Below are 125,997 nucleotides of genomic sequence, written 5' to 3'. Positions count from 1 at the left end.
CATCTCCAAAGCCAAGGTTTTTTTTTCATGGCAGCATTCAGAAAGCCACTGTGTGAAATGTTAGAAGAAACAAAGTATGATGAGGGACTACTCTTAAGACATTTATCATCATAGCGGTGCCTGGGTGGCTCAGTCGGTTGAGCATCCAACTTCGACTCAGGTCATGATCTCTTGGTTCATGGGTTCGAGCCCCGCATCAGGCTCTGTGCTGACAGCTCGGAGCCTGGAGCCTGCTTTGGATTCTGTGTCTCCCCGTCTCTCCGCCCTTCCCATGCTCATGCTCTGTCTCCCTCTGTCAATAATAAATAAATAATAAATAAAATAAATAAATAAAAATAAATAAATAAAATAAATAAATAAATAAATAAATAAATTTTAAAAAGAAAGAAATTTATCATTACTTACCTGATCAGAGGAAGGTATTTTCCTTCTTTGTGATTTCCTTTTTTTTTTAATTTACTTTTTATTTTATTATTGTTTAAATATAATTTATTGTCAAATTGGCTAACGGACAGTGTGTGAAGTGTGCTCTTGGTTTTTGGGGTGTGATTTCCTAAGGAAAGGATGTATATGGCATGCTAGCGAGTTGAACTTCTTTCTAAAGTTTCCAGGAACCATAACCTTGGAGAAGTGTTAGGATCCTATTTGGTTTTAGAAAAACCCCTCTAGCTTTGTGAAGGATAGATTGGAGGAGAATGAAAATGGAGACAGGGCAACTAATTTAGAAACTATATGAATCCTAAGAGAAATAAATGATAAGGGCTACAGGAATGGAAAAGAAGGCGAGATGAAAATTTCGGTTCCTTAGTTGCATTAGTCGCACTTCAAGTGCTCAATAGCCACATGTGGCTAGTGGCAACTACATTGTGCAGTGCAGATATAGAACATTTCCATCATTACAGAAAGTTCTGTTGGACAGTGCCAGTCTGGACTCTAGGTCAGGGGTTGGCAAACTACTATTTCTGCCTTAATCAGTTTGGGCCACTATAACAAATACCGTTGACTGGGTAGCATAAACAACAAACATTTCTTTCACACAGTTCTGGAAGCTGGCTGGGAAGTCCAAGATCAAGGTGCAAGTAGATTCAGTGTCTAGTGAGAGCCCTCTTCCTAGTTTGCAGACAGCTGCCTCCTTGCTGTATCCTTCCATTGTAGCAGGAGTGGGAACCACAAGCATATGGGCCGCTTCTTCATGTAAACCACTTGTGCCTTCAGAGTCTGCTGGGCCCTTTCCATTTGATGGTGCAATGCTGCTATGCACAACCAACTTGGTTTGGTAAGTCAGATGATGCTCAGTTTATGATGGATAGCTCAGGTCTCATGGTAACTGGGTGACCCATTTAGTCTCTATTCAGGCCCAGTAGCAATCCAAGAGCTGGTTCTCAAAACAAATTATCTGCAGAGGACGGTGGGACTTTTTTCCAAAATTCTAAGAGCTTGCATGCACTATGATGCACCTGTAAGGGCCTATCGAAGGCTCCAAACAGCATCCCCGTCTGCAACATACACTCCAAGCCCCATTGGATCTGTTGGATCATCTGGCCGAGTGGCAATGCAGCTTGCACATAAGGCTGGGCCTGTCACAGAGCCTTCTCTCGTCCGGAGCCTCATTCAAAATTAGCAGCTTTTTAGGTCACTCAGTAAATAGCATGGAATAAAACACCCAAATGAGAATATATGTTGAATCCATATTCCTGGACCCCTAGAAATTTCACTGAGGTGGAAGCCCCTAAGGTCTTTTTGGATTTTATTTCCCACCTTGTGACATGCAAATGCCTTACTAGTAAGTCTTGAGTAGTTGCTACTGCTTGCTTACTAGGTCCAATCAACATATGTCATCAGTATAAGGGACCAGTGTGATACCTTGTGGGAGGGAAAAATGATTAAGATCTTTGTGAGCCACGTTATGACATAGGGCTGAAGAGCTGATATACCCCAAGGTAGGACAGTGAAGGCATATTGGTGGCCTTGCCATCTGACAGTGAGCTGCTTCTGGTGGTTTTTACTAACAGGTATCAAGAAAAAAAGCATTTGCCACATCAGCAGCTGTACGCTAGGTACCAGGGGATGTGTTAATTCGTTCAAGCAAGGAAACCACATCTGGTACAATAGCTGCAACTGAAGTCATCACCTGGTTTAAGCTCATGATTGTCCACTGTCATTTCCCAGGATCCATCTATCTTCTGCACAGGCCAAATAGGGGAGTTGAATAGGTGTGGGGTAGCAGTAATCTCTGCAGTCCCTCCAGGAATGGGCTTACGATTTTTCTGGGCAGAAGTGGTTCCAGGGGCTCCCACTTGGCCTTTTCCACCATATTAGCCCTCATTTCATAGGTCAGGGAAACAATGCAAGGATTCTATCTGCTAAGTATATCTATTCCAAGTATGCATTCCAGAACTGAAGAAATAACCACAGGATGGAGTTGGGGACCAACTGGGCCCACTGTGAGATAGACCTGAGATCCAACTCCACCAATCACCTAACCTCTATAAGTCCCTCTTCTGACTAATGGGCCAAAGTGACATTTGGGTCTCCCGGAATCAATGTCACTTCATAGACATTGTCCAGTAGACCCCAAAGGGTCTGATTGTTTCCTTTTCCCCAATGCACAGTTACCCTAGTAAAGGTTGTAGGTCTCTTTGGTAGAGGCTAGAGAAAGATTAACTATAAATTTTTGGTAGTGTCCCAGTGGCCTCCCTTTCATTTAAGGGTTTCTGGGTTCTGTAAACTGGCTGGAGTCTGAGAATTTGATTGAGGGGCTGTGACTCTCTTTTTATGATACAGGTTAGACTTTTGTTTACTTAACCAAAGACTTCTCTACTGATCCAGTTCAAGTAAGAATTTAGTAAGCTCCCTATCTATTTCATTTCTAGGAACACCATGATGAGCCAATGACATAGGTCTGCCCAAGCCAGACTAATTACTGCTTTGACTCTGCTGTCCATCATGATAACCATGCCCACTTAGCCTTTAGTACTTAAGCACTGCCACTTGGCCCCTGCCACCCTAGGATCTGATTACTCCTATTGCATTTAGTTTCCCAATCGGTTGAAGCAGTTCCCACTGTAAGTCCGGCCTGCAGAGAAGAGTGATCGCAGAACTCTTCTGCGTGCCAGGGCGCCTCTCATAAACTGCTGCAGGGTGAGTGTGTCCCCCCAGACTCTGTATATTGAAGCCTGAATTCCCACCGTAATGGTATTTAAGAGCCTTTGGGAGGTAAATAGAGCATCAGGGTGGAGCCTTCATAAATGGAATTAATGCCCTTATAAGAAGAGACAGGAGAGAGAGATGATCTCTCTCATTGCCCTGTGAGGATACAGCAATAAGATGGCTGTCTGCAAACCAGGAATAAGCCTCTCACCAGACACCACAACTGCCCGCACTTCACAGCCTCTGGAACTGTGAGAAATAATTGTTCACTGTTTGAGCCACCCAGTCTGTGGTATTTGTTATAGCACCCCAAACTGGCCAACGCCAGCCCATGGGCCAAATCCGGCCTGCCACTTATTTTTCCTACAGCTCTCAAGCTAAGAATTTGTTTTTAGGTTTCTAATGATTGGGGTGGGGGAGATCAAAAGAAGAATGATATTTGGTGACTAGTGAAAATTATGTGAAATTTAAATTTAAATTTCATTATCCATGGAGCAGAGTCTTATTGGAACACAGCCATGCCCACTCATTTATGTGTTGTTGTCTATGGCTGCTTTTGTGCCACAAGGGCAGGACTGAGGAGCTGCAACAGACCCCGTCATGACCCCCACTCACTAGGTGACCCTCTACAGAGAGAGTCTGCTGACCTCTATTCTAGATCATGGATCACTCCATGCTGCACCTTTTCAGAGTAGTTAATACAGCCATACCCCAACTAGACTGCGATCGCGTTCATAAGATCCTATGTGGTGAGGTGAAAAATCCAGCAGACCCAAGTATGAATACTGGGCTCACTACCTTATGCTTGAACAAGTGATTAGACTGCTTCAGGTTTTAGTTTTATTATGTGAAAAAGAAAGGAACAACGACACCTTATAAGATTGTTGTAAAGTCTTAAAAGGCCAGATGTAAAGTCTGAAAAAGTCCTCGTTTGTTTTTTAACTTCACTCAGATTTGCTCAATAAATGTTATTGAGTACGCCTAATACTCAATAGGTTTTAAATGCTTGGTGAGGGAATAAATACTTGAATATTTGGATGAATGAGGCATAAAATTCTAGCATATCCTGAAAATTGGAATGACAACAATGTATAGACCTGCTTTCTGTTTTCCTTGAAAGCAATCTACTAAAACCAAGTACTTTTACGAAACCAAATAGTGTTGAAACTGAAGACAGTCTCTAGTCCTGCTCCTCTTATCTGCTCTTGCCGTAATTAGTATGCTAATCATATGCTAAGCCATTTTATCTTCCCTTGTACACCTGTGGGTGGCACCATACATAGCTCTATCTCCCCAGGGGCCGCATAGTAGAAACACAGAGCACGAAAGCTAGAAGGGACATTAGATGTCATGTGATCCATGCTGATGAAGAATCCCAGGCAAAAGCAGAGTTTGAACCCTGATCTCCTATGCACCCAGTGGAGAGGTTTTTTGTTTTGTTTTTGTCTTGTTCCCCAAAGCCTTACCTCAAACATATAGGTGGCTCAATAAACACTGGAAGATACTATGTACTTTCCATTCTGCCTTTATGCTTTTGTTGTTTAGCATTGTGACAGCCTAGAATTGTTAGAAGCATGGCTGTAGAATCAGACATACTTAGATTTGAATAATGGCTCCACCACTCCTTAACTGTGACCTGTGGCAATCCTGCCAGCTCCACCTTCAAAACATAACCTCATCTCTGGCCACACCATGCATGAAATCATCAAGAAATTAACCAAATCTGCTACTTTTTCTTCTCTTTCTTCTTCGTCTTCATCTTCTTTTTTTTTTTTTAATAATCTTTCATTTTATTTTTATTTATTTATTTCTATTTTTTAGAGAGAGAGTGTGCGAGCAGGGGAGAGGGGCAGAGGGTGAGAGAGAGATTCTTAAGCAGTCTCCACACTCAGCACAGAGCCCGACATGGGGCTGAATCCCACAACCCTGGGATCGTGACCTGAGCCACAATCAGGAGTCGAACGTTCAATTGACTGAACGACCCAGGCACCCCCAAATCTGACCACTTCCACTATTATCCACCTAGGCCAGGCCACCATCACCTTTCTCCTGGACCACTGCAATAGGCTCCTGACAGGCCACCCAACTTCTAGCCTTATTCCTCTACAGTCTATTCTCTACATGGTAAGTAAGCTTTTAAAACTGTAAATCAGGGGCACCCGGGTGGCTTTGTAAGCATAGCACACTTTGTAATTATGTATTTGTTCACTTGTTTTCTTGCCTATCTTTTCTCTCTAAACTATGAATCTCACAAGGACAGGGACTAAACCTGTTTAGTCCCTTACTGTATATTCAGTGCCTAACACAGTGCCAGGCACTTAGTAAACTCTCAATAAATAAATGTTGGAAGAATAAATAAATACATAATTCACTCACCCAAAAAAGTGTATTTCATCTTTGATCTTTCATTTCCTGTACATGATGAATGGAGCATTGCCTTCTCCCCCCCCCCCCCCCACTTCTTTATTTACTCTTAGTTAAGGAACCATGCCACAGTTGTCTTGATTCGTACCTGAGATTTGCTTTAGTTAGGTATGGTAAGGTGACAGACACAGGGACATCTGCCTTTGAAAGAAGAGTTTATTATTTACAGCTTCCAGGCAGGGGTTGGGGGGTGGGGGGGGCATGCCACACTATGGGGGCCACTGGGGAAGTACCAGTGTCCATTAGGAGGCAGAAAGAGTGAAAGAGAAAGCAGGGCCAGAGCATTCATTGTGGTTTCTGCAGGAAGGAATGGACAAGGCAGTGTAAGAAAGTTTGAGCCAATTGGGGATTGGATAATTTGAATAATTTTAGCAGGCTCTTGTCTATAGGGGTGGTCTCTAGTTGCCCAATGCCTGGCCCTAGAGTAATTTAGAGCAGGGGGAATAGTGGCTTGTATATGAGTTAGATAAAGGAGGTGTTTAGGGATATAAAGTCTGGGTGGGTTGGTTTGCATATGAAAGGTATGGTCACAGGGGAGTCATTTGCTATCTCTAGGAATTAGCTAGCCCTGGGAAGGCCCCTCTGTCAGTAAGGCCACCCACATGTCAAAGCCTCACAAAATATACAGAGTAAAAAACAAGATTAATACATGTCCAATTTAGGTATTATGAAAGTTTATTCCCTGATCAAATTCTTCCGATTGACTATAAACCATTATTACTATGTGGTATTTTAAATATGCCATATATTTATGCAGAGTATAGTATGATATACATTCATGTCAGAATAATTTCTGCTGTAATGATTTAATATATATAGTTTATTCAAATAATTTGTGTAATATTGATGTATTATTTTGAGAAATGCTTCGGTTATTCATTTGAAGTAGTTTTATAGAAATAAATTAAAACATTTAAAAGCTGATAAATTTCTCTTAGCCAATACTATACTATTTAATCTACAAATAAATTACCTCTGTCTCGGGCACCTGGGTGGCTCAGTTGGTTAAGTGTCTGACTTAGGCTCAGGTCATGATCTCTAGGTTTCTGAGTTCCAGCTCCGCATCAGGCTGTCTGCTGTCAGCACAGAAACCACTTGGGTCCTGAAGCAAATGAGGGACAGAGAGAGGGAGAGAGAGAATCCCAAGCAGGCTGTGCACTGTCAGAGTGGAGCACAATGCAGGACTTGAACTCAGGAACCATGAGATCACGACTTCAGTCAAAACCAAGAGTTGGATGCTTAACAAACTGAGCCACCCAAGCGCCCCAAGAAGTAGCCTATTCTTTGTAAGAGGTATGGAATATTTTGCAGGGAATTAAATTGTGTGTGTGTGTGTGTGTGTGTGTGTGTGTGTGTGTGTGTGTGTGTGTAGGAATCTGTCTAGTTTAATGCAGGAAGATAGGCAAAGCCTGGAATCTAGAGTGAACCTGAGTTTAAGCACTGGTCCTGCTCATGTCTAGCTGGTTGTTATTAGGCAATTCATTTCACCTGTTCGCATACCAAGTTCACCAACATTACCAGTTGAGCTTATTGGGAAAAATCAATTAATCTGAATGTGATTGTATTTGTAAAAGTGTTTTGTGACCGCGATGTACTATGCACATGTGTCTAGAATTTATAATATACTGCAGGGACTTTTTCAGAGTAAGAATTCAGAAGGTTTTTCATTGTTGTTGTAATTGTAGAAATGTTCAAGGGCAAGATTAGAGGAAGGAACACTAAAAATTGATTCAGGAAAAGAATAATAATTCACTGTCTATTTACATAATGAAATTTTGGATTTGAAGGGTACTTTCCATCAATGAACTTCAAAGAGCTTTGAGATGTTTGTTTATTTTCACAATATTTTGAAGTCAGCCAGGTTAACGTTGTCATCATTTATTCTCTGAAAGGGAAATAAAATTCACAGCAAGTTACATAACCTGCTTCAGTCAAAAATAGAGCCAAGTCTTTCAATTTTGCCATGTAGTGCTCAGGCTGGAGATTGTATTGTTCTCAACAATAAGTACTTTTTTTTTACTGGTATTATCTAAGATTTAGTTTTACCAAAATACTAACTGAAGTAAGCGATTAAAATATAGAAAATGTCACCAAATAATTATTTTTAAAAATTTTTTGAAGTTTTAAAAAAATTGTCTTTTGAAGTTTATTTATTTATTTTGAGAGAGACAGAGCAAGTGGAGGGGGGAGAGAGAGGGTGGGAGACAGAGAATCCCAAGTGGGCTCCTCACTGTCAGCACAGAGCCCAATTCAGGGCTTGAACCCATGAAACCGTGAGCTCATGACCTGAGCCAAAACCAAGAGTCAGATGCTTAACTGACTGAGCCACTCAGGTGCCCTGTCACCAAATAATTATTAACAATTCATTAGAAAATAGGCCACATTGGGGCGCCTGGGTGGCGCAGTCGGTTAAGCGTCCGACTTCAGCCAGGTCACGATCTCGCGGTCTGTGAGTTCGAGCCCCGCGTCAGGCTCTGGGCTGATGGCTCAGAGCCTGGAGCCTGTTTCCGATTCTGTGTCTCCCTCTCTCTCTGCCCCTCCCCCGTTCATGCTCTGTCTCTCTCTGTCCCAAAAAAAATAAATAAACGTTGAAAAAAAAAAAAAAAAGAAAATAAGCCACATCAAGTGCCTCTAATATGCCCAGATTTGGTTTACATTTAATAAAGTCAAAATTCTGTATCATCTCCTGAAGTCCCAGAAACACCATTCTTATCTACTTCGGGCTACCCTTCCCTCTGCTGTCATCTAAAGACCCAGTATCTTGGGGCGCCTGGGTGGCGCAGTCGGTTAAGCGTCCGACTTCAGCCAGGTCATGATCTCACGGTCCATGAGTTCAAGCCCCGCGTCGGGCTCTGGGCTGATGGCTCAGAGCCTGGAGCCTGTTTCCGATTCTGTGTCTCCCTCTCTCTCTGCCCCTCCCCCGTTCATGCTCTGTCTCTCTCTGTCCCGAAAATAAATAAACGTTGAAAAAAAAAATTTTTTTTTAAAGACCCAGTATCTTCACATTCCTCTTCTCTTTAAAACTTCAGTGGATTTAGGACTAAATCATAGGACCAAATTCAAAGTTCCTTCTTTCGCGTACAGACTCTCTATTTTCTTTTTTTTTTTTAATCACTTAAAAAAATTTTTTTTTATGTTTACTTTTATTTTTGAGAGAGAGAAAGAGACAGAGCACAAGTGGGGGAGGAGCAGAGAGCAAAGGAGACACAGAATCTGAAGCAGGCTCCAGGCTTTGAGCCATCAGCACAGAGCCCGATGTGGGGATCAAGCTTACAAACCCTAAGATCATGACCTGAGCCGACGTTGGACACTCAACAGACTGAGCCACCCAGAGCTTCTATTTTCTGACTCTGAAACACCTTCTTCTGCTTCCAGCTGCCTTTATTCTTAAGCCTTATTGAACTTCTTGCCATTCAGACCCAAGCTAGGCCTTTCCCTGCTCTGCCTTTACACTCAACATTAATTCCACCTAAAACAGCAATATGAGGTTGAGGGGAGAAAGAGAGGGCTATGCTTGTTGAATACTTATTCAGTGCTCTACATACAGTATCCTATCGAATTTGCACCCATGAAGTAGGTATCCTCTATTTCGCTCATGAGGATATTCATTTTAGTGAGATTAAGTAAACTGTTCAGAGTCACACAGCTAGTATGGCAGGACTAGCTTTGGAACCAAAGTCCAACTCCAAGATACATGTTCTGCCCTTTTCAGTATGGCTGTCTCTCTCCATCCATTGTCAGCCAGCATTATCCTTCAAATTCCACTCAATATTTTCCCCCTTTGACCTTCACAGCCTCTCTCAGATGGAGTTAGCTGCTCCCATGGTACTCTGTTTATACTCCTCTATGAGTACATATATTTTTAATTGAGGTATAATTTACACAATATAAAATCCATCTGTTTAAAATATACAACTCATGGGACCCCTGGCAGGCTCAGTTGGTAGAGCATGTGACTCTTGATCTCAGGGTCATGAGCTCGAGCCCCACCTTGGGGGTAGAGTTTACATAAAAAGATAATAATAAAGCATATAACTCAGTGTATATTAAAAATCTTGTGTAATGGCCACCACTATCTAATTTCAGAACATTTTCATCACTCCAAAAGAAACTTCATGATCATAAGGCAATCATTTCTTTTTTTTTTTTTTTAAGTTTATTTATTTATTTTGGGAGCGAGCGTGTGTGAGTGGGGACGAGGCAGAGAGAGAGAGGGAGAGAGAGAATCCCAAGCAGATGCCACACTGTCAGTGCAAAGCCTGATGTGGGGCTCAAACCCACGAACTGTGAGATCATGAACTAAGAGCCAAAATCAAGAGTCCGAAGATCAACCAATGGAGCTACTGAGGCCCCCCAGCAATCATTCTTCATTCACCTTCTCTGCAATCCCTGGAAACTACTAATCTGCTTTTTGTTCCTTTGGATTTGCTTATTCTGGACATTTAATATAAATGGAATTACACAGGATGTGGCTTCTTAGCATAAAATATTCAATATCGTCATAACTTTCAGGACTTAATTCCTTTTTACAGATAAATATGATTCCATTTTATGGATATACCACATTTTGTTATCCATTCTTTAATTAATAGATATTTGGTTTGATTTCACTTTTTAGCTATTACAAATAGCACCTCTATGTATTAGTTTTTGTGCAGACATATGTTTTTAATTTTCTTGGTTATATAACTAAGAGTGGAATGTCTGGGTCATACTCGGTGTTTTATATCTTAAGGAATAATCCAGCTGTTTCTAAAGCAGCTTCACCAGTTTAGATTCCCACCAGCAATGCATGAGGGTTCCAACTTTTGTTCATCTTTGCCAACATTTGTTATTATCCACCTTCTGATTATAGTCAAACTAGTGGGTATGAAGTAGCATCTCATTGTGATTTTGAGCTGCATTTCTCAAATGACTAATGATGAATACTTTTTCATGTTTTCATTGGCCATTTGTATGTCTTCTTTAGGGAAATATTTATTCAAATCCTTTGCCCACAAAGAGAAATTGAGTTATGTGTCTTTTTACGGTTTAGTCGTTGAGTTACTTAAATATCTGAATACTAGTACCATATCAGATATGTGATTTGCAAATATATTCTCACATTCTGTGTGATGGTTTTTCACTTTCTCGATGGTGTCCTTTGAAATACCAGCGTTTTTAATTTTGATGAAGTTCTACTTATCTTTTTCTTTTGTTATTTGTGTTTCTGGTGTCAGTCTAAGAAACCATTGCCTAATCTTAGGTCACAAAGCTTTACTACGTTTTCTTCCAAGAGTTTTATAATTTTAGCTCTTACATTTAGATTTTTAATCCATTTTGAGTTAATTTTTGTAATGGTTTGAGTAAGGGGTCCAACTTAATTTTTTTGGACATGGATATCCAATTGTTCTGACATCATTTGTTAAACAACAACAACAACAACAACAACAATTATTTCCCCCAATTTAATTGGGTTGGCCCTTGCCACATGATTTGATTTTATTTTTAATGTTTATTTATTTATTTTGATAGAGAGAGAGAGAGAGAGAGAGAACAAGAGCATACACAAGCGGGAGACGGTCAGTGGGAGAGGGAGAGAGAGAATCCCAAGCAGGCTCTGTGCTGTCAGTGCAGAGCCCAACACGGGGCTTGATCCCAAGCACTGTGACATCGTGACCTGAGCTGAAATCAAAAGTTGGATGCTTAACCAACTGAGGCACCCAGGCACCACTTACCGCATGTGTTTCAGTAAATGTTGATGTACATCTACTACTGTGAACTTCCTAGGGTTGAGTTTCTTGTATGCCTATCTCCATGTCCAGCATGGGAGTATGACATAGTAAACTCTCAACTAACATGTTCAATGAATGAAAATCTGATTGGAAATTCCTAGTGTCGACCAACAAATACTAACTGCCATAGGCTTTGCTGGGTCCTGGGGAAATTTTATACAGAAAGAAAGCTCACAGTTTAGTGAATTTTTCAAACCAGAAGTTCCTAAGAGGCCCCAGAATCTTATAATTCTAGACTGGAATGGATTTTGGAGATCATGGGCCCCCTCGTTTTTCAGTAAGACAAAAACAGACCTTGAAAGGGCTAAGTAGCAGCCTGTGGCCTATCTCATGTAAATTTGCCAGAGGGACCCGGATCTCTTTGAAATTACATTCTATTACAAGTTAACAAAGGACTTTTCAGTGAGTCCTTGATAAAGCATTTTTTCAGTTAGTCCTTGATAAGTCCCTTCCAGATGAAAGACAATTGCTTCTGTTTTATATCACACTTATCTTCAGAGATAACTGCTATCAGAGATTGAAAACAAAATTCCTCCAACCTAGCTGTACAGAATTACTCCTCTCTCTGAATTTCTATAGATCATACTTGCTCTTGCACAAATTAGCAATGTCTTCTGTATTGCCCTGTTGCTTTGAATTGTTATGTTATATAATCTTGAATTATTATTTATCACAGGTTTATGTGTGACCTTCCTAAGTAGACTATCTCACCTAGACTTAGTGGCAAAATTTGGATTTTACATTTTATTGTATGAAACATAGAGCCTTGTGCCTAGGAGACCTGCCGTACATGTTTCTTGATATCATTTGCATATTTAAATAATTCATGTTTAAAATCAGAAGCTAGTCGGCCTAAGTGTCATTCTGGTTTCCCCGTTCCACAGATAATAAGGCAGCTTGCTCAGATGCTCAGGGTGAGAGGCTCTAAGGGAAAAGAATCTTGTGTCTTTTAGAAATTTTCTAGTGCCTGTTTACTTGCCTTCCTAGAGGAATGGAGAGACTAGAGACCCAATACTTTAGTACAGATGTATTCTTAAATCTTTCTTAATATTACTATTAAAGCTTTTAAATTCTATTAAAAGGATCAAAAAGATTGGCAGCATTCCTCTAGGAATTGAGTAAATTAAACTAACTCTCAAGGGAACTCTGCGTTATAGTTTTAAATTACTGAGTCAGAAAGTAGAAAAAGACATCCTGTTTCTCTCCTTAAATCAAGCTTGCTTTCTAGTTATGAGGTGGAAAAAGAAGACAGAATAATCTAGCCTCATACTGAATAGTGCTTTGCAGGACATAACCAAAATCTTTGAAAGTGTTTGAGTTAAAATGTTACTTATTCTTTTTATTTTTAAAGAGTTTATTTTTTAAATAAACTCTACATCCAACATGGGGCTCAAACTCACAACCCGGAGGCCAAGAGTCACATTTTCTACTGACTGAGACAGCCAGCCACCCAGAGTTAAAATTTTAAATTGAGATGAAATAAAAGGTTGCTGAATGAGACAGAATGAGTATGTCATGACCTGATACTCAGTATACAGTCATGCATCTATGGGAATACAGTGAGCCTATTAATTGATTGTGATGAGAACAAATTATGTGTGGGTTAAAGTGATTCTCTAATTACAACACATCCAGACAGCATGTTCCCACATGGTTAGATCATGGAAAACAAATAAGAAACAACAAAAAAAAATAAAACTAAGAATTTTGTGAAGTTAACTTTTTTCTTCATCTTCCAGAAACCGCTCATTCCCTATTTCAAATTCATGACATTTTAAAATTATGCTAATCAATGAAACACTTTGGAGCAATGATAAAATCATTGTCATTTCACTTCTCTGGACAAAATGAGGCCTAGACTTTTTGCTCCTTAAACTCATCAGTGGACCAGCAGCATAAGCAACCCACCAACAATGGTTTGAAATGCAGAATCTGGGTCCCATTCTACACCTTTTAAATCAGAATCTACACTTTGATAAAATCCCCACCTAATTTGTTTTTTTTTTTTTTAATTTTTTTTTTAACGTTTATTTATTTTTGAGACAGAGAGAGACAGAGCATGAACGGGGGAGGGTCAGAGAGAGGGAGACACAGAATCTGAAACAGGCTCCACACTCCAAGCTGTCAGCACAGAGCCCGACGCGGGGCTTGAACTCACGGACCGTGAGATCATGACCTGAGCTGAAGTCGGCCGCTCAACCGACTGAGCCACCCAGGCGCCCCTCCCCACCTAATTTGTATGCATGTGAAAGTCTGAGAAGCCTGATTTAGATGATATAAAGTAACTTCTTAGTTAGTAAATTCTACCCACCCATGATTCTAGCTGAAAGATTCCAAGTTGGGTAAAATGAGAGTCACTTCCTTACAAGTTGTGTTTGACTTGAGTAAATAGATTGCTCAGCAAGTTGAACTAACTTTTCAGGTCACAGCTTTAACAGCTTAAAGGCAAACAGAAAATAAAGACTTGCTCTGCTGGTTTGGTGTTGCCAGCTTCCTTCCTCTTTCACCAAGATGAATTTTCGTATTTAAGTGGACATGAACCGACGTAAAATTATTCAAATGTCAAGTTAAACAATGTAATACGTGTTGAATACCTAGAATTTTCTAAATGTCAAAAGACATTAAAAGGTAAGATTCCTGCTCTTGAGGTACCTAATGAAGACAGTGGCCCTGCTTTGAAAGTCTCTGTGTCTGGAGCCCTTTGCTGATTTAATTATAGAATGATTCGTAGTTTGTTACTATCTGGAATAAGAAGCCATACGAATCCAGTAAAATATCTCATGCTCAAGTTGCAGGATGATAAGCTCCGTGTGCAGGTGAACTAACAGGCAGCTGTATCTCTGGAGTGCTGTTCCCAATGACACCGTATGTGTGATTAAGCAGCCAGAAATCATTATAGACTATGAGCTCTGTTTTTTCCTCTGATTTCTCTGTGGCCCAAAATAGAATATGGTTTAATTCAAGGTCAACAGAAATTCAATACGAAAGCATTTGAATCCAATAGGAAGTAGGTGGAGGCTGTGGAGAAAATAAGCAAGTCCTCTACGGGAGGAGAGAGGGGTTAGCAACCTCGTTGGGGAGAGGAGTTACTCCAGAGGCTGTAAGCGAGAACTGGATTACTGAAAAAGGCCTGTGGTGGGGTGGCTGGGTGGCTGGAGCACAGAGAATTTATTAGACAAGGTTTACATTTTCAGTTGAATGTGCCAGCCTCAAGAACAGGTGTGCTTTTTCAAATGTGGAGGGTAGCTTACATTTGACGGGTTTTTGCTGCTGGTGACAGCATACTTGGTATGCAAACATCAGTAGACAGTGATACTTCAAATTCAAGTTTTTATGGGTTAATGGAGGCTCTTTCAACAATGTCATTTTACCAGTCAACTTTGTGCCTTTCAATCTAGCCAGACACAAGTGGGTTCTTCTGGATCCCAGAGAAGACAAGGTGGTATTCATGAGCTGTTGCAATTTTTCTTTATCGCTTGGGGCACACAGCTTGCTATTTTGCATTTTTTCCCTCTTTATTGGTATACGTCCTGACATTCTATCTGGATTGGACCTTTCTTGAAAAGGAGACAATAGTGCCTGGCACCAATTAACCCAATAGGAGTTAATTATGTTGAGATTTCTTTGACCTCTTTGAATATTCAGCAACTTTCATCAGGTAAATGTTTTATAGGCATGCCTGGGTGGCTCAGTCGGTTAAGCATCTGACTTCAGCTCAGGTCACGATCTCGTGGTTTGTGAGTTTGAGCCCCACATCAGGTTCTGTGCTGACAGCTTGGAGCCTGGAGCCTGCTTCGGATTCTGTGTCTCCCTCTCTTTCTGCCTCTCCCTGACTTGCACTCTGTCTCTCTCTCTTTCTCAAAAATTAATAAACATTTAAAAAAATTTTTTAAGTAAATGTTTTATAATTTTTTGCATTACTGACTCTACCACTTAATGGAACTCTCCACTGATGGCTCATTAAAACAAACATCTTCTTTCAGGAGTTTTTTGTATTAACATAGCGTGGCTTTATATTTTAGGAATTAAGTAATTAGGGGCGCCTGAATGGCTCAGTTGGTTAAGCATCCAACTCTTGATTTCGGCTCAGGTCATGATCTTCTGGTTAGTGAGACTGAGCCCTGCATCCAGCTCTGCACTGACAGCACAGAGTCCGCTTGAGACTTTCTCTCTCCCCCCTCTCCATCTCTCCCCTGGTGCACTCGCTCTCTCTCATAATAAATAAACTTAAAAAAAAAATTAGTTAAGTAGCCCAGCCTCAGGACATCCTTATCAAATAAGTCAAATCTTATCCTTTTCTTACAGATAAGAAAAATGAAGCAAAGTGGTATTGTTCAGTGTCGATAGACATTACTGAGAACTCAATATGGGCTAGGTACCGGGGACACAGTGATGAACCAATTACAGTTCCAGCATTATGTACATGCCAGCAAGAAACTAAACTAGGATACTGTGCAATGCGTGTGCTATATATGACATATAAGCAGAATGTAGAGCAGGAGTACAAAGAGGAAAAATGGAGAGAAAGGGTATGTAACGGCCTAGGGAGCAGAGGTGAGTTTGTAAATGGTTCCTAGAGAAAGAGTGGCGTTTGGCCAGGACTGGTGGGGACTGAGCATGGGAGGGCATTTCAGACTAAGCAGAGGATACTATATATGGTACTATATATACAAAGACAGGACTATGTTGTCATTGGTGTAAATGAGCTTCATTTTCTGTGATTATCAGGGAATATAGACATGAATATTAAAATTTTTAAGTTCAAAGGGAAGACATTTTATTTTTTAAGATTTTATTTTATTATTATTTTTAAATTTTGTTTAATGTTTACTTATTTTTGAGAGAGAGAGAGAGAGAGAGAGAGAGAGAGAGAGAGAGGAGACAGAGTGCAAGCTTGGGAGGGGCAGAGAGAGAGGGAGACACAGAACTGAAGTAGGCTCCAGGCTCTGAGATGTCACCATAGAGCCCGACACGGGGCTTGACTCCTTGACCGCGAGATCATGACCTGAGCCAAAGTAGAACGCTCAACTAACTGAGCCACCGAGGTGCCCCCAAGATTTTATTTTATTTTTTCAAGTTTATTTACTTATTTTGAGAGAGAGAGAGAGAATGAGTGGGGCAAGGGCAGAGATGAGGGAGAGAAGGAGAATCCCAAGCAGGCTCTGCACTGTCAGTATGGAGCCTGATGTAGGGCTTGAACTCACAAACTGGGAGATGATGACCTGAGCCTAAATCAAGAGCCAGCCGCTTAACCAACTGAGCCACCCAGGTGCCCCTTAAAGATTTTATTTTATTTATTTATTATTATTTTTTTAATGTTTATTTATTTTTGAGAAAAAGAGAGAAAGGGAAGGGGGAGAGGGAGAGAGAGAGAGAGAGAGAGAGAGAGAGAGAGAGAGAGAGAGAGAGAGGATCAGAAGTAGGTTCTGCACTGTCAGAGCAGAGCCCAACCTGGGGCTTGAACTCACGAACCGTGAAATTTGACTTGTGCCGAAGTCCAGTGCTTACCCGACTGAGCCACCCAGGCACCCCAAGATTGTATTTTTAAAGTAATCTCTACAGCCTACATGGGGCTTGAACTCAAGACCCCAGCATTAAGTGTTGCATGCTCTACCAACTGAGCCAGCCAGGTGCTTCAAAGTTATTCCAAAAGCAAAACAAGTTAAGGCTAAAACTGCTATATGTCATTCTCTGTGGTGTGGGAGATAATTTGGGGACCCATAATGGAAATAAGTTTGCAAGGCTGGAGTGAAGGGAATACTCAGATAACTTGAAGATAAAGTAGGCAATGTCAATAGGGCAGTGAGAGGACACAAGAAGGGGAAAGAGAAAGTCATGGGGGTATTGTCAGCTCTCCATTCTGAAGAGGCAAGGTGAATTAACACAATAAAAACTAAACTCTCTCACTAACCTCAGGTGTCAGAACTCCACTCAGGAGTTTTGCCGCTGCTCTTGAAGGTTAAATGAAACAATGTAATATTAAGACACTATCACAGGGGAACTGTGTCTACTATTTATTATCTCATTCACCATTTTCCAAGCAGGTTATTTTTGCCTTACATTGGGACAAGTACTCTTGTGATCACAAAATGAGAAAACGTTGGCCAAAATCTTTAAAATCTCTTAAGCCTGTGGATTTGAGGATTAACTAATTTTTACGATTAAAGTTATTGCAGTGAGCCAAAGGCAGGTTAATTCAGCCTAGCACTCAATGTTTATCTCCGCGAGTCACAAAGTGCCCCCCCCCCCCCCCCCCCCCCCGCTCAAATGATCGGGAATTGCAGTTGAAACACTTTTTTTTTCTCCTTTTAATGACATTATCCCCTGCTCAATGTAACCACTGAAGAATGCTAGGTTAAGGGCAGCAGGCTTAACCAAAGCTGAGGGTATTAGTAAACACTGTTTCAAGTACAACAGAAAGAAAATGGGCTGTGCGAGACTTGTTCACAGGGTCTACCATTGACTTCACATTTTATATCATTTGATTCTCAATTGAGGAAGAGACCACAGAAATCCAGTAGCAGGATTTGTTAGTTGACATCAAGAACATGGCAAACAAATTTTCCTATTTGATCCTGACTGCAGGGCACACTGGTGAGGCTAATTGAGACTGAACATAAAGGTCAAGCTCTTCTGATTATTCTTGTTAGAGCAGCTTAATCTGCAGCAAGGAAGTCAAATTTTCCTAAAGATATGATCAATGCGATGCCATGTTCCTTTTAAACCTTTTTACAGAGTTCTGTGTTCTCTAAGCTAAAGAGATGGCTCAATAGTTGCCAGGGATTTTTGTTGTTGTTGTTGTTACTAAAAAGAACATAATTTCTGTGACCTGATCATCCTATATGCATAACTCTTTGTGCCTTCTGTTTTAATTGCATCACATTGACCTTAAAGATCAATGTCAGAGCACTTCCAGAATGGAAACATGAGGAGCTTCCTGTATATTCTCCCCAGTGAAACAACCATAACTGGAGAAAATTATAAATAAAAAATGACCATTGGCTCAGACAATGGAGCAATTTATGCCCTAGGGCATTGTCAGAAGTAGTGGGGCAATCATTTACCAATTAGTGGAGGCTCACAGTTGGGAGTAATATCGATAAAGGCAAACCAGCCAAAAGCTGTGATAGGAAGATGGGGGAAAGTCAAAGAGAACCTGACTAAAACCACTGTCATCCTCAGTGGAGGGAGGAGGATTCAGGGTAACAGTGTGCACACGGAAGCCCTGAGGAGACATCAGAGCCTCCTGCACACTGTGGGGGACATAGACTATACAGAACTAGTCTGGCCAAGTCACTAAACAAATGAACAAGCCAACAACAACAATGACAACAAGCCCTGGAGCCAGTACGGATCAGTCTCCAGAGTTGCTAAAATGGGAATGTAAATAAAATAGTGAGACATACAGACAGGCGATTGGGACCCAGGCACATAGAAAGTGCCATTGAGAGGACAAGGATATTGGACTTAGCAGACAAAGACTTCAAAACAGCTATTATAATTATGTTCAAAGAGCTAAAGGAAACAGTTCTTATGAGTACAAATTCAAAATTCCTCAACAAAATACTAGCAAACTGAATGGAGCAACCTATAAAAAGGATTATATGCCATAACCAGTTGAGATTTGTCCTAGGAATGCAAAGTTGGCCTATGTCCAAAAACCAGTTAATGTAACATATCAATAGAATAAAGGATAAAAAACATGATTATATTATCTTGATAGAAAAAAGGCATAAACAAACCCCAACACTCTTTTTTTTTTTTTTTTTTTTTTTTAAGATTTTATTTTTAAGCAATCTCTACACCCAACTTGGGGATTGAAATTACAACTATGAGATCCAGAGCCGAATGCTCCAGGACTGAGCTGCCCAGGCACCCCCCGATAGGAATTTTTATTAAGAGTTTATAATCCAAGTTTGTAGCAGTTGAAGGACATCATGCCAGACTAAGTGTCACACCTAACTCTGATGAGTTAATCCTCCAACCCTATTTTATCATAGTAAAGAAAGGTATTACCTTGATTATTCCAACCTTTTCAGCATGTATTGGTACTGGGACTTATGCAGGAGCTGGATTCATGCTACCTGTAATTGCAATATGTGACAGAGCCAAGATCAGTGGAAGGTCAGAGACTAGGCTACAAGGACGGGTTCTTTATATTGTAAACTTCGGTGAGCCAGTGTTTATAGAAAATAAATGCCGGTGGATGGATTGGATAATTATTGTGAACTTGTTCCATGCAATGGCAATATACAAGGGATATTGGGGGCTGCAAAGGAAGAAACGTCGGTCTTCCATCATACCTTCTAGATGAGTTGCCTCCTTTATTACGTTCATTATTACATTTGTTACATATGTTATTAAATTCTTTCCATAAAAGAGCCTGTGCTGAGCCTGTAACCAATGTTCCCCAAAAAGGCACTGTATGATTGAGATGATATATGTAATTGGAAGGGAAAATTCATCAGAGAACGAAGTGTAGATCGTGACGATGCCCAATCATTTCCAGTGACCTCAGATAACCAAGCTCGATTCAGGGTTTCCAAGCCGAATACTCCCGATGGCGTACAAGCTGGTGACACACTCGGCTAGAAGGGGAGGATGGTTTCCTACACAGAGATCCCCCAGTCCCAGAATCCCACCGGGACTCCAAGTCCCAGAAACCCGCAGGGCAAATCTACCCCAGTCCCTAGTCGGCTGACCGCGGACGCGACCAAGTTAGGAAACCGGGGTGAGATGCCGTAGTCTTTGTCACCTACTCTTTTTCCTGTAGGAATAGGGCTTTTTTACGGAGAACTTTGGCATTTCCTCAGTCACAGCTTCCACGAAAGGCCCCCTTCCGGCCTATCTGATGTGATAGGCAGCGTCTCCCATCCTCTCTCTCCCTTTTCCTAGCCCCTGTAAGAATGGTTCAGCCGGGCGTTGAGGCTCCTTGAGTTGGATCGATGGTTGCGCCCGCCCTCCCCCGGAATGTGGGCCTTTGGAGCAAGCGAGGTGGGAGGGACCCAAGCGGGGAGGCGTGCTGGGCCCGGGCGGCGGGAGGAGCCGCGCGGTTCCGGCTGCCCCGGCACGGCGACCCTTGGGTCCGCGCCGCGGGCGGAGTGGACAGGTAGGCAAGCGGCAGCCGCAGCTCTGGGTGAAGCTCGGGTAGCAGAGTGCCCCACGGCACCCGGCGCGCACCCCGCACCCTTGGCCTCCGGCGTTCAGGCGGGGGAGTAAGGAGATGCCGACCCAGAGGGACAGCAGTACCATGGCTCACCCGATCGCAGGCGGCGGCAGCGGAGATCATTCTCACCAGGTCCGGGTTAAAGCCTACTATCGCGGGTGAGTCTCCCAGAGTAGGCGTGGGAGTGGGAGGGGAGAGGAAAGGCCCGCTCGACTTGGACTGGAGGAGGGGAGGGTGAGGGGCTGGAGATGTTGTGGGCGGATTGGTTTGGGCGGGCGACTCTGGGGACTCGGGGTGGGTGACCAAGTGATCCGGGGAGGAGCAAGGGGCGCTAGGTTGGGGCACCCCACGGTGTGTTGCAGGGCGCCCGGGAGTCGCGCGGCTGTTGGTCCAGATTAGGGTCCCAGGGAGGAGCCTTGGAATAGAGTAGGTCCACCTGGTGGGTTCGAGAGAGACTCGCCTGCTAAGAGATTTACAAGGACTTTACGTCATTAAGTCTGAATGTGTTCGGGGCTGAGAGTTGATTCCGAGTGATGGCTCAGTTAACTGAGTTTGCTATAGGTTTAGAAGACAGGACTCCTTTAGTTTGCTGGCCCTTTTGGTTGTCAGAAGGCCTAAAGATTCTGGTTCTCAAAGTCAGGTTTACCTTCATCGTCTTAAGTTCAAGAAGTGTATCTGGATGCCTGTGTATTAGACATAGGAATTATTATTGAAGAGTAAAGTTGATGGGTTTTCAGGGATGTGCATTAGGTATGTATGTCTCGCCGAGATGAGGTTATGTATGTGTAAATTAAAAATTTGTGAACGCTTCTTTGTCAGTGTTTCTTCAAGGACCATTTGATAGGGTGAGATACTGCAAAGAGAGAAGAGGAGGAACCGAATTTTAAATAAAGTCTATGATTTTTAGTCGTATTTTTACGGAAGTTCTAACTCCGGTGCTTACCAGAAATAATCCAGTCCTAATATCGTTGTATTAAATCATATTCTATAATCGGTGCCCTGAAGTATTCCCCTTCCCTTGAATTAAGTCGTGGTTTGGAATTTGAGAGAATTCTATTTAGGAGCATTGGAAAGGTGAAATGTTAGTGTGGGCATGAAGATTTGAAACTAAGGGTTAACAGAAAACCTGATGGCTTGGGCCTGTCTTACTGCTTGTTCAAGTAGAAGTAAATTGCTTTAAAAAAACCTCAAGCACTAGGAGGTTAAAACTGCAATGCATACTTTTACATTCCAGAGAGGATCAGTGAAGATAGCAAACTTTCAAAATGCCTCTCTTGTTTTGATTTCAAAGGAAATAGAAGCCCTAAAACGTCTTATTGATTCGATATAACAACTTACTGGTTTGCCTGCTGCCATGCAGCCTCTGACCTCTTGTTAGCTTGACTGTCTTCAGCGGTAGTTTACAAGAATTATTTAGGAAAGTATCAGCGTTTTTGCTTTTAAATTGATCACAGAGGTCTTCGTTTTAAAACAATACCAAGAAGTGTGTGTATGTTTTTTTTAAAAGTTTGTAGTGGTCATGAGAGCTGTTTTGACTTGAGTATGGTCAGCTATGAACTTTGCACTGTAGGGGAGAAAAGCTTTGCTTCCTTTACCTTACCTTTAATTTGATAGATGAGATAGTTCACTTTCCATGTTATAATGTCGACGGACAGCCCATGAGTTGTTAGGTACAGAGAATAAAATATGTGGTATGTGTTTCTTTTTTTTAAAGGTGTCTGATTATTGACAGTTAAAAAAGTTAAAAATCAGCATACTCACATGGTGGGAATGTGCACACTTTGTAGATGTATAAATTAAGTTCCATCCCATCCTTCCAACTTTCAGAGGTATACTGTTGACAGTTTATTTCTGTTCTACTGGAGGTTGTCTTTATTACTTTAAAAGTTATACTTCTATTTCGTGATTCAACTTTAGATAGTACCTATTGATTCCTTTCTCTGAAGGATAAGACATTGGGTGAATACTACCTTTTGCTTGCCCTTCTCCTGATTGGTACTTCTCAATTTTTAATTGTTAAACTATTATTTTTAGTTTTCTGGTTTACCTTTATGACTCTGACAATACAAAATTCTTATTAAATTTAGATAGTTCCCAATGATTCCAACTATGCAGAAGAAGAAATGAGTGCTTCTTCCTTTTTGCCCATTTTTATTGGTTTGACAAATCTAAATAGGCCTAGTTAGTAAATTAAAATCATTGTAAACTCCTTTGGAAAGAAATCAAAGTCTGCTATATTTTAGGAATTTAAGTGTCATTTTTTCTTGGCTTATTGCTACAACTGTTTTTATAAAAGAGAGTAAGGACGTATAACCCTTTTAGTGCCTAAAATTTTCCCAAGACATTCAAGTTAACGTTTCGTTTTTTTTTTTTTTTTTTTAAACCTATGAATTTTTGCTAAGGAATGAAAGAAAAGCCCTTGCCCATTAGTGCTTCTTATTCACTGAACGCTTTCTAATAGTGCCTTCATTTCAAGCCTTATTTAAAGACAACATCGGCATTCTCTAAATTGTACCAATTTCTGTCCCCTGAAATTAAATCTGTTAAGATTATATGTTTATTAACAATAGTCTAAACTGGTGGTTATGATATTACATAGTCAGCTGCTCATTACTACGGATGAAACTAAAATGAGTCACCAGTGAGGATAGCTAATAAACAAGTTGGCTAACTAGAGCACCTACCTGCTTTTTAAGTAGAAAACCCTTGCTTTATATCAAGAAATGTAAGGACCATCTGCATTTGAAAACGTTGCTTTTCCTTCAGATCTCGTGAAAGGCCGTTATCAGAAAGCTTTCTCCTTATCCCCTTCTAACAGTCTTTCTTTCCAGCGAACGTTGAATTTGGGAATAGCCAGAATTTTTTAGTGAATACATTGCCTTCTTTCAGAGATGTGTGTGGTGTTGTCACTCAGTTAAATTTGTTCTCAGTGCAAATGTGATGTCTCCCTAGATATAACAGACATTTAATTGGATTTTTTCTAGTTTTTAAGCAGGAGATTAATAGCATTAAGACACTGATTGTATTGGAGACCACCTGAGAGTGGCTCTGTGACGGCCTGTCCACCCTTTTTTCCTTGACACGGGAGCTTGTCAGTGAGTAGCTTTCCTTCAATCATTAGCTAGCAGTGTTAGGAGGAAGAGAAACAGGTTTTGTTGGTTAGTGATAGATTGCTATTTTATGGGCTTATCCTTATATTAAAGTTACTTGATATTATGGGATAGAGTTTAACAAGGAAATGTCTGGACTCCTCATTTCTTTACATCACAAATGTGTGGGAAATTTTGCAAAAAGGTTGTGAAAATGCTTTTTAAACCACTGCCATCGAACAGTTACAGTAATCTAGAGGATTCTTTCTGTGAACATCTGCAAATAGAAAGAGATTAACTACTTGTATATTTGGAATGTATAGCTGGTTCAGTGAAGAAGTATGCAGGATTTTTCTGTGAACAAGTCTTGGCAAGACTTGTTTTTAAAAGTATTGCAAAATAATTTTAGCAATATAAAGTATATCACTATAATGTTCTAAGGAAATACAAATAGTCTCTTGAGTTGGAAGTTGGGGGAATGTTAGTTACCGGTCCTGGAGCTTCTGGCCTGGCACCGAACCACAGGACAACTGATCCATAGTTTTATCAGAGAAAGAGAAAGGACTTGGTGGCCTGGTGCCAGAAACCAAAACAGCCCTCTCAGAAATTTGAATCAGGTAACAAAGAGATAAATTGCTTGTTAGCAGTGAACACTGGAACTGAAGAGTGAAGGGAGAGGTTCGGGAGGCCAAGACTGACCATGTACAAATGGCAGGTCTGAGAAAGCAGAGGAGAAGGAAGCAGTTCCCCGTAGAAAAATTCTTCCTGGAGGTCCGTGAAAGCTTTCTAATACAACTCCCAACCCTCTTGTTAAGGTAACTTGAGTGTTTGTTGTTTTATGGTTGCAATGAGCATCATTAAAACCTGAATTTTTAAAATTCCATTCTTGCTTAGGATTTCACGTATTACCTAAAGTGTATTTAAAGTCACTTTGATAAATATTGTTGGACACCTACTGCCTACTATAAGGCAGGCACGTGGTACTAGGGTGGGCACAGAGGATGTAAAGGTGGATAATACACGGCTCTGCCCTTGAAGGACCGTGAGACTTATAGGAGGAAAGACCTAGAAGAGCTAATAAAGGAGTGTGTATGTGTTTATGTGTAAGGTATTTGCAGGGTTGAATATTGGGGAGGTGTTTGGGGTAAAGAAAGGTAAACCTTCCTAGAGGATGAACTGTTTGAGGCTTTTAAAGGATAAATAGGTTTGTCTAGTGGATGAAGATGTTGGGGAAGGGGGCATTCCAGGCATTGCACAACTGTGTGATATATTTGGGGAATTCAGATCAGTTTAGTTGTTAGTGCCATAGTCCTTCCTTATTAGGACATGAAGTGTGAAGCTGGCACTGATAAGAAGTGAGGCTAAGAAGAAGGCTCACAGGCGATACTCATGAAATTCTTGATTATCATACTTTGGGCTTCGGACTTTTTCTCATTGGCGAGGGTTTTAAGTCAGAGAGAGATACATACTGAGATTCTCATTTTAGAAAAGTCAGATTTGGAACCAGTATGGACTATGAATTAGCAATGGATGAAGACTGATTTGGAGGCTTTGGAAGTAGTCCTGGTGAGAGATTCAGAGGAGGAGAAGAGGATCTGGATTGAATGGCAATTTTAGGGGGTAGAATCCATATGAATTACAGATCAATTGCCTGTGGGGAAGAGAGAGGGAATCTGACAACTCTTAGGTTTCTTATTTGAGAGAGACTAGGGAATATAGAAGGAAGAGATTAGTGAGAGGAGGTAACTCATTTCCTGGAACAAGTAACCGAATTTTTAGTTCATCATGCTTTGGGGACATCCAGGTGGAAATGGCCAGCATTATCTGAACAGTCATTTATTGTGTGCCTGCTGTGTGTCCTAAGCCCTGTACGTGACAGCTAACCTACATAGGAATGTGGCTGAGAATGATGATTGAAACAAAAATGCCACCAGTTACCAAATGCAGATGACAAAGACAAGGCACTAAAACTAAATTTTAAAGATACAGACGTACCTAAAATGGAAAGTTTCCCTTGTAGCTTCTCACCCCCACTTCCTAATGGTAGCCATTGTTAACAGTTTGGGGTATTTTACATTATATTAATATATCTATAGGTATAGATATGGATACACACATACCCTTTTATTTTTCAAGTAAACAGGTTCATATTTCTACACACATTTCTGCAACTTGATTTTTTTTCATTCACGATCATCTTTCCATGTTAGGATAGACAGGGATAAATACATATGTAGAGAGTGATCCGCTAACTTTTTATAATTGATGTATAGTGTTTTATAGTATTGGTACACCATAATTTAATCTTTTTTTTTTTTTTTAACGTTTATTCATTTTTGAGAGACAGAGAGCATGAGTGGGGAAGGGGCAGAGAGAGGGAGACACAGAATCCGAAGTAGGCTCCAGGCTGTGAGCTGTCAACACAGAGCCCAGTGCGGGGCTCGAACTCATGAATTGCAAGAACATGACCCGAGCTGAAGTCAGACGCTCAGCCAACTAAGCCACCCAGGTGCCCCCATAATTTAATCTTTTTTCCTGATTGATAAGCACAAAAAGTTGCTTTCATTAAATCACTATTTCAAATTATGCTAAGGTGACATCCTCATATTTAATATATATTTTTGCAAACATGGTCCAAAATTTGCCTGTTTTAAAACTTGACCCTGTCTTCCAAACACTTATCAATTTACATTCCGAACAACAGTTTACAGTGAAGTGTTTTCCTTTTGTTTCCATTGCACATTACTGGTCTTTAAAAATTTTCCCAATAGAATAGGCAACAAATGTTAACTTTTTTTTACAATTATCTTTTTATACATTACTGATCATTTTTATTTCCTCTGTGGGTTGTTTATTCATATCTTTTGCCCAGTTGTCCAACTGGATTTTCTCTTTTTTTCATACATTTATTTGAAGGGACATTGGCATGTTGTCTGTTACAAAAGGTGCCAGCATTTCTCTAACCTGTTGCTTGTCTGGAGTTTTTCATTTTTATTTAATCAAATCTGTCTTTTTAAAAATTTCTTTATGGCTTCCGGGTTCTCTTAGGTAAATGTACTTCTCATTTAAAAATACTCTATTTTGGGGGCGCCTGGGTGGCGCAGTCGGTTAAGCGTCCGACTTCAGCCAGGTCACGATCTCGCGGTCCGTGAGTTCGAGCCCCGCGTCAGGCTCTGGGCTGATGGCTCGGAACCTGGAGCCTGTTTCCGATTCTGTGTCTCCCTCTCTCTCTGCCCCTCCCCTGTTCATGCTCTGTCTCTCTCTGTCCCCCCAAAAAAGTAAACGTTGAAAAAAAAATTAAAAATACTCTATTTTTATGTCTGTTATGCAGCTTTTCAAGTGGTTATCAATAAATCTGATATTTGGGGGTTTTAATTATTTGTGGTATATCGATAGAACTTAATTTCTTAAAAAATGTATTCTAATACTGCTATTGAATACGTTCTTTCGCCACTGATTTGAAGGACAACTTTTTTCTATACTAAATTTCTCAGATGAACATAAGTACTTTCTATTCTGTTTCATTGATTTTTGAGGAGGAATGTGTTTTTGCATTGGTTTAATTATTGTGGTTAATTTTTTTTTTCAACGTTTATTTATTTTTGGGACAGAGAGAGACAGAGCATGAACGGGGGAGGGGCAGAGAGAGAGGGAGACACAGAATCGGAAGCAGGCTCCAGGCTCTGAGCCATCAGCCCAGAGCCCGACGCGGGGCTCGAACTCCCGGACCGCGAGATCGTGACCTGGCTGAAGTCGGACGCTTAACCGACTGCGCCACCCAGGCGCCCCTATTGTGGTTAATTTTGATATATGTTATGGAAAGGTCATTTCATTAATTTTCTATTTCCAGATTTTCTTGGCTATTCTTACACATTTATTTTGTCTTCCAGATCAGTTTTTGAAGGTTTTTGTAGGTTTCAAAAAAAAAAATCTTATTATTTTGATTTGGAATTGCATTGAATTTACAAGTTAATGTGAGAACTGATAGTTTTATAATACTGAGCTTGGCCTTGTAAGTATGTGGCATAAGACCTATTTATTGATTTTTTTTTTCGTATTTTTCAGTAAGGTGCCTGTCCCTTAGATCTTGCACATTTCCCATTAAATTTATTCTTCTTTTTATTTTATTTTTTATTTTTTTTTCAATGTTTATTTATTTTTGGGACAGAGAGAGACAGAGCATGAACGGGGGAGGGGCAGAGAGAAAGGGAGACACAGAATTGGAAACAGGCTCCAGGCTCTGAGCCATCAGCCCAGAGCCTGACGCGGGGCTCGAACTCACGGACCGCGAGATCGTGACCTGGCTGAAGTCGGACGCTTAACCGACTGCGCCACCCAGGCGCCCGGTAAATTTATTCTTAAATGCTTTATAATTTTGTTGCTTTTGTGAATGGGACTTTTATTCTCATAGCCTTATTTTATACCATCTATTTTTGAATATTTAAGTGGAACTGGTCACCTTATTCTAATAGTTTCTTAGTTAACTATCTTAGAATTTCTAGCTAGATAATATCATCTGCAAATAACAGTTGTGCCTCTTGTTTACTATATATCTCACTTCTTTTTCTCGTTTTTTTTTTTTAAGTTTATTCTTGGAAGAGAGCGAGCATGCGCACGAGCAAGAAAGGGGTAGAGAGAGAATCCTAGGCAGGCTCCATCCATGATCAGTGCAGAGCCCCACGTGGGGCCCGATCTCACAACCGACTGAGAGATCATGACCTGAGCTGAGATCAAGAGTCAGACACTTAATCGACTCAGCCACCCAGGCGCCCCCTTTTCTTATCTTAACCATTGCCTGGGTTTTCCAGTGTTGAATTTTAACAGTGAACTTTTATCTTAAAATATTATCAATAATTAGAAAAATTTCACAGATTATCTTCAAAGATACCCAGTCTCCTTTCATCTCTTTGATGTATGCTAAAGAGCATAGAAACTAACTCTGAGAATGTACCCAGTTGTGCCAAGAACTGTGATAAGTGTTTTGCCCTTATTTGTATTCATGACAATATTCAGAGGCGGGTATCATTATCTGCATCATATCGATGGTAACGCTGAGGTTAGTAAGCCACCATACAAAGCTGAGTCTTACCCTTCAGAAAAATTTCTCTTTCTCCTTTTACTATATTGATGGGGCTTTTAAAAATCACTTTTTTGCTTTATTGTCAAATTCATATCTCACAGTTCTTTTTGAGCCAATTTTCTGTCTTCTTGATCATTAAAAAATAGAACTTGCTTTATGCCTGTCAATGAATAACAATTACTTTGAGGAATGATACTGTGATTTATATGAAGTCTCTTTCCCCAGAACCTTCAGCCCCTGATTTTACCATCCATGGATAATTCTGCCTAAATCTCTTATATCAGTGATTACAAATAAAACTTTTTTCTGTTCATGCTACATTTAATTTTGGAGAAAAGCTTATTTTGAGAGAGCAGAAGGATTGAACTGGTGGTTTTTTCAGGTTTATTTTTAAGAGCAATTAGTCCTAAGGAAAAACTTTAGATTCTATATTTTAGAACAGAGGAACATAATGAATGCTCAAAGCAGTTTGTCTTCTGAGGTCCAGTAGCAAAATTAAAACTGCCTTTTTTTTTTCTTTTTAAAAAATTCAGCTAAAACTATATCTAAATTTTCCATTTTGGGAATCTTTGTGGTGAAGCAGAATATATTCTGTCAAAGACCAGTGGTAAGATAATGTATGCTAACACTGAAGTTAAAACCAGAGAAAAAAAATCTTTCATGCATAATTTGTTTTATACCTTTAGAATGTAATATCTTTCTTTATTTTGCAGCTCATTTTTAGCTTTAGTGCTATAATAAGAATCTGGTGTTTGTGGAGGGTATGAACATGGTGCTTTCTCAATTACTTAGAGAAGTGTTTACATAAAACTCCCTTAAATGTTTTAGTTCCTGGAACTTAAGGAGTGGTCATTGATAAAGCATAACTCCTTCCCCGAGTCTCCTTAGGATGTTTGTACTTACGTTTTTTTAATGATTATACAGATGTTTTAAAAAAATTTTGTATGTTGTGATAAATGTTTTTTAGTTCTTGAAAAATAAGATTTCTTAAAAATCCGTATTGTATACAGACATGCTTCTGTACGTGTTAATTGTAACTCCATGTGGACCTTAATAAGAAAGTCATATTTAAAAAAAATTTTTTTTTCAATGTTTTTTATTTATTTTTGGGACAGAAAGAGACAGAGCATGAACGGGGGAGGGGCAGAGAGAGAGGGAGACACAGAATCGGAAACAGGCTCCAGGCTCTGAGCCATCAGCCTAGAGCCTGACGCGGGGCTCGAACTCATGGACCGCGAGATCGTGACCTGGCTGAAGTCGGACGCTCAACCGACTGCGCCACCCAGGCGCCCCAAGAAAGTCATATTTTGATGATGCCAGATATTAATTTTTTTCCCTTGCATTCAAAAAAAGATGTCATCCTTGTACTTTGCCAGAGAACTTCTATGGAAACCTTTCCTTCTCTTCTGACTTAATTCTAAAATATAATCTCCCAATCCTTATATCCCTTATACTAGTAAACTTGAAGGTATTTTGAAAGAAAAATTGTTGTAAGGTAAGGATGTTAGAAGAAGGAACTATTTTATATTTTTAAAATAAAATTTTAAAATATTTGAAACAATTTTATTTATAAAAAGTCATTTTAAGTTGATGGCTCAGTTAAGCATCTGACTTTTGGTCTTGACTCAGATCATGATCTTATGGTTTGTGAGCTCGAGCTCCATGTCAGGTTCTGGGCTGACAGTGTGGAACCTCCTTGGGATTCTCTTTCTCTTTTGCCCCTCCCCTGCTTGCTTACAAGTGTTTTCTCTCTCTCTCTCTCTCTCTCAAAATAAATAAACTTCAAAAAATTGTTTCATATTTAATTTTTTTTTAATTTTTTTTTTCAACGTTTTATTTATTTTTTTGGGGGACAGAGAGAGACAGAGCATGAACGGGGGAGGGGCAGAGAGAGAGGGAGACACAGAATCGGAAACAGGCTCCAGGCTCTGAACCATCAGCCCAGAGCCTGACGCGGGGCTCGTACTCACGGACCGCGAGATCATGACCCGGCTGAAGTCGGATGCTTAACCGACTGCGCCACCCAGGCGCCCCTCATATTTTATTTTTTTATTAGAAAGCAAATTTTATAATAAAATCATACCTTTATATGGTAGAGAAATTAACAATAATCTATACCATTCAGAAAGGTCTAAGTACAGAGTACATCTTTCCATCTGTAGTCTCTCCTCAATTCCCAGTTCCACCACCTAGAGTCAACTACTTTTAAAATGTTGTTTTGTTTTATTATATCTGTTGATAGATATGAAATAAGAGGAATTTAGTACTACTTGCCATGTCTCATGCCTATTTTTAGTTCTTCTAATAGGTATGTTTGTAAGTTATGTGCCTTCTTCTGCTTTTGTTTTTAATTGTGGCTAAAAAGAACTAAATTTATCATCTTATACAGTTCAGTAGTGTTAACTATATTCACATTGCCATGCAACCAATCTCCAGAACTTTTTCATTTTGCAAAATTGGAACTGTACCTTTTGAACGATTCCCCATTTCCTCCTCCCTCCAACCTCTGGCAACCACTGCTCTAATTAAGTGGAGTCATACAGTATTTGTCTTTTTGTGACTGGCCCATTTCACTTAGCATAATGTCTTCAAAGTTCATCCATGTGTCAGAATTTTCTTACTTTTAAAGGCTGAGTAATATTCCTTCGTGTTTATATATCACATTTTATTTATTCGTTCCTCTGTCAGTAGACCCTTGGGTTGCTTCCATCATTTGGCTATTGTGAGTAATGCTAGTCCGAACATGGGTGTACAAATATCTGTTGGAGTCCCTACTTTCAGTTCTCTTGGATATATACCTGGAAGTGAAATTACTGGACCATATGGAAATTCTATTTTGAAGTTTTTGAGGAACCTCCATACTGTTTTCTATAGCTGCTGAACTATTTTACATTCCCACCAACAGTGCACAAGGCTTATTTCTCCACATCCTTGTCAACACTTGATATTCTCTGTTTTTTTGTTTTTGTATTTTTTTTTTAAAGTAGGCTCCATGACCAACGTGAGGCTCGAATTCACAACCTGAGATCCAGTCAGATGCTCCACCAGCTGAGCCACCCTGGCGCCCCTGGTTTTGTTTTTGTTTTTTTTGATAGTAGTTATACTAATGGGTGTGAGGTGATATTTCATTATGGTTTTGATTTGCATCTCCCTGATGATCAGTGATGTTGAACATCTTTTTTTATTTTTATTTTAAAAAAATTTTTTAACGTTTATTCACTTTTGAGAGACAGGGACAGAGCACGAGCCAGGGAGGGGCAGAGAGAGGGGGAGACACAGGACCCAAAGCCAGCTCCAGGCCCTGAGCTGTCAGCACAGAGCCCGACACGGGGCTTGAGCCCACAAACTATGAGATCATGACCTGAGCCAAAGTTGAATGCTTAATCAACTGAGCCACCCAGGCACCCTGAACACCTTTTCATAGGCTTGTTAGCCATTTGTATATCCTTTTTGGAGAAATGTCGGTTCAAGTCCTTTGCCCATCTTTTATTTGGAATATTTGTTTTGTTTCTTGTTCCCTGCTATTATTTTTAAATTATTGGTTTTAGGTAGAGTATTGATTCTCCACTAGGAAAGAAACATTTTGAATTTACACTTTTACTTTCTCTACATCTTGATTTTTCTTAGTAATTTTTATATTATAAAGGTTTATAACATTATTCTTTAACTTACAAATTTTTCTTTAAAGAAATGAATGCTTATGTAAGTGTTAAGCACTTGAAGAACTAAGTAGTATGATTAGATGCTTAGACAAGGAAAAGTAATCTTGTGTCAATAAAACTTTTCTCTTTTAAAGGTTCCTCATAACTGTGTTGTTTGGGGCTAGTATGTTTTCTCAATCACTTTTACCCATCTGTTTTCAGTCATCTGCGATTTTTCTTATGCTTTCTGGTCTGCTGCTGGTGACTTTTTTGTTTTCTAAGACTTTGATAATTTGTCATTTGTCTGTTGTTTCAACGGGCCCTTCACATGAAAGGATATAGATATGTGTTCCCTCTGCCATAATGCACCAGAAGCCTCTGAGTGTTGCTTTTAGAAAGTTAGATGACTTTTTATCTCTCTAATCAGGCTTCGCTTCTATTTAAAGTATTATGTGAATATATAGCGTTTTTTACGTTTACTGAACACATAGGATCCAACATGTGACAACTCCATTCACTCAACCTAGAGTAATTGAATGTCCACTCTGAGCCAGACACGGCTTCAGTTATTGGTGATATAGCAGTGAGTAAAAACTAAGTGCCTGCTTTCATGGATTTTACATTTAGTCAAGGGAGATAGACTAAAATATGTATAATTTACATATGCTGGCAAAGTATTTTCTCTGAAGAATAAAAAATTTAACTAGTGGGCTCCTGGGTGGCTCAGTCAGTTAAGCCTCCAACTTTGGCTCAGGTCATGATCTCAGGGTTCGTGAGTTTGAGCCCCACATCAGGCTCTGTGCTGACAGCTCAGAGCCTGGAGCCTGCTTCCGATTCTGTGTCTCCCTCTCTCTCTCTGCCTGTTACCCACTTGTGCTCTTCTCTCAAAAATAAATAAACATTAAAAACAAAATTTAACCAGCTTCATGTACTAAAGTAGAGTAATTTATTTTATTTAAAAAGTATTTATTTAGTGAGCATGAGAGTGGAGGGGGGCAGGGAAAGAGGACACAGAGAATCCCAAGCAGGCTCCGCCCTATCAGTGCAGAGCCTGACGTGGGGCTTGAACTCATGAACGGGGAGCTTATGACCCAAGCTGAAATCAAGAGTCAGATGCTTAAGTGACTGAGTCACCCAGGCACCCCAGAGTATACTAATTTAATATCCTCATCAGGGATTTCATTTTTCATTAGCCAGTCTTTTAAAAGTGAGATTATGTAACCATTATGTTCTTGTCAAAAAACCATCTAGGAATAGCTGTGCATTGGGTAGATGCTACTGTGGAAAGTGGTGTCTCGTGTGCAGGAGATTTACTCAGGTCGACGGCTACGGAAGGGAAGGCAAGGGAAGGAAGTAGGCTTAGGTAGGAGGAAATCAAGATGCCCTAAAGTCTCAGCAGAACCCTCAGTTGACCCTCCCAGGAGTTCTGAAGATGAGTTAATACTTCAGAGCCTTCCTGAGTTGTCTATGACCTTTATACCCCCACATGGAATCAGTCATTCACTGTGGGCTGCTCCAGGAAGTGGGTGTGGCCATAGGTGAGATTCAGATCTCTGAAGGAGACTGTCAGCTGGGGATTATCTGCTGGTAACATGTCCAGCAGCTGGTATAATAAATGCTCCATTGCTAATGGGGGATTTTAGGGTGGGATGGGGAGGGGAAAAGTCAGATCATAGCATCCACCACAGGTGTCATTAGGATTTGGTTTGAATTCTTCTATTTTTTAACTGTGAGAGACTGGCAAATATTCCTTTGTTTTGATTTTTAAATCTGTAAAATAGGTTAGTATGTCCAGTTTGACAGTTCTTGTGAAGATTATATAGATAAAGTTTATTTATTTTTTTAATTTTTTTTTAACGTTTATTTATTTTTGAGACAGAGAGAGACAGAACATGAACAGGGAAGGGGCAGAGAGAGAGGGAGACACAGAATCTGAAACGGGCTCCAGGCTCTGAGCTGTCAGCACAGAGCCCGACGCGGGGCTCGAACTCATGGACCGTGAGATCATGACCTGAGCCGAAGTTGGACGCTTAACCGACTGAGCCACCCAGGCGCCCCTGATAAAGTTTGTTTAAATACCCAGAGCACACTCAGTTTTCTATAACTGTTTATAGGCAAAGGAAATAAACAGTGATATTTCCTTGTCAAAAGTACATTTTCTTGAAGGTGGATTTCTCTTAGAAAGTATTTCTTCTACATCCAATTAAGAAATGTTTGAGTCCTTATATTTTTTAAAAAGTATTTTGTAAACTGTTATGTATATATGTTATATACACATATATAATATGCATACATATATACATACAAATTTAAAGAACTGTTGTTATAGGAAAGTGTAGGTCGTAATAAGAGAATTTTTTTATTACTTTCAAAAAAATGCTTTAAGGTTCTTCCAAATTGTAGCTGTCTACTACCATGACAATTGGATTTCTAATTTTTAGATATTAAATTATTTTTTATTAATATTTATTTACTCTCGAGTTAGTTAATATGAAGTGTAGTCTCAGAGTCCTTATTATGTTAATAGTACTGTGACTCTATGAAACAGTCTGAGGATTTTTGTCTCCCAGTTGTATACAATTTAGTTGAGGATGTGTTATCAGTGTATGAGTTAAATAACAAAAGATGAAACATAAGATACATGTTGGACAGGTTTAAAAGTATGGACCATTGGGCTTATGTGGTTAAAAACTGTTTAATGGAAGTTGATGTTGAAGTGCCTATTAGAGAATTGATCCTCACCTCCCTCTATAAAGTGGGAGGGCCTTGAACCTCTCTCTAAATACTGGGCCAAGTATTAAAATTTGGATCATCAAGGTCTTATGTGTGGGAGTTACGAGTAAACCAGATGAGTGCAGTAGAGTATTTGTATTGGGAATGGTGGGTTCAAGTTGAGAATGGGAATTAGAACCAGATCATCAAAAGGTAGAATTACAGGTTTAGGAGACCTCTACATAGAGATAGTAGTTAAAACATTGAATATGAATTAAGTTTCAGAGAGAAAGAAAGAATGACAGAAGATGAATGTGAGAGAGAATGTAAAGAGTACCTTGTGATTGAAGACCAAAGGAAACTTAAGCATTCATTCAGTATAGCAGACGGAGAGCCAGGGAAGCTTACTGTTATGAAAGCCAAGGCAAGAAGTTCTCAGAGGCAGGGATACAAAGCTGTGAGATGCTTAGAAAGATTATCAAGAAAAGGGCAATCCATTTTGAGGCTCTGCTCTTTGCTTACCTTTGATAGCCCATAAAGACCAGTTTTAAACCTTTTTTTTTTTTTTTTTGCGCAGATGACTAAAATTTGAAATTCCTTATTTCCTACTCAGTGTTCTGTGTTGCAGCTACCCATTTCTGTTCACAGTTCCTTCCTTTCTTGAACAGGTATTTCTTAAGCATCCATTCTGTGCCAGGCACTGTGTTGGTTGCTAGGAATATAATGAACAAAATAAAATCCCTGCTTTCACCAAACTTACATTCTAGGTGGGGTAGATGGTAGACTATAAACATTGGTTTACCTGCTCAAGTAGTAGAAGAGGTTGGTCAGAGAGGTAGCCAGGGTCTTGTAGACTCCACTAGGGACTTTGGATTTTACTCTTCATGAGACAGAAAGGCATTTGAAGAGTTTAAAACAGAAAGGACATGAACTACATTAATTTTGTAAAACTGTTAGGACAGAATTTGACACATAGGCATCACGCTATAAATTTTTATCAGAGTCATTCAGTCTGTTTGACTTACATTTGAAAGGTGATTGTGTCTGGCTACTGAGTGGAGATGTGATCATAGGGAGCCTTCTCCTGGCTCCTTGGAGGAAGTCCCAGGCCTCTGCTCTAAAACAGTTTGTTGTGGTTTTAAATTTTATACTAAATAGCCACTACGTAGATTTATTTGAATACTGTTGCTTATCTAACACTACTACAAACAAATACACATTTATGTCTGTTCCTATGTTCTTTGGGTATCTACCTAAAATATTAGTCTTATTTTAAACCCAATTTTGGCAAATGGGAATTCTTTGGGAAATGGTGAAAATGAAGGTGTGAGGTCTAAAGATCATGCCACACGAAGAATGGGTGATGGTCTCATGGGTGGTTAATTTGTGGAAGTGAGGGCTGGGGAAGAGGACTTGACAGGTCTTGGTCAAATTATTGAAGAGCTGTTTCTTAGATGACGGGTGGACTTTTGGGGGAGGGGAGATCTGCAACCTGTGATTGGAAAAGATTTCAGTTAAATATAAGGCAGAAGTTCATCAATAATAGAGCTGTTCATCTGCGGAGTGCAGTGCCTCACAAAAGAGTGAGCTTTTGATAACAAAATTAAAGCCAAGTGGGACAACCATCAGAGCAGTTAGGGTGGCCTACCTGAATGAGAAGGGAGATTGAATGAAAGTTTCTCACAAATCCACCATTTTTACTTTTTTTTCTACTAAGTTTATTTATTTTGAGAGAGAAAAAGCGTGAGAGGGGCAGAGAGAGAAGGAAAATCCCAAAGAGAGAAATCCCAAGCAGGCTCCATGCTGTCAGCACAGAGCCCGATGTGGGGCTTGAATTCACAAACCGTGAGATCATGACCTGAGCTGACACCAAGAGTCAGACGCCCAACCAACTGAGCCACCAAGGCGCCCCCGCTATTTTTACTTTTAAGCATTATTTAATATGGATTTTTTGTTTTTACTTTATGGAGATAGTTTACCGGAAGCAATGCATGTTGAGGCACTCACAAAATAACTGATGTTCATCTGATTTTCAGGCACTTAGTGTTATGTAGAGTATCATTAGTTTTGGTCATTGTCAAACTTAAAACTCCTTTTTTTTTTTTTTTCAGGGATATCATGATAACACATTTTGAACCTTCAATCTCCTTTGAGGGCCTTTGCAGTGAGGTTCGAGACATGTGTTCTTTTGACAACGAACAGCTTTTCACCATGAAATGGATCGATGAGGAAGGTGAGTGGTAAAGAGAGGGCTGCCTGTGTAAGCATTGATTTAAGATACTATTTTGTCATTTGTTTTCTTTTTTAAAGTTTATTTATTTTGAGAGAGAGAAAGAGAGTATGTGCACACACGCATGAGTTGGGAAGGGTCAGAGAGAGAATCCCAAGCAAGTTCTGCACTGACGACTCAGAGTTCCATCCCACAAACTGTGAGATCATGACCTGAGCTGAAATCAAGAGTCGGATGCTTAATCAGCTAAGCCACCCAGGCACCCCTGTCATTTGTTTTTATTTATTTTTTTTAATTTTTTTTTCAACGTTTATTTATTTTTTGGGACAGAGAGAGGCAGAGCATGAACGAGGGAGGGGCAGAGAGAGAGGGAGACACAGAATCGGAAACAGGCTCCAGGCTCTGAGCCATCAGCCCAGAGCCCGACGCGGGGCTCGAACTCCCGGACCGCGAGATCGTGACCTGGCTGAAGTCGGACGCTTAACCGAGTGCGCCACCCAGGCGCCCCTGTTTTTAAAATGTAGTAAAAGTTCAAATTAATTAGGACTATTAGGTATATTAGAAATTTTATGTTATTCTTATTTTGCTTCAAGCACTTAAATAAAAAGAATACCAAAGGGTACAATCTTTGTTTTGTCCTTTTTACTCCAAAATAGAGTGAAATTAATGTGACTTGTTTTCCACCATTAATGTAAACATCTCATCAAATAGTGTTACATTTTGCTTTAATTTTGAAGATGAGTATTGTCTTATATTTTAGAGATTACCTTCAATAATCTGGCAGTATTTTTTTGCTGAGTACTGTAAATACTTCAAAGAAAGTGCTACAGAATAAAAGTGATTGTGATAGCCATGATTTCAGAGGTGGTGGCAGAGACTTGATACCTTAATGACTTGGACTCAGAAAACATCTATTGAACATCTGTGTGCTGAAGATAGAAATTTTCTTTCTTTTTTAATTTTTTTAATGTTTATTTCTGAGACAGAGAGAGACAAAGCATGAGTGGGGGAGGGACAGAGAGAGAGGGAGACACAGAATCAGGAGCAGGCTCCAGGCTCTGAGCTGTCAGCACAGAGCCGGACGCAGTGCTTGAACTCCCAAACTGTGAGATCATGACCTGAGCCAAAGTCAGACGCTCAACCGACTGAGCCACCCTGGCGCCTCTAAGATAGAAATTTTGTATATTTCACACTCAAAGTCTCATAGGGAGATGGACATGTAAATAACAAATGTGATAAGTTGAACATAAATGCATAGGCATCTTGGAATCCAAAAGAGCCAACATCTCCATGTCCTTGAAATATTTGTGACGTTTGGACTAAAAATAAAGAGTAGAAGTTTTTGAAGTGGAGGAGGTGAGGGGAAAACCACTTTTGATGAAGAATTTAAAAAAGAGACGGAGGTGTGAAGAACATGGTATATGTGGAAGAGCGGTAATTCACTAAATTAAAGTGCAAGGTGTAGAGAGGTGTGGACGAGGGCTAGATCCTTGCTCCTTGGTGTGGTCTGCGAATTTTTGGAAAATGGGACTCTCAGGCCCCATCACAGATCCCTGGATCTGAACCTACACTTTAATAGGAACTCTAGGTGAGTGGCATACATATTTTTTTAAGTTTATTTATTAAAAATAAAGTTTAGGGGCGCCTGGGTGGCGCAGTCGGTTAAGCGTCCGACCTCAGCCAGGTCACGATCTCGCGGTCCGGGAGTTCGAGCCCCGCGTCAGGCTCTGGGCTGATGGCTCGGAGCCTGGAGCCTGTTTCCGATTCTGTGTCTCCTTCTCTCTCTGCCTCTCCCCCGTTCATGCTCTGTCTCTCTCTGTCCCAAAAATAAATAAACGTTGAAAAAAAAAATTAAATAAAAAAAATAAAAAAAATAAAAATAAAGTTTATTTATTTATTTTGAGAGAGATCACACACATGCACGCATGTGCAAGCATGAGTTGGGGAGGGACAGAGAGGGAGAGAGATTCCCATGCAGGCTCCAAGCTCTCAGCACAGAGCCTGATAGCAGGGCTCAATCTCTTGAACCGGGAGATCATGACTTGAGCAGAAATCAAGAGTCAGATGCTTAACTGACTGAGCCACCCAGGTGCCCCAAGTTGCATGAATATTAAACTTTGAGAAGCTTAGGATTCAATCCTGGAAGCCTTTGCAAACCACGTTAGACTTTATCTTACATGATGGAACGTCATTGAAGTATAGTTTAAAGATACCCTAATTAGGGGCGCTTGGGTGGCTCAGTTGATCGGTCTTCCAACTCTTGATTTTGGCTCAGGTCATGCATGATCTCATTATTTGTGGGATCACCCGCATCTGATTTTTCCGCTGACAGCGTGGAGCCTGCTTGGGATTCTCTCTCTGCCCCTTCCCTGTGCACACCTACTCACTCTCTCTCTCTCAAAATAAACATTAAAAAAAAGGAAGACACCTTATATATACTAGTTTTGTATTATGACTTTCTCTTAATTGTAATGTGAATGGAATTTCATTTTAAGGAATGTCATAATATTTAGCTCAATATTTGGGGCATTTCTGTGTTTTCTGATGTGAAAAGCACTGGAAAGATATCCCAACTCCAAGCTATAGATAAACTCAAATGCATTGTCATTTTCTAAAGACATTTTTTATTTGATTTCATTTATTTATTTTTAAATGCTTATTTATTTTTGAGAGAGAGAGAGCATGAGAAAAAGAGGGGAAGAGAGAGGGAGACAGAGGATCAGAAGCGGGCTCTGTGCTGACAGCGGAAAGCCTGATGTGGGGCTTGAACTCATGAACTGAGAGATCATGACCTGAGCTGAAGTCAGACTGCTTAACCGACTGAGTCACCCAGGTGCCCCAAGACATTTTTTTAAAAAAGGTTTTAAAAAATTTTTTTTAATGTTTATTTTTTATTTTATTTTATTTTTTTCTTTTCTTTGTTTATTTTTTAAAATTTACATCCAAATTAGTTAGCATATAGTGCAACAATGATTTCAGGAGTAGATTCCTTAGTGCCCCTTACCCATTTAGCCCATCCTCCCTCCCACAACCCCTCTAGTAACCCTCAGTTTGTTCTCCGTATTTATGAGTCTCTTCTGTTTTGTCCCCCTCCCTGTTTTTATATTATTTTTGTTTCCCTTCCCTTATGTTCATCTGTTTTGTCTCTTAAAGTCCTCATATGAGTGACATCATATGATTTTTGTCTTTCTCTGACTAATTTCACTTAGTATAACACCCTCCAGTTCCATCCACGTAGCTGCAAATGGCAAGATTTCATTCTTTTTGATTGCCGAGTCATACTCCATTGTATATATACACCACATCTTCTTTATCCATTCATCCATCGATGGACATTTGGGCTCTTTCTATACTTTGGCTATTGTTGATAGTGCTGCTGTAAACATTGGGGTACATGTGTCCTTTCTAAATAGCACACCTGTATCCCTTGGATAAATGCCTAGTAGTGGGATTGCTGGGTCGTAGGGTAGTTCTATTTTTAGTTTTTTGAGGAACCTCCATACTGTTTTCCAGAGTGGCTGCACCAGCTTGCATTCCCAGTGTTTATTTTATTTTTGAGAGAGAATTTATTTGTGAACAGGAGAGGGGCAGAGAGAGAGGGAGACACGGAACCCAAAGCAGCCTCCAGGCTCTGATCTGTCAGCACGTGCCCAACGCAGGGCTCGAACTCGTGAACCGCGAGATGATGACCTGAGCTGAAGTTTAATGCTTAAACCACTGGTGCCCCTAAAACAGTTTTATTTATTTAATTGCTGTACTCAATGTGGGGCTCGAACTCATGACCCTGAGATGAAGAGTCACACATTCCTCAGACTGAGCCAGGTAGGCACCCTTTTAAAGACCTTTTTAAAAGTTTTTCTAAAGTAATTCATGTACTTATGTTGGACAAGGTTTCATTTCAACGTGCATGAAATTACATCATTACATTTTTTTTTTTTTTTTTTGAGAGAGAGAGAGAGAGATAGAGAGTGGGGGGGGGGGGGGGCAGAGGAAGAGAAAGAGAGAATCTTAAGCAGATTCCATGCCCAGGAAGGAGCCTGATGTGGAGCTCTATGACCATGAGATCATGACCTGAGTGGAAATCAACCAAGAATCGGATACTTAACTGACTGAGACACTCAGGTGCCCACCATAATTACCTTTTTAAGCACTGTATAATATTCCATGTTGTAGATATTTCATGATTTATTTATTTAACCCTTTATTGATGGATATTTGGACTATTTCCAATGTTTTTGCTACCATAAGACAATACATAATGCACATCTTTATATGTAATTTTGTGCTATTGTATGGGAGTCTCTCTGTAGCCAATTCACAGAATATGCCCTTCATAAATTTTGGTAGCTAGTGACAATTTGCTATCAAAAAAGGTTTGAACCAGTGTATGGCACAGCTACATTGAATGAGAGCATCTCTTCACTCATGCCCTTGCCACCTCAGATATTATGAGTTTAACTTTTTTTCTTGGAATCTGATTGGTGAAATACTAGCTTGGTCTTTTAAATTCTGTATTATTCAAGGGTAAGACTGAATATCTTTATTCAACCACTTTAATCTTTAAATAAATATTTATTAATAATTGTATATTAATAGCCATGTATTATATATTAATAATTAAATATTAAATTTAATCTTTAAATCTTGTTGATTCTAAATGGTGTGGATATCTCACAGTGTATCTTCAGGCTGAAAATGAGACTATATAATTTAGAATTTAGCATAGTACATACAATATAGTTAGCATCAATAGTTTGATCATTATCATGAGCTAATGTTATTCTCATGTTTTTAAAGTAAGCTCTATACTCAGTGTGGGGCTTGAACTCACAACCCCGAGATCAAGAGCCTCATGCTCCACCAACTGAACAGCCCCAGTGTTATTCTCAATTTTAATTCTGTGCTGATCACTTCATGCCATTTACTTGCCACTTAGGGTTTTTTCAGTTGGTGGTTTTCAAATTCGTGCACATAGGAATCACAGATAATGCATTTTATTAAAAGAAATTGATTTAGAGATAATCCATTAAAATTTTTTTTATTGTACTCTTATACTTTGTAATGTCTTTACCTGGGGAGCTCTGTTCCCAGATTGTTACACGGCTGTCTCTTTCCTGTCATTCAGGTTACTCAAATGTCCTGTCTCCAAGAAGCCTTTCACTTCTATTCACTTTGTATCTTATTTATATGGTAGAATGTAAGTTCCACGAGAACAGAGTTCTTGTCTTTGCCATGGAGCTCCAAAGCCTAGAGCAGTATGGTACACTGAAAAAACATTTGCGAATTGTACAGAAGGCTAATAGCAAGCCTTCCCACAGTGTAGTTTTATGTTTGTTATTAGAGATTTAAGCATGGGGCATTGTGGTTTATTCTGTTTTTTCCTAACATAAAAGCATCTTTTAATTAACAGGTGCACATAGTAAATTAAATTAATTATCTGATGAAACAGTCTTATCCTTTTATAATGCAATTCAAAGTTCTTTCTCTCTAAATAGCTGTTAAGTGTCCTAATTTTCTGGGGAAAACTACAAAACTATAGCCCCATCCAAGTAAAAGGTTAAACTTTCTATTAAGGTGTGTTGATTCCCATGTGATCCTTCTTACCCTGGTTAATTGTGATACCAGTCTTTTCTTAATTTTAGGTATATAGAACCAGTAGTAATTATTTTTAAGCGCCTTGCAATTATTTTTCAGTTGTAATTGTGTTGCCTTTATTTTTAGCCATATAAGCATGGGGGTTTGCTTATCTGGAGAAAAAATTCTCTCTAGAATCACTGGAAGACAGGACTATAATTTCTCTGGTTTATGAGAAACACTTTCTAGAAGCTAATCTTTTAATTGTGGGATTTTATATTAGGGCGAGTAATGATCATAAGCTTGCTTCATTTCTTTAAGTAGATTTATGACAACTGTTCTTTTTCCTTGTGTTTAAAACCAGTTTTAATGATTTGTTTTGATGTGCCTGTGGGAAAACTGGTTTGCTTAATCTAACTAAACATTTTGGAATGAATAGTAATTTTGTAACAATTGTACCTCCCTTCTCATGTGGGGAAAGAATATGGGGCAGAGAATGATAAATGACTTTATAGTTCATCATATTTTAATTGAGACTGTTTTTCCATAAGGATGTGCTTTAAAAAAATTTTTTTTTATTGGTTATTTATTTTTGAGAAAGAGAGAGCAACTAGGGGAGGGGCAGAGAGAGAGGGGGAGAGAGGGAGACACAGAATCCGAAGCAGGCTCCAGGCCCTCAGCTGTCAGCACAGAGCCTGACGCGGGGCTCGAACTCATGAAACGTGAGATCATGACCTGAGTCGAAGTCGAACGCTTAACCGACTGAGCCACCCAGGCACCCCAAATATTAAGTATTTTCTACATTTCTTTTTTTCTTAAGTTTATTTATTTGTTTTGAGAGACAGAACGTGCTTGTGCACTTGTGTGAGGCAAGGTGGGCGGAGGGGCAGAGAGGGAGACAGAATCCCAAACAGGCCTTGCAACTGCAGAGCCTGATGAGGGCTTGAACTCACAAACCATGAGATCGTGACCTCTGTCCCTCTCCCCGACTTGTGCTTTCTCTCTCTCAAAATAAGTAAGTATGTAAGTAAGTAAATAAATAAATAAATAAATAAAAAATAGTGCATGTTAACAAAAATATTGATTTGTTTGAAGGAAAAAAATGTCTCTGTGGATCCTCAGATCCCCCTAATAGCCGCTCTAAACAAATTGATGATCTTTTCATGTGAATGTACAACTAGAAGGTATAGGGTAACACTTTTTTTCTTTCTTACAAGTAGCCAAATACTGTATAAGCTGCTATTTAACCCACTTTTTCCTTTAACATCTTGTGGATATCTTTCTGTATCAGTGTGTGTAGATTTATATAACGTTTATATAATGTGACTATACATAACGTTTTTTATCATCACAATCAAGAAATTTGATACTGACATATTATTTAACATATGGTCCATATTTAATTTTTTTAATATCCTTTTTCAGTTTCTTTTTCATTTTTCTAGGACTTTTTCCCCCTGGATATAATCAATATTGATGTAGTGTTTTTGGCTCTCATGTTTCTTTGGTTTCTTTCTTTCTTTCTCTTTCTTTCTTTCTTTCTTTCTTTCTTTCTTTCTTTCTTTCTTTCTTTCTTTCTTTCTTTCTTTTTTAAATTTTTATTTAGTTTATTTTTTTAATTTACATCCACGTTAGTTAGCATATAGTGCAACAATGATTTCAATAATGGATTCCTTAATGCCCCTTACCCATTTAGCCCATCCCCGCTCCCACAACCCCTCCAGTAACCCTCTGTTTGTTCTTCATATTTAAGATACTCTTATGTGTTTGTCCCTCTCCCTGTCTTTATATTATTTTTGCTTCCCTTCCCTTATGTTCATCTGTTTTGTGACTTAAAGTCCTCATATGAGTGAAGTCATATGATATTTCATATGATATTTGTCTTTCTCTGATGGACTAATTTCGCTTAACATATACCCTCAAGTTCCATCCACATAGTTGCTAATGGCAAGATTTCATTCTTTTTGATTGCCAAGTAATACTCCATTGCATTACATCTTCTTTATCCATTCATCTTTATCTTCTTTATCCATTCATCCATCTTCTTTATCCATTCATCCATTGATAGACATTTGGACTCTTTCCATACTTTGGCTGTTGTTGATAGTGCTGCTGTAAATATTGGGGTGCATGTGCCCCTTTGAAACAGCACACCTGTATCCCTTGGATAAACACCAGTAGTGCAATTGCTGGGCCGTAAGGTAGTTCTATTTTTAATTTTAATTTTTTGAGGAACCTCAATAGTGTTTTCCAGAGTGGCTGCACCAGTTTGCATTCCCAGTGTGGTTGTGCATAATTTATTTAATCAATCCTTCTTTGATGGATATTTGAATTATTTGTAGTGTATAAAAAATATTAGTGCAGAGAATATCTTTGTGCATATGTTTTTTGGGCACCTGCACTGTATTATTTATAGGGTGAATTGCCTAGAACTGACACCCAAAAAATTGTACCTTTTGTTATATTTTTCAGCAATAGCATATGTAAGTTATTTACAGCCTGTAAAAGACTATGTGAGGGAAAAAATAGATGATTTGCAGAGAGTGGGAGAGGATATAATTTGGATGTAGTTCTTTTTTTTATTAAAAATTTTTTTAATGTTTGTTTATTTTTGAGAGAGAGACAGAGTATGAGTGGGGTAAGAGCAGAGAGAGAGAGGGAGACCCAGAATCCGAAGCAGGCTCTAGGCTCTGAACTGTCAGCACAGAGCCCGATGCCAGGCCTGTACTCAAGAACCGTGAGATCATGACCTGAGCTGAAGTCAGACGCTTGCCTACTGAGCGACCCAGGCACCCCTGGATGTAGTTCTTTAATTCATGTTACTGTTGGGTTCAGTAGGTGAGATTCATGGAAATTTTGAAATGCAGGTAAGCATTCTTTGACATAAAGAGTATATGTGGAGTATTTCTGAATCTGCGAGGTTAAACGATTAAATCTGATGTGTTCATAGGGTGGACAATTGAATGTCAAGATGTAACAAAACCATACTTAGGATGGAAGGAAACATTTCATACGATATTTTACAAACATCTTTTCAAAAATTTTTTAATATTTATTTTTTGAGAGAGAGAGGAGAGAGAGACAGAGTGCAAGTAGGGAAGGGGCAGAGAGAGAGGGAGACAGAATCTGAAATAGGCTCCAAGCTTTGAGCCTTCAGCACAGAGCCCAGTGAGGGGCTCAAACCCACAAACCACGAGATCATGACCTGAGCTGAAGTTGGATGCTCAACTGACTGAGCCACCCACGCGCCCTGATATTTTCCAAACATCCTTCATCTGATTTTCTTTTAGCTGGTGTGTTAGGAGTTTCATACTTTTTCTCTACCACCCCACATTGTATATTGACACTGTATATTAAGTGGCAAACATGTCAGAAGGAACAGTGAGGAGAAAACTTTCTGACTGAATGCATGTTCAGTGTGATGTCAGTTACCTAGGTAGCAGTATTATGGATCCAAACCTGAAAATTAAAAAATGAAAATTGACATCAATAAGAAAAAAATCTACATACTCCTTGAGCAGATCTTGCCTTGTAATTGGTATTTTCCTTTTGCTTAGAGAACTTCTTTTAACATTTCCTATAGTAGAGGTTTGCTTTTGATTTATTCTTTCCTCTTTTTCATGTCCTTATTTTCACCTTTAAAAAATGGTTTTATTGAGGCATAACTGACACACAATAAATTGTACATGTTAATATTAAAAGTGTACAATTTGATGAGTTTTGACACTCAGGAAACCATCACCACAAGTGAGATGGAGACCGGAGACCGTATCCGTTACCCCCAAGTGTTTCTGTATGCTTCGCAGTTCCTCACTCCTACCCATCCATCCCAAGCAACTACTGATTTGTTGGCTGTCACTGTTGATTAGTTTGCGTTTTCTAGAGTTTTATAGGAATGGAATCATACAGTATGTACTCTTTTTTTGTGGGGGCGGGGACTGGTCTGGCTTCTTTCATTTGGCAAAATTATTGATAATGTGTACTGTGTGTATCAGTAGTCCATTTCTTTTTATTGCTGAGTGGTATTCCATTATGTGGATCTACCACAGTTTATTTATGTGTTCCCCTGTTGATGGACATTGAGGTTGTTTCCAGTCTGGGGCTATTATGAATAAAACTTCTTGGCAATCATGTATAAGTCTTTGTATAGATATATTTTCTTTTCTCATGGGCATATGTCTAGAACTGGAATGAATGGCTGGATTATATGGTCTATAAATACTGTTTTTTAAAAATAAAGTAGGAAAAGAAATATTTGAAAAAGAGATGAAGTGAGGTATTGTACCTCAGGCAGATTCTCGGGCTGATGATTTTTAGAGAGGAATTTACATGGAAGTTGAGGGTCTGGAAATTGATACTGTTTTCTTTCTTTCTTTCTTTCTTTCTTTCTTTCTTTCTTTCTTTCTTTCTTTCTTTCTTTCTTTCTTTCTTTCGAGAGCATGTGCACATGCAGGGGAGAGGCAGAGAGAGAGAATTCCAAGCACGCTCTGGGCTTCTGCCCAGAGCCCGATGCAGGGCTTGATCCCACAAACCACGAGATCATGACCTGGGCTGAAATCAAGAGTCGGACCCTTAACCGGCTGAACCACCCAGGTGTCCCTGTAAATTGATACCTTTTAAAAACTGTCTCTGCCTGGTCATCATTGGAAAGTCTTCCTACACTCCCAGGGGTAGAGTACTCCACACAGAAGACAGCTAGATGACTTAGAGAAGTACTCAAGTATTTCTTTTAGTTCTGGCCTCTGCCCCAGCTCTGTGCTTTAGGTGTTCTGCCTGGTAAATTCTGGCTGCTGCCACTTATATAGCAGGCTGTGTGGATGCCTGACAGGCAGAGGGATCAAATGGGGGCCCACATAGGAGAAATCCCTTGCAGTGGTAGGATGGAGATGAGTTAAAAGGCGAGGCAAGCAAGAGTGGCCGTATGAGCCTGATAAGGCACCAGGACTCCCAAACTTGTGCTTTGTTCTATGGCGAGGTCTGGCCTTCTTGTTGGCATGTCCATCTCTGATTACATTGTCTTCCTTCCCTTTCTAAGGGACAACTACTACCATAGGTTAAGTTTTTTTTTTTTAACTTTTTTTTTTTTTTAACGTTTATTTATTTTGGGGACAGAGAGAGACAGAGCATGAACAGGGGAGGGGCAGAGAGAGAGGGAGACATAGAATCAGAAACAATCTCCAGGCTCTGAGCCATCAGCCCAGAGCCTGACGTGGGGCTCGAGCTCACGGACCGCAAGATCGTGACCTGGCTGAAGTCAGACGCTTAACCGACTGCGCCACCCGGGCGCCCCAATAGGTTAAGTTTATAATCAAACTTTTCTCACCCATATCCCTTCATCCCCAGGGAACCACTAATATGCCTTCTGTCACTATTCTATATATATAAATAACAAAGTAGTGCTTTTATGTGCTATTCAATTAATATAAATGGCATTATTCTGAAGCACATATTCTGAAACTGCCTTTTTTCACTGGGTATTGTCTTGTCTCTATGCACATTATTCATGCGCATAGAGAACTAGTGTACTTCTTTTTTTTAATTCTTTTTTTATTGTGGTAAAATATACCTAACAAAATTTTAACCGTTTTTTAAGTGTACAACTCAGTGATCTTAAGCATATTCCTAATTTTATGTAAACATACCCGCTACCCTCTTCCAGAATTTTTTTTTTATCATCCCAAACAAACTCTATACCTATTAACTCCCCCCACTTTCCCCCTCCTCACATGCCTTTCTTATACTTTCTGTCTCTATAAATTTGCCTTTCTGTTTCTATGAATTTCTACTATGAATTTGTCTTTAGGTCACCTTTGTTTTTGAAAGTTTTGCTGAGCAAATAATTCCAGGTTAGCAAATTTGTTTTTGCATTTTGTGCACCGTCTTCTAGCTTGCATTGTCTCTGATGCAAATCTGTGGTCAGTGGCCTTTGTTTTCTATGTAATGTGTCTCTTGGGCTGCCTTTAAGATTTTTCTCTTTATTGTCGGTTTTAAGCAGTTTGATAACGACGGGCCTTAGTTCACTTTTATTCATGTTGTGTGTCTTAAGATTTATTGAGCTTCTTGGATCCGTGGGTTTTTATGGTTTTCATCAAATTTGGAAACATTTTGGCCATTAGCTTTTCAAATTTTTTTTCTGTCACCACATCCTTTTAGGGAACTGTGGTTAACGTGAATATTAGGCCTCTTAAGGTGTCATAAAGCTCACTAATGTTCTGTTCATTTTTTTTTTTTTTTTCCCAGTCTTTTTCTCTGCATTTCATTTTGGGTAGTTTTATTGCTTGTATTTAAGTTCACCAATTTTTTCTTCTGCAATGTGTAATCTGCCATTAATCCCATCTAGTATAGTTTTCATTTCAGACGTTATAGCTTTTATTTCTAAATGTTCAGCTTGGGCCTTTTAAAATATCTTCCATCTTTACTTAACATGCCCAATACCTCCAGCTTCTTGAGCATATATTGAATATAATTACACTAACTTTCAGTAACCATTTCTATAAATTTCTTTCATCTGTCAATTCAGGGTTAATTTCGGTTGATGGATGTTTCTCCTGTTGTAGGTCATAGTTTCCTGCTTCTTCACATGCCTGGGTATATTTTATTGGATCCTAGACAATGTGACTTTTGCATTATTGGGTATTGGATATATTTGTAGTTTCATAAATATTTTTGAGTTTTGTTCAGGTATACATTTAAGTGACAGCTGATCCTTTGTTGCTTATTTCCAGTATCTTGAACCATTTTTTTTTTTTCACTTGTTTTGTATAGTTTTTTTGTGTTTTAGGTAGAGGGTTAAATCAGTTCTTGTTACTTCATCGTCTCCAGAAGTGGAAGTTGAAGATGGGCAGCTTGATAGGATGGCATATGCTTCTGTAACCACTGATTTCTGCCTCCTAGAAAAAAGGAAGAAACCAGAAATCCATTACTGTTGTGATTGGGCCTAATATTGAAAGGATGACCACCTAAACACTGTAGCATTCTTGAAAAATTTTTTGCAAATCTATATTTTAAGCAACGCAACCCTTCAAAGCAGGGAATACATGGACTTTCACGAGTGGTATGTAGTATTCTGAACCCAGTATCCAGAGGTGGAATGGCAGCAGAAAGAAGGTCCAGTGGGAACAGAATGAGTCTAAATCTATGGCAGACTCAAACATCAGGGAGAGGAGTGTTGTGATGCTATCTCAGGCAAATGTTAAGGGTGGCCAACCTTGGTTTTATGCTGTGTAGATTCTTTCAAGTGTGGGGCACTGAACTGAGTCATATGCTGAGATACCTAACATAACTATGTTTTAAGTTCTGCGTCTTGTCAGGTTATTTTGTAAATAATTGAACCTTGCATATTTATTAAATACTTGAGGTCCAGTCCCCTAATTTGGTTCTTTCTGTAGGTGAAAAGAACATGTAGATGCATTGAAAAAAAGACTTGATCTGCTGGTTATAATATACAGATTTTATTGCCTTGAAATTCATTGATCTGAGCAGATCTCATTCTGGCTGTATGCCTGTTTTAGGATATGAATATGTACTTTAGTAATAGAGTAGGCTTTCAGAAATAGCCTTTCCTCCTGTCTTTTCTTTCATGATGATTCTTCACGGAATGTTTTGCTTCTGAGTTATGTGCCCTGCTTTATCAGGCATTAAATAGTTGGCCCAAAAAGGTAATACTTGAACCACAGACATTCAGTCCAATAAAAATAAAATAGATTTGGGTATACATAATACCAGTAATTAACTCCTGTTTTCACACTTCCTTGTGATTATTCAAAAGTGTCGATCTCTAGGTAAATACTGCATGCAGGTACTTTACATGGTCTAGGTTTCAACGAACATCAGGCAGGTATCGGTCTGGCAAAAAGACGATGTCTAGCAGAAGGAAAAGATTGATTTTTTAAAATATGGTTATAATGATACTTTCTTTATTTTAATTTTTAATTTTTTGTTTTTTTAGAGAGAGCATGTACAAGAGTAGAAGGGACAAAGGGAGAGGGAGAGAGAATCTCAGGCAGGCTCCATGGCCAGCGCAGAGCCCAATGCGGGGCTCAGTCCCACAACCCTGAGATCGTGACCTAAGCCAAAATCAAGAGTTAGACGCCCAACTGACCGAGATGCCCAGGCGCCCCTGGTTATAATGATACTTTTAACAATAGTTAATTCCATTCATGGCATTTAATCCAAGTGCAGTAATAAAAGTCACATGTATAATGGACCAAGCGTACTATGAGTTAACTTTAAAAATATGATCTTTAGTTTTCCCATCATCCTCACAATATAGGTAATGGCCCTCTGTAGAGAGAGATAAATATATATATACACATCTATATACATATGAATGACATACATATATTTCTTATTGTTTAAACACAATCTGAGGTGAGCTTAAATGTATTTAAAATGTATTTAGTTTCCTCACCTGGGGAGTTGTAAATGAAGTGTTAATTAAATTTCAGACTCCTATCTCTAGAATTCTTTGAATATTTCATTATTTAGAATTAATTTAGTCAACTGGCTTATTTGTCTAACTGAAAGAATAATTTACACACTTATTGATGTGTGAAATTCTCATTATTTTTATACTGCTTTTTTATTTTTGGCTTACACTTAAATCTACTTCTGTAGAAACAAAAGTTTTTTTAAAGCAATGTCAAAAATGAAATGTAATTATATTGACTTTCACTTTCATAAATGTGGCAAAATGGGAGAAGTTTGCGTACTAACAAAGTGAGTCTGTGTGTTTATTTCTTTGAGGCAAGCAAAGACAGACTTTGTTTTTAGACTAGACTGTTACTTTGTTATCAGACTCACTTTTATAAAAATGCTGCAGTAAACATTTTTTTCTAAAACAGTTGCACTGAGATATAATTTATTACTTAAAGTGTATAATTCAGTGGTTTTTAGTATATTCACAGAGTTGTGCAACCATCACTGTGATCAATTTCAAAACATTTTGTCACCCAAAACATAAACCCCGTGGTCATTAACATTCACTACCTATTTCCCTCTAGGTTCTTTACCCTCCACAGCCCTTAGATCAAGGTAACCACTAATCTACTTTGTGTTTCTATACACTTGCCTAATTTAGACATGTCATATCCATACTTACTCAATTTTGATGGACATTTGGGGTTTTTTTTTTCCACTTTTTGGCTGTTATAACTGGAGTGAACATTTGGTTTCAACTTTTTGTGTGGACATAGGTTTTCATTTCTCTTTGATAGCTACCAAGACTGGAACTGCTAAGTCATCTGATAACTATGTTCCATCTTTTAAGGAGCCCCCATTGTGTTGGCTGAGGTGGCAGCACCATTTTACTTTCCCACCAGTAGCATATGAGGATTGATCCCAGTTTCTCTGCATCCTCACCAGTACTTGTTATTGTCAGTATATTGAGCGCTGATCCAAAAATGGTTTATCTGTGTAACATGGTTGGGTCATTTTGACCTCACTGTTTTTCATCTAGCCCCTTGAAGACACCTATAACACCAAGTTATAAAGTGAGCAAATGAGAGCACCGATCTTTCTTTTATGTAGATAATACTCAAACCAGAAAGTGTATTGGGGGGCGCCTGGGTGGCGCAGTCGGTTAAGCGTCCGACTTCAGCCAGGTCACGATCTCGCGGTCCGGGAGTTCGAGCCCCGCGTCAGGCTCTGGGCTGATGGCTCAGAGCCTGGAGCCTGTTTCCGATTCTGTGTCTCCCTCTCTCTCTGCCCCTCCCCCGTTCATGCTCTGTCTCTCTCTGTCCCAAAAATAAATAAACGTTGAAAAAAAATTAAAAAAAAAAAAAAAAAAGAAAGTGTATTGGAAGAAAAGATTTCATCCGTAGTCACAACGTAAATTTTGTTTTTAAATCTAGGAATACACTTTCATTTTTTTTTTTTTTAATGCTTATTTATTTGAACCTGAAGTAGGCTCTAGGCTCTGAGCTGCCAGCATGGACGTGGGTGTCAAACCCATGAACTGTGAGATCATGACCTAAGCCGCAGTGGGACGCTTAACCGACTGAAGGTTCAGTCTAGGAATAAACTTTAAAGAAATGTGTAGAAACCATATAAAGAAAACTGAAACAGAAACAACTGGATGCCATAAGCAAAACTGTGGATGAATGGGGTGAGGAAGAAGCGTCATGTAAAATGAGAGCTCCCTACAGATGAATCTGTAAAGAGCACGACCCCCCCAGAAATTTCTATTCTTTTTTTTTCATTTTTTTTTTTAACGTTTATTTATTTTTGAGACAGAGAGAGACAGAGCATGAACAGGGGAGGGGCAGAGAGAGAGGGAGACACAGAATCTGAAACAGGCTCCAGGCTCTGAGCTGTCAGCACAGAGCCCGATGTGGGGCTCGAACTCATGGACTGCGAGATCATGACCTGAGCCGAAGTCGGCCGCCCCACCGACTGAGCCACCCAGGTGCCCCACCCCCCAAAGAAATTTCTAATAGGGTGTTTTTAAAACTGACAATTTTATCTGGAAAAATAAATAGGAAAATTCTGGCAAAGGAAATGTAAAGAGGGAAGATTTTTCCTAATTTTGTATGTCAAAAAATACCATAATCACATATATAAGAGTAGTAACAACTGACAGAAAATGTTTGTAACATTTACAGAGGATTGTTATCTCTAATATAAATAATTAGGTCAAAAAGAAATAGATGAAAAATCTCCTTAAGGGGGTCTAGATAGCTAATTCATGAATGACAAAAAAAAACAGGGGGTGCCTGGGTGGCTCAGTCTTTTAAGTGTCCGACTTTGCCTCAGGTCATGATCTCACTGGCTCTTTAGTTCGGGCCCATGTTGGGCTCTGTGCTAAAAGCTCAGAGCCTGGAGCCTGCTTTGGATTCTGTGTCTCCATCTTTTTCTGCCCCCTTCCCCCCTCCCCCCCACACTCACACTCTGTCTCTCTCTCTCAAAATTAAATAAACATTAAAAAAATTTATAAATGACAAAACTCAGAAATTACTATTAACGAAACAAAGATTTTAAAAGAAGACATTTTCACCTGTCAGATTAGAAGATACTTAAAATTTAATGATTACTTGTAGGATCTTAGGATAGATACACTTAGTTGACTGCATTTATGATCACCTTTTTGGAGTTACTGTCTTTCCAAATTTTGGAATAACTGTCAAAATTTTAAATGGGCACACTTTAAACCAATCAATTATCATGAGAAGTATCATGAGAAGTTATTCAAACATAGGAAAAAATTCATTTCAAGAATATTTACTATTCACTAATAAAAAAGGACTGAAGTACTGATACATGTTACAACATGGATGAACCTTGAAAACATTCCAAGTGAACAAAGACAGACATAAAAGACCACGTATTATGTGATTCCATTTATGAAATGTCCTGAAAAGGCAAATCTTAGATACTGAAAATAGATTAGTGGTTGCCTAGGTCTGGCAGTGGGGGGGTGGGGGGGGTGGGGGGATGGGGACTGACTGCTAATGGGAAAGGAGCTTTTTTGAGGAGACAATGAAAATGTTCTAAAATTGATTGTATCAAGAGTTGACAGCTCTGTGAACAGACGACCATTATACACTTCAAATAGGTAAATTGAATGCTATGTGAATTGTATCTCAATAAGATAATTATTAAAAATTAGGTTATCTTTAGGCTTTTCATAAAATGTGAAATATTATCCCCTTTAGGTAAGGCTGTTCAGAAGAGGTGGCATTTATTTGTCCTGGGTCTTGTAAGATTCACAGGATTTCAGGATTCAAATTGAAAGATGGTAGTAAGGTGTTTGTTACATAACGAACCACTTCAAAGCCTAGTAGCTTTAAAAAACCCACCACTGGGGCGCCTGGGTGGCGCAGTCGGTTAAGCGTCCGACTTCAACCAGGTCACGATCTCGCGGTCTGTGAGTTCGAGCCCCGCGTCAGGCTCTGGGCTGATGGCTCGGAGCCTGGAGCCTGTTTCCGATTCTGTGTCTCCCTCTCTCTCTGCCCCTCCCCTGTTCATGCTCTGTCTCTCTCTGTCCCAAAAATAAATAAACGTTGAAAAAAAAAAAAAAAAAAAAAAAAAAAAAAAAACCACCACTTTATTAATTATTTTTTTTTTTAGTGATTTTTTTTTTTTTTTTTTTTTTTTTTTTTTTTGTGAGAGAGAGAGAGAAAGAAAGAGAAAGAATCTTAAGCAGGCTACATGCCCAGCACGGAGCCCGACACAGGGCTCGAACCCAGGAACTGTGACATTGTTACCTAAGCAGAAATCAGGAGTCACATGCTTAACTGACTGAGCCACCAGGCGCCCCAGTCCCACCACTTTATTTTGTAATCTCTCACACTGGTCTCAGTTGACTGGCTGTGCTAGTCTCACATGAGGTCTCTCATGCAGTGGCAGTCATATGGCAGCTGGGTCTGGAGTGACATAGAGGCTCATCTGGGATACTGGCCTAGTTGGTTCTCCCTCTCTGTGTAACCTCATCACAATGAGGTGGTGTCTTGTTGATTTTCTTAATGATGAGTGATACTGAACATCTTTTCATGTGCTCATTGACCATTTGTGTATCTTCTTTGGAGAAATGGTCATTTGTTTTTTCCTTGCCTTGCTTTTGGTGTCATAGCCAAGAAATCATTGCCAAATCCAGTGTCATAAAGCTTTCTCCCTATGTTTTCTTCCATGAGTTTTGTACTTTTCACTCTTGCATTTAAGTCTTTGATTAGGTTTGAGTTAATTTTTGTTAATGGTGTAAGACAGAAGTTCAACTTTATTCTTTTGCATACAGTCATGTTTAGATATTTTATTGTGAATTTTTGTTAGTTTTTATAGGTGTATAATGATATTGTGATATTAAGGAATTTTAATCTAGACTTATAAGGGTTTGTTCACAATGCCATGGTGGAAGGGAATAAGTGAGTGGGTACGTAGGGGGAAGCAAAATTTGGTAACATGTTTGAAAATTTCCAAAATGAAAAGTTAAAATAGAGTTGGTAAACTAGGGGGATGGTGTTTTAGAAACCTAGATGCAGTTCTATCCTATAGATGGTTAGTAGGGAACTTTGTTAGATGCTATAGAGAGATCAATTAGAATAAAGACAGAAAAGATGCTATTGGTTTTAGCAGCTCTTTTCATGACCTTGGATATAGCAGTTTTAGTAGAGTGTTTGGACTAAAACCTGATAGCAGAATTTTGAGAAATTCATGGAGGACAGGAACATGGAGAAAGCAGGGTGGGGTCACTCTGAATATTAAGAAAAGTTATTTCTAAAAATTTTTTTAATGTTTATTTTTGAGAGAGAGACAGAGAGAGAGTGAGCACAAGTGGCAGGAGGGGCAGAGAGAGGGAGACAGAGCCTGACACGGGGCTCGAATTCCTGAACCACAAGATCATGACCTGAGCTGAAGTCGGACGCTTAACTGACTGAGTCAGCAGGCACCTCAAGAAAAGTTACTTCCAGAGGTGCCTGGGTGGCTCAGCCGGTTAAGCATCTGAGTCTTGATTTCGGCGCAGTCATGATCTCACAGCCTGGGAGATGGAGCCCTGCGTCAGACTCTGTGCTGACAATGCAGAGCCTGCTTGGGATTCTCCCCTTCTCTCTGCCCCTCTCCTGCTTCCGTCCGCATGTGCTCGCTCTCTCGCTCTCTCAAAATAAATAAATTTTAGGGGCGCCTGGGTGGCTCAGTCGGTTAAGCGTCCGACTTCAGCTCAGGTCACGATCTCGCGGTCCGTGAGTTCGAGCCCCGCGTGGGGCTCTGGGCTGATGGCTCAGAGCCTGGAGCCTGCTTCCCATTCTGTGTCTCCCTCTCTCTCTGCCCCTCCCCCGTTCATGCTCTGTCTCTCTCTGTCTCAAAAATAAATAAACGTTAAAAAATAATAAATAAATAAATAAATAAATAAATAAATAAATAAATAAATAAATTTTAAAAAGTTGTTTCTAATAAATCTAAAATATTGTAAACCCGTGATTTAAAAAGTACAAAAGAAAAGTAAGAAGTCAAAGATCAAAAGCCCTACCCTATATTTTTCCCCTTCTTCTCACCCACCCCCTCCAGTTTCAGTCTAGGGTTTGCTCTTGAGGGTGTGGCTACAGTGGAATGGAACCCGAGTGTGAGGGAGATTGTTGAGAGGGAGACTCAAACATGCCTGTGCCTGAGAAGAGCTAGTGGAAGGAAAGAAAATGCAAATGGAACTGAAAGGGCTAATGGGATAAGGCCCAGAGGAAGGTAAAAGGAAGAGATTCAGTAAGGGAATCGCCAAGTTGGAGAAAGGTACAGAGGCACTCATTTCTTTGAGACTGGAGGAAAGGAGATGGCTTCATTTTCCTCTCGTGAGTAATAGACATAGTTCTCTACTGAGAGTGACTGAGGTTTGGATAGGGCCGGTGGCATCTTGTGTGTGGTAACATTTGGTGTGACCACAGGAATGAGCAGAAGCATTGCAGTGTGGAGGACCCAGCTCGGGCCCCAACTGGGATCTAATTACTTTTTCATTGAGGAATGCCATCATTCAGGGAGATGTGCCATCTCAGTCTTTGCCAGGGTGACTCAGTTCTTTGGCTGGTTGACTAGGAAGGTGTTTCTTCCTTAGTCTTTCTGTGTGTCCGTCTACTAAAATGATGCGTTTACATTTAAAAGCAGCTCAGATTGGACTGCTGTTCAGTCCAGAGTACTTTAGTAGCTGTGCTTCCTTTCTGTGAGCCTCTTGAGCAGGCTCTCAGGTGAAGGAAAAATTTGGCAGAATGATTACATGGCGACCTCTAACCGACTATATTGTGGCAGTGAAACCACTTTCACTTCCTCCTCTAGAGAGATAGGTAACAGAAAACTTGTCCCTGGCAGTTAGTCATACTGTAGTGACAATCCAAATGTGGTCGGGGTAGATTGTGTTTGCTATATTTTGCATATACTTTATATGTTATTGAGAATTAAATGGCTTATATGTATCAAATTTGGTATCTATGAATTTCATGTCATATTTTTGGGAAGTAGAAATGGAAGTTATGTAGCTACTTTAGAGAATAGAATTGGCTAAAATTTTAAGTATCTAAAGACTTGTTCTTGTCAAATATTACTTTATGTTTATATGTAATTGTTTTTTCTCAAGATTTTATGTAATGGAAATTATGTTTTTGCTCAAGATTTTATGTAATGGAAATTGTTTACTAAACATCACATTTTAGAGGATTTAAAAAGTGAGCTTTGCTTTACTTTACTTTTTATATTTTTTAGGAGACCCGTGTACAGTATCATCTCAGTTGGAGTTAGAAGAAGCCTTTAGGCTTTATGAGCTAAACAAGGATTCTGAACTCCTGATTCATGGTAAAGGAGTAGTCATTTCTTACTCTTCTAGAGCTGTATTTTTTTTTTTAATAACCCTGTATTCTTGTCCATTTTAAAACATCATCATGATGTCATTTGCTTAATCTCTATCCCTCATTGCTATGTAATTGTTCAGATTTAGTCTCTCAAATGCTAGAGAAAATAAAATCACCTTATAATCTTGGGAAATTTGTTATTTGGGTTTGCCTTCTTGGATATTACACTGAATATCTCTCAGTTTTTCGCAGCAAAGTGTAGGCTAGAATTTAAAATTGAGTGCCCACTGGGAATTCTCCTAAGTCATTCCCTTGCAGTTTTGTAACGTGTGCAAATAATGATCTCCAAAGAGAAGGTATCTTAAATGTCCTTTCTTTTATTTGAAGGTTAACAGTGAAACTATTTACATAGTTATAGAGATTACGTAGTTTTCTGCAAGCCTGCAAGTCGGATTGTGGTACAGAAGAAGAGACGAAACTCAGCCATCATGTAACTGGTGCACTGTAGACCTAGTTATAGAATCTAGGTCTTCTGGTTCCAAATCTATGTTCTTTTCATTCTACTGTGCTACCCCTCAAATTTTTTATGCACTGTAGAACCCACTTAATATGGCACATTTAATTGCAATTCGTTGGCAATATTTCATGAAACATTTTTAGGAGCTTTTGGAGACCAGACCTAGGGAACTCTTTAAAACTCAAAACAAACATGAATCTCCCATAAGTATAATGAGTCAATACCTTGTTATTATTCCCATATACTTTTCTTTACAGTGTGTTTTTTAAAAGTGAGTAGTTTAATATTCTTCTGTCTTCAGAATTTGACATAGTGACTTCCAAAGGGATCCATAGTCTTAATTTGTTGAGATCCTAGCAGAATTTTAGTAAGTCATCCATTTTGGGGGTCATCTCTTTTTAGAATAAAACTGCAGTGAGTGTTTAAAGAAGTGACTGATCAATAGTATTAAATAGTTTAAGTTTTGTTTGGTTTTCTGAAAGAGAGCACGCACAAGCAGGGGAGGGGCAGTGAGAGAGGGGGAGAGAGAATCTTAAGCAAGCTCCACATGCAGCACAGAGTCCGACACAGGGTTCGATCTCATGACCGTGAGATCATGACCTGAGCCAAAATCAAGAGTCAGACGCTTAGCCAACTGAGCCACCCAGGCACCCCACTTTTGTTATTTTTACCCTATATCACATATCTGTTTTTAGAAGTTGGCTTATATTTCAACTTTTAAGAATATGTTAGCAACTGTGCTTCCCATACTCTATATTCTTTATTAAGCCATGTCCTTCTGTACATCACAGACTACAGCTGGTTGTCTAGTTCATAAATATACTATGTCTTTATATTCTGTCTCTTTATAAAAATGGCCTGAATTATCATGTTTATAAATTTACAGTTTATAAGATAAAACTTATATTTTGTTGGATTTGGGTACATGTTAATCTTGTGAACTTATCCTTAAATTTAGTATACATCTTTTAAAAACTGTAATGGTTTATGTTCATGTTTGTATACATTTTTGTAATTTAATTTTAATTCTTCATTGTAGCAAACTTTACACTACAACAGAGATTTAAGGAAATAGTTAATTTCTCTAAGGACAAAGGAATCAATTAGTAATGTTAACAGGGAGTAGAATGAATAATTTGAGCTTCTAACCCATTTGTTTTTGGATGTTCACTTTCATAAAAACTTCTTCATATAGCCTTGGTAAAATGGATCCCTTGAAAAAATATTGACCATATGCTACGTATCTTATGTCAAGAGAGGGTAAGGTTGAAATTTGGGTCAACGTTTTTGATATTAGAATTTGGCATTCTATGTAATTTGTGTGTTTTAAATATGCTGTATTAATTTTAGTTTATTTTCTTTCAGTCTTCCCTTGTGTACCAGAACGTCCTGGAATGCCCTGTCCAGGAGAAGATAGTGAGTGTGTATATATACTTCATATTTTTGAGAATAGAGTTATTTATGGTACAGTGGCACAAGTGAAAAGAAATCAAAAATAGAACTTTTAGTCCGTTTGATTTCTTTTCCATTCTTCTGTCTAATTTAGTATATCTTAGCAACTGCCTAAACTCTACTTTTGCCAGATCACAATCAGGCAGTTCTTAGTTGCAAGTTACTGACATAAGTGTCTGTTGCATGTTTGAAGAGAAAATTAAGTTAATTTTAAGTCGTGTTTCATCCTGGTTTTTAATTTTTGAAATTTTCAAACTTCTGGAGAAGTTGAAACATTGAAAACAAAGATGCAAAGATATCTTTTGCCTCCATTCACTAATTATTAACATTTTCTATGTTTCCCGTATGTCTGCATCTGTATGTGTTCACACATAGGCAGAGATGTATATACATAAGAAACATGCTTGTTTTATTTTTATTTTTTGGTGTACCATTTGAAAGTAACAAGATGCTTCATCTCTGAATACTTGAGCTTGTGTAGTTAGAAATTGTTAGGGATTTCCTTTTGAATGTCCAAGCTGATGGTTCCCATTAGTGAGAGGAATTGAAAGTTTGTATATATACACACTTATATACAGTCAGTAGTTATTGCCTTTGATATCCAGTGTAATGTATTATTACTTGTGGATACTACTCTTTTTCATTTGTGGTTTCTGCACATATCCATGACTTTAGAGAGAAAAGTAGTAAATGTTTTCCTTTGAATTAAATGAAAGAGTTCTAAACTTTCAGCTCTGTGACTCTTCATGCAACCTGGTGAGAAGGAAAAATTAAACAGCTATGAGTGTTTGTATATAGAGTTGACTGGGGGCTGTGTAATATACATAGGAAGATGGAGAAATATAAGGAAGTAGGTAGAGCCTTGAAGCTCTAGTGAAAAATTTAGGTTTGGGTTCAGCTGAGAATATTTTGCTGGAGTTCCAGTGGTGGATGGACCAAAGCCAGTGTAGGCTGCCTTTACACAGCTGTTGGAGAGGCAGCTATGTTCTTTGTCCGGTCTGCACTTTTGAAAGACTTGCCATTGTAGCAGGTCTTGGTTCCAGAGTCCCATCTCCAAGTCGATCATGGGTCTATAGCACACTTTCCAGATAAAGTAATAATTTCCTAACTTTTCACTATATTTCATGCTCATATTCACTCTTTAAAATTTGCTGGTGGGGACTTGATACCACTTCTCCCCCAGTATAATAAATGTTACTAAACTAGAGCATGGAGGAAAATTAATCACTATTAATATGGTCTCTTGGCTCTTTTAATTCCTCGGCAACATTAATATGCTTAAATTTAAGGTATATCGAGTTGTAGTTTCATGAAAGCTTCTGAAGGTATTTCAGGTTAAGATATTGTTAACAGAAACTTTCTGCTTTGGTTACTCCTAACAGAATAGATAAATAAAAATTAAAGCATTTATATTTAGGGTTCTGTATTATGCCATCTTTAGATTTCTAATTTAGAGCATTTCAACTGGTCTGTTTTATCTTAATTTTAAATTCAGTGCTACATTTGCTTTAAAATATGAGTTTAAAAACCTAATGGAATCTTTCCACAGTATTAACTATCACTATGGAATACTACTATTAATGACTAATCGACAATGTATATAATAGTGATCAATTTAACCAAAATTACACAGGTAGATTAGATTTGATCTTTTGGAACCTCTTAATTTGTTTAGAAAAAGTATTACTGTAAAAACTATTGGGTTAAAGATTATTGGAGGAGCACCTGAGTGGCTGAGTCAGTAAAGCATTCGACTTGGGCTCAGGTCATGATCTCACAGTCTGAGTTCGAGTCCTGCATCGGGCTCTATGCTGACAGCTCAGAGCTTGGAGCCTGCTTCAGAGTCTCCCTCTTTCTCTGCCCCTCCCCCACTCACACTCTGTCTCTCTCTCAAAAAATAAACATTAAAAAAGTGAAAAAAAAAGATTATTGGAGAAGATAATATTCCTGTAATTGCAAAATGTCCCTTACAGAACACCTACGAAAAGTAAAATGTACGTTTACAATGAAGAAAACTAGGAATCACTGCCTTTAACGGAGTGACTGAAACACTAGTAAGTGGGAGTCAGCAATCTGACATTTGTCTATCCCGTAATGTGATACAATAAGCAACACATATCGCCTATGTATTATTTTTGCCAAGAGTATTTAATACTGATTCTAATGAGGAAACAGACAAATCCAGAATGTGGGACATAACGTAAGACAACTGGACCCTGTTAAAAAAAAAAAAGTCAACATCACGAAGACTCAACAACAAATACGGCACTGTGAATATTTCAGCATCCATTAAAGAGACAAAAAAGGTATAGCAACCAAATGCAGTGCTTAAATCTTGATTGGATCCTGGAGAGAAAAAGAAAGCTATGAAATACACTCCGAGGACAAATAGGGGAATTTGCCTATGAGCTGTATGTTAGGTGACGATTGAATTGATGTTGATTTTCTCAATCATGGTAATGGTATTGTGCCTAAGCAGAATTAGGGGGAACGTCCTTAATCTAAGGCAGTGGATATTTAGGTGTTTAAGGGTGAAGTGGTATGTCTGGAACTTACTTTTAAATGATTCCAAGAAAAAAAGCAGGTGTAGAGGACAGAAAGCAAAGGTGGCATAATGTTAGTAATTGGTAAATCTGTGTGAAGGATGCAGGTGTTTCTTGTTCTGTTCTGTCGATTCTCTGTGGGCTTAAAATTTTTCAAAATAAAAGTTGCGGGAAAAGTTGTGTTAAAAAACACAAAAGCCCGAATGGTTATTTGAACACTTTTACTCCATGGGCTTTGTTTTCATTTAGTTCCTCGATGCATCTATTTTAGTTTTTCACTTTGTTTTTATCCAAATATTTTTTTTTCTTGCAGTGAATATCATGAAAAAATCACAGACTTAATTATAAAAAGACTTTACTCACTCTTGCTCTTCTTTTTTCTTTTTTTAACTTTTTATCTCTCTTCAGAATCCATCTACCGCAGAGGTGCACGCCGCTGGAGAAAGCTTTATTGTGCAAATGGCCACACTTTTCAAGCCAAGCGTTTTAACCGGGTAAACCATAGTTTTTTAAATGTTTGATAATTTGAGATATCTATTTTTTCCCTCACTACTGTAAAGTCTCGTTTTCCCTTTTAAAGGAGTAAATAGGGTGACAACATTCCCAGTTTGCCCAAGGGCAGTATCCCTGTTATCTCCAGGTAATTAAAAAAAATTTTTTTTAAATGTTCATTTATTTTTGAGAGAGAGACAGAGACAGTGTGAGCAGGGGAGGGGCAGAGAGAGAGGGAGACACAGAATCTAAAGCAGGCTCCAGGCTCTGAGCTGTCAGCACAGAGCCCGATGCGGAGCTCGAACCCACGAACTGCGAGATCATGACCTGAGCCGAAGTCGGCGCTTAACCGACTGAGCCGCTCAGGCGCCCCTTGAGATAATTTTTAATAGCCTCTCCCTTCTTAAAACTGCTCCAGAGTGGATGATTAATTACGTGGTTATCCTAGCTAAAATAAAGTTGGCTTTTTATTTTATTTATTTATTTTTAAGTTTTATTTATTTAGAGACAGAGAGAGAGCATGTGTGCGTGTGTTTGTGGAGGAGGGGCTGAGAGAGAGGGAGACAGATTATTCCAAGCAGGCTCCATGCTGTCAGCACAGAGCCTGATGTGGGGCTTGATCCGATGAACCATGAGATCATGACCTGAGTCAAAATCAAGAGTCAGATTCTTAACCAACTGAGCCACCCAGGTACCCCGAAAGTTGACTTTTTAAGTATAATTCCAAACATCCAGAAAATAAGCAAAGTTTATTTTGCAAACCAGTTAATGTTGCAATTTTAACTTTCAGTTTTGAATATAATAATTGCAAAACACTGACCTAGCCTTAACTATGTACCAGGTGGTTTTCCAAATGCTTGACATATATTAACTCATTTAATCTTTACAACAACTTGAGATAGGTACTATATATTTCTATTTTATAGGTGAAAAAACTGAGGTATGGGGCAATTAAGAAATTTGCCCAAGATGACACAGCTAGTAAGTGGCAGAGCCAGGTTTGAAAGAAATTTCCAGTAGTCCAAACTAGTGCCATGTTCTGGATTCATTAATGTAAATAAAAGCTACCACCTGAGGTTTACAAAAGTCCTTTTCTCAGTAGCACTAATATTTGAAAACCTTTGAAATAATTACTTTAGGTATGAATCTTTAAGAGAGCAGGGCTTTGCTTTGACTTCTGAACATTCTGGAAGGTTTACGTTTGCTTGGGAGTCCTTGCATAGCTTTTTCTGTCATATGGTTTTCAAGTTTCATTCACTTTTACTATTTTCAATACTCTGAATTTATGTGAAGACTAAAAATTCTTGAAGTTAGAAAACAACATGCTTGCAAATTTCACTCTTGCAAACAAAGCTCTTTTCTGTTTAATTTTCCTATTCTAGCTTTGGAAAACTTATGTATGATGAAGGGAACTGAGTTAGAGAAGAAAGCCACTTATTTTCACTATTTTATGAGCAGAATGTTGGCAAATAATTACGACTGTCTTTTGGTTAATAAAATACTGTTGAATTATTCTTTCCAGCGTGCCCACTGTGCTATCTGCACTGACCGAATATGGGGACTTGGACGCCAGGGATACAAGTGCATCAACTGCAAACTCCTGGTTCATAAGAAGTGCCACAAACTTGTCACAATTGAATGTGGGCGGCATTCTATGCCACCGGTAAGACACAGTTGTCTCTTTTTAATAGAGCATTGTCAGTAACACTACTAGAACAGAGGGCTAAAATGCGGAGGTGCTAAGGAGTCACAGTTTTAACAGTGTTGTTACAGAATGTAACTTTACAGTCCAGTTGACCTATGATGAGTTTTGGAATTGTTACTGCAAATTTGTAGTATATAGGTAACTTCTTTATTTAATTTGCTACAAAATCATCTGGTCTAAATTAGGAAGAGGTAGGGAAAACCATTTAAGAGACTCTTTTCTCTTGTTTAAGCCAAACTCATTGGTTTGTAGCTCCCGTTGTTCTGGAGCATCCACACCAAACAGAGATCAGGTAAGAAGAATCAGAGGCTTCATGTTTGCTATTTAAAGTATGAGATTACTGGGGCGCCTGGGTGGTGCAGTCGGTTAAGCGTCCGACTTCAGCCAGGTCACGATCTCGCGGTCCGTGAGTTCGAGCCCCGCGTCGGGCTCTGGGCTGATGGCTCGGAGCCTGGAGCCTGTTTCCGATTCTGTGTCTCCCTCTCTCTCTGCCCCTCCCCCGTTCATGCTCTGTCTCTCTCTGTCCCAAAAATAGATAAGCGCTGGAAAAAAAAAAAAAAAAATTAAAATAAAGTATGAGATTACTAGGTAGAGAGTTTTTGAATTAAAAAATTTTATTTTCACTTTTTCTTTATGCAATTAAAACACGTTGGTTATAGAATAAATAGAGAATACAAATGAATAAAGAGAAATTAAATACAAATCCCTCATGAGGGGCACCTGGGTGGCTCAGCTGGTTAAGCATCTGACTCATGATCTCATTCAGGTTTTGATCTCAGGATTGTGAGTTCAAGCCCTGCATTGGGCTCTGCCTGGGGCATGAAGCCTACTGAAAAATTAAAAGTTAAATTAAAAAAATAAAAATAAAAATGCCCCATGAAATGTCCTATCTAAAGGTAATTGTCTTGGTGTATACTCTTCCAGACCTTTTTCTTTGCAGATTTATATGCATAAACATTTAAAATTTTTCCATTCTATATGGATGTAGAATAACCTATTAGAATAGATTATAGAATAATCTATATAGAATAATCTATAATCTAATAATTGTATTCATATAGAATAATGGATAACTTTTAAATACGTTTTAAGAGTAGATATAACAATATAATGAACTTCCATATATCAGTCATCCGGCTCCCACGGGTATCAACTCATGAGTGATATTATTTCAGCTATACACCCCCCATAAGTGACCTGCTGTCATCCTATATAATTTTGAACCAAATCTAAAAGATAAGAACTCTTTTAAAAACTAACTGAAAAACAAATTCCTTATAACAAATACTCATCCAGGCAGTGTTCAAAATTTCAGTTGCCTCATAAATGTGAAAATTTTGTTTTTACAGTTTTCATTCTGAATTAGGATCCAACTGAAGTCCATATTTGCAGTTGATTGATATGTGTCCTAGATATTTTCTGACTTACTGATGCTTCCATCTCTTTCTCTCTCTTGCTTTTGTCTCCCTTAAAATTTAAATGTAGAAGAAATTATGTTGTCATTTAAAGTGTTGCAGAATTTCTCTCTTTGCTTCTCCATGGTTATGTTTAAAATGTTTCCCCATCTTCTTTATTTTTTGTGTGTTATAGTTGAACCTATAATTAGATTCCGGGTTTTGGTTTCTGTGGGTTGTTTTTGAGACTGCTTCATAGAAGGTGGGGTGTTTATCCATCAGAATGTGCATAATGTTTGATTTGGTCTTATTCTTTTACATACTTTTTAGCAAAAGTGAGATCATATATATACTGTTTTCAACCCATTTTTCTCACTCAACTATGTATTTTGGTCATCTTTCTATATCTGTCTGTCTATATCCCCATCAATTTTAGCATATTTTGTTATATGTCTGTGTCATGATTTACTTCATGTGTTCCCTATGGTTGAACATTTGACTTGTTTTCTGAATTTCCCTGTAAAGAAAATCATCATGAACTTTCTGATAAATAAGTCTTATTATTTCCTTAAGGATCCAGAAGTAGAATTACTGGCCTAAAGGATATGCATTTTTAAAGAGATCTGGAGACATCTTTCTAAATTGCCTTCTAGAATGAGTGTACCATGTTTATTCATAGTACCTTCTTTGGACAGTGTGAAAATAGGTTACTATTAGTGACTCTTGGCTATCAGAATTATTTAGCTTGTTCGTATAAGCTCAGGAATGGGTTTGTAGTTAGGGAGGTGAAAATCCCATCTTAAGAAAAAAAAAAAACAAAGGCCAAAATTTGTGAACATAATTTATTTAGGGTACTGTTGATATTCTTGAGTATTCTTAGGTGATGGAACGACTTTGTACATTTATAAACGTAGGAAGAAAGGGGCAGGATTAGTGATTATATTGATATTTTAGGATGGATGCTAAACACAATGAAAAATCCTAAGGCCTGTCTTTAAGACAGCCTTAAAATTACAATGGTATAGGGGAGCCTGGCAGGCTCAGTCAGTAGAGCAAGTGACTCTTGATTGAAATGAGTCCCATGTTGGGTGTAGAGATTACTTTAAAAAAAAAAATCTAAAAAAAGAAACTATAACTGTATAACTTAATGTTCTTTCTCAAGTTTACCCTTTCTTGCTGGTATTCATTAAACCTGGATCCAAGATTAATGAATTAGTAGCACTTTAGTTTGAGTTAACATTATTCCTGAGGTTATTAGCAGTTAGTGGGTTAAGTCAGTTTCTAGAAGATATGTCTTTTCCTTATTTGGATCATTGGCACTTTTGAGAATCTTCAGAAAAATGGGAAACCCATGAAATTTTAGGTTTATAGACCATTTTGAAGTCCATCTCTGGACTCAGCTAAGGAACGTATGTACTAATGACTTCTTTTGTTAGAGATGTAAAGTGAATGTGTGGAGCTCAAAGGAAGAATAGTGTAGAAGAGAAACAGATGAGAGTATATAGAAGTTTAATTTGATTGCTAATTGATGGTCTGAAATTAGTATTCTCTTTCTTCTGTTATCTGTAAAGTGACTAATGTTACCTCATTCACAAGAATATTGCATGGTTTCATATAATAAAATTAAAGTAAATTAAATATAGTAAAAACAAGTCTCACTTATTAAGTTATATTCTTTCAAGCTTAAATTTTAATATGCTGTGTCTCATCAAAATAATGTTGTTTCTGAATTAATAGAGGTATTGGGATTTAAAAAGAATCCACTAAATTACTATATCTTTGGAAATGTTTGTAGGAGCCAATGATGCCCATGGATCAGTCATCCATGCATTCAGACCATGCACAGACAGGTAAGAATCCCACTGATACTAACCATTGTTCATCAGCAAAGTATCATTTAAAGACTTCTTTAGGTAACTCTTTAACTTAAGTTTAAAAACATTTATGTTGTTGCCAAAAGAAGTTAGGTTACCATATTTTGCGGTGGTGTTATCAGTCACAATATTTAACATATACCTGTGGCATTTTAAGAAGACAACTATGTAAAGTACAACAAATGACTCTAATTCAGGTGAACTTCTTCTGAGACCTTTTTAAAATTCAGCAAACCTAGTTTTTTCAGTAATGAAAACATACTGATATTGTGGGCCACGTTGACTATGTTCAGGTGATCTGTTTTTATTAAAAGCTTTATTATCAGAAGTAGAAATTACGGGGGCGCCTGGGTGGCTCAGTCGGTTGAGCATCCGACTTCGGCTCAGGTCATGATATCACAGCTCATGAGTTCGAGCCCCGTGTCAGGCTCTGTGCTGACAGCTCGGAGCCTGGAGCCTGCTTCAGATTCTGTGTCCCCTTCTCTCTCTGCCTCTAACCCACTCGCATTCTGCCTGTCTCTCTGAAAAATAAATAAGTAAACATTAAAAAAAAATTTAAGATGTAGAAATTATGTAAAAGACGTAGAGATGTAGTATAGAAAATTCAAAAAAGATCATGTGAGTTCCAATGTCAAATAGATACAGAACCTTAAATATGTATCTGGGAAATTTGGAGAGCTGTTAACCAGGACAGAGCATACTGATCTCAGAAGAGTCAAGAAAAGGAAGATGAGGGAGTTTTTCTGGAAGGACAGAATACAGTCTCTTGTTCATGCAATCTGTGAAATGTGGGGTTTTTTTTTGTTTTTTGTTTTTTTTTTTGCCCCAAGTAGTTCCAAGGAATAGAAACCTGTAGTCCAGTTTTTGAGTATGAAGAAAGTGAGGAGTAAAAACCAAAGGCCCCCTCTCTCTATGCCTTAGTCATACTAAAATAATTAAGGTTTATGGAGTCACCCTTGTAGAAGGAATTGATTAATTTGTGTAGAGGAGAAATATTTTTTTTTAATTATTTTTTTTTAACGTTTATTTATTCTTGAGACAGAGAGAGACAGAGCATGAACGGGGGAGGGGCAGAGAGAGAGGGAGACACACAGAATCGGAAGCAGGCTCCAGGCTCTGAGCCATCAGCCCAGAGCCCGACGCGGGGCTTGAACTCACGGACCGTGAGATCGTGACCCAGGCTGAAGTCGGATGCTCAACCGACTGAGCCACCCAGGTGCCCCAAGAGGAGAAATATTTTTAAAAAAACAAAAATATTTGTTAAAATCAATACTTGGCTGTTAATTGGTTCTTGTTCTCTACTCTCATTAAAGATTAGGAGTTGACTCATAAATACATACAATTTATTACTAGTAGGACAAATATTCCATTTTAAATAGTGAAAACTTGAGGGTGCCTGGATGGCTCAGTTGGTCAAGCATCTGACTTTTTTTTTCTTAATTTTTTATGTTTTATTTATTTTGGGGGGGGCGGGGAGGGGTAAAGGGAGAGGGAGACATAGAATCCAAAGCAGGCTCCAGGCTCTGAGCTGTAAGCACAGAGCCTGATGGGGGCTTGAACTCACAGACCGTGAGATCATGACCTGAACCAACGTCAGACGCTTAACCCACTGAGCCACTCAGGCGCCCCAAGTATCTGACTCTTGATCTCAGCTCAGGTCTTGATCTCAGGGTTGTGAGTTCAAACCCCATGTTGGGCTCTGCTCTGGGGGTAAAGCCTACTTAAAAAAATAAAATTAAATAATGAAAACTTATTCTGAAATAGAAACTTAAATCACGAGAACATTTTAAGTCAAGCTCAGTTAACGGGTACTATTGTTTTTCTCCTTTTTTTTTTGGGGGGGGGGGATTGGATTTTCAGTAATTCCATATAATCCTTCAAGTCATGAGAGTTTGGACCAAGTTGGTGAAGAAAAGGAGGTAAGATAATTAGTTTTATTGTATATTACATCATTAGTTTTTTAATAAGACTTGACAGTTAAAAAATATGAAAATTAACTTGCTTAGATTTTAAATCATAATGGTAAAATGCAGGAATGATTTTTAATGATGTTTGAGTTTTATTCTGATTTAATCTAATAATTGCTAATTTCATTTAAATTAAATCTGGTGGGATAACGTCTTTCTTTATCCTTTTATTTATTTATTTTTTTAACAGGAGAAAATCAAATTTAATAACCATACAAGGATAACTTATTTTTATTTAAGACAGCGTAATCTAAAAAATTATTAAAATTTTAATTGAATATAATTTAAGAGTGAGGTTTAGAATACTTGGTAGTATTATTAAGATATATTGTAGATCCTTCCATATTATGGGCTAGTTGTTTATTTCAAGTATAAATGATTAAGCATCTTAAATACTATTATTTTTTCTATTAAATGTTTTATCAGCTTTTAAAGCAGTAAGTTTTTAGTTAAAGATATTTAATTAAAATAATATTTTTTAAAAAATATCTTGTAGTGAAAAAGACTTAGGGGCACCTGAATGGTTCATTCAGTTAAGTGTCTAACTCTTGATTTCAGCTGTTTGTGATCTCATGGTTCGTGGGTTCAGGCCCCATGTCGGGCTCTGCGCTGACAGCACAGAGCCTGCTTGGGATTCTCTCTCTCCCTCCCCCCACCCTTTCTGCCCCTTCCCCACTTGGGCTCTCTCTTTCTCTCAGAATAAATAAATAAACCTTAAGGGGGGAAAAAAAAAGAAAAGATTCATCATGTTTCACACCTTCCACTCCCACTTTGACTTCTGAGAGGCAGCTCTTTTTAATCATTTCTAGTTATGCCTATAATGTTTATAACTCTTCAATTTTCCAACTTTATATATTGCAGGCCAGAAAGATTTTGTTCACAATTCCTCCCCCTTTTTCCATCTCTTTCCAATATTTGATAGGTATATTATGTTTTACTCCTAGTTACCTTTAAAAAACCCCAACTTTGGGCCGCCTGGGGGCTCATTTGGTTAAGCACCTGACTTGATTTCAGTTCATGTCATGATCTCCCAGTTTGTGAGATCGAGCCCTGCATTGGGCTCTGCACTGACAACGTGGAGCCTGCCTGGGATTCTGTCTCTCCCTCTCTCTCTGCCTCTCCCTTGCCTGTGCTTTCTCTCTCTCTCTCAAAAATAAACAATGAATAAATAAATAAATAAATAAATTCCCAGCTTTTTATTGTGGAAAATTTCAAACACAATTAAAAGTAAACAGAGTAGTATAACAAAGCTCCTGTATCCATTACCCAGATAAAACAGTTATCAGTATATGGCCAATGTTGTTTTGGCTATCCATTTCCCTTATTCCTGTATTATATATACTCCTGTATTATATTTTATATTATCTGTATGAGATTATCTTTCTTCTTGAAAAGCTCAGTATTTCCTTTAGTGAGAAGGTACTAATGATGAATTTCTTTAGTTTGCGTTTGTCTGAAAATGTTTGTATTTCACTTTTGTTTTGAAGGCTATTTTTATAGATCAGCAGGGTTTGTTTTATTTAGATCCTTTAAAGGTGGCATGCCACTAGTTTCTGGTTTCTGTCTTGTTAGTGATTCTGTGAAGGTACTGTGCTTTTGTTCCATTTCATTCTCCTTTGTAGTTTCAGTTAACCACATTTAATTTTTTTTTTTTTAATGTTTATTTCTGAGACAGAGACAGAGCGTGAGTGGGGGAGGGGCAGAGGGAGACACAGAATCAGAAGCAAGCTCCAGGCTCTGAGCCATCAGCACAGAGCCCGATGCGGGGCTCGAACTCACGAACCGCAAGATCATGACCTGAGCCGAAGTCGGATGCTCAACCGACTGAGCCACCCAGGCGCCCCCAGTTAACCACATTTAAAGTCTGTATATTACCTTTCCTTCTTACCATTCTATGCTTTCTTCATCTACTCTAATCTGGTTTCTTTTACTCCTCTTTATTTATTCTTGTTATCACATCAGATTATTATTTCTAGATTTTTGTGTGACCCTTCTCTCGAAACCTCATTCTCCTTCAGTTTTCATGATACTTTTTTTTTTCTTTTTTGTGCTTACTAGTTTTTCTCAAAATTTGCTCTTTGTTTTCTTGATACTCTTCACTTGAGAAAACTCATACTTAATTCTTATGGGTACATGTTGATTGTATGTGGAGGATTTTGCAGATGTGTTAAAACAGATTATCTTCGGTCTTGTCTATAAATTACCAGAAGCCCAAGTTTCTAGTTGTAAATGGATTATAAGGCTGGTTTTGTCATTCCAAAAGAGCTTGGTATTGTGTAGAAAAGAATGTTTTCCATTAGTTAAGCTGCCTCATGCTTATTTTCTGTTTATAGCTTCCAAAAATATCTCTGAATATATCCGCTCATTAGTCCAGATTTGATATATCAAGCTTCCAGTGGACTCTTTAATCTTGCAATCCCATTGTATCTTGTATCTTCAGTATGAAAAACCAAGCCCATTATCTCAACAGCTCTGTTAATCTTATCCTATGTGCACACTTTGTTTTTCTGTCAGTAGTACCTCCAGTCTCCCAGTCATCAAAGTTAGTGTCATTTTTTTAATTCACGTATCTCCATTGTCTTCATACCCAAAGTTATCACATCTTAAGACATCCTTTAACATTTCTCAGATTTCAACTCCCTCTCCATTCCTATCAGTACCCTTCTGACCTCAACTCATGAATTCATCCTTTCCTTGAGTAGTTAGATTATATCGTTTGGAATGAATAAGAAAAGAATTATTAAGAACTTAAATCAGAAAATACTTAAAAAACATTTTAACCAGGTACTGGAAATATAATGTATTATGCAAAATTCCTCCAGGTATAACTATTTGATATTAATGTTCTTGACAGGCAATGAACACCAGAGAAAGTGGCAAAGCTTCATCCAGTTTAGGTCTTCAAGATTTTGATTTGCTTCGGGTAATAGGCAGAGGAAGTTATGCCAAAGTATTATTGGTGAGGTTAAAAAAAACAGATCGTATTTATGCAATGAAAGTTGTGAAAAAAGAATTGGTCAATGATGATGAGGTAAGTAAGCACAATGTTTTATCATTTCTGAACTGTTAAGTTGGCTTAAGTGTACTATTTCAGAGAAAACCTCAATGTTTTGTCTTATCATTTCAGTCTACATTTCTAAATATATGCTTCAAACAGATTACATAAGATATATTTAATGTAATCTGATGACTACTAGATTTTTAAGAAATAAAAATCAAGCCATATTATTATCAAGGAAAAGTACTTGATCTTTGTAAAAGTTTTCTAGACTGTTTCATAATACTGAAAGATTTATTGGTGTTTTTGTATATAAGGTGTTGTTTCATGATTATCATGAAACAGTAGTAGTTACTTACTTGTATTTGTGATCATTGAATTACTAAGAACAAATTTATCATAGTTTTGATGATAATTCAGTTTGACATGGATTTCTTTCATATTTTGAAATAGGATATTGATTGGGTACAGACAGAGAAGCATGTTTTTGAGCAGGCATCTAATCATCCTTTTCTTGTTGGGCTGCATTCTTGCTTTCAGACAGAAAGCAGGTAAGATTGAAAGATAATGGAATGATTCCTGGGCTCTACACCTTTTGGTATATTACACAATGAAAACTGCTTTCTACTATAAGCCGGAAGCGGAAGACATGGAGATGGACACAAGAGTACTCTGTTTAAAATTTCCTGCTACTCATACTCCAATCAGTGATAGCCATCTAACGGTGGATCAGCAGTAGGAAATTTCCTGCTTTGGGCAAAAAAAAAAAAAAAAAAAGACCAGGTCATAATTATGGCACTAAAAATCTAACTTTTTAAGTATCTTCAAGATTCTAGTTTTAGGACTTAAAGTTTCCTAGAGTTTAACTAGAGAGAGAAATCCTAACTTCTTTACCTTAAGTGACAGTTAAATAAGACTTGTTTTGCAAGGGCCAAAGTCGAGGTGAGAGTAAGAGGCTCTGGATTGCTAGTGGTACTACTTTCAAATGGAAGAAGCAGTTCTCACAGTTATGCTGGTTTACTTTTTTGTATCTTCTGTGATTAAACAGCTTTCTTCTCCAACTACCCTTTGTTTCTGCCAAATTCCTGGAGTGTTTGTTCAGGATAAATCTGGAGAATGCTCTCTATGTTGTAACTGCTCTCTATAGTGTTTAAAAATGCAAAGTTACACTGCCTCGTTTTGGATTTTGGTGTCATGTGCTCTCTCCTGTGTTTTTTTATTTTTATTTTTTAAGCCCACTGACATGTCAAGTTCCTAGAGTTAAGCCCTGCTAATTTTCTTTCTTTCTTTTTAATTTTGTTTCTCCCACGTTTTCATTTAAATTCCAGTTCATTCACATACAGTGTAATATTAGTTTCAGGTATAGAATTTAATGAGTCATCACTGACCTATAACACCCAGTGCTCATCACAAGTGTCCTCCTTAATCCCCATCACCCATTTAACGCATCGTCCCCATCCACCTCCCCACCAGTAACCATCAGTTTGTTCTCTATAGTTGAGTCTGTTTCTTGGTTTGCCTCTCTTTTTTCCTTCCTATGTTCATTTGGGTTTTTTTTTTTTTTTCTTTTCTGTGTTTTAGATTGTTCTTTGTCATAGAGTATGTAAATGGAGGAGATCTAATGTTTCATATGCAGCGACAAAGAAAACTTCCTGAAGAACATGCCAGGTACCGTTGGATTTTTGTCTGGGGTCGTGGGTAGGGGATGCTATGGGACTTTTTATGTGCCAGGGTTTGAAAGGGTAGATAAATCACTTATTTTGATACTAGTTAATTTTTTGGAAGTCATATAGAGGCTAAGGTAAAAGTTTATATTATAACATATGTGTAACATTATGTATTTACATATATTAATGTAAGTAATTGAAAAGTATAAAAACTATTCAAGGGGAAACCTTCAGTTAACTAAACCCAATTATTTTATCTATTCAACATCCACCATTGAAATAATTGATAGATTTACACTTATTATTTGTATATACTTGAGAGTAATAAAACAATTCCTCTTAAGGTTTTATGTAATTCTGACTATTCTTCCTGTAATTACAATTTCTGAATTGTTCTGCCTTTGGCTTTTTTTTTCTCTGATCTCATACATGTTGATGAATAAGAAAAGATCATTAAATATTATTTATTTATTTGTTTATTTTCTGTCCTTAATTTGACATTATTATATAAGATTGTAAATTGCTTATATGTTGGAGGAATTAGGTAGGGAAGGATCATGGCCTTGGAGAAGTTTAATTCATCAGTGCCATGATTTGTTTTGTTTTGTACTCATAATTAGCAATAATTCTCACCCTGTTGTGCTCCGCAAAAGATGAGGCATATGAGTTTGTATATGCGTGTAACAAAGGTTAAAGATTTTATTTCTGTAAGTACTTAGTGGAAATCTTTTTTTTTTTAATTTTTTTATTTTTTAGTGTTTATTTTTGAGAGAGAGACACACACACAGAGTGCAAGTGGGGGAGGGTCAGAGAGAGAGAGGGAGACACAGAATCTGAAGCAGGCTCCAGCCTCTGAGCTGTCAGCACAAAGCCTGATGCGGGGCTCGAACTCACAAACAGTGAGATCATGACATGAGCCAAAGTCGGACGCTTAACCAACTGAGCCTCCCAGGTGCCCCAATTTAGTGGAAATCTTGCTAATACATTGATTCTTTCTTATCAAAAAGAGATACTATCCTTCAGTTTTATTAAAAGATAGAAATTGTACTAATCTAATCTCAGACCAAACTGTGTTTTGTTTTGTTTTAATTTCCTGTATGTTCATTTATTTAGTCTTTATTAAATGGTTGCCCTTCATAGCAGAGCCACAAATGACATTTCTAATTGTGACCAGAGCCTGTATTTGTTCCTTGTTTGTTCAGTTGGACATGGGGAAAGTAGTTTTTACTGTATTAAAGTGTCAGTTCTGGTTTTGTGCTTTTCTGGGAACCAAAGTACAAAATAAGGGCTCAGGTTCTCTATTCATAGAATTAAGTAACTGAGAAGGTTTGTGTTATGTACCTCCAAACATGATCATGATAACATTCCCCAAAGTAGCAATAAACCAACTTGAGTGTTTTATTTTCATTGTTCAGGTCAAAAGTTCTGGTTATCACCAATGAGTTAGTGGCAGTTTTTAAAAAACCCTTTCTTTGATGTTAAATGGTATGGTTGTAGGATAATTCATTTTCTAGAATTTTGGTATGCATTTTATAGTTTGAGTTAAACTTTTAGTATTTTTTTTTTTTTTTTATTCTAGACCAATCAATGATTCTTAGCATTTGGAGAGATCATTTGTCTCTTAGAGAAGTGATAGAAGCTATGGAAACTCTGTAGAGGGAGGAGATGTAGATGTACACACGTATGCACAACTGAGCCTCCAGTTGTAGCAGTGTGGACTGTCTGAAGTCTATGTAAGGACCCAGATTAAGAACTTCTGTTTGAGACTTTCGAATTAATAATTTTTTGAAAAGTATGAGTTCAATGTAGACTGGAACTTCTGTAATAGTGTTTTGGGCTCAGGTGTTTTTTTCTTTATTTCTTTTTAATTTTTTTAAAGTTTATTCATTTTGAGCAAGCATGTGCGAGAGAGTGCACGCACATGCGCACATGCTCGAGCAGGGGATGGGCACAGAGAGAGGGGAGAGAATCCCAAGCAAGCTCTATGCTGTCAGCACAGAGCCTGATAGGGAGCTCGAATCCACGAACCACGAGATCATGACCTGAGCTGAAGTCAGACACTCAATGAACTGAGCCACCCAGGCACCCTTAAGATATTTTAAAGTGTACTTCAGTTTGTGTTTTGGTGTCATTTCTAAAAACATAGGGAGAAAAATATCTTTTGACACGATTTTGGTGTTTTCATTTGCAGATGGGGATAGGACTTAAATAACCTCTTCTAGAAACTTACCACAATTCCGAAACTTGAATCAAATGAGTTATTTTTCTTTTTAGATTTTACTCTGCAGAAATCAGTCTAGCATTAAATTATCTTCATGAACGAGGGATAATTTATAGAGATTTGAAATTGGACAATGTATTGCTGGACTCAGAAGGACATATCAAACTGACTGACTATGGCATGTGTAAGGTGAGAGGCATTTCTAGTTAATCAGAAGGTCTCAGCAGCTCATAAAATTGTTTTGGTAAAATAACAATATTTAAAGATGGAGAAATGATTGCTACCCTGTTTGGGATGCTTTTTGGAATTTTAGCACAAAGAAAAATATACATGTTTTCTAATCATTTACAAAAGTCCGTATTTTCTGTGACTGTTATATGTGCTATAATAAGAGTTAATTTCTTTTTATTGTCTGTAACATTTTATTTTGAATGTTGTGAAAGTACTGGAGAAAATTTGGAAATAAAAATTGTCTGCAATCCCATGACTTTAGCGTAACTACTTGCGTGTCACCTTCTAGTTTTCGCCGTTTAATTGTGACTCGTGATAATGTATTCAAGATTTTCCCAGGAAATGTATCACTTTTTGTATTTAAAATTTAAATATCTGACATAAAGTACAGCAGAACAAAATAAGAATTTCAGTTACTCTCAGGACATGTCCTTTATTTCTCGGACCTATATTCTTTTTGTAACAGTTTTTTATTTAAGAGTCTAGTGTTTTTCCACAAAATGTGTAGGGTGCTACTCTCCTTGTTGAAGTAGCCGGGCCAGAATTATCTGCACACAGTAATATGGCAACAAGCATGTAAACGTATGGATCACACTCTCCCATTTACCTGAAGGAAGTGCCTCCAGAGCTTGGAGACTATTTAAACTATTTAAATGCTAACATTAAGTAAGACACTCTAACAGTATTGAAGATTTAATGTCATTATCTCTTGATAATGACCTTAAAAGAAAATCTTTACCTCAGGTATTTTTGCTTTTAGGTACAAAACTCAGACATTTTTATCTTTTCTTATATTAAATTTCTATTTCCCTAAATTTTTCTATTATACACATCTTTAGTTATAAACAAGTAAACATTTAGTAGGCAAACCCCTATATATCCATTTTTTATGCGATTTGTGATACCTTTTTTTTTTTTTTTATCTCTGTCACTTTTCTACCAGGGGATTTTTTTCTTATTTCAAAAGAAAAATGTCCTATAATTTGTCAAAGGAAAATAAAGCTGAACAGCAACAACAAAAAACCCATTAAAAATGTTAACCTTGGGGGCGCCTGGGTGGCGCAGTCGGTTAAGCGTCCGACTTCAGCTAGGTCACGATCTCGCGGTCCGTGAGTTCGAGCCCCGCGTCGGGCTCTGGGCAGATGGCTCGGAGCCTGGAGCCTGTTTCCGAATCTGTGTCTCCCTCTCTCTCTGCCCCTCGCCCGTTCATGCTCTGTCTCTCTGTCCCAAAAATAAATAAACGTTGAAAAAAAAAAGTTTAAAAAAAAAAAAAAGTTAACCTTGTTAGAAAGTGTACACATTAAAACAATAGTCTTTATTTTTGCATGCCAGATACTGTTTTGTTTTTTTTTTTAATTATAATAGTCTGCTTACAGAGTCTGAAGAAATGGCATTCTTCTGTCATTGGTGAGTGTATGCATTGTTATAACTGTAAAGCAGTTTGGTGGGGATGTATCAGGAATCTTAAAGATATACAGGCACACTCTTTGATTTAGAACTTCTGCCTCTGGGATATTCTTTTTTTACATTTACATCCAAGTTAGTTAGCATATAGTGCAATAATGATTTCAGCAGTAGAATCCAGTGATTCATCCCCTACATATAATGTCCAGTGCTCATCCCAACAAGTGTCTTCCTTAATTCCCCTTGCCCATTCAGCCCACCCCTGACCCAGAAGCCCCTCCAGCAACCCTCAGTTTGTTCTCTATATTTAAAAGTCTCTTATCTTTTGTTCCCCTCCCTGTTTTTATATTATTTTTGCTTCCCTTCCCTTATGTTCATCTGTTTTGTATCTTAAATTCCACATATGAGTAAAGTCATACGATAATTGTCTTTCTCTTACTGACCAATTTCACTTAGCACGATACACTCAAGTTCCATCCATGTTGTTGCAAAAGGCAAGATTTCACTGTTTTTGATTGCCGAGTAATACTCCATTGTGTATATATACCACATCTTCTTTATCCATTCATCCGTCAATGGACATTTGGGCTCTTTCCATACTTTGACTATTGTCTATAGTGCTGCTATATTGGGGTGCATGTGTCCCTTCGAAACAGCACACCTGTATCCTTTGGATAAATACCTAGTAGTGCAATTGCTGGGTAATAGGGTAGTTCTAGTTTTAATTTTTTGAGGAACCTCCATATTGTTTTCCAAAGTGGCTGCACCAGTTTCCATTCCCACTAGTAGTGCAAAAGGGTTCCTCTTTCTCCACATCCTTGCCACATCTGTTATTGTCTGAGTTGTTAATTTTAGCCATTCTGACAAGTATGAGGTGGTATCTCATCATGGTTTTGATTTGTATTTCCCTGATGATGAATGATGTTGAGCATCTTTTCACGTGTCTGTTAACCGTCTGGATGTCTTTTGCCCATTTCTTCACTGGATTATTTGTCTTTTGGATGTTGAGTTTGATAAATTCTTTATAGATTTTGGATACTAACCCTTTGATACGTCATTTGCAAATATCTTTCTGCCTCTGGGATATCCTGAGTAAAGTTTTTGGCCTATGAGAAAAGGTTTATGACCAAAATTTTTTTCTTGTAGTTGGTGATAAATATTTTAAATATTTTAAATAATCTAAATGGCTAGTAAGGAGAATAATTAGGGGAAATTACAGAGTGACCACAAAACATAGCATTATAAAGTCATTTAGAAGATGTTTGCCAAAACTTCATAACAATATAAAATGTTTATAAATAACATTAAATAGAGTTTTAAGGTATGGCATTGTCTGTTTCTTTTTTTTATTTTTATTTTTTTAAACTTTTTTTTTTTCAATGTTTCTTTATTTTTGAGAGATAGAGCACAAGCAGGGGCAGAGAGAGGGGGAGACACAGAATCCGAAGCGGGCTCCAGGCTCTGAGCTGTCAGCACAGAGCCCGACGTGGGGCTCGAACTCACGGACCGCGAGGTCATGACCTGAGCTGAAGTCGGACGCTTAACCGACTGGGCCACCCAGGCACCCCTGGCATTGTCTGTTTCTATATGTGTTGTATGTTCTATTATGTAGCATCATACATTCTGTTTACTTTTACATATTTTTGAGGTTATTATAATGGGCATGCATTACTTAATAAAACTCACAAAAATGAATTGCCTTTTACTTAATTGTAAATTTACTGTTAGCTTGTTTTTAAACTATCTTTTTATTGTTGATATCTTATTTAATTGCCTTGTGGCCAGAAAATGGTCTGAATGATATTAGTTCTTTGAAAATATATTGAGATTTCCTTTGTGACTTAGTATTTGGTCAGTATCCCATATGTACTTTAAAAAGGATATATAATCTCTTTTTTGCATGCAGGGAGTCTATGTCCTTCACACTCTCTCTTTTCTTTCCCCTTTTCTCCTCATGTACACATAGATTATACATATTTGTATGTATGTATGTATATTATATGTATGTATATACATATTATACGTACGTATACATAGTATATGTATATGTATAATATGTATCTGTATGTATATACATATTATATGTATGTATACATATATGTATATGTATAATATACATATGTATGTATATTATATATGTATATTTTATATATACATATATATATTTAGCTTTTGTCAAATCTTTTTCTGCTTACTAATTTTTTTGTCTGTATGATATGTCATTTTCTGATACAGATGTTTTGAAATCACCTGTTATGATTTGGGATTGTATTATCAGTTCAGCCTGCTATATCAATATACTGTAGACTAAGTGGCTTAAAAGACAGACATTTATTTCTCATAGTTCTGGAGACTGGGAAGTTCAAGATCAAAGTGCTAGTAGATCCAGTGTCTGGCGAAGGCACTCTTTATGGTTTTCAGATGCATGAAGGCACTCTTCATGGCTTGCAGATGGGTGAAGGCATTCTTCACGGTTTGCAGATGTGTCTTTTTGTTGTATTCTTACATGGCAGGGAGAGAAAGAGGGAGTTCTCTTCCTCTTATAAAGACACTTATAAAGACACTAATCCCATCATAACTAATTACCTCCCAAAGTCTCTGTCTCCCAGTGTTATCACATTAAGTGTTCAACATATGAATGGCGGGGGGGGGGGGGAATACAAATGCCCATTCCATAGCAGGGATTGTGAAATTCTTCTAATTTGTCTATTTTTACTTTGTGTTTTGAGGCTGTGTTGTTAGGTGCATACAAGTTTGTTATAAATTTTTGGTGATTGTTCCATTTCTCAGTGTGTAGTTTTTCTGTTATACACATTAGTGTGTTCTGCCTTAATTTTTTCCATCTGGTAGCTATTGAAATACAAAGCCAAAAAAATTGTGCCTTAGGAAAAACAACCAACAGTGCTTGTGTTAGCAGGTGGGATTTAAAGTGCTTTTCTTCATAAAATATGATTCCTTTTACTCATAATTAAAATTTTTATATTAAGTTTTTACCTGAATATAAATTATTTCAAGTACAATTTTTATTTTAATTGAACTGTCCACCAACATCTAATGAGGACAGGCTTTCTTTAAGCTATTTAGGGGCAACTCATGATTTTAATAATAAAGACAACTGTACTAGTAATATTTTATTTATGCTTAATATATTACCTGTAGATGCTGAGCTTATATAACAAATGAAATAAAAGAGATGAATTTAAAAGATAATTTTTGATCTTCTTATTTCTTTTCTCTTTTTTCTTTCTTTTTTATTTTTTCTAAAAGGAAGGATTACGGCCAGGAGATACAACCAGCACTTTTTGTGGTACTCCCAATTACATTGCTCCTGAAATTTTAAGAGGAGAAGATTATGGTAATAAATAAATAGGTGTTATTTTAGCTAAGTGCTAGATGGGTGGTTAAATGTGGTACCCACTGCATTATAGTACTCTGTAGTATTTAAATACTAATCTTATTAATATAAACTTCCTTGATCCCCTTAAAACCTACATGAAAACCCTAAAATATGAAATAAGAGACAATGGGACCTTAGCAGTATTTGGGGGTACAGATTTGAATATTTTATTAATGGCAACACTAAAAGTTCTAGGCACTAATCCAAGCAGTTTACATTATATTAACTAAATTAATCTTCTCAATAATCCTAGGAGGTAAGCATTGTTAATTCCCATTTTACAGAAAGTTTAGATAACTTGCCCGAGGTCATACAGCTAGAAAGTGGCAGAGTAAGGATTTAAACTTTAGCCATGTGACTACAAAGTCATGAACCCCTGGAAGATTGTTCACATTTCCTGGGATATTTCCTCCAGGAATCTGAAAAATGAGGGAGAGATTGACTGCTTGTCAGGAACCAGAGAATATATTTATCTCAAAACATTGGACTTCTTGGGTTCTGGCCCTCTGATTTCAGCAGATGTGAAGGAGGATGGTACTTCTGACAGCTGTTCAGAATCTGATTCCAAGGTCCTTCAAGGATCTTTAATCAACTAGCAGAAGATCAAGTTTCAGACCCACGAAAGTTATTCTCAAATAAAATTTAATTACATCCTCAAAAAAAAAAAAAAAAGATACAGACTATGAGTCTGAAATTACAGGCATATTTTGGAGAAGGAACTTAGTGTTTCATTTCCAGTATTTTTTCCCCAATATTTTATTTTTAAAGTTATCTTTTAGATACCTCCCCTTGTTGATAAGTGAAATATTCCTATAATCTTCACTGCCAACCATGATAGTTATAATGCATTTAGAGTTTATTTTTCATTATGTTTAATTTTTAATTATACAATGAAATGAATCTCAAGTTACTGACTTTTAAGAATGCAGAATAGATAATTTGTTGCTTCAAAAAATTTCTTTTTTGAAGGTTTCAGTGTCGACTGGTGGGCTCTTGGAGTACTAATGTTTGAGATGATGGCAGGCAGATCTCCATTTGATATTGTTGGAAGCTCGGATAACCCTGATCAAAACACAGAGGATTATCTTTTCCAAGGTAATTTGAGGTATTTTACAGATTCTCTGTGAATAACCTATTCTAGAGTATGAATGAGGATGGCTCAGATTTTTACCTTGAGTAAGAGGAGAATAATTGGACAATATACTTCTTAATATGTAAGTCTTCATTTTTTTTTTAATATTTATTTTTGAGAGAGAGAGAGAGAGAGAGAGAGAGAGAGAAGGAGAGAGAGAGAAGGAAGGGCAGAGAGACGGGGAGACAGAGAATCCCAGGCAGGCTCTGCACTGTCAGCACAGAGCCCAACGTGGGGCTCACACTCACGAACTGCAAGATCATGACCTGAGCTGAAATCAGGAGTCAGATGCCCAAGCAACGGAGCCACCCAGGCACCCCTTCATTTTTTTTAAAAATATATCTTCCTACTTCTGTTCCTTCAGTCCCATTTACCAACTACTTTCTCATACTCAGAAATATAACAAAGAAGTTCCTTCAGATCGTATATCACAGAGATTAGAAGAAGGAATCCTGTGGCTAGAGAGGAATATCTTTCCACATGGACCCCGAGGCTGAGTGCATAAGTCCAAGAACAATATGGAGGAAAAAGTGGGGTACCAAGAATATAAGAGGATCAAAAGGTGAAGAAAAGAAGGCCCACAATTGGAAACACAAAGACTCAAACAGAAAAAAAAAAAAAAAACAGACAAGGGATCACCCCCTGCTCCCAACACCCAGTCCAAAGATTTCCATGAAATTCTACATTTAATAATTAAGGCCATCACAGGAAATGAATAGCTGTTTCATGTAACAGAAAATCCAGATGGCCATGGAATATATGAAAAAGCATTCAGCTTCACTAGTAATTAGGGGTTTGCACATTAAAACATTAATGAGCTACTATTTCCTGCCCGTGCATTTGCCAGAAATTTTAAAGTCCGATAATACCAGGGCTGGTGAGGATGTGGATGGAGTAAGTGGAACTCTCATAGACTGCTGGCAAGCAGTGAAAATTGATTTACCAGCTTTGGAGAACAACTTGGCAATGTGTAATAAAATTGAGTATAGTAACATGTACCTCACATTTTGTAGCTATTAACTCATTTAAACCTCATAACAACCCCATGAAGTAGGTATTATTTTTATTCTAATTTTACAGGTGAGGAAACCGAGGCACAGTAAGGTAGTCAAAGAATAAAATATGCATGTAAATGATAAGGACAGCATTCAGAGAAGAGGCTCTCTGAGAGGGAAGGGAGAGGAGCGAGCCTGAGAAAGCACATGAGACGCTGAAGTAGTATATGTAATACCTTATTTTTTTCTTCGAGAACGCCCTTAAGTAGCTCATAATAAAAATGTAAAATTGAAGCTATGTAAATGTAATACCACTATTTTCTCTTTCTAGTTATTTTGGAAAAACAAATTCGCATACCACGCTCTCTGTCTGTAAAAGCTGCAAGTGTCCTGAAGAGTTTTCTCAACAAGGTATAAATTGAATGTCAAAATCTTCAGCGGTTTATCTCTGTATAGATGAGACTAAGTAGAGGTTCAGGCAGTGTAATATTCCAAGACACTAGCGTATAATCATTTTTTTTTCAGTTAGATCTGGAACTCATCTCTTTACCAAAGAGTATTAGATCCTGAGATGAATTGTCCTTTCCATTTTGACAGTGTAAGTCACTGCCAGCTATATATTACATATGGGTTTTTAATGTAGATGATATATATACCATGTACTCAATTAGGGAAAAATTACATCTTTGGGGATAGCCTCAATCGTACTTACAGCTTTGTTACTCAGTTTTCTTTGGATTATTATTCATAGATCTCTTTCCTTATTGAGCACTTGGGACAGTAGTGTTCTGTACAGATTATCATGTCAAAAGCCCTGTAATCAGATAAAATTCAGAAGAAATGAAATGCTGTCATTGGTTCTTAAAAAATCTGAAGACCATTCAATTCTTCGTTGTGGTCGGTAGGTTAGAATCTAAGATTCTAAGATTATGATTCTGAATGGTTTTTACTCATAACACTTCTAACACCAAATGTGTAGGTTTTTTTCCACACCAACAACCAATTCTCCACCTCTCTAGACATCAACTTGGTGTATTACAATTCAGTTTATTTCTGATACTAACTACCCAGAGTTACCATCAGATTCCAGGGGTTTAAGGGCTCAGTCCCATAAAACTATCTTCACCTCAAGTGCCAGTCATGAGTCATGAGTATCGAGTACCCACATTTCTGTCTGACTTGGCTACAGAGTTGAGCTTCCCACAATTCTCACACCTCAGGTTCAGTAATTCGCTAGAATGGCTCCCAGAACTCAGGAAAATAGTTTACTTGCTATCACTGGTTGGTTATAAAAAAAGATACAAATGAACAGCCAGATGAAAAGATGCACGGGGTGCAGTCCAAAAGGATCCTGAGCACAGGAGTTTCTGTCCCTGTGGAGTTAGGGTACACACCCTCCGTGTCTCCCAGCATATGGACATATTCACCAACCCAGAAGCTCTCCTAACTCTGTGGTTCAGAGGGCTTTATGGAGGTTCCATTACATTGACACAATTGATTGAATCATTATCCATTGGTAGTTGACCTCCACCCGTCTGAAAATGAGGCTTAAAGTTACAACTCTCTAATCACATGGATGGTTCCTCCGGCAACCAGATCCCATCCTGAGCTATCTACCAGCCCACCAAGAGTCACATTATTAGTATAAACTCAGGTGTAATTGAAAGGGACTTGTGAATAACAAAAGATAATTGGCTCACTCAGGAAATTACTCAGGTTTTAGAAGCTGGGTCAGGGACCTGGGACAGAGACCAGATACGCTTATTGTATCACGGTGATCTTGGCAATCATAAATGTTTTCTTAAATAAATTGTAGGTTAGAAAAAGTAGGTTGATGTGCATTTATCATCTAAGGTAAATATAGATAATGATGAATTTTAACAAAATGAGAAATTGAAGCCTTTGAGTACTTTAGATGGAGAAAGATTGAAAATGGAAATCTAAGTATTAGCACGCTGCAAAATGAAGGTGAGAGGTTTTAATGTTCAAAATAAAATGCCTTTTATTGGAAAGGAAAATGGTAATATGTTCTCATTCACAGTAATGAATAAGCCAAGACTGTTTGTTTGTAAGTTACAGCCCCTTAGTCCAGTGGGTCACATAATGGTTGTATCACGGTTATACACCGATTATATTGTTTTGTTGCTGTAATTGGACATAGAGCTTTACAAATGAGCTAAGAACACACTTGTGAAGTTTCGGGGTTTGTATATTTTGACCAGCACAATAACCTGTGCCAAAGAAATAGGTGGATGCTGCTGAAATGATTGTGCTGCTCTCTTTTCCCTCCCCTTTTCCTGTAGCAAGGAGTAGTGACCTATATCCACTATAATCACATGATAGCCGGGGACAGAGCCATGAGGAAATTGTACTTGTCACAAGCTTCAGATACTCATTTAAGTCTAGTGTTGTACTATGATGTAATTTCAGAGATAAAGGTATTATATAATAGACACAAAACCCAGGTCACAGAGAGGATTTATTTATTCTAAAGCATGATATCCCTCCAGTTCTTGAAACATTTCTCTCCATCATAGGACCCAAAGGAACGATTGGGTTGTCATCCTCAAACAGGATTTGCTGATATTCAGGGACACCCATTCTTTCGAAATGTTGATTGGGATATGGTACGTAAATTGTCATTGTTTTCTATATTAGGTATCCTTATTATCTTGGGCCAAATTTTATTCTCTTAAAAGAATGTTAAAAAAACAAAGCAAATATATCATAGCTTAAGTAACTTAAGCCACACTCTAAAGTGCTTTTTAAAAAGCTTTTAAAACAATAAAAGCTTAGAATATTAATTTAATGGAGCAGGTTGTCATATTAGTAAGGCCTATATCAGCGTTCAGTTTTGTACATTATTTCCATCATTGTGAATACCGTTGAACCACGCCTAAGGCCTCGCTGTGATAGGATGTGGAAGCCTCTGAGGGAAGAGGAGAAATGTAGAGGTGGAATTTTTCTAAGAACATAGGCTTGAGCTGTCATCTAATATGCCTTTCTAGATGGAGCAAAAGCAGGTGGTACCTCCCTTCAAACCAAATATTTCTGGGGAATTCGGTTTGGACAACTTTGATTCTCAGTTTACTAATGAACCTGTCCAGCTCACTCCAGATGACGAGTAAGTAACTCTATAGACTGAAATATTTCTGAAGTTATTTGGAAGTTTCCTTTTTAGTGGCTACACGGTGCTTCATTACCAGATTATAACAGAATTGAATCAGCCATTCAGTTATGGGATATTTGAATCTATTACACTATTATAAGTTATAACGACTGCCCTTTTCTACTTTGCCTTACGTGCCTTATCTCTAATTCCCACAACAACATGATAAATCTACTTACTGTCATCTCCCTCTTACAGATGAGGAAACTGAGACCCAGACAGGGCAAGCAGAGTCACACAGCTGTCAGGTGGCAGAGTCAGGATGGAAACCCGTGCTCTTTCCACTGCACTGCACTGTTTGAAGAGGACTGTCTTTGAGTTCCTGAGTATTACTTTAAGATAGATTCTCAGAGAGGGAATTAGATCAAAGAGTGAAAATTTAAGTTTATTTATTTTGAGAGTGCACAAACACGAACAGGGGGATGGGGGGGGGGGAGAGAGAGAGAGAGAGAGAGAGAGAATGAATGAATGAATGAATGAATGAATATACCAAGCAGGCTCCACACTGTCAGTGCAGAGCCCGATGTGGGGCTCAAAACTCACAAACTGTGAGATCATGACCTGAGCTGAAATCGAGAGTCGGACACCCAGCTGACCGAGCCACCCAGGTGCCCCTAAAGAGTATGAAATTTTGAAAGCTCTTGATACGTATTGCCAAATTGCTTATTAAAAAGATGACATTAACTTACCAAGTCTAGCCAGCGGTGATCTGACATATTTTTTATGTGTATGTTCATCTTTTAAAAGTATGGTTTAGAATAATTTGGGCATATTTGATTGTTTACCTCTCTTTACAGATTCATTCTGTCATCTCAAGGAGGCCCTTACTCCTTGGCTATATTTTCACTTCTGTCTTGTTAATTCTTACCACATTCCTCATGCAGCTGTTCAAACCGTCTCTACATTTTGGAAGCCTTCAGTCCTACCCCTGCCTTCACCACTTCTAACGGACTAACCTTGCCTTAGCTTGACTGCAAGGATTGAGACCTGCCTGGTGTGAGCTTGCTCTGTTTTCAGCTGTCACAGACCATCTTGCATCTCAGAATTGCGGTCTCTCCCACCTCCTTTTTCTTCTTCCCTATTCTTGGAAGGCTATCCCTCTTTTGCAAAGGGTGCTCCATTTTCCTAGATCTGTTTCCTTAGCTTCTGCCAGGATTTCATTTTGTCAGTTATGTCCATTACTCCACCTTCTTTAATTTCTCTTTTCCTGCTGCTCTTCTTCTATTTATAAACATGCTCAGATATCCTAATTTGCCCCCTGGATCTTAGCACATCTTTAAACCACCATATTTTCTTCCCTCATTTTCTTTTCAAGATAATTACTCGATGCTCATGGTAAAAGAAAAATAAATAAGCAGTATCTCCATCAAACTCCTTCAGAGTAGTCAACATTGATTGTCTTGTACTTTTCTTACTACCTGCACTCTAACTCTTTACAATTTAACCTGCTTCTTCGGCTTTTGACGGTTGAGTTGATTTGTCAATTTCTGATTTTCGTTTAATGTTTATTCATTTTTTGAGAGAGGGAGAGGCAGAGGCAGAGAGAGAGGGAGACACAACATCCGAAGCAAGCTCCAGACTCCGAGCTGTCAGCACAGAGCCCGCCCGATACAGGGCTTGAATTTACGGACTGTGAGATCATGACCTGAGCTGAAGTCAGACACTTTACCGACTGAGCCATCCGGGCGCCTCTGTTGATTTCTGATTTTTAAAGCGTGTTTTGATCAGTCCTCATCTCCCCTGATGTCTGTGAAGCATTTGGCACTCATGGCCTTGCTTTGTTGGGCGCTACCCATCCTGGTCTGCTTCATCTCTGTGACCACTTATCATCCTTTTTCCCCTGTCCCCTCAAGACTGAGATGTTCCACAGTTCTGTTCGTAACAGCCGCCTTTTTGCAATATGCACTTTGTTCCTTGGAGATTTCGGCCAGCCCCACATCACTGATACCAGCTATTTAAATCACACCCAGCTAAATTGGCAAACGGTTTTTGAGCAAAAGGCCCTGTGCTAAGTACTGGGCATTAAAGACGATTAAGATGTAGGCCAGTCTCACAAAAAAGCTTACTGTCTACGAAAGGAGAGAGTAATGTACGAAAGTTATTATTCTGACAGTGTCATGTATTAAAAAGAACACTAGATTTAATCAAAAGATAGGAATTTGAATCTTGACCTCACCTCTTACCAACTGAGTAACCTGGGTTCAAATTTCATAACTACTCTGAGCCTATTTCTTCTCTTACTGCCTACCTCAGAAGGCGGCTGTGAAGAATAAATGAGCCATAGTTCCTAAAGCACCCCCCACCTGGTATCTCTCCTGAACTGCATTTCTATCTGCTTGTTTAAACATCTTCCCTGGTTTGTCAGACAAGCACCTCAGACATACGAAATCTGAAATAAAGGTAATGACTTCTTGGGGCGCCTGGCTGGTTCATTCAGGGGAGCATGTGACTCTTGATCTCAGGGTCGTGAGTTCAAGCCCCACATCAGGTGTAGAAATTACTTTTAAAAAAGGAAAGAAAAGAAAAGAAAAAGAAATGACTCTTTATGGTCTCTTTTTCTGTTGTTCTCAATCAGTTCCTTATTTTTATTTACTTTTTCGTGCTCATTATGCCATCATGTGTTCCTGCATTCAGATCCAAAATGTCCATGATTATTGACGCTTCCTTTTCCTTAACAAACGATATTGTGTTCAGCTGCCAACTCCTTGTCTGTTCTTTCTTTACTTCATCACTTGTGTCAGATCCTTTGTTTTCGTTCCCATTGTCGTCAGCCCCATTCACACCTCTTTCAAATCATGCGTAGAATATTACACCATCCTCCTGATCGGGCTCATCCTTTGCTTTGCAACCCATCCTGTACATCTCCTGCAGTAGCACTACCAGTTTTTTAACCCCCTTTGTCAGAAGCCTCCAGTAACCTCCTCCTTGTCTAGAAGATAAAACCTGTCGTCTCAGCCAGCAGTCACGGCCTTCTACCCTCTCCTCCCACCCGACTCTCCAGCCCTCTCTCACTGTGCTCCAACACAAGTGCTGTGTTCTGACCAGTCTCCATTACTCCACATTCCCGGATAGTGTGCTGTTACCTTTGCTCATGCTGTTCCCTCTGTATGCATCCTTCATTTTTACATACTGGAATCTTCTCCATCTTGCTGAGCTACCTCAAATGCAACCAGGTCTTTGATGAATAAAGGTGAAACTCCTTCATTTTTACATACTGGAATCTTCTCCATCTTGCTGAACTACCTCAAATGCAACCATGTCTTTGATGAATAAAGGTGAAACTCCTTACTCTAGTAAGCATTACTGGCTTCCTTTAACTGGCCATTGCCTTCCTCCCAGATCATCTACCTTTGACATGCTTCTGTTCCTGTGCTTTCAACTCCAGTAAATTACTTGGCACTTTCCCAGACCTAACATAGTCTTTCATAATTCTGTTCAGTAAGTGGTTGTGGAATGAATGCTGGCTTTCTCAATTTCTGCAACTAGAAGTCACCCTTCTCATTAGAACTGTGCTTAGATCAAGACTTAGCTGTCCCGGGGCGCCTGGGTGGGTCAGTCGGTTAAGCCTCAGACTTCAGCTCAGGTCACGATCTCACGGTCCGTGAGTTCGAGCCCCGCGTCGGGCTCTGGCCTGATGGCTCAGAGCCTGGAGCCTGCTTCCAGTTCTGTGTCTCCCTCTCTCTCTGCCCCTCCCCCGTTCATGCTCTGTTTCTCTCTGTCTCAAAAATAAAAATAAAAACGTTAAAAAAAAAAAAAAAGACTTAGCTGTCCCATATGAAACTTAGCAGGTACTGCTTTCCCTTGTAGCTTTTCTTTATATGGGATACCTTCCCTCCTCGAAGGAAGGGACTGTATCCTGTGTAACTTTGCTCTGCAGTATGGTGTGTGCATTTAAGTATTCAAATATTCATTGGTATTACTCTTACTGCATATTAAATTAGAAACCCAGTATAACAGAATGCCAACATCTCTATACCCTATGACCCATGACCTCCCTGTGATGTCTTCTCCTTATTCTAGGTCTTTCTATGTACTTGTCCCTATTGCCTTTTCCTTTTGGCTAACTTCTTCTGGGCCTTCTTGTCACCATCTTCCTGTTGAGGCGACTACTAAATTGAATGCTAATTCAGACCTGGATGTTCACCTCTAAGTATGAGTGTTGTTCAGGTCAAAAGTTAAGATTAACCAGAATTGTGACAATTTGTGACTTTTAATTTCTAGCCTTCAATTTTGGACTACATTTTAGTTCTAAACCTGCTTACAGGATTGTTAGTCTTTTATTTTCAGTACTCTTGATTCTTCTAGAAGATGTTTTGGGATTAATCTAAATACTTGTAGATTTCTTCCCCCATAATTTATATAAATTAAACTTATTTTTTGTTTTTTAATTTTTGTTTACCATTTAAATAAAAAGTTGAAGAAATCTAGATTATGAAAATTAATTTATTTTTCTTTCAACAGTGACATTGTGAGGAAGATTGATCAGTCTGAATTTGAAGGTTTTGAGTACATCAATCCTCTCTTGATGTCTGCAGAAGAATGTGTCTGATCCTCATTTTCCAACTGTGCATTTTGCTTGTGTTGCCATTTAATGCATGAATAAACTCGTTACCAGCCTGGATACAATGAACCATTTTATATTTCTTACCTACAAAAAAAAAGCATTCAGTATCTTCTATTGTTGGCTGTAAGAGTCAATTATTACATCTAACTATGAAAAAGAAAATGAAACTAGTTTCCAGACGGTCATGTCAACATTCAGTTATACTGGTAATCCAGCAGCCTACTGATGAGTAATGAAGTTGTCCTTTTTGTTTAAAGGAAATATTTAACCACCGCGTTTAAGGCACATGATGGGATTGTGTCATAAACCTACTGTGATTTTTGTCATTCTTCATTTAGTCCTTAAAGTTTTAAATTTTGGAATAGAAGAGTAATTCAAAATACAACAACTTATATTACCTATTACTTTCTGAGTTCTTTGTGTTTAAAAATTCAGCTGTAAGTTTTATTGCCTTGGATAATTAAGTTATTGACTTTTAAGGCAACAGTTATTAAATTGGTAGTAAAGGATGTCACTTGCTTAGAATTAGGGAATACAAGTTCTCCTTGAGGAAAAAAAAACCAGGCACATTTTATTAAGTATTAGATTCTAAATCATTAGCTATTTTTGAAAAACTGATGAGTGATTTCTTAGGATAGGGGTGTAAGCTTCTGAGCTTATCCCTTTAGCCAGAACTTTAACTGGAATGTTAGTAACTGTCATTTAAAGAACCAGGATGCATTTGAATGGAGCATTTCTCAGTATATAGAAAGGGAGGAAAATAGAAATTAAAAATGTTTTAAATTAAAAAAAAAAAAAACAAAACACACCAGAAAAGTGCAATGGTAATCCCACAGTGACTTTTTATGGTTTTAGATAACAAGGAAGCACTCCTTATCAAACTTGTAAAAGCATTCCATTATCCAGTAGAGACAGAACGTATGCAATTTTTTCCGTACAACTTAATATACATAAAAAGTATTTTATCTTCCAAATAGTGTCTTAACCTTACTCATTTATTCACCAAAACCACATTATCCATACTTTTGGACCCTGTTTATAGTATGGAGTCTTCAGTGAAATTAAAAAAGGTCAACATGAATAAATATTCAGAACACAGACATACATATTCCACAAGTTCCAGCTCCTTAACTGAGTTTTTGTTAAGTGGGTAACACATATAATCAGAGTGGAATACATTTCAGGGGCAGAGTTCTTCAGATTATTTTTTATTAATACTAGTGTTTAGCAATTTATTATTTAAAGGGATGCCGGTGATAGCATCCGTTTATTTTGAATATTTTTTTAATGTTTATTTTTGAGAGAGAGCTTGTGAGTGGGGTAGGGGCAGGGGGGTTACAGAGGATCTGAAATGGGCACTGTGCTGACAGCAGGCGAGCCTGCTATGGGGCTCGATCAAAGTCACCCAACTGTGAGATCACAACCTGAGCTTAGGATGAATGCTCAATCAACTGAGCCACCCAGGTGCCGTGCCCCTAAATATTTTTTTAATGAAAAGGGATGTAAAAAGTAACAATAATCATCTAAATTACTCACAATTGTCCAATCTTAGTAAAATTTAATTGGGGGGGAAGCTATCTAGTCTTAAATTTATAATGATTTAAAATTTATAGGCATCTAATAATTAATTGTTTTTTTGGATGCTACCTTTTATTTGAAATGTAATTTTTCTGAAGTTTCCGACCATGTACTCATTTTTCTTCAAATGACCAAATCTGAAAGCAATGAAAACCTCAAAGGAAAAAGTTTATATACATTCCCATGTTTATGTAAGAAGTATGTATGTTTTTCTTAATACCTAAAACTTGTTTTAAAAAAGCAGTGTTCACTTCAAATCATAAACTTATAGAAAATTCTGACATATCAGAAATATGTTTATGACCTTGCTTTTAAGTGGTACTGTCTCCCCTAGGGCATTAGTTCCCAAATTTTAGAATGGGGAACGATCACCTGGGACATTTGTTTAAAATGCATATTGCTGGGCCCACCTTAGAATTCTGTTGGGTCTTTGGGCCTTATTTTAAGAAACACTTTCTTTGAGTTATTCTTTTATTTTGGCTGTAGTTATATATTAGAATATTCATGACAAGTTTTGAGAAAGGGGTAGGCAATGAATTACTATCTTATCTACAATTTTAAATAAACTTTGAATGACTTCTTCAAGTTAGATCTCTCTTCCCCAAAAAAATCCTATCCATTTTCTATCAATAATGTTACAAATGATGAACATTTTTCTGTGATGAGGTTTTAACCATTATTCAGGGTGGTCTTTTGTGTTTAAAAACATTTTTTTTAACTGATAACATTTACTGTGTATATTTTATACAGAATTGCATTACAAATATGTTTTTAACTGTGTTCTGTTTTTTGTAGTTTTTAAGTGCCATGCGAGTTGTTTTTATATTATATAGAAGTTCTCTCAAAATACTCAGCGGGAATAAGGCAGTTGACAGAATGGTTGGAATTTTGGTGTTCTAAGAAAAAATTTATATTCCATAAGCATGTATGTGGTCAGCTCATTTTATGTGAATGCAGCCTGAATTAGATATCAGGTATTATACTTGTTTAGTACCTGTATATTTACTTTTTAAATTCTGTTTTGTTTTGATTTATGTCCTACAGAATACTGCCTTGATCATCATAATATCTGTATTTGTGTACCGTTTTTTTTTTTTTTTACTTTAAAATCTTTAAATAAAATGTTTAATATTCATCAAGATTGGAACATGTTTAATATGTAGCATATCAAATTTGTGTAAGAACAGGGGTGTATCAAAATTTGTTCAGGAAGAAAAGTGAAAATTTTAAAGTGTGGAATTTTCCTGTACTTACAGCAGCATTTTGGTGGTACTAATGCCCTATTGCAGACATTCATCCATAAAATATTGTTCAGTGTGTTTTCAAACTTGCCCTTCTATGCATCCCTTCTATTAGAAAACAAATTAGTAAGAAATCAGCTGAACATAGTTTTAACCAGTTTTAAAACTGAAGCAAATTTAAACAGATTCAGAACAGATTATTCCCAAATTATTTTGTACAGTGATCTAAAGTTCCAGACCTTCTTGTTTCTCCGTTGTAGCTGGTGTCCATATATAACAAGCGTGAGCCTGGCACTCCACACTTACAAACCTCTTTACCATAACTTAATGTCTTCTTACCTTCACGAGGAGAATGAAATCTTAAGTGTCTTTACTTTTTTCCTCCGTGCACTTGTCAGAGAGCTAGGGCGTATATATATTAAAACCACCAAAGACGGATCTCTGTCTGACCATTTTATTTTATTAAAGACTTTTTAAAAATGTTTATTGATTTTGTGAGAGACTCCCAAATAGGCTCCATGCTGTCAGTGCAGAGCCCCACGTAGTGCTTGATCTGAAGAACCATGAGGTCATGACCTGAGCTGAAATTAAGAGTCAGATGCTTAGCAGACTGAGCCACCCAGGTGCTGCTTAAAGATTTTATTTTAAAGAAAACCAAAGCTGGAGGCATCACAATCCCAGACTTCAAGATGTATTACAAAGGTGTAATCATCAAGACGGTATGGTACGGGCACAAAAACAAGACACTCAGATCGATGGAACAGAATAGAAAACCCAGAAATAGACCCACAAATGTATGGCCAACTAATCTTTGACAAAGCAGAAAAGAATATCCAATGGAATAAAGACAGTCTTTTCAGCAAATGGTGCTGGGAAAACCAGACAGCGACATGCAGAAAAATGAACTCGGGCCGCTTGATTACATCAGGCACAAAAATAAACTCAAAATGGATGAAAGACCTAAATGTAAGATAGGAAGCCATCAAAATCCTAGAGGAGAAAGCAGGCAAAAACCTCTTTGACTTCAGCCTCAACAACTTCTTGCTTAACACGTCCCTGGAGACAAGGGAAACAAAAGCAAAAATGAACTATTGGGATCTCATCAAAATAAAAACTTCTGCACAGCGAAAAGAGCCAAATCAAACCTAAAAGGCAGCCAATGGAATAGGAGGAGATACTTGCAAATGACATATCAGATAAAGGGTTAGTATGCAAAATCTATAAAGAACTTATCAAACTCAACACCCCAAAAACAATCCAGTGAATAAATGGGCAAAAGACATGAATAGACTTTTCCAAAGAAGACATCCAGATGGCTAACTGGCACACGAAAAAATGTTTAACGTCACTCATCATCAGGGAAATACAAATCAAAACCACAATGAGATACCACCCGACACCAGTCAGAATGGCAAACATTAACAACTCAGGCAACAACAGGTGTTGGTGGGGATGTGGGAAAAGAGATGTTTTTTGCACTGCTGGTGGGAATGCAAACTGGTGCAGCCACTCTGGAAAACAGTATGGAGGTTCCTCAAAAAATTAAAAATAGAACTACCCTACGACCCAGCAATTGCACAACTAGGTATTTATCCAAGGGATACAGGTGTGCTGTTTCGAAGGGGCATGTGCACCCCAATGTTTATAGCAGCACCATCAACAATAGCCAAAGTATGGAAAGAGCCCAAATGTCCATCGGTGGATGAATGGATAAAGAAGATGTGGTATATATATACAATGGAGTATTACTCGGCAATCAAAAAGAATGAAATCTTGCCATTTGCAACTACGTGGATGGAACTAGAGGGCATTATGCTAAGCAAAATTCATCAAAGACAAATATCAAATGACTTCACTCATATGAGGACCTTAAGATACAAAACAGATGAACATAAGGGAAGGGAAGCAAAAAAATACAAAGATGGGGGGACAAAACATAAGACACTCTTAAATATGGAGAACAGAGGGTTGCTGGAGGGTTTGTGGGAGGGGGTATGGGCTAAGTGGGTAAGGGGCATTAAAGAATCTACTCCCGAAATCATAGTTGCACTATATGCTAACTTGGATGTAAATTTTTTTAAAAATTAATTAATTTAAAAATAAAACCCAAATAAAAAAAATACTTTAAAGTTATCTCTACACCCAACGTAGGGCTCAGATTTACAACCCTGAAATAAAGAGTCACGTGCTTTACCAGCTGAGCTAGACTGGCTTCCCTTGTGTCTTATTATTTTATGCTAATTTCAATTCTTGCTCAAAATGGAGTATAGGCAATATTAACAAAGCTCTGTTCAGGGTAACCTCTATACCAAATCACAAATATGGTTGTTTTCTTTAAGTTAGTAAAATCCCGAAACAGAGTCCAAAGAGATGTTCGAAGCTTTAGGGAAATGGTGCACTAAGACAGTCACGAGGGCAACCGGTTTCTTCCTGAAAGTTAAAGCCAATCTCCAACCGTTAAAATTCAGCAGCTTGGTTTCTGAACAACACCCAATACCGAGTCATTTGGTGTATTGATGGCCTGTCTCCCTTTGCAGATTGGCCTTAGCCCTTAAGGGACCAGTTAAGGCCCAGATAGTCTGAGTAGTTTGTATCCATAGTTTATCGTTCCAGAATATACTGGATTTGTTATGCATGGTGCTAAATCAGACAATCTCTGCCCTTGACCTTCAAGACAGGGAATGGACATACTGAGAAGATATTCATATTTACAGCAAATAGTCCAGTTATAGGAGCCAAATAAATGCAGTAAAATATACATTATATGGTCATGATAGTTTATCAGCCTCACCAATGAAACTTGCATGAGTTTTGACATTCATATGTAATTTATGCTAGACATTTTTCAGATTTATGGTAGATAAAGCTTTCAGAATTCATATATACACAGTAAGAATTCATATATACACACATATTCTTTTGTATATTTATATTTGATTGTTTTTGGCTTTTGTGCCCAGAAATATGAATGGGAATGGGAGAGAAAATTGTTAGATGCTTCTGCTTAGATTAGGTTTTGTACAATTCATCTCTGAAATTTATGGTTAAAATGAATCCAGCTCAGAATTTGAGAGTGATTTTTGGCAGTACAGTTTACCTTCATGTAGCAATTTGTGCCTTACTGGCATTAACACTATTTTTACTGTAATTATTATTCCTGATGTATTTATTGAATAAAATGAAATTATAATTTTTCCAAGAGTTAAGTATTTGGTGTGATCTTTTATAGGATGTCTGAAATTTAAAACCCATGCCAGATGGATTTGAGAATTTGAGAGAGCTTTATCTTTTCATTGACAGTTTAGCTGATCAGAAGCAAATTCTGATTGTGTAGGAAGACTCGTTAGAAAAGAGAAAAGAGCCAGTTGAAAAGATCTAGCAAAATCCTTGAAAAATTAGATGCTTTGTTTTTCCCATAAAAGGCAAGTTCTGGGTTTCTAGAGGTAGTGCCGCGTAACGACATTTAAAACTTACATGATATAAACTATCTGCGATGTGGGTGGTTATACTTGGTGACTTTTTACATTATTCATAATATAGGGGAAAATCAGGTAAAGGTAGTTAAGTACAGGGACCTATTTTAACTCACATTTTGTGGCCTTTTACAGAACATTTTCTTTTCCAAGTGAAATTTGTTACTAGGAACTCTAGATTTTTATTTGAAAGTCAGGTTTTAAAATTTAAGGGTCATAAAAGGATGTGCATTTGTGAACAGTTTGAAAGTTTGAAACAATATTTTAATGAGGAAATCTAAATCACTGTGGCAGACTTGATGCTTTGCTAAATTATTCTTACTTTCTTGATGTTTAAATTTTTAATTATATTTATTGGAGGCGTTACAATGTGTCTAGCACTCTACTGATTCTGCAGAGTTTAGAAACGTTTTATTGTAAGGAATTTGTGATAAAAAGAATAAATGCATTCCAGAAAAGATGGCTTAAGTTCAAAAGAAAATTCTGTGCGTATGTTATCCCTTTAAGTAGGGGATATTTCCTATGATTAAAATAAAAACTAACATTCTCCCCCAGGTAGTGAGGTCTGAAACATGGAAATGGCAGACAGCGCTATAGCCTTTCTCTGACTGGGGATCCTATCTGCTTTACCACCACCAGGGGCCAGTCTCTTGCTGTAATGAAGGTCAGAGTTACCAGCCCCTTAGCCCTCTGGAAGAGGCAGTATATTCACTACAGGCCAGTTAACAACAGATTCCAGGATTTCATCAGGCTAAACATGTGTATTTTGATTTTACAGAACTATTGGAAATCAACATTTGAATTGCCTTTCTGAAGGAAATCAGGAATGTGTTATATGTGGGTGTCTGGCAAGTTTTCACAGAACTGCTTTGCCTTGTGGGTGTTAGAACTTTTTATATTTATTCAACACAAATGAGGACCTACTATGTGCCAGGCACTTGGGGGATATATCAAGAAAGAATTTTGCCATATATTTATTGCTATCTGGGCATTTTTCCATCTATAGAAGATCCCTTCAGCTGAAAATAAAATCAAGACTGTTTTTGGTCATTTAAATACTGAGAAATTCAGTGAAAACAAAATGCAAGAAATTGTTCACATTGTTTCATTTGTGGAATTCTAAATCAAATATTGCACGGCGTCACAGATTTAACCCATGAATGTTGGTAGACATTCAGATTGTCCATCAAAAACATGATTTCAGAAGAATTTTGACTAGGTTGCTATTTCACAACAAATACTGAACACTTTTGTACTGGAGGTAAACAGCTGAAAGCATCAATTTGCCAAGAAAAGGCACATTCCTGTTAATCCTGCTGAAAATTTCCACCATGCCTCAATTCCAGGCAGTTATTTACTTCATCGCCCAAAATAACCAATTGTACAATATGCCGTAAGTTGCATTCAACAACCTCACACCTTCTCCTTCGCGGGTTTTTCATCAACAACTTTTTTAGATTGTTGTTGACACCACTTTATAATTTGCACATTGTAACTTGGTAGTAAGAGTAACTCAGAAGAATGATAGCTGTCCACTTGCAAATTCTTGAAAGGATGAGTTCCTTTATTTTTATTTTTATTTTTTTTAAATAGAGGGGAGGGGCACCTGGGTGGCTCAGTCGGTTAAGTGCCTGACTCTTGATTTCTGCTCAGCTCATGATCTCATGATTTGTGAGTTCGAGCCTTTCGTGGTGCTTGGGATTCTCTGTCACTCCCTCTGCCCTCCCCCCCAGCCCACTCTCAAAATAAATAAATACACTTAGAAAAAAAAATAAAGGGCAAAGCTTGTACGTTATAATGAGGCCTGGTGTTTCGTTTCGTTTCGTTTTGTTTTTTACTTCTGTTTGATTTTCAGTGATGCCAGAGGAATTTCAGTTTCCCAAAGAAAGTTGTTCCTCAATGTCAGGTCCACCCAAAAAGGAATATTATTTATGGGTTTTAATAGCTGACGTGAGCCAGGCATATGCTAACCATTTAGCATTAAATGTAAGTAGCAGTGTCTCCACAGATTCAGGATCCAACATCCAACCACACACCAACCCCCGTCCCTTCTTTTTCATCAGTTTTTTTTTCCACCACACCTATTGCCACCTCAAGACCTTAACACGTGCTGTCCCCATGCCCTGGGAGTGGGCACCTTATATCTTTCAGGCATGTGTCACTTGTACAGAGAAGACAACCTCAGGCTACACCACCTGGCGGCCCCTCCCCTATTCTCTGTTGCACTTCACACGTTTTCTCCACAGCTGCTCTCACAATGTCGAAGTATGCCTTTGCTGGCTTATTTTATTATCATCTGTCACTTCCCCCCACTCTGGGAGTTGCATGAGAACAGGGGCCATGTCATTTCCACTTACCACTGTAGTCTGGGCACCGGGAGCAATGCTTGGCACATAGACCCTCCAGGAATAGTTATTAAATGAATGCATAAATGAGCAAATGAACAAACATGAGCTCTCTACTTTGGAAAGAGAAAGGTCCCAGGGGCGTCTGATTTCCCCAAGAGTGGAGATTGGCAGAGAAACTCTCAGCGCTACAGCAGCGTTGGGGCTAAGGAACCAGACTTTTAACAGACCACGCAGATGTTTTTTCTGCTTTAATAAAGACCGGAAAACTGAGCTAGGAGAAGGCCTTCACCCACACACTAAATGCTGACCTAGGCCAAAGAAGCTTTTTGCTACAGTTGGGAAGGTGAATCATTGTGGGGTTTTGTGGGATTCCCCAGCACTGATGTAAACGGAAGCTTTTAGAGAAGGCCCCAAATTTCTCAGGTAACAAATGGAAATCTGGGGAAAGGGAGGCCTCCCAAAATATTGAAGAGACTGCAACGCATAGACTACTTCAGTTGATTGTTAGTTTTCTGTTTTGTAGGAAGGATTTAGGAGAGGAGAATTTCATATAGATTGCCTCTATTGCCTTAACCAAGCGAATCCTAATGAAAGTGCTCCACGGAAGCACATTTCATACTTGGAAGGTGGATCTGATTCACAGAAATCCTCAAAAGCTAGTTGGAGTCAAGTCTCATGTGGGCAGCAAACCTGGGAAATACCGCTCTGGAAATTTGGACTTTAATTCCCCCTCCTTCCTACCAGCTGGTGGAAGAGCCTCTGCTGGAAATGACTTTGAGGTAAATGGGACATTTTGCTCCCTCTCTGTGGCCCACAGAGAAAGACTTAAATTCTCAGGGAAGAAGAAATGATGACTTAGAGAACATATTTTGTCTCCAGCACAATGATTCCCTAACTCTGTGCCCTTTGTCTCTGCATCGAGCGCTTCGAAAGTACCTCAGCTGCTTGCTGTGAACAAGGGGGTGGAGAGGGGATGCTTCCAAAGCTCTTCCAAGCCTCTATTTGCAGAACCCAGAGGAATATTTAATTAGTTCTGTACTCCAGGCTACTCAGAATAGGATTTCATAGGGTTGGAGTGTGCGGATGAAAAGAGAGGCCTTGTACCTCTAGTTTAGACCCCTTGTCCCTAGAAGCTCACCCAACAGCAGGGTTTTAGCCACAGGCCTGTGGGTGTCCTTTCGTGGGTGCTCTCTATGATAGTAGAGAATGTCCCACCCAGAGTCCCCCTTCCTCTCTCCCCACCCCCCATCCTTAGTCCACCTCCTTTACCGCATGAGTAACCGCCATTCTTACCCCATACCTCATCCCTACTGATAAGATGGGTAAGGGAAACAGGCATTTCTGGGGTTGGCGGAGGGCAGAAAAGAATTGCAATTGCCTTGCTTTTGTTTTCTGCGTTTTTTGGGTTTTTTTTTCATTTTGTTTTGTCTTTTGGTCACTTCTAAATTCCTTTTTTTTAAAAAGTCGACATCTTGCACCGTGAGGATTAATATCCCGTGGCTACGTTTCCAGGTCTACAATTAAGATTCATACTCTCTCTGCTAGCATGATTCTTGGGCCTTTGGGAATTAAAAGAGCATCTGTCTCCTTTTAAAACCTGGAGTAACATTACAAAGTCCCTTTCTATTAATGTGAGCTTAACAGAAACCATGTCTGATTTCCTCTTCTCAATTTCCTGTTTTCTTCACCCTCCGACAGCAGACAGAGATGTTATAAATGATGGTGGGCTGTATCGAATTAGGGCTTTTCGTATTGTAGGTCAAGCAAGTGTAGGTGTGAGGACCTAACTGCCATCTCTAACACCGTGTCTATGGGGAAAGATCTTCTATGTTCCAAATAAGGACAGACAAGCAAACTAGAAGACCTACTGTTACCGTGGAAACAGTCTCTATGTGTATGCACGGGTGGTCATACACATAACACACATAAAGGCAATGCTCTGGGGCATTCTGTCTGTGACAATCCTTTTGGGGCCTTGGTAAATCTGTGGCCTTACTGAGTCTTACTTTAAGGTAGGTGACTGCTCTAACAAATAGACTCGTAAGGGGGTAGAAGTTTATTTCTTCCTCTCTTAAGGACGGATGCTCTGGGTCTGCAGCTGGAAGGACGGGGTTCTATTTCCCGTTAACATTCAGGGGTCCAGGCTGATGGTGGCTCTGCCATCTTCAAACCACGAGAAGGGGAAAGGCTGGGAGGTATATACAGGGCACACGTTGTGGCCCAGGCCCCGACAGAACTTGCCTGACTCAGGCTCACATTACTTCTTCGAGAACTCAGTCCTTTGGCCTTTCCGACAGCAAAGGAGGTTGAAGAACGTCAGCCCATGGTGCGTCCAGGAAGAAGAGGTGACTAGCCATGGGTGGCCTGCCAGCTGCCTCCCCCATCCTGCGGCAGAACTTCTTTCAGACTGAGTCACATCAGATCAGGTGGGAAGTCCTACATTGTGATCAGAGGGTCACCACCACAACCCCCTGTTGGTACCTGGCTGCTATGTCCCGCTTCGATTTCCTTCTTCAATCCCTGGCTCCGCTGGACTTCCAGCCCCTTCCTTTGCTCTCCTCCAGTGCCCTGCTCCCAGTCAGTGTGGTCTCAGGCTCACAGTCTCTCCTTGCTACTCAGTATCTACCAATTGAGTCTCCCGGTCTCTTATTCAGATACCCGCTGGATTCCCTTGGCTTTTCACTCATGTGTCTTGTGAGTCCCATTATGTTCCTCCTAATGAGGACAGCAGCCCCGGGGCTCTGATGCCCCATGCCCAGGACACTGCCCTTCCTGATGCCCCATGCCCAGGACGCTGCCCTTCATGGCCTCTCATTGGCTTTGACACTTTAGTCTCCTCCTTTGTTCTCCTCACCTCCATCTGACCTCCCCTCACCTCCCCCCCCCCCCCCCCCCCCCAGCTAGTTGCTGGTGTGGCCTTTTCGAAGTTGTCTATTTCACACCCAAGCACACTCAGCGTCTTTGCTCTCCCAAGCTGCAGACCGCATCTGTGTTAGGGGCCTAGGGGCCAAGGCCCAGCTTCTCCTTCCTGTGAGGAGCTCCCTAGCTAGAAGTCTTCTGTGGCCCAGGCAGTACGGAAGACATATAGACATGAAACAGACTCAGTAAGAATCCTTCATTAGGCACTTCACATATGTCAACAGCCTTGTAGTGGTGGGATTATTTTTATGTAGGTGACCTGCCACCCCCTCCCCTATCTAAGCTGATCTATACTTAATGAGTATCTTATTATAGCCCATGTACTGTGGCACATATATACTTCTTTGTTTACTCCACTGCACCTAGTACACACTAAGCACTCACTAAGTGCTGTCGATACTAGCCCTTCCCTCATCCACTTATTATTTTAAGGGAAATCCTTTTTACGTTTTTATTTTTTTAACTGTATTTGTTTGTTTTGAGAGAGACAGAGACAGTGTGAGTGTGGGAGGGGCAGAGAGTGAGAGAGAGACCGAGAAGAGAGAGAGACACAAGCAGGCTCCGGGCTGTCAGTGCAGAGCCCAGCACGGGGCTTGAACTCACAAAACCCTGGGATCATGACCAGAGCCGAAACCAAGAGTCGGATGCTTAGCTTACTGAGCCACCCAGGTACCCCAACGGTAATCCTTTTTAAAGTGAAGGTTTAGATGATTTAAGCATTGGCTACTCAGCGCTTGAACTAGGTATTACCAAACAAGCAATGACAGAATAGACGATAGAAAAGGCTAAATATATAGCCCTACTGAGGAAGATTTTATCAAAAACTAAAGGGGCTCAGTCAGTTGGGTGTCTGACTGCATGGCTCAGTCAGTTGGGTGTCTGACTGCATGGCTCAGTCAGTTGGGTGTCTGACTTCGGCTCAGGTCATGATCTCACTGCTTGTGAGTTCGAGCCTCACATCGGGCTCTGTGCTGACAGCTCAGAGCCTGGAGTCTGCCTCAGATTTTGTGTGTCCCTCTCTCTGCTGCCCACCCCCACTCGCTCTCTCTCTCAAAAATAAACATTAAAAAAAATTTTAAAAACCCCAAAAACTAAAGGGGCACATCGGTGGCTCAGTTGGTTAAGCTACCAACTTCGGCTCAGGTCATGATCTTTCAGTTTGTGAGTTCAAGCCCCACATCAGGCTCTGTGCTGACAGCTTGGATCCTGGAGCCTGCTTCGGATTCTGTGTCTCCCTCGCTCTCTGCCCCTCCCCCACTCTTACTCTCTCTTTCTTTCTCAAAAATAAATAAACATTAAAGGAATTAAAAAAAAAAAACTAAAGAGAAAGGCTGTTTAAAGACTATATATCCTAGAAAGATGTAAAGGTAGATATTTATGGACTATTCTGAAGCGTGCTTTGTCATTGTACCTATAATGTGGTGTGGCTATGCTTTTAACAGCATTATAAGTACATTTTGAAATGAGAATCTGTCTTCACAAAAATATGACAGCTATAAAGAGAAATATCATCTATGCAGGCTACAAGTTGACCTGATCAAGAAATTCTTCAGACCCTCGTTTATATCTTTTGGCTAAGTGAACCTGGAGAAGGAATTGTAAATTACGGAATAATAGTCAAAGTTTGAAAAGGGGGATCTGCCAGGTAGGAAATAAATTCTCTTTTAAAGAACCCACTTTATTTGAAATGAAGGAAAAAACTGATGGATGGCTTAAAAGGAAATGTTTGACTGAAGCCTGCCTGCTGTACCCATAGCTACCTGCCCACAAGAATGTGGCTCCCTGGTGACAGCTGCACTAATTATAGAAAAACAAGTTGAGTGGAAGAAGACGAATTATGTAAATTTACATTGACTGAGGATCCTGTTGGAGCATTAGGAATTTTGATTATTAAAAATAAATCCAAAATGTTCTTACGTGGCAAAGGAATTGAACTGAAGGACAATTTGCTAGAGTCTTAGCATGAAATCTGGATCAGCAAAAATAACATTTATTAACGTTACTGTAAACTACTTGCAGGTAAGAGCCGTTCTGTGGATTTGAGAGGGAATCTAAAGTCTGTTTTGGGCTGTAAGTTTACATTTTGGTTTTTGTTTATAAAAAAAATATGATACGTACTCCCCAAATCACATTTTTTTTCATAAACTCTTGCTGTTAAAATAGAAGCCTGAAACTTTCTGTGTTCCATTTCAAGCAGTTTTCTTATTCTAAAGTATAAATCTAGCTTAAAAGCTTAGGATTAGAAAACAGTGAAGAATGGAAAACCACTCAATCTTCTGAAAGAAAACATTTTTTTTATTTGTGTTCAAAGATGGGCCATTGAAATCAATACCTTAATAAGGATGTCAAACAGGATTCTTTACACATTCAAAAATTTGATAAAGTCAGGTTTAGTGACTGTGTTCATAAAAGCCAATGCACCTGGTGGTTAAAAATTTTGCTTAGTGAAACATTACTCAACACTTAATTTAATATGCTGTAATTAAAAAGAATTTTTTAATGTTTATTCGTTTTTGAGAGACAGAGAAAGAGACTGAGCACTAGCAGGGGAGGAGCAGAGAGAGAGGGAGACACAGAATCTGAAGCAGGCTCCAGGCTCTGAGCTGTCAGCACAGAGCCTGATGCGGGGCTCGAACTCATGGACCGTGAGGTCATGACCTGAGCTAAAGTCGAATGCTCAACCATAATATGCTGTAATTTTAAATGAATCTTTTTTCCTACTCAGACACCATGGAAATGCAGCTAGATTGTTTTAGACACTCATTCAGTGAACCAAAAAAGTGACTTATTGCTTGCTACATACCGGGAAGGTGACGGGTCTGCCACGAAGGCATGGTTCACAAGTTTCTTTTTTCATTCACTCCTCACCATCGCAGCACTTTAACCAAGTGAGGAAAGCACTGTTACATCGGGGTCAGAAAACTGTCTGAATGCAAATAGCCCTGTATTTATTGCCACTCTTACTCCCCAAGTTTATGTATGTTTTAGTAATCTGCAGTTCAGAGGAGAATTACCCAAGCCTTTTCCCAATGCAGATCTTTCACGATGTGTCTTCTACTGAAAACCCCTGTGCAGATAGACAAAGGACAGCTTGAGGATACCCGAGTGTTCATATTTAGCACTGACACAGCACTTTCATCTGTAATGTGCCTTACAAACATTAACTAATTAAGGGGAACAACACCCCTGCAAGGTATTTAGCAAGATGCAAAAATGAAAATCTACAAGCAAGACAGACAGGATGCATAAATCATGAAGTGTTAAATCAACAAGACCTGAAAACCAGCAGGACTCCCTCCCCCTTTTCTTGCCATGACCGTCTTTTGGGGAAGGCAAGAAGTTAGATTTTGTGCCAAATGATAGGGGAGGGGGTGATGTCTGGGTAGGGGTGACTGTGACGGAGTTCCAAGTATCACATTTCCAAAAGGGAAATGTTCTACTAACTCAGAGGGGGGGCTTCAAGAATACAGCCCTTTTAGAAATACCCCAGAGAACAGAAAATCAATACAGTGTTTAATTAATCTACTGCAGATTGACTTCACATAAAGGAGCCCCAATCAGGAAAGTACTGCACTAGGAAATCTGACAGTGCACAGTTGGAGAGTCTAAGAGGTCGGGAGAATGGCCTGTGGCATAATTTGCATTTTTTGTTAAGGGGTGGGGGAGGGCATCGTGGCCGCGCTCTGGTCCTACTACAGATTTTGCTCGCTTGCTCTGTGAAAGCGTTCTCAACAGCTAACAGCATTACACAACGGCGAGGGGTAGCTTTTAGGGGAAGGAATGGAGCGTCGTTCAGAAGAATCTGCAGTTCGGGGCTTTGGATGAAGAAGGCTGGGATTCTAACGAGTTCTGTGATCCAAGTCCTGTTTCTTCATCTCATGTGGGTTAATAACCTCTATCACAAACAGGATGCTAGAAAATGAAATGAAGTGGGTGGGAAACATGCTTTGGTGCAGAGTAGATATTCCACGACCTGTAGTTCTCTTTTTGCTGCCTTGGGTGTGCTGCAGGCATGAGGCAGGTTCACCCCTGTCTTAACCCCAGGAGGCCCCCACCTGAGAAGCAGTTCTAGAGTCCCGTTGCTTCTCAGATGCCCTTGAAGACCTCTGAGTTGCATTCTCTAACGCGCTGGCCATGAGCCACATGTACTGCTGAGCATTAGGCTAGCTCAAATTCAGATGACCTGTCAGTGTAGACTACATGCTAGATTTCGAAGACTTAGTAAGAAAAAAAATGTAAACATTTTAATGAATAATTTGTATATTTATTGAAATATACATAAGAATACCTTGGACATATTGTGTGTTTTTAAATGTTTATTTCTTTTTGAGAGAGAGCGCAAGTGGGGGAGGGGGCAGAGAGAGGGAGACAGAGGATCCGAAGCAGGCTCCCCACTGACAGCAGCAAGCCTGAGGTGGGGCTTGAACTCACTAACCGCAAGATCATGACTTGAGCTGAAGTTGGACCTCAACTGACTGAGCCACCCGGGTGTCCCCGGACATAGTGTGCTAAATAAAATATATTGCAATTAATTTCACCTCCTTTTGCTTTTTAAAACTGTGGTTATGGAATACCTGAAGTTACATATGGGACTCACATTTGTGGTTCACATTGTGTTTCTATTGGACAGTTTTGAAATATCCAGAAATATCTCAGCTCACATAATTCATCAATGAGAAAAAAGTTTGAGAAAGCAGCCCCCAAAGTGTATTTTTTGCTAGAAGTTTACTTTATATACATTAGAAAACACAAAAATTGAAAGCAAACACATGAATGGAAGTCATAGTATCTTCTTCCCACACCTCAGTGATTACCATGTGTACCCCGGGGATGTATATGTGCCGCTTTGGAAACTGTTACCTTAGTACTGTCTAGCTCTTGATGAGGCAAAGGGCCTATTTCTTCATACTCCTTTGAGTAGGGGAACCGGGTCCTTATAATCAGAGAGAAACAACATTACAATAAAAATTGTAACAACACACAGATTAAGCAAGTACAACCAAAGTCAAATATTACAAATGTTGCACCTTGAGTAAGAAAAAAGGCTAGGAGGAGGCTCCCCTCAGTTGCAGCTGTAGAAGTTTGTTCAGAGAGGGGCAAGTGGAGGAGGGGACAAGTGAGAGGCAGTGAGATCCAGCCCCCGGAAGCTATCTGTACCCAGGACTTTACCTAGGGACCCCTGGCTGGCTCAGTTGGAAGAACACAGAGCACGTGACTCATCTCAGGGTTGCGAGTTCAAGCCCACATTGTGTGTGGTGCCTACTTAAAACCGAAGAGACAAAAACAGAACTTTACTTGGGATTACAAAATTGTCAAAGGGTTGAATCAAAGATTATGGGGGAAGGACTAAGGTACACCCTAGGTTCTGCTTAGTATCTTGTCTCCCCTCCTCTGCACCCCACCCCTTACAGTGAAGAGGAACAGGCTCTGAGTTTCTAAACGTTCATTCAGAAGAGAAAGGATAGAAGAAAGTAAGGAAGGAGCCAGTACATACGTTTTTAGGTTCTATGAGCAGGGGCCATGGAGTCCTGCTCCACATAGGGCCCCCAGGGGCAACAAGACCTTTCTGATGAGAAGTGTAGGGAGATACTAAGGTTTGAAGGCAGCAGTGAAAGAAAGACTCCTCTCTCCAAGTTTGGACCAAGAACTGAAGAGATCACGGGCTTTGACGGGACATGGGAACCTACGTACGCTAGAGACTGGAGAACCTGCCCTGTGCGTTCTAGAATACACGAGATCTTCTGGGACTCTTGAATGACCTTAGGGAGACGAGGACTCCAAATCCTGACTGAGATTAATTTCTTGGCAGTAGAATGATTTGAAATAGAAATGTGGCAAGTTTTTAATGAAAAATATCTTAATTTATAAATGTACACAGTTACATAATATGAAACATCAAATAGAAGTGAAAATAAAAATCCCTCATCCCACCTCCACAAGGTAGATTCCTACTTCCCAGGAACAACCACCTTCAACTTTTTTAGCTGTTTCTTCCCACATTTACCTCCATAATTCTAAATAAGGTATTCATATTACTTCTGAAGTTCTTGAGTTTTAGATATTACCTAAGGACTTTTCACTATGGAAGATGAAAGTTCAACTCCTTTATGCACACACACACACACACACTTTACTTTCCTTTCTTCCTTCCTTCCTTCTTTCCTTCCTTCCTTCCTTCCTTCCTTCCTTCCTTCCTTCCTTCCTCTCAATATAGTTATATCACAACTGCACAATTTTGGTTATTTATAGAGGATTTACATTATTATGACTATTCCAGTTTTATTTACAGCAGAGCCAATTAATAAATTATTTTCCTTTCTTGAGTGATTTTTTTCTAGGGTTACCTAAAAAAAACCCCAAAACTTTGCTTAGTTTTCTATTTACCTATTCGTCACTCATTCATCTTCAAACTTTCTCACTACATACTAGAGCTCTCTAAATATGTTCAAACATTAGGCAGTGTGTCATTTTCTGTCATTTCTCATTCTCCTGCACTAATCTGGCCTGGAACATGCTTGCGATCTGGGGGTTCCCTTCCACGTCAGTCTCATCTTTCTGTCCTTTGTCCTCATCTCTGGCGTTTTGTTGCTGCTTTTGTTTGTACTTACTTTACTCATTTACTTCCCTTTTTTTAAAGTTTATTTATTTTGAGAGAGACACAGACAGCACAGGTGTGGGAGAGGCTGAGACAGAGGGAGAGAGAGAATCCCAAGGAGGCTCTATGCTGCCAGTGCAGAGCCTGATGAGGGGCTGAACTCACAAAACCGCGAGATCATGCCCTGAGCTGAAGTCAAGCATTGGACGCTTAACTGACTGAACCACCCAACGCCCCAGGTGCCCCCATTTTAATGAAGGTTCAGAAAGATGCAGATATCATTTTTTCAGGATGTCTGCTTATTGGGTAGTAAGAATGTGACATTTCCCAACCTCACTCTTGTAGAATAAAAGTCATAGCAGCCACACAGGAATAGCAGCATTTGAAAATCAGGAGGAATCCAATACCAATGACACATTGAAGAGAAGTTCCCTCTCCCAGTTGGAGCTGACTCCAGCCATCTGCACGACAGCTGGACTTCACAGAGGAATGCAGAATCCTCCTAAATTCTAGTAGCACACAGAGTTTGCTCTATAAATACCAGATTTAAGTAACTCATAACAAATTATCTTGTAAGTTTCCAAAAAGTGGCTCTTAGACATATTGCGAAGTAAATGCTGATGTGACTGTGGGTCATTCATCTCTAAGAACCGAAGCAGCTCCCATGGCCAAAAGTAGGGCATTTTGGGCAAAACCAAACTGTAATAGATTGAGGTACGGAAAATGCACTAAAATCCATGAGTTCATAAGGATGCAAATATTAAAACTTAAAGTATTCCTTGGTCATCTGTGGAGGATGCTTATCATCCTGAAAACTGGTAAATAAAAGGCAAACATCCTGCCTTCCCTGAAAAACAAAAAACAAAAACAAAAACAAAGCACCCATACCTGAGGGTAACCAATAGATAATAAGGGAGAGTTCTTTTAAAAACACATTCTAGCTAATAAATGAGGAAGGAATAGATGATATTACAACTTTTAGTGAAATAACAAATCCAAGCAATGTCCATCAATGGCCTGTTAAATCATTTGTTGAAAACTGGTGAGGAACTCGAGAATAGATGGATCAGGCTGACAACGCTTGATCGGCTGAAAACACTGATTGATCTTAATAGTAGAGAAAAGAGAGACAAGTAGACATTATGTGTCTCATGTGCTGTAAATAGGAAGTATACACCACTGCCAATAAAATATTCTTGCCAACAAATCATACATAATCTGATCAAAGTCTCTAGATTTTACTACCATTATCAAGGAAAAGAGAGGGAGCAGGTACATGAAAAATGGGCATTATAGGGATGCAGTCAACAAAATCATCAACAATCAGAATATAGGAAACTGTACAGGGCAAATGGCAATTTCTTCCACAAATAGATTGCAAAGTAAAAGGCATACCTATAGACTAAAAGACTCAAGAAACACCCAAGTGTAGTATGTGGATCTTGATTCAAACATATCAACTATAAAAACAAGCAAACAAGCCTTTACCAGACAACCAGGAAAATATGAACAGTGACTAGATATTTGATGGTATTAAGGAATCGCTGTTAATTATTTAAGGTATGGCACTGGTGCTGTGATTGTGTTTTAAAAGAATTTGTTGTTTGGGGTGCCTGGGTGGTTCAGTCGATTAAGCATTTGACTTCGGCTCAGGTCATGATCTCATGGTTCGTGGGTTCAAGCCCCATGTCAGACTCTGTGCTGACAGCTCGAAGCCTGGAACCTGCTTCGGATTCTGTCTCCCTTTCTCTCTCTACGTCTTCCCCGCTCATGCTCTGTATCTGTCTCTCTCTCTCTCTCAAAAATAAACATTAAAAAAAATTAAAAAAGAATTTGTTGTTTACAGGTACATATCAGGGTAAAGAGAAGTTTATTTTTTTGCCTTCCTTGTGCCAACTATTATCCCACGGGATTGGCTTTCTTTACAACGGAGTCAGAAAGCTAGTGTAGATGCCCAGGCCCCCTCTGGCTTGTCACAGAGCCCACTCTGTGTGGGCCCTTGGAGTCAGTCTGGGTCTTCAGAGACGAGGAAGATCTACTGTAGCTGGCCACTGTGAAAGGTAATAATTGCTGAATGTGAAAATGTGTGCCAGGGCCAGTGATGGGGAGTATTGGGGTTATGGTGAATTCAGGAGCACATGTTCTATCTGAAAGCATCCAAATTCAATGACACATAGAAAGGGAGAGAACCCTGGAGACTGAAGGGCACAGGTCTGAGCTATATTCTTCCCCCGCCCCCCCCCCCAGTATTTATTTATTTATTTATTTATTTATTTATTTATTTATTTTTGAGAGAGAGAGCAAGAGAGCACACAAATAGGGGAGGGGCACAGAGAGAGGGAGACAGAATTCCAAGTGAGCTCTGCACTGTCAGCACAGAGCCTGATGTGGGGCTGAAACTCACGAACCATGAGATATGACCTGAGCTGAGTCAGATGCTTAACTGACTGAGCTACCCAGGTGTCCCTAGGCCTGAGCTATATATATTCTTCAGTGAAATTCAGGATCCCCGCAGCAGACCTGGGGATCCTATACTGGAGCTGAATCTAGACTTTTCTTGGCCATACACCCAACCCTTTGACAGCCAGTAGAGAACGCTAGCGCCTAATCAGAGTGGGTTAAAAAATATTTTGCTTATCAAACTGACGCAGCAGGAATGGGGAGGAAACGCACTACCAGGAAAAAGGCCGTCCCATAGGGAGCCTGTCTGTGTTGACCTAATGATAAGAATCTGTACACCAGGGTGTCAGCCAGACAGGAAATCCATCCTGGTGGAGAGTCAGAAGTGCCCCAGTCAGGACTGACAGGTTGTGGCCACATCGATTGGCTCCAAAGGGCATCCTTTATACACACAGGCAAAGGGCACGTCTAGACTTTTTAGTCACCAGAGACTTTCCTGGACGCTACAAGGGAGTAAAGGGCAGTGGGAGGAGAACTAAGGGTCTAGGAAAGAGGCAGGGAACTTCTTTCCTCCCTGTGATTGGTTGATTTTTATTCAATTTAAAAATAATTCTGAGATTCTCCCTAATTATTAGAGGAATATCTGTGGTCAGAAACTATTACAAAAACCAGGATTTGGGTATGTCTTAGGATCTTGCTGATTTGCTGATAGGATTATTAACTTATGTGGTGGGTTAGTAGGAAGGCTGACTGTATCAACTTCTGCATTGTCAAGAACAAATACTTACTGAGAGTACCACGTAAAGGAACCACACCAAACCCCATGGGAGATGTCGACACGAATAAGACGCAGTTCCTGTCCCACCAGATCTTTTAATACAGATGATGATCTAAGATCATAAAATTACATTCTAATACATAATGTAAGTATCAGCCTTTCCTGAAAGGCTGAGATAGACAGGCAAAGCTTCACAAAAGATCTGGGAATTGACTCTGGCTTTGAAGGGTGGCCCAAATTTTAGTAGGTGTTAAGGGGAGAGAATATCTTCTTCCTATCTTTCACGATGTACTAGATGTTTCTAGTGCCTGCTTGTTTGCATTCCCTCTAAAGAAGCTGTCTTGCTCAAAGGTTCTTCTAGGCAGTCAAGTTTTAATGCCCATGACCCCTGTTCCAGCAAAGTAGGTAAGAGATGGTTACATGACCCACAGAATGTCACTCCCAGGTGTGGCCTGATCAGCAAAGCCCAGCTAAGAAAGATATTCTGAGCCTATGAGAGTCTCCTTCTTAACAATGTAAAGGTTGAGATATGAAAAGAGTGCAAATGAAAGGATGCCATTGTGTCAAAGTTATGATGATATGAAGGTGGTACCAGGCTATCTAGGAGCCTGAGGACTTTCTGGTTCCAGTTATGGGTGTCTTTATAATCTTCTACCTCTAAGTGATTAGGAGTAAATGGAATGGGTATCTGTTTAACCAAATTATCCAATTAAATTATATGGACAAGACGAATGGAAATAGTAACTTTTTGCCCTCTCTCTCAGCTTTGAGACTCTCTTCGTACAAATACCTTGAAAGTCGTCTTACTATTTATAAAGTAGACATTGCCCTTACATTTGCATGTGACAGGAACTGATAAATGGTGCAAGTTAACCAGAACTTCCAGTTTCTCTTTCTCTTACTTCGAACTTTTCTCTCTCCCTCCCTCCTTCCTTGTCTCATGGATGAAATGAGAAGAAGGAGAAATTGGAGGTGGGAAATAAAATCAAGACAGATATACAGCCAATACACAACTGTAGCTGGACATTGCTACAGATCTGATTCTGAGCTCGTAAGGAGCCGAGGGAAAACCTGGTTAATGACAAGCTTTTTAGTATTTGTAAGACAGAAGTAAAGCAGTCGGGGTCCAGCAGAAATATCTCTATGGGTCCTCATGAAGGAAACACCACATCATCCTCAACCAATAAACGGCAGGTGACTCTTTCTTAGAATATCCATTATACAGAAAGGGCAGAATACCAAATCCTACTAAGGAAGGGAACTCTCCTTGTTTTAAGTATGAACATTGATGGATGAATTTGAACCCAGGAAAGGGGGGGGAAATATAACATGCCTAGAGGAGTGGACGGCCTTCCAGTCCTCCAGGAAATGTTTGATGAATAGCATTCCCCACAACTGTGCTTCGATAAGAATTAAAGAGCAGAGAGGTTATATCCTGAAGGGCAGAAATTGGATACAGCTGATTAACGGTAGATGCATATTTCTGACATTTTGATATGTGGACAATCAACAGAGCAGGTGTTATGGCTGGCATCATTTTCTTTTTTTTTTTTTTTATATGAAATTTATTGACAAATTGGTTTCCATACAACACCCAGTGCTCATCCCAAAAGGTGCCCTCCTCAATACCCATCACCCACCCTCTCCTCCCTCCCACCCCCCATCAACCCTCAGTTTGTTCTCAGTTTTTAAGAGTCTCTTATGCTTTGGCTCTCTCCCACTCTAACCTGTTGTTTTTTTTTTTTTCCTTCCCCTCCCCCATGGGTTCCTGTTAAGTTTCTCAGGATCCACATAAGAGTGAAACCATATGGTATCTGTCTTTCTCTGTATGGCTTATTTCACTTAGCATCACATTCTCCAGTTCCATCCACGTTGCTACAAAAGGCCATATTTCATTTTTTCTCATTGCCACGTAATATTCCATTGTGTATATAAACCACAATTTCTTTATCCATTCATCAGTTGATGGACATTTAGGCTCTTTCCATAATTTGGCTATTGTTGAGAGTGCTGCTATGAACATTGGGGTACAAGTGGCCCTATGCATCAGTACTCCTGTATCCCTTGGATAAATTCCCAGCAGTGCTATTGCTGGGTCATAGGGTAGGTCTATTTTTAATTTTTTGAGGAACCTCCACACTGCTTTCCAGAGCGGCTGCACCAATTTGCATTCCCACCAACAGTGCAAGAGGGTTCCCGTTTCTCCACATCCTCTCCAGCATCTATAGTCTCCTGATTTGTTCATTTTGGCCACTCTGACTGGCGTGAGGTGATACCTGAGTGTGGTTTTGATTTGTATTTCCCTGATAAGGAGCGACGCTGAACATCTTTTCATGTGCCTGTTGGCCATCCGGATGTCTTCTTTAGAGAAGTGTCTATTCATGTTTTCTGCCCATTTCTTCACTGGGTTATTTGTTTTTCGGGTGTGGAGTTTGGTGAGCTCTTTATAGATTTTGGATACTAGCCCTTTGTCTGATATGTCATTTGCGAATATCTTTTCCCATTCCGTTGGTTGCCTTTTAGTTTTGTTGGTTGTTTCCTTTGCTGTGCAGAAGCTTTTTATCTTCATTATGTCCCAATAGTTCATTTTTGCTTTTAATTCCCTTGCCTTTGGGGATGTGTCAAGTAAGAAATTGCTACGGCTGAAGTCAGAGAGGTCTTTTCCTGCTTTCTCCTCTAAGGTTTTGATGGTTTCCTGTCTCACATTCAGGTCCTTTATCCATTTTGAGATTATTTTTGTGAATGGTGTGAGAAAGTGGTCTAGTTTCAACCTTCTGCATGTTGCTGTCCAGTTCTCCCAGCACCATTTGTTAAAGAGGCTGTCTTTTTTCCATTGGATGTTCTTTCCTGCTTTGTCAAAGATGAGTTGGCCATACGTTTGTGGGTCTAGTTCTGGGGTTTCTATTCTATTCCATTGGTCTATGTGTCTGTTTTTGTGCCATGCTGGCATCATTTTCTGGAAGCAAAGAGACAAACCTGGAGAGGTGACACCAGACGATCTTCTGGCTTAGGTAAAGGTCTCAACAGAACATCTGTGCAGGTGTGGGGTTGGTAGAGTCATAGAGGCCTGTGGGAGACTGGACTCATTTCCTATTTATTATGGCCCACCATGATCTCAGCAGTATGTATTTCATGGAGGGCCTTAGAGGTCTGCTTCAGTATGGATGATTGTTTACAGCTAAATAATTCTGCAATGTTTATTGGCAAGTTGTTCTCCATTAGCCTGAAATTATGGTAATGTAGTATTTATTTTATCTATTTTTAAATGTGTGAAACATACCAAATGCCTGGCACTTGTCCATCCAGGAGAAAGTGACTAAAGCACATGAGGAAAATATTATATAGAGCTTTATTTGACAAGCTGATTTATTTAAAAATCAACAAGGTGGCTAATGGAACTTCAGGGTAGTAATTTCACATTTATATTAACCTTTAATGAGCCCATGTGGTTTCTTTAAAATCTATATTACCTGTGTAAAGAAAACCTATTCATTAGAAATCCAGTCTCTGATTTTGGTAACACAGCCAATATTCATATCCCACAGAGGCCAATTCTAGTGAGCTTTAAAATCCAAGATATTTAACTTTGTGAATATAAGACTTCATTATCAACGGTTATTTCTCATGCTGTCAGTTGAAAGAATATGTTGACCACCTACTGTAACTAATTTAACTGGTAAATGGTTGAGACATTAATGGATAAAACAACAGTGTTGTTAATATTTTCTTATGAAAATAACTCCTATACTTACATTAGGCATATTTGCAAATAATCATTTTATTGCTTGAGGTTTTAATAGATAACTTTATAATTTATTTATACAAAGAAAAATGTATATGTCAAGTTTAATTGCTAGTTCTGTATTTTTCTGTTAAATTGTAAAAGGAGAAAATGTAATTGGCCTAATTAATTAGTATCAACCTTTCCAGGCCAGGCCTTTTGGGTCAGGCTAAGTCTAAGTTATTGGCCAGCCTATGATTCAGGTCCCCATTCCTGATCCAGTCAGTGACTGCCCTTTGCTCAAGGAATAGTCTAAGGCCACAGCAGAAGACTATGAACAGGGTGGGTTCTGTTAGAAGAGGATAGAGAAGTTGCTGGCATCATGATTGATGTGTCTCATATCAGAAGTTTCCAATCTTTCTTCTTTTTTAAGTTTATTTATTTTTGAGAGGGAGGGTGAGCAAATGAGCACGAGTAGGGGAGGGACAGAGGGAAAGGGAGAGAGAGAATCCCAAGCAGACCCCACACTCAGCATGGAGCCCAGCTCGGGGCTCGATCCCATGACTGCGAGATCATGACCTGAACTGAAATCGAGAGTAGGATGCTCAACCAACTGAGCTACCCAGGCGCCCACCCAATCTTTCTTTATTGTAAATAACACTGAAGTACATCCTTGTTTTATATCTTTTCATGCTTGTCCATTACTGTTAGAAGAACTTTCTAGAAGAGTAACTATTTAATTTTTTTAATGTTTATTTATTTTTGAGAGAGAGATAGAGTGAGCGGGGGAAGGGCAGAGAGACAGAGACACAGAATCCAAAGCAGGCTCCAGGCTCTGAGCTGTCAGCACATGAACATTTTTAATTTTGCTACTTATCCTGCCTTAGTCTCTTGCTATTTCACTTCCTGAACACCAAGAATATAATACTCCTCTCCATGTGTGTAAACATATAAGAAATAAAAGTTTTACTTCTGTAATCAACTCACAAAAATGATCGAGCCTTACCACTTTGCTCTTTTTCTTGTTTTTCTGCAAATCTGTTATGAAAGAACTTTAGTGTTATATTTTGGGAGGTATTCATATCTCTAGAATTTTTTTTTGATGCAAGAAAAGGCTAGAGCTACTTGCCTAGTGCTAGGGAGGCTAGAATCCAAGAGAGAGAAAAAGAGAAAAGTCCAGGTGCTTTTTTTTTTTTTACTTAATTTTGCAAATTTTGTAAAAGATTAAAAAAACAACAATGACAATAACCAAAAACAAAAACCAAAGTGCCCTCAGTGTGGTGGGAGAGCTGACAGAGTTTGCAAAGTGGGTCTGGTTGTCGTCTCTGGAAAGGGTGCACTTGTACTTGTCCTGTCTGCCCAACTGGCTGGTCTGAGTGCTTCTGCTGCCACAGCTGTCCCTGGTCACATTTCAGGTAGAAGAGTTCTTCCCTCTGCCTTTCCTGTGTACTTCCCTTGGGGTACAGCTCCTCAGACTTGAGAGGGCAGAGCTGTGCCTGGACGTTTATTCAAAGTGCTGATTCCTGCACTCTAACCCCTGAGATTCTATTTTGGCAGTTCTGGGGCCCAAGAGTCTAGATTTTTAACAAGTTCCCCAGATGACTCTGGGGCAGGTGCGTGGTAAACCCCACTTTGAGGAAAATTGCTGTAGGGACTTAATGGGTACTTTTTGGGTGTGAGGAAATAAAAAGTTTTCTACTTAACAAAATTTTCCTCTAAAAAATGATTATGCTGTCTTTGTTTCAGTAAGTCAGATCTCAATGCATTTTTTTGAAGATTTTATTTTTAAGTAATCTCTCCACCCAATGTGGAGCTTGAACCCACAACCCCAAGATCAAGAGTTGAATGCTCCACTGACTGAGCCAGCCAGGTACCCCAGATTTGGACACATTTTTTTTTTTAAATGTTTATTCATTTTTGAGAGAGAGAGAGAGAGAGTGCAAGCAAGGGGAGGGGCAAAGAGAGAGGGGGAGAAACAGAATCTGAGACAGGCTGCAGGCTCTGAGTTGTCAGGACGGAGCCCAACGTGGGGCTTGAACCCACAAGCCATGAGATCATGACCTGAGCTGAAGTCAGATGCTTAACCGACTGAGCCACCCAGGGGCCCCTGGACACATCTTAAAGATGTGTTTCCCCAGTACTTCCTGAACAAGAATACTGCTGGCCCTTGCTTTCTTTTACTATCCATCCTTTTTAATTAACTTATGTGTCTCACAGTCTTCCATTCATAACCCCTATGGTTCTCCTGTTCTTATTGGCCCATGCCAGAATCCACTGAGGAACTCTAGAGTTTCTTCTGACTCTACTTTAGGAATTAATATTTTGAGGACAAATTCCTGGGACAGGTCAAGTATTGTGTGGGGAGGCCATTTGGCTGTCTGCCAGGGACAGACCCAACTGACATTACCTGGCTTAATTAGAACCTGGTTCTTTGCCTAGAAGCTTCAGAGGCTTGATTTTGTCAACAAACAAGATTGGATCTGGTCTGTGAACAGGTTCACTTTAGCCAAACTCCCAGCACCTGGTGCACAAAATCAGCATGGAATGCATTTGTTTACAGTTAGCAAGGAAATGGACATTTGCATTGACACGGACCTCTCGCCACAGGACAGTGGTTTGGGAAACTCAATTATACCCAGAAGTTCACTTCACGGCTAAGAAGTCAGAATAAGGAAGGTTAAATACAAAATTTGCTTTCTGGATACCTTGAAGCTGATGCATTCATTTCTACAATTGAGATAGGCTTGCTAATCTTGCTGACCAGTTATACCTTCTGAGGGATACATTTATTTTGCAGGTTTATTAATGCAATCAGGCAAACCTTTTTTTTTCTTTGAAGACTTTATTTTTAAGTAATCTCTCCACCCAATGTGGGGCTCAAACTCACAACCTCAAGATCAAGAATCACACGCTCTACCAACTGAGCCAGCCAGGCACCCCTGCAGTTTTGCTCTGACCAGAGAACCACTTCGCGTCTTCAAAGCGTTTTTGCCCCTCTCTGCTTTTCTTCTTCTTTCCTTCCCTTCTTTGTTTCTTTCTTCCTTTTTGTTTGTTTTACAAGTAATTCTTATTATCTTTTTCTGTCTTAATCTTGATTGGGAGGTAGGGATACAGTGTACAATGACTGGGTCAGGCGCTTCACGGTTGTTCCCTAGTGTTTCTGCACCACTCTCAGGTTTCTTTTGATTCTGAACTTGACACTGCAAGCCAGCTTCACTATTTGTGTCTGTCTCTCCTAGAGAGTTATGCGGCCCATTATGATAGTCACTAGCTACGTATGGTGGCGATTTAAACTTAAATTTATTAAAATTAAATGAAAATTTTCTGTTTCTTAGTTGCATTAGCCACATTTTAAGTGCTCAACAGTCACATGTAGCTATGGGCTTCTTGTTGTAAGGTACAGTGTAGATACAGAACATATCCATCATTGCAGACATTTCTATTGGACAACACTGGCCTAGAGACCCCTGCGTTTAAAAGAAGCAAGACGTTCTTTAAATATATATATATTTTAATTTTTTTAACATTTATTTCTTTTTGAGGCACAGGGAGACAGAGCATGAATGGGGGAGGGTCAGAGAGAGAGAGGGAGACACAGAATCCGAAACAGGCTCCAGGCTCTGAGCTGTCAGCACAGAGCTTGATGCGGGGCTCAAACCCACAAACTGCAAGATCATGACCTGAGCCGAAGTCAGAGGCTTAACTGACTGAGCCACCCAGGTGCCCCTCTTTAAATATTTTATATGCCAAGGCAAAAAAAGGTGGGTGTTTTTAACCTTTCTCTTTCTTTCTTTCTTTCTTTCTCTCTCTCTCTCTCTCTCTCTCTCTCCCTCCTTCCCTTCCCTTCCCTTCCCTTCCCTTCCCTTCCCTTGAGGAATCTAAGTATAGCACAATTTGGCAGTTAAAACCAAGTCCAGTGAAGTGTAAAATTGAAGTGGGTAGCTCTTTCTGCCACTACTCCATCCTTCCACTTTTTTCTGACTCTTTTGGTTGCAAGTAACAGAAATCTACTCTGATGAGCTCAAGCGAAATAAAGGGGATTCGGTTCAAGTTTGCAGGAGCATCCAAGGACAGGAGTACAGCTCAGCATGGGAACAAACCGGAACCTAAGACTTGAGTCTTATCAACACTCTATCTGCTCTTCTCTTTACACCTGCCTCATTTGGGTTTCTCCAGGCAGATTGGCTTACACTTCTTTTCCACTCTGTGATACAGCAAGTATGACCCCCAAAAGCTGCAGAGTTTATATTTTCTCCATTCAATACACCAGGCAGGCTGAGGCTAGACTCTTTCTGCGCCCATTCCAAACACCTCTGGGAAGATGTTCATTGGCCTAGGTGTCTGTTCCTGGTCCAGTTGGCTATGATTGCAGGGAAGCTTCACAAAGACCTGCTGTTGTGGCCATGTGGTTCAGAGAGTGGGACATGAGCCAGGAAAAGACACAGAGCTGGGCAGCCAACCCTATGGGAGGCCACTACAATTCTCAATCTACCATTTGGTGGCCCAGTGCTCCCTGCTTTGGTCCTTTACCTGGGCTTTCCCTCCCTGAGCTATACCATGAATACATTCTGTTTCTACATCCTCCTCTAATCAAAGTTTCCCTGTATACCATTATAAAGGGATTCTGCTTGGTGACCAATGAATCTGATAGAGACAGCAAACCATAGCCAAGATTTCAGATAAACCCAGAATATCAGTTTTCTCATCTGATAAGTGGGGGTAATATTGCCTAACTTGAGAACATTGTTGTGAGATTAATTATATAATAATAATAATAATAATTAGAGATTAATAGTAATAATGTTCATTCTTTTCCATGTAATACATTTGCAGTTTAACCTGGATAGTAATGAAAATAATATATCATGGGAATCTCAAACACTATGTCAGAAAGGCAGGGGGGGGTGATAGAATCTTTAGTGACCCTCAAATCATGTAACATAAACCTTAATCCTATTTTTTATATCCAGATTGAGCTTACATAAGATTCAGATTTCAATACCATGTATAGTCTTTTTCACAATTTGAAGGGAAGGATCTGCCTAGCTGTATAATCTTGAGCACAGCCCTGTGCTAGTTTCTTCATCTGTAAGATGTGGATAATAATAGCCACTGTCCCATAAGGTTGTTTTGAAGATTAAATGAGCTATACATAAAGTACTTAGAACAGAGCCTAGCAATAGTAAATACTATATAAATGTTGATATTGATTATTATTCTTTAATGCATTGTTTCTTAAACTGTAGGTTGCATGCATTAGTAGTGAACTGAAATAAAAAGAAACAGAATAGAGGAGAATAGACTATCAGAGAGCGTTGCCCATAGTAAGGTAAGTGTAATTGTGGGTTGTGATAAATATTCCCCAATGCTTGTTACATTGCTACCTACCCTGTAAGTTTCAATATTTGCTCTTTTTTTGGCTAATTTGAATCAGTCCTTATAGCTTATGAAAGCGAGCACCAAGAAGAGTGAGACAACGAAGAATGGAAACCCCACTGATGTGGGTGGGTCAGATGCATTTTGTTCTGCCACTGACCAGCAAAGTGGTTTGGCTCGTAACCTAAACTCTGCCTCAACTTCTCTTTTGTTAAAAAGAGAATTTCTTGTATGTATCTCATAGGAAAGTGTGAAGCACTTTGAGCTACTTATCGTCTAGTACTACAATTAGACAACACCTCTCACCTTGCGGGTTTCAAATCATAGCTTAAGCGGCAATATCATAGGGCTCATTATGACTTTTTTTTCTGCAAAAGAGAAAAGTTCTCTGATTTGTAGTAAGTCAAGCTTTGCCAAACTTTCTAAACACCCATGAAATTCCTAGAATTGACAATGAAATACACTTAATGTGTCTGTTACATTGATTTTAGAGATGGTTGCAATTTAAACACTGAACATTCAAACATTTCTAGCATGATCTTTCTCTGTTTTGCCCTTTCTGGCTATTCCTTTTTGCATCCTCCTCTTACTTCGCTTTCAATTTCACAGAGCCCAAGTTAAAACCTGAAAAAAAGAAGTGCTGTGTAACACTATTCAGGAAGAAGAGGTTAATAGTTTTTAAGCATCTGGTTTCCATCTTATTTAAGGCATGAAAATGGGGATTAGGATCTTGAAGATATAGTATTGATTTGGCAGATAAGAGGAGAAAGGAGCCTGGAGGAGAAAACCTAGTCAGTGAGGGGAACTTTGTACCAGCAGGGACAGTAACATTAAACTAATATGGTGCTTAAAGGGTACTGAGGGGTGGGGGTATGGTAGGTAAGAAAAAGATTAGAGTGCTGGGAGGAAGTTAAAGATAATCATCATTGTCACAATTCAGACAAGTAGAAATAAGTGAAAAGCTACAGAAAAAAATGAGATGGAAAAGGAAATAGTTGAGATTCTTTTATAAAACTGAAGGGACTTGTAGCATCTAATTTGCTGCAAAAAAAATATTTCAAACAAGCCTTTTTGTTGAAGATCAAGGAAGAGGGGAGAGGAGGCATTAGAACCATCAAGCTACAGTTGGTTTTTCTCCCTTAGAAAAGAGCACTAGGGAGTATAAACAAAAACACAAGCCTGAGTCTGTGTGCCTGATGAACACTTATTTGACCTTTCTTGCCCCTTCTTCATAAAAATAAAATTAATTTACATTGAGTGTTTGCACTTTACCTTTCTGTATCCTTTTCCTTTCTGTATTCTTCATAATTAATATTGGTAGGTCATTATCAATAGTTGGGTAAACGGAGACACAGAGGAAAGCATTTGCCCCAAACCATTTATCAGGTCACAGGTCAGAATTAGTCTTTGAATTTATAACCCCTAAATTCTTGATTTCTATTATTACCAGAGGGCCATAACTAATGAAGAAGAAATTCTAGACCATCTGGTACCAGTTAGCTTAGATCTTGTAGCTGTACTGCTTGATGGAAGATGAGACAACGAGTAGGCTCCTCCTCCCCTCCAATCATTTGGAATTTCTTACATGCACGAAGGCACACCTCTCACACTGGTCTTGCTCAGCTCCTGCTGGCTGCCAACAAGATGAGGTAGGAGGCCTTTCAAAACCTACCTAAAAGCTATTTACTAACCAATACTCGAGATGGCTTTTCAACACTGATTAAGACCATCCGTATGTGGCAAGTACGATAATCGTGACCTCACAGTGCTTATTTTTTCCAAGGATTGTATTCTCTGTGTCCATTTAATTCTGTTTCTGAGATAAAGAACCATTCTCATTTGCTTCAGTGTTTTTTTTTTTCATGTTATGCAATCAGTTTTACTGATAATTTCTGAAAATGTTTAAGTAGGCCTGCAAAAATCTGGCTTAGAATGATGTACTGCATCATGTAAATGTACTCTGCATCATGTAAATGTACTCTGCTTAGTTTAACTTGTGTTCAAACCTGTACCTTGGAGGCTGAGACCTTGGAAATTCAAGGGCAAAGTGAATTTTAATTTGATACGTTTTGTACTTTGATGAATAATGAAAAAAAAATGCCCTCAAAGCTTGATTGGTTCTAGCCACATTTGCCTGTCACTATTTCTCAAACCATTGTACATAAAATAACAGGCACAAAAGATCCTTCCCTCAAAAAACAGATTCCCGGGGAAAGCAAATCAAAAGAACAGTGGCGGGGATAATGCGTGTGATTTCTCAAAAGTCTATTTACTGTCCAATTTATTTTGGTTCCTAGGTCTTTGGACATGCTAGCAAGTAATTATTTTTATGGCTGATAAAATGAGTACTAAACATGTATCATTAATTGCAGTTTGGAATCACTTTTTAAAAAATCTGTCATTTTGGTTTCCAAAAATTGTTTCTGCTGGAGAGACATGAGCCAGGTGCCAAGGTTTGACTGGATGCCAAGTCTCAGGACTGTCCAGTCTTCCACACTGTATCTGCAGCCGGGCCTTCTAAATATTCTCCCGGTTAGAAAATCTATCCCCCAGACTCACAGATGCTGTTCTCCCCCCACTGGCTCTGCACAGAACATCATTATCTTTGCCGAGCTTCTGTCTCTATGGCAATAACAGATGGGAAGTGCTGCGGAATTATTCATGTTCAGCAAAGGAGGCAGTCAAGAAGAAGGGGAAGGTGGGGGGGGGGTGGGCGAGAGGGCACGACCCTGGAGCACGACGATGGGGGCGTCAGGACGGGAACTTGGGAGTGGGGGGAATGAGAGGCTTGTGAGCCTTTGGTAGGCCTTCTGCGAGTAAAAGAGGGGGGAAAAAAACTATGAGCACAGGACTGTTCCCAGTCGGCCAGCTCCAAATGTGGACCCCGTAGGAGAGACCTCCAAGCAGTAAAACCAGGAGAAATTGGACAAAAATGGGCGAAAAGGAGCAGGGGGGAAAAAAGAGACTAAGCTCCAGTCCTCTAAATTCTGTGCAGTGCGACTTGGAGGACTATTTCAGTTCCTGATCTAGCACCGGGGTGGAGAAAAGGGGATTTCTTAGTGTTTCGAAATATGACAGAGCAACTCGGCAGAGTTCAATATGCTAATTGGCTACCCTGGGAACACTGACCAGGAAGACCATTCTGCCTGCCCCTGAGGGTCAAAGCCGAAAGCTCGTACGTCGTACCTTTCCTCGTCTTATCTCGTGTTCCCCTCTGAAACAAAAACCAAATAATAAAAAGCCCTCAGTAAACACTGTAGAAACCTGTAATTTCTAGCTCCCTTTTGGAACCGAGGGAGCAACCTAGTGAGGAGAAAGGGTGGGAGGAGAGAGGCTGAGAAGTAGGGACAAAAATGTTTTCTCTCGGTTTTGCCGGAACTTTGGCCAGCCCTCCAGCCTGGCCGGATGGCGGATGGAGGTCAGCCCGGGGAAGGCGTCTGGGCGGAGGCCGCCCCGGCAAGGCGGGGGCCGCCGAGGTGGGGCGGAGCGCAGGCAGCTGGCAGGGCGGCCTGCGGGCGGGAGGCCCCGTGGGGGCGGGGGGCAGCCCCGGCGCGCCCCGGGGAGCGGGGCCCACACCGGGGGCGCTGCAGGGCGGCCGCCACCCGGCTGCCTCCGGGGCGGGGCGGCCCAGCTGCGGCCTCGCGGGGGGAGGGTCGCCCGTGCCTGACCTCGGGCGGCGGCGCTCTGCCGGGCGGGCCCTGCCTCCGCCCTGCCGGCTGCTGGGGTCGCGCACAGTGCACCGCGCG

At 39.1% G+C, this 125,997-nt stretch overlaps 1 protein-coding gene and 1 long non-coding RNA gene across 4 annotated transcripts; both read left to right on the top strand.

Annotated features, from left to right (window-relative positions):
- The first annotated feature begins 20,394 nt into the window (after positions 1–20,394).
- On the top strand, positions 20,395–92,621 carry PRKCI (protein kinase C iota). Of its 3 annotated transcripts, none has more exons than XM_045037283.1 (18): positions 20,395–20,672; positions 37,148–37,269; positions 58,015–58,104; positions 59,983–60,033; positions 63,021–63,106; positions 64,627–64,767; positions 67,999–68,053; positions 69,938–69,996; positions 72,899–73,075; positions 73,496–73,593; positions 74,624–74,710; positions 76,984–77,119; positions 81,833–81,920; positions 82,932–83,057; positions 84,421–84,500; positions 86,627–86,716; positions 87,098–87,213; positions 87,457–87,661. In XM_045037283.1, the coding sequence occupies exons 1-18, from the start codon at positions 20,572–20,574 to the stop codon at positions 87,458–87,460; spliced, it is 1,707 nt and encodes a 568-aa protein (XP_044893218.1). In that variant the 5' UTR covers positions 20,395–20,571; the 3' UTR covers positions 87,461–87,661. The 3 variants fall into 3 exon arrangements, with proteins under 3 accessions (XP_044893218.1, XP_003991970.1, XP_044893219.1); XM_003991921.5 differs by lacking the exon at positions 87,457–87,661 and adding an exon at positions 91,720–92,621 and having other exon boundaries at positions 20,396–20,672; XM_045037284.1 differs by lacking the exons at positions 20,395–20,672; positions 37,148–37,269; positions 87,457–87,661 and adding exons at positions 57,471–57,599; positions 91,720–92,621.
- Positions 92,622–102,361: 9,740 nt separating this feature from the next.
- LOC109491392 lies at positions 102,362–105,930 on the top strand. The gene is made up of 3 exons (XR_006585271.1): positions 102,362–102,474; positions 102,760–102,888; positions 104,902–105,930. It is a non-coding gene; the product is annotated as an uncharacterized LOC109491392 (long non-coding RNA).
- Positions 105,931–125,997: the final 20,067 nt, after the last annotated feature.

The sequence above is a fragment of the Felis catus genome, chromosome C2 (genome assembly GCF_018350175.1).
Source record: "Felis catus isolate Fca126 chromosome C2, F.catus_Fca126_mat1.0, whole genome shotgun sequence".
Taxonomy (NCBI): Eukaryota; Metazoa; Chordata; class Mammalia; order Carnivora; family Felidae; genus Felis; species Felis catus.
The sequence above is the reverse complement of the archived record's forward strand: the minus strand, read 5'-3'. Positions and strand labels throughout refer to the sequence as shown.

What these genes read in the sequence shown, in the direction of transcription:
- PRKCI (XM_003991921.5), top strand. Translation starts at nt 20,572, where the DNA reads ATGCCGACCCAGAGGGACAGCAGTACCATGGCTCACCCGATCGCAGGC. An exon ending in GAAATGGATCGATGAGGAAG is followed by an intron (nt 37,270 to 58,014) that starts GTGAGTGGTAAA and finishes TATATTTTTTAG; the next exon opens with GAGACCCGTGTACAGTATCA. An exon ending in GAAATGTTGATTGGGATATG is followed by an intron (nt 86,717 to 87,097) that starts GTACGTAAATTG and finishes ATGCCTTTCTAG; the next exon opens with ATGGAGCAAAAGCAGGTGGT.